This window comes from Chionomys nivalis, chromosome 17 (genome assembly GCF_950005125.1).
Source record: "Chionomys nivalis chromosome 17, mChiNiv1.1, whole genome shotgun sequence".
NCBI lineage: Eukaryota > Metazoa > Chordata > Mammalia > Rodentia > Cricetidae > Chionomys > Chionomys nivalis.
The window spans coordinates 18,653,095-18,797,273 of record NC_080102.1 but is presented as its reverse complement, the minus strand read 5'-3'; the positions used below and the strand labels follow the sequence as shown (position 1 = coordinate 18,797,273).

Genomic DNA, 144,179 nt, shown 5'->3' with positions numbered 1-144,179 from the left:
GGATCTGGAGCACTCCTTTGAGATGTTGGAGGTGTTTCTAGACTTCTGAGAGGGGATATGGACAAATAATAAGATGAGCCTGGGGTTTGGGTATGTATTAGTTAGGGTTCTCTAGACTAACAGAACTTACAGAATGAATCTTTCTATGTACACAGAAAGGGGCTTTATTAGAATGACTTGCTGTCTGTAATCCAGCTAATCCAACAATCGCCTATGAATGGAAGGTCCAAGAACCCAGCTGGGTTCAGTTCACAAGACTGGACGTCTCAACGGGTCTGCAGCATGTGCTGGAATCCTGAAGAAGTTGGCTCTCGTGCCAGAGAAGGAATGAGGAATGGACTAGCTAGAAGGACAAAAACGAAACAAACAAACAAACAAAGAAAAGTAAAGAGAGGCTTCCTCCTTCCATGTTCTTATATATGCGTTCAGCAGACGGTGTGGTCCACATTAGAGGTGTGTCCTACCACCTCAAAGACCCAGATTAAAAGTCTTCCTACTTCAAGGTATTTAATTAAGTAAAAGTCCCTCACAGGTGTGTCCAACCATTTTGAGGTTTTAGTTAATTCCAGATGTAGTCAAGTTGACAACCGAAATAGCCATCCCAGAGTATGAATAACACACTTGACAGTCTTCAGTGCTTAGTCAGGAGTCAGAGGAGAAGGCCTAGAGAAGGTACGCAAAGAGAAAAGAAACCTGGGCGGGGGTGGTCCTGGGCTACCACAATATTCACACATTGAGAAGAGGAGACCAATGTAGTAAGCAGGCCAGAGAAGCCAGGCTCCATGTGGGCATATGCTTTTAAAAGGGTCAATGACATCAAAGTTACTAATGAGTTGGGATGGAAAGCAGAAAGGACCCCAGGATTGGCAATGTGGAGGCAGCTGGTGACCTTGAAGGGAGACCATAAAATGTTCAACTATCGGAACAGTGCCAAAACACAAAAAGTGGGAAACAATTTACATTACAAGCAAAGTTGTAGATTTATAATCACAATCCAGCAATTCTCTATGTAAGATCCATCACAGAGGGATTAGAGCACACTTGCCAAGTGTTCAGAGCAGCACTGAGTGCAACAGTCCCAGGCAGATGGGAACATGTTAGGTCATGGGTCTGCTCCTTCAAAACGCTGGTCACTTTAAGTGGCCAAAGGCCACACACAGAGCTCTCTCTCCATTCCCTGTGCTCCCTCAGACAGAAGGGTAAGAAGTCACGCTGTGCTGTGGCTTCACAAACCCTATACTTGGCTCCTGTGTGCTCCTCGTCACAGAACCAATGAGAGATAAACAGAAGAGAAGTGATAAATGGGTACTGGAGGACTGAAGAGAAACACAACCACAGACACACTCAGAATCATGTTTCACCAGCTCTCTGGAATCCTTTATCTCAGTCAAGTTGACACTTAAACTTACCCATCACTGCCTCCTTTTAAAAAAAAAAACTCACATGAACTTTTTTACATAATTCATTTAACTTTATTTTTATGTGCATTTGTGTGAAGGTATCAGATGCCCTGGAACTGAAGTTATAGACAGTCATGAACTGCCATGTGGGTGCTGGGAATTGAATGCAGATCCTCTGGAAGAGCAGCCGGTGCTCTTAACCACTGTGCCATCTCTCCAGTGCCCATCATTGTCTTCTTAAAAGTGGTGATACTCAGCAGGGCAGTGGTGGTGCACACCTTTAATCTCAGCACTTGGGAGGCAGAGGCAGGGATCTCTGAGATGGAGACCAACCGAGTCTACAGGTTAAGTTCCAGGACAGCCAGGGCTACACAAGGAAACCCCGACTCAAAACACACACAAACAAAAAGAAATGATTCTCATGTTTCAGTGGGTAAAGTGAGGGTCCACTCAGATATCCAGCACCCACACGAAAGCCAGACATAACAGCACATGTCATAACCCCAGCCCTGGGTGGGGGAAGGCAGACAGGAAGATCACCAGGGCTTGTAGGCAGGTGGCCTAGTCAAAACGGTAAGTTCAAGGTTCAGGGTCTCAAAAATGAAGGCAGAGAAGTAATAGAGAGAAGCACTCACTATCTACCTCCAACTTACACACATCAGAAGCACAGAAACACACACACACACCACAAACACACACATACACCACAAACACACACACACCACAAACACACAAGACCTACAAACACACACACAAAACTACAGATACATACACATCACAAACACACACACAAAACCACAAACACACACACACACAAAACTACAAATGCACACACACATCTAAACCATAGATACACACACACCACAAACACACACACAAAACCACAAATACACACACACAACCACAAATATACACACAAAAACACCCACAAACACACACACAAAACCACAAACACACACATTCACATACATACATATACTATAAAAAGTGAATAAAAGGAGTAGGAAAGTTGGAATTTTGTCCATTGACTACGAGGAGGAGTTTCAGGCAGGTGCCAAATCAGACCTTGGATTCGAAGATGGTCAAGGAGGGAAGTGTAGAAGACAGTAGCAAACTTTATATTCAATGCTACAAACACATCTTCAACTCAAATATAATTATCCCTCTAGCTTGAGCTTTAAAATTATACCATTAGACTTTATCCCAAGATGTAGTATTTTATGAACTTTTAAAATTCACTTTTCAACGTCCATAAAGATATGAAAGCCCTTGGGGGAACTGGGTTGTTTGAATGTGTCCTAATAAGCTTCTGTTTTATGACAGGACCACTTGATAATATTCCAAAAATCCTGGGAACCACAGTCTTGTGCAATCTTCACCAAAGAAGGGGACATTGCAGAGGAGCCATAGGCTTTGCCGCATCCTGATGAGGGCCAAAGAGGGACCGCTCTAGCCGCCAACCCCATCCCATCACCAATGAGGGACTGCTCTAGCTGCCAACCTCATCCCATCACCAACATATTTCAGTCAGGATTCTCAGCTCTGTTAAGCCCTGCCTTCTCATCCATAGTAGGCTTAAAAGTAGTATCTACCTCCTCAGTGCCGTAAGGATAAAATGAGAAAATTCACGTACAGTGCTTAACAAGATTCAAGGCACTTAACAGTCAATTAAAAAAATATTATGTCCCTGCCCCCTAACCAACAACGTAAAGGAAAGTATCCCATGCCTGGGACAGGGACTAATTAATTTTCCTAGTCTGTGGTTTCTGGAAGGAGATTTTCCCACTAGACCTTGACGATAATATCCAATTGCTGGTACAACATACTTATCATAGGACTTGGAGAAAGCTAGGTGGAACTGAACTGGAAGCCTCCTCCACAATGACCAGATTTCACAGTGCCAAAAAGTGCTAGGCAGGCTGCAAGAAGAGAGAAAAAATATCAGCTGTCCTACCCAAATACGAACCCAGTAAACTACAAGAGCAACTCATCTAGTCCATCGATGCAATAGTGGCCCCAATGTTTTAGTGAGTAACCAACAACTCTCTCACTGGATTTAAGGTCCACAAAACAGCAGGAACTCATGCATGGTACCAGAAATCTGGCCTGTGGTTACAGAACCCAGAGGAAAAACAACTACCATAATGTTGATAAATGGATCTAGAATCCAGCTTCCTTCTAGATACTTATCCATACACACATATATTGGTCCAGATCTCACCTCATCAAGGACGTTTCCTTTTGTAGTGGGGGAGGTGAACACAGAGAACCACAAAGACTTAAAGTGCAGAAAATAAGTCACAGTGGTATATTCATCCTCAAGTGACACATCTATCTCAAACTCACCCCCAAGACTCAGGGAATATCTCAAAAGATGAGACAGAAATATTTTAAGAGCCAGAGATTGGAGAGAATTACTGCAAAACGATGTCTTCTGGGCATGATGGGTAGCTGCACACTTAAACTTGCAAGACCTGTGATTGCCTCCAGAAGACCTATACAAGATCAGTGTAGTCAATAGTCCAGCATGAATGTGGGGGACTCACTGGACCCACTCTTGGTTGGTAGGCAGCTACAAGCAGTTGATGGCTAAGTGAAAGAAAGTTCTCTTCAGGGGTGGTACCCTTGTTAGGTTGCCCATCTTATATAGTGGTCGACCCTACATCACAGGCATGTTGGCAACACTAATTGGACTCAGCAGGTGTATAGATAGATAGATAGATAGATAGATAGATAGATAGATAGATAGATACATAGATACATAGATACATAGATACATAGATTTTATATATATATATACATAGATGATAGGTAGATAGATAGATAGATAGATAGATAGATAGATAGATAGATGGTAGATACATAAATACATAGATGATAGACAGATGATAGATCTATAAATATAGATGATAGATACATACATACATACATGATAGGTAGGTAGATAAATACATAGATAATACATAGATGATAGATAGATAGTAGATAGATAGATAGATAGATAGATAGATAGATAGATAGATAGATAGATAGATAGATGTAGACATAAAACCCACAATTCCAAGAATATCTTGGGGCTGTTGAGATGGATCTACAGGAAAAGGTGTCAAGGCTGATCACCTGAGTTTGATTCTTTTCTTAACCTATTGAGTCAACTTGGTGCCCTCCATATGCTCCTAAAGGTGAGGTCCTCCACTTGGGCATGGGGAATCTACCAGTGAACATACTTCTAAATAAAAGTTACTCTCTTCTCAAGCAGCTATGAGTCAACAATAGCCCCTCAGTTAGGGGGTGTGATCTCAGAAGCCCCTCCCTTCAATCCCTTGGATTGAAATGGGGATACTATTGATATGCGGTGTCAGTGTGGGGACAGCCATGAGGGTTGAAAAGCCAGTGCCAGTTATTACTATGGAAGACACCTACCCAGAGCCGCCTTTCTTCCTTATCAGAACCCCAATTTCATTCAGGAAAGCATTGCATCTGCCTACCAGATTGAATTAAAACTGGCCTGATTGGGGATAGCAAACTTATTCCCATTTCCCCAGCTTCTCCCTGTGTCTATGCTTTTCTATCTGACCTTGTTCTGGTCAGTGAAACATAAAGTCACACGAGAGGGTCCAGTTGTGATATGGTCACTTTGTGGTGGTTTGAAGAGGTATGGCCCCCATAGACTCAAGGGAGTGGCACTATTAGAAGGTGTGGCCTTGGAGTAGGCGTGGCCTTGTTGGAGTGGGCGTGGCCTTGATGGAGTGGGCTTGGCCTTGTTGGAAGAAGTGTGTCACAGTTGGTGCAGGCTTTGAGGTGTCATACATGCTCAAGCTACACCCAGTATAGAGACAGACTCCTTCTGCTATCTGCCGATCAAGATGTAAAACTCAGCTCCTTCTCCAAGACCGTGTCTGCTTGTACACTGCCATGTCCTGCCATAAAGACAATGGACCTCGGAAAACTGTAAGCCACTCCCAGTTAAATGTTTTCTTTTATAAGAGTTGCCATGGTGATGGTGTCTCTTCACAGCAATGGAAACCCTAACTAAGCACACATTCAATACTTCCACCTCATCTCCCACCACACCCTTGCACACAAATGTTTTTATTCTCCCTTGAATTTAGATACGAGACCTGGAGACATGTTACCCACCTTGTGACCATAAATTTCCAAGTACTAAGATAATGAGAAGCTAAGAGGAAAGATACAGAAATGAAGAATGATGCTGGATACTTGAAAAAAACACTAGAACTTGTGGACTGACCCCAGCATGCCTGCTTCAAGCTCCTCAGGAAAATAATAGATGGTTGAACATTTAAGCCTCTATTGGTAAAATTTTCTGATTCACTGATCCAGTGATGTCATCTAGTGTTTATTATTCACTCCACGTTCCCTCCTGGGTACCAAGGGGAAATTTCAAGAGGCCTTACTGTGAACTAGTCCTATACACAGGAAAATCAAGCCCCTGTTATTTCCTGTAAAGTTCCTTTGTACAAAGGACCCCAGTAGAATCACCAACTGTTCACAAAATGCTTCACAGATAGCCTTCCAGAAAGATCACCACACTTGTGGCTTTCTTGATCAATCCCATACCCTATGTGCCTCATATATTGTATGAACAGCATTCTGAGCAAGGCCTGGGCATTTAGCCCTGCTTTAATAGATAAACTTCTCCTAACAACCTGATCTCACTCTTGTCTTTGAGGACAGAGGAGGAAGGATTTGAATGCATGAGCAAATGCATAGAAAATATCCTGCACCCCAGCTGTAGCCCGTAGGTTTCTCAGTAGAAGGTAGCTCTGACCACAACCATGACTATTATACAGCACAAAGCTATCCTCTGATCTCCATGTATGCTTATGAAGAGACACTTACTGGTTCTGCTAGGATGCTTTGTACAAAATAACAGAGGAGCATGACTTTACTGTGCACAGCACACACAAGCAATATGTGCATGTAAGGCCATGTATGCCACAGCACACATGTGGGGGTCAGAGGAAAGTTCTGTAGAGTTTTTTCCTCTTTCTACCTTTATGTGCATTCTGGGGATCAAAGTCAGGTCATCAGTATGCACAGCAAGAACCTCTGCTCCCTGCTCCACCCCATTAGTCCCCAGTTGAAAGTCTTAACAGAGCAGAGGCTGACCTCTCTAAGCAAGGAAGGAACTCCTCAGCAGATGGCCTTTGCAATGACCTAATCTTCACCTTTTCCCCAAACCTCTAACCTGCTATCCTCCTCGCCAATGTTAGACACTTTCAGCCACAACAAGGACATGGGAAATTTATTACTCTGAGTGTGTGTGCTATAGAGAAGGGAAGGTGAGACTTATCCCTTAGTCTGCAGTTCCTCCAGGCAGAGATGTTAAAGAAATCAGACAATGTCCTCTTTCAGGAGGACTTGTGCAATAAGTCTGGCAATAAATACCAGTAGTTCCTGAGCTGGTACACCAAGTACTGTAGGGGTATGAAGAGAGATAAACCAGCATGAAGACAGCCAAGAGGGAACCCAAAATAGGAGGCTGGGAAGACAGCTTCGCATTCCGCCCGGCTGGCCCTGGTCTGTTGGGATAGTCCTAGTCCTTGTACATGGCAACTCTATTGTCCTAGAGGTAGGAAATGGGGATGTGACCGGTCCTGATGCTACTACAATGAAGGAGAGACAACAACCTACCCTGGGCAGGATGGGCAAAGAGGTAGCACAGGGAGCACCCCAAAGCTCACATCCATTTGAAGACCACAGTGCTCAGAAGAGCCTGCTCCATGCCAGCTGTTCCCAACATGCTCACGTGCCTCTCTCTGAACACACTCCAAGTGGGCCTCAGCTACAGCTCCCACAACCAGAGTGGCCACAGCTGGGAAAAGGTCACGCATCCTTAGCCTCCCATAGCTGGTCTTTCTTCCTCTGTAAACCCCATGCCCCAGGCTCCACACGAGCCCTCTATTCTTACTTTCCCATTTAACAGTGTTCCCAGAAATCCCATCCACATCCAAGGTTTCCATGATGACCCCGTTTGACCAAGCCCCAATCTTGAGTCTCTCTCTGACTGCTCTCCCATGTGCCTGGCCTTGGCTCCCCTGGATGGACATCCCCTGGGGACAAGGGTGGCTACCTCGTGTTCCTCAGCATGTGGAGTCTATTAGGTGGGGAGTAAATCTCATTGTGGTCCATGAAGAGAACTTTGCTTGTGTTGAGGTTGGCTTGGCCTCTGCTTCTGTGAGATCAAGCTCTCCACCCACCCATCCCCAAACTGTGTTTCCCACGTTGTTGGTTTTCTCACTACCCATTTCCTCTTCAGTTCTCGGATGTGGGTGACACCTCTATGTCTATGGCTCTCCATTGCCTCCTGTTTTCAGGCTGTCTCCAAATCCTTCCTCCTCATCCCCCTCACCTGTTCTGTGTCCTTTTCCCCTCCTGGAACACAAAACACGGGGCAGTCACCCTTCCTGCACAATAGTCACCTGCTCACCTATGTTTCTTCAGCCAAGGAGTCATGGAATCACAGGGACCTGTGGTACTGACATTAGGCCATGGGGAAGAGAAGGGAGTCCCACAAATCTAAATACTCCCTTCTTCTTTGAGAGGAAATCCCCAGTGAGTGGAAGGTGGTGAGGTGCAGGGGAAGCCATGAGCATCAGGGATGCCAGCCACCCTATGCAGCGACGAGCATGTGATCTGGCCCTACTCAATCACTACTCCCATCCCAAACTTGGAAGCTGAAGGAGAACACCAAGAAGTAGGTTCATAAGCCGGGCGGTGGTGGCGCACGCCTTTAATCCCAGCACTTGGGAGGCAGAGACAGGTGAATCTCTGTGAGTTCGAGACCAGCCTGGTCTACAAGAGCTAGTTCCAGGACAGGCTCCAAAGCCACAGAGAAACCCTGTCTCGAAAAACCAAAAAAAAAAAAAAAAAAGAAGAAGTAGGTTCATCTAGAACTCGTTCAGGCTTTAGCTATGGCTAGTCGCTAGGTTAAGGGTACTGCCAGTGAGTCCTAACCAGCAGACCACTCCTGTAGATGGCCAGGGCTGTGTTCCCTGCAGCCTGGCCTGCTGGTTACCCCACTTACCATCAATTCTGGAAAATGACCATTATCCTTTCATGAATAAATTGAGCTAGAGTCAACTTTTGGGTTTAAGAATCAAGAATCCCAACTGACAGTACCTGGTCTCAGCTGTGGCATAACTCCAGCATTTAGCAGGGTACCTGGTATCCAGCAGCTATTCAGGGTGTGGATGAAGAAACAAATGAGATCAAGATGCAAGACGGAAGAGAGAAGAGGGGGCGGGGAGGGAGCCTTTTCCCCTTTGGGAGAGAGAAAAGCTGGAGACACAATGCTCTCCCTTCGGCGTGTGAGCCTCGGATCTCTTTGGCCTTTGGATCTTCCTTCTCAACTGCTGAATAGTAAGACTTTTGTGAGAAAATGTACCATCTCCAGCCCTGAGAAACCAAGAGTCCTCAACATTCCATGGGCAGTAAGCTATAACGAGTATTTCTTAATAAACTGACGTGATTCCAGCTCGATTCCCATTGGGAGATCAGGAGGGGAAAAAGAGTAGGATCTGAGTAGTGGTGGGTGGCCAGATATGGATAATCCGGGGAGACACATAAATAGTGCCCGTTCAGTTCCCAGGCTTTACAGAAACCAGTCGAGAACAGAAATGGGTATCATTTTCTGAGTATCACACTGGTATTCCCTTTGACCCAGTCATTCCATTTCCAAGCAGTCAGAAACACAGAAGATTTATGTATAAAAATAACCAGGCTGATGTGACTGATAAGCGGGGGGGGGGGGAATGGAAGCAACATAACTTAAATGTTTAAAAATAAGATACGGCTGGGTAAAATGTCTCAGTAATGCAACAGAATATTAGGCGGCTGTTAAAAATTGTGCTCAGAGACCAGCTCTGAGGACATGTGATGATGTAATGCTATGGAGAAGAGACAAGTCCCACGGCAAACGATGCCCATAGTGCTAAGCTTGGTCTCCAAGAAAATGTGTGCAGCAGGAGAAAGGCAGTAAAGAATCCACCAAACTCTTCAGAGGGGCTATCTTGCCCTAATGAGGTTATAGGGGTTTCCGTTCTGAATTCTTTTCTATAATTTTCTACAATAAGTCAAAATCACCTGTTTTTGTTTTTATTTGGTTTGGCTTTGTTGTTGTTCTGTTCTGCCTTGTTGTTTGTTTTTTTGTTTTTTGAGACAGGGTTCTCTGTATAGCCCTGGCTGTCCTGGAACTTACTACGTAGACCAGGATGGCCTCAAACTCAGAGATCTGCCTGCTTCTGCTTCCTGAGTGTAAATCACCTTCCTGATAAAGGAAAAAGAAACAGAAAAGTAAAATGAAAGAACAAAAATTAAAATCAGGGAAAATGATGTCATTATATTATAATCTCAAAAATAAAAGAAATAATTGTTTAAAAAATCAAAATCAGCCAGGTGGTGATGGCACATGCCTTTAATTCCAGTGTGCAGGAGGCAGAGGCAGGCTGATCTCTGTGAGTTCATGGCTAGCCTGATCTACAGAAGGATTTACAAGACAGGCTCCAAAGCTATACACAGAGAACCCCTGTTTTAAAAGAAAAAGTTAGAATCAGCAAACCAATACCAAAATGCACCAAAGCCCCACATTTTGGCTTTGAACTCTCAGAAGTCTTAGCTGACCTGGGAGCGAGAGTAGCCTCTCTTTCTGCTTCAACAATTTTGTCTTTTACCTGCCCCCTTTCTCCTCAGGTGAGACTAGGACTGAGGGCTCTCCTATCTCCTGGACATAGACCTTCCACACAACCTTTCCCCATCACTCAGGTCCCTCTCTGTGTCACCCCAGCTTTGCACCACTCTGCACTTCTGTGGCACCTGCACCACCCAAAACTACAGTCATGGAAAGGGTCTGAGGAATAAAAAACACAGAGACATGGGTCACTCTGAAGCAAGAATGCCAATCTTATTGTGTTCCAAGGCAGCTTATATAGCGTTCTCCTTGATTAGTGGCCACGCCCTAGCGCTCAGGATTTTCTGCTGCAAGCCCACCAGAAACCACTTCCTTGTTATCAAGAACTCATGAGTGTTTTGTGCTCAGAGCAGCTGCAAGCACAGGAAAACAAGTTGTTTACTCTGACAGGCAAGACATCACAGGAAGTTCAGGGTCTGAGGGTCTGCAGCCCCCAACAGCTCCTCCTTTTCTACATAATTAGACCAGGCCTGTCTTAGGTTACAGAATTGCAAATTCACACTTACCCATCATCAAGAACACTTGCCTCAGCACGCAAGGCCTCTATCTTAGGTTGATTGTGACAGGTTGCTTGTCTTACCTATCTCTGGCCCATACTTGTGCTCAGAGGAAGCCCACTTACTTGGGCAAGCATTAATTGCTTAATAGGGATATTAAATTGCTGCTGCTGCTGCTGCTGCTGTTGTTGTAGAGGCAGAACAATAAAAACCCTCTAGCTATGAGAGTTCCTAGGGCAATAGTCCCAGACCAGCTTTTCAGCAAAGCTAGGCAATAAAGAATATCCTTAGTTAGAGAATCTATGGAAGTGGATCTCTAGCAAGAGGCACAGTAAAATTAAGAAGTTGTGTGTTCCATGGTCCCTTAAGATAAGAGTTCAACTGACTGACAATAGCACTAAGGTTCTTGATTGGCCCAGGCATGGCACAAATGGGATGGAAGGAAGGGGAGCAACTAACCATATGCAAATCCCATAAGAAATCTAGCTGCTCTTGTAAAAGGGCAGTCTGTAGGTTATGTTGGAAGATGCCCTGGCGAATATGCTCATTAAGGGAATGTTGGGTCTCTAAGGCAATAGCAACCTGTCCAGCTAGGGAATCAATGGCTGATAGCAATTCCAGCTGCCGCAGCAGAGGACACAGCAGTGACAATCGTGACCACCATGATGATCCCGAAGTCTCAGTGGGGGCGACTCAGAACCAGCTGATCATTGTGGGTGACGTCTACCGGCATGGCCACCAGGCCTAGCATGTGGACCACAACAATGACTGTGTCATTTGCCTAACAGCTGCCTAAATGACATGAAACTTGAGGGCAGTTAAGGGCAGAATCGTTCAAGGTATGGTTAGTTAAAAGAAAGAAAAATGGCCCTGACATACAAACAGCTGCATGAAAAGTCTTATTTTGGCTCTGGTTTAACTGCAAGGTATTTTCTTTTTTTAAATTTTATTGATTTTTTTTATTGAGCTCTACATTTTTCTCTGCTCCCCTTCCTGCCTCTCCCCTTCCCTTCAACCCTCTCCCCAGATCCCCATGCTCCCAGTTTACTCAGGAGATCTAACTGCAAGGTATTTTCAAAGATACTTGTGGCATTCCATGTTGCTATGTCTCATACAAATCTCTTGACAATCAGACCTCCAAATCAAACAATCCCCTCCACTATGCACTACCCTACAAAACCACATCCAGTCACTAGGAGTCAAATTTTGATCCATGTAGGACTCCACCAAGGCAGCAGTAAAGGGAGCATGTGGCCCCTAAGCGGTTACAGCCTCTTTAAACTGTCTTACATCCTTAAACTGAGACTGTTGGTGTAGCCTCTGCCTATCCCCCAGGGGATCCACAGTTTTGATAACAGGGAATGCCTGGATATTTCTGGACTCAATTTCTGCCAATTGTCTCCACAACTCTTCCACTTCCCTCTCACTAGCAGAGGTGGGGGACAGAAAAAGGTTTTTTTTTTTCTCCTAGGACTAGGACGAGGTAAAAGAATAGACTCAGTCCCGAGAGATGACTCCGAATCACTACTATCTGAGATCCAAGCCTCCTCAGGCTCCCCCAGCTCCCCCCTTTTCTATATAATGAACCTCCCCCAGTTCGCTGGACCTCCCCCACATGATACCAGGGACTCTTTATCCCAGATATCCTCCAGCATGCCAATGACTTCCCCAAGCTGCTCCCTAACCCTACAACCTTCAGTAAGCATAGACTCTTCAACCAGCCTCCATAGGGAAAGGGTGGCAATTGAAACAATCATTTAGGAAATTTGGGCGTAGTTCTCTTCAAACTACTTCCCGCTTTATATTGGGCAAAGTAATTTTGGGGGTGTTCACAGTGACCTTTTGGGGGGTCTTGTTCCGTCAAATGACATTAGTCTGGAAGGAATCCATATGTTCTCATCTTCTGTGGAAACAAAAGCAGAACCTCTTTTCCAAAGCAAAAATCCTTAGAACCAAATTCTGAAATCAAGATACCTTTAAAGTATATATATTAATTTAGCTTAGCAGTCCGCACAATGAACTGTCTCTCTGTACTTAGCTCCTCCACAGTCAAAAAATTCAAAGAAAACACAATAATATACATAATCCAGATTCTCTGGGTATATTCCATCTTTACATGGCTTAATTTTCTTTATTCCTATTACTTTTTCTACAAGTTCACTGTCTTTCTTTAAAGACTTTGTTTTAAGAATCCACCCCCATCCTTACAATTCACCTTCTCTTTGTTACTCACCTGCTGAGGCTTCTCAAGCACCAGTCCCTTTCCTCATTCAACTAGTGTTTCTCAAGGCAAACTTAACTTTAATCCCTGGCTACTGAGGTTACAGAATACCAAGTTTCTGAAGAGGAAATGCTGTAAGATATGACAAAGAGTAATCCTTTATGGAGATGCTGGAATTGGGAAGACAACATTGCTGAGAGAGGCAATGTTAGAATAGGCAGATGGCAGCGTCTTCAAGAAGTTTGTCTAGGGCCGGGCGGTGGTGGCGCACGCCTTTAATCCCAGCACTCGGGAGGCAGAGGCAGGCGAATCTCTGTGAGTTCGAGACCAGCCTGGTCTACAAGAGCTAGTTCCAGGACAGGCTCCAAAAACCACAGGGAAACCCTGTCTCGAAAAACCAAAAAAAAAAAAAAAAGAAGTTTGTCTATGGTTTTTATCCCCACCTGCACCACCTGGAACCACGGTCAGGCAAGGGTCTGAGGAGTAAGACACACAGAGACATGGGTCACTCTTGAAGCAAGAATGCCAATCTTATTGTGTTCCAAGGCAGCTTATATAGCGTTCTCCTTGATTAGTGGCCACGCCCTAGCACTCAGGATTTTCTACTGCAAGCCCACCAGAAACCACTTCCTTGTTATCAGAACCTCATAAGGCTTTCCTGCTCAGAGCAGCCGCAAACATAGGAAAACAAGTTGTTTATTTCGGCAGACAAGGGGTCATAGAAAGTTCAGGGTCTGAGGGTCTGCAACCCCCAACATACTTCCAGCCTGAATTCATCATGTCTGACCCATGAATGATTCTTCTACTGGCCTACTCTCTCAGGCAGGTTTGGCACCTGGACAGATGTCACAAACTCGTTCACAGTATTTAGGTTTTTTTTTTTAAAAGATTGATGCTATGTTTACTTACGGGTGTGTGTGTGTGTGTGCACTGCGTGCATGTGTGTGTGTGTGTCCGTCCATGTATTGGTGACAGTAGAGGTCAGAACAGAGCATCAAATCCCCTGGAGTTAGAGTTCCAAGCAGTTGTAAGCCACCTACATGGGCAATGGAATTGAACTCCAGCTCTCCAGTTTTTTTTTTTAAGAGAGCAGGAAGCACTCTTAACTGCTGAGCCATCTCTCCAGCCCCTCAGTCATGGTATTTGTAAGTGGGATATTTTGGATGTGTTTGGCCCACCCACCACCTGAAGAACTTTCAGTAACTACCCTTCATCTACCAAGACCCCACTCCAGCCTTGTGGACTCTGTCTGGATGCTGAGTACACGTCACAGGTGTGCTTGTCAGCAGATCCTGCAGCACAGCATGTGCTGCTGAGAAGCAGGAATATGCATCCTGCACTGAATTCTTGCATTTTCTAACCAAATATAGAGTTGCTCTTTTCTCCGTAAACAATGCAATCTTTTGACTAATCCCGCTTTCTTCTTGCAACAACATAATAAATGTTAGAACAAATCTCCAGCAATTTAACTGCCCTTGTCATTGAGTAGTTACGCGGCCAAATTCAGCTAATCCTCAGTTCTGCTCCAGCTGGTTCTGAGCTGGGCTGCTGGTGTTAATTGCCTCAATAATGAACTTTACAGCAACGAAGGCTCATTACATGCCAAGCGCTGCATTAAACTCATTATTTCCTTTAATATTCACAAGATCCTATGCACAGTCTGAGACATGGAGAAGCTAAAAACCCTGGTCCAAAAACTACTGTTCTCTCATAGCTCCATCTATGAAACAACCAAGACGTGACTCGGTTTTCTTTCTTTCTTTCTTTCTTTCTTTCTTTCTTTCTTTCTTTCTTTCTTTCTTTCTTTTTTTTTTTTTTACCGTATCTGCTTATTTATTTTGTGTGTCTGTGGACACACACATGCCACAACCCCATATATGGAGGTCAGAAGACAACCTGTAGGAGTTGGATCTCTCCTTCCACCATGGCGATCCTGGTGATCGAACTCAGGTCGTCAGAGTTGGTGGCAGGTGCCATTACTGGCAGAGCCCTCTTGCCAGGCTGAGATATGACTCCTCCTGTCTCCAGTGAACTGCCAGCCTTGAACTTCTGCTCGCTAGCTTGATACTCTACTGTGACCAAAACAAATTGTTCTAAAAAACCCTTCAACGCTCTTATATCTGACGAACAGGCTTCTTTTTCAGCGACTCCATCTGTCTTATTGCCTATTGTGATCCTTGATTATATTTTCATAGTCCTTAGAAATGTCTCAAAGTGCCAGATCTCCTTCCTTGAAGATATAATGGCATGTGTGCAGTGTATGTGCTTGTATGTGTGTGCACGCCTGTAAAGCCAGGGGTCAGCATCTTTCTCTATCACTCCCCATCCTGCTTCTTTAATCTCCACTTACTCGTCTATTCTTTTGTATGATGTGCATGCCTGAGGGTGTGGATGTGCACCACACGTGTGCAGGAGCCCACAGAGGTCCAAAGACAGAAGCCAACCTCCTAGAACTGGAATGTTCCAGGAAGTTTTCAAGCTGTAGATGAGGGTGCTGGAAATGTGGGAGTGTATGATGAGGGTGCTGGAAATGTGGGGGTGTATGATGAGGGTGCTGGAAATGTGGGGGTGTATGATGAGGGTGCTGGAAATGTGGGGGTGTATGATGAGGGTGCTGGAAATGGAACCTGGGTCCTCTGCAAGCGCATCATCTGCTCTCAACTGCTGAGTCATCCCTCCCCACCCAGCCTGGCTTTTGGTTTTTGTTTTTGAGACAAAACCACTCACTGAACCCGAGGCTCACCAGGACATGGCCACTAAGACCCCATTGTTTTTCTGTCTGTCCTACCCAGTACTGGTGTTTAGTCACATGTCACCATGCCCTGCTCTTAAGTATGTGTTTGGGACCCAAACTCAGGTCCTCACACTAGCACAGCCAGCACTTCACTGTGCCATTTGCCTAGCCTCAAGATGCTTTGGTTTATAATGTCTTCCTAGAGTACCAGCATTTCTAGGAAGAAGGCAGACCGTGGATAGTTAGTCACTGTGGCTTTAAGTACAGAATGGTTTATCCTCTTAAAGTGTCAACTGGAAGCCTCTCTGAAAAGGTCAAACGCAAATCTTCCCGCCCACAAGTCCACTGTGCAGGAACAGGCGGTAGGGTGTACTTGTGTACAAGGGCATGTGGGAAAATAGGCTTCCACAGGTATCTGCAACCTCCGAAATCTGCAAAGAGCCCAAACGGCATCAGCGAAGGAATGGTCAGAGCTGGTTCAACACAGCCGCTCTGGGGAAGAAGCCGTGTGCAGCAGTACCATAAGAATGCACATTATGGTCTTATGTATTTAAGTCTATATGTGTGCCAACGCAAATATATATGAGTCTGGACCCTTATCCTTTGTTATCTAAAACTTTACAGCATGTTAACTTTGTACTTACTGAATTTTTTTTTAAAGGAAACCGTTTTTACGTATAGCAATCAAAAGTCAAAGGAATGTTCAAGTCAAAGGAGATAGGCTGATTTCCAGGATCTCTGATGGGTGCATTCAGGATGGACCAGCAGTCAGAGGGAACAGGTAGTCTGAATATTTCATTGCTTTGAATTATGATGAGCAAGGGCCTCTTGTCACTCTGTAAACTCCCTGTCCCTGAGCAGTTCCTCCTGGGACATTCCCCGCCTTCTTTCTGACAGTGCTGACTCATAGGTCCCCTTGGGATGGATACTTCTTTAGCCGCTCCTGTTGCACGGCTGTTTCTTTTCCATGCTCACGAAGGCAGAACCCCAGTGTTCTGCAAAAGAAAGCAAATCTTCTAAATTCTAAACAGTTAGGAGTTCAGACTCCCTGGTAGGCAGATAGGGAGAGGGGCCATGGCTAGGTAATAAAGGTGGCCAATTTCCAGTATAGCCGGCTTCTTCACCCTCCTGACTTGAGACAACAGCAGGCTATGGACTCTACTGATGAACTGGCTCAACAAGCTCAAGACTGGATCAGGACATGTCACTCAACGGTTCTGGGCCAATCAACCATCCAGCTTTCTCTAAACTGACCAACCCTAAATTAGGGGAGGAAAACTCTTCAGAGGCTTTAAACCCCAGGCCTGGAGAAGAGACCAGATTCCTCAGCTCCCCGGGTCCACCCTTTGCAGAGGATCTGCTGCATGTGTGTGTTTCCTTGCCCCCAGAGAATACCTTCCTTCAACAGCTTAGTCCATCCACCCGTGCTTGAGAATTCTCCTGCTACCTTTACTCTTCAGGGTTTTTTTTCTACGTTTTAATTGTTTTCTTTAATAATTTATTTATTTTTATTTTATGTGCATTGGTATTTTGCCTGCATATATATGTCTGTGTGAAGGTTTCAGACTTTGGAGTTATAAACAGTTGTTAGCTGCCATGTGGGTGCTGGGAATTGAACCTGGGTCCTCTGGAAGAGCAGTCAGTGCTCTTAACAGCTGAGCTATCTCTCCAGCCCCTGCTTTTTCATTCTTTAACTGGCACAGAACATGAACCTGATCTAGACCCCTAGACTGTATCGAGTGAACTTTGGAAAGGCAGTCCGATTGATTATATGACTGTGTGTACTCCCAGCCACGTTCCCAGATAGAAAAAAGAGAACGGCTCTCTGCTCTTGTCTTGCTTCACTGAAAGAGTATTTCCAGGAGACTGGCAGAAGTTCAAGGAGGTTGCTTAAAGGATCACCTGACAATAAGGTCCACCTTTTATAAACTCAGCCTTTTGAGTGTGCTTGTGCATGCCCAAGACTAAGCAAGCCTTCTCCAGCCGCTACATGGAACAGCTTATCACTTCCCTAGTGAATTCAAGGCTGTGGCTCCCAGCAGAATTTTAACAAAGTGATCCAAGCTATGGTTATCCAACTTGGGGGTGACAACCTGTACCCCAGGTCAGGTGTAGCCGCTTGTCCTCAATAAGCAATTAAGGGAGCCAAATTAAAAGTAGAAAACAGCCTGGGGGGGGGCACCTCCCCTGCCCTTTAATCCCAGCACTTGGGAGGCAGAGGCAGGCAGATCTCTGTGAGTTCGAGGTCAGTCTGGTCTACAAGAGCTAGTTCCAGGATAGGCTCAAAATCTACAGAGAAACCTTGTCTCGAAAAAACAAAATAAAACAAAATGTGGAAAGTAGAAAAGGGGGACTTATTCAATGTGACCATCTTAGGAAGAGGGGCAAAGAGACCCAGTGAACCCTCAGTTCATCTTCAGGGACCTGAAGTGAGATTCAAGTTAATACAGGGGCCAAGGACGTGCACACCTGAGCAGTCCCGTCAAGGTGTGGTCCTGCCCACCATTGACCCATCCTTGTCTGGGCTTCAGATTCATCCTGAGAAGTGTTCTGACAAGCAGCTGGAGCTGTGTGGACTCTTTCCCTGGAGACAAGTTCCCCCTCTAGCTGGTGCCTTTCCCTTCTCCCAGATTCATGTGGAAATTCCCGTTTCTTTGGGGTTCATTGTTCCAAGAGTCTGATAGTCAGATTGAGAGGCCCAAACATCTCTTTAGAATGCCTTCTCGTCTGCCAGGCCTGTGACATTACCTGCTCTGTTTTCTGGCCAGATAAGTGTTAGGTCTCACAGCCAGTCCAAATATCCAGAAATGAGCTTAACCTGGGAGATTTCTGGCGGTCAGATGAAGGGCAGCATTCCTCGGGAACTTGTGAAACACGCTCCCATCTGCCAAAAGGACTCGTTTCCTTCACCTCTGGCAGAAGGGACATTTGGCTACCTGTGGCACCTGTCAGCTTATCAAAGCCCATGCTGGCCTCTGGGCTCCTTCAGTATCACAAGTACCTGTCATACATTTCAAAGTCCATGCTGGCATCATATTCTTCTCACCTCCTCCCCTATGCTAAACTCCCTCCAGCTCATGGGTTTCTCAGACTTCTTATAGCGCAGCTATTCTCACTGTTCTCTCTCTTAGCCCAACTCTCTTTGCTCTTCCTGTCCTCTCACTGTGTTATCTCTTACTATACCCTCTCCCCTCTCCCACTTCCCTAGCCCTGGCCATGGCCAGTCTGTTGGCCATGGTCAGTCTACTTCTTTCTCTCTCTGCTCTGGAGTCTTCCAGATGCCTCTGGCCATTCTCTGTCTCTCTGTCTCTGTCTCTGTCTCTGTCTCTGTCTCTCTCTCTCTCTCATATCTACAATGAAAATCGGGAAGGTCATGTAGGCAGCGCGCGCACACACACTGCATACAATAGGCTTCTGAGATTATATTTTAGAGAAAAGTCTCTTAGCAGTAAAGAAAGATAAAAGTGCAAGAGCCTCTATTTCAGACTCAGACTTCCTTGGGATTTTTAATCTGCTCTTTTTACAGGATTTCATGCTTCAAATGTGAGACATGGTTTTAAATATAGAAATGTATTTCAATAATGACTCATTTAAATCATTCTGACTGACTTTTGCAAAAGACAGAGAACTTAAGGATAGTTAAGATGAAGGACAAACTGGGCCAGTTGGGACTATCAGAAATGCCGAGCTTTGCCTGGCAATGTGTTCAGGGTATGTTGATGAGGACTGCCAAGCCTGAGGGCCTCAGTTCAATCCCCACAGCCCATGTGGTGGAAGGAGAGAACCAGTGCCTAAAAACTGTCTTCTGACCTCCACACAGGCACAGTGGCATAAGCATGCATTCACACTCACACAAAAGTATTTTTTTTAATCAATGAATTCACAGTGTTGACTCCTGCAGTGCTGGGTTTATTCTAGAAATTTCTGAGACATGAACAACGGTCTGACGGGTTTTAGACATCATATCTCAGACTTGTTTTTTGGAGACTAAGGTTCTTTCTCTGTTCCCAGATGATGTCTTTCAGCTCCTTCCTTATTTATATACCATAAATATACAATCTGAGAAAGGCCAGACACATTGTCAGTTTCTTTGGATTCTTCCCAGAATTGGAGCAGAACTTAATGTTTTATACAATTCTATACCTGATTCTGTTGAAAATTCATTTTTAGAAAGTTTTTCAGTAGAATAAGGCTTTCTATTTTTATAGTTCCCTTTAAAAAGTGACCAAGAGAAATAGACCACAAAATCCCTCCAGCATTTTTCTCCCTGGGGTCAAATCTCCATGCTCCTATTCACCATTGGAGCCATAATGTCTAAGGAAGGTCACCCAATGTGGTAAGAGACTTCAAGGAATTCCTGCAAATTCCTACGACAGTTTTAGAGACAGGAATGTGATGTCAGTTTTGTAGTTCCTCGGCCTATGAAAAACAGCACCATGTGGGGAACTGTTTACACAGAACGGGGGAAGGGACCTCACGTTTCACGCCAAAAACAAAAACCAAGGCCAAGCACCAGTTAGGTGACATGCCACAGCAGAAGGTAACCCGGCCCACTTCAGCTGGCGAGAGTAACCAGGTGGAAGACACCACCACCACGGAAGAGTCTCAGCGTCAAGGGGATCTGTTTGGGATATGTAGTGGGTTTGAACACCAGCTGCTTCATTAGTGCGTGAGTTCTAAGTTACTTAGCCTCTTCTTTGTTTCCCTCATAGCTGACATCATGACTCCTTGATTGCATGTTTGTGAACACCTAGTATACACAAGGCTACCTCCTGTGTGCTGGGGGAGGCAGGGTGACCAGCACAAAGTCTCTGCATTGGGGAAGTTTATATCCGAGAAAAGCAAAAGCAGCAATTGAGAAAGAACAGGATTGTTTTTGTCCTGACTGCTATAAAGACATAACACAGAGTGGTGTGATAGAAAGTAATGAGGGGAACGGTACAGAGAGACAGGAGAAGCGACAGAGCCGATCAATGAATAGAGGGGACATTCCTGCCATGCAATCATGAGCACACAGACTTCCTGGGAAGAATAAGGATTGCCTGGGATAAAGTGTGGAAAATCTGAGTACAGGACTAGACACAACAAATGGAAGTTACTCAACAGATGTGGGCAGCCATTATGATTCAGTGTGGGAAAAGTCCCTGAGTCAGGGCACAGGGAAGCCGGGAGAGGAAACGTGCAAGCGTTTGAGAGTGGACTGCAGAGCCTTGACCACAGAAACTGAGCTGAACAGATGACAGGGGGAGGGGCTGGTTCAGCTGTTGATAAAGGAAGCCTCATACGATGACGACGGTGGGAATGAAAACTAGTCTGACCTCTAAGGAAATGGGTACACAAAAAACCAGACATAGCTCTATCATATAACCCAGACGGACTACCTCTGGCTTCAGTACTACTCAAAATAGCTCAAGTATGGAACCAGTCTAGGTGCCCAAGAACAGAGGGAGAATACAGAAAGGGTGAGCATTTTAGCCACAAAAAAAGATGGAGTTATATCATTTGTAGGAGAACACGTACAACTAGAGACAGGTGTGTTAGATAATGTAGACCATTCTCAGGAAGATAACCATCATGTGATCCCTCTCGATTGTGGTCCTAGATTTTATGTAATCACGTGAAACCATGTGTGTATACGTTAAATGAAAATACAAGTGAAATTGTCCAGGGGAACAAAGGGGACAAGCAAGAAGGGGAGGGGGCGGAGGGGGAGGGCAGGGGAGATGGGGTACGGGAGGAGATGGGGTACAGGAGGAGATGCTATGTAGTTGTTTTTTGTTTTCTTTTTTTACTCTTTGGTGGCCTACCACCCAGCTCCCAAATAAAAACAAGAAGGCTTACTCTTACTTATGAATGCCTGGCCTTAGCTTGACTTGTTTCTGGGTAGCTTTTCTAACTTAATTATCCTGTCTACCTTTTGCCTCTAGGCTTTTACCTTTCTCTATTCTACATTCATCTCTTTCCTTCTTACTCAGTGACTGGTTGTGAGGCTGGGTGGTTGGCCTCTGGCCTTCTCCTCTCCTCTTTTCCATGATCCTCCCTTCCTCGCCTTTCCTTCTCTCTTCTGTTTTTTCTCTCTGCCTGCTAGCCCCGCCTACCCTTTCTACTGCCTAGCTATTGGCCATTCAGCTCTTTATTAGATCAATCAGGTGTTTTAGGCAGACAAAGTAACACGGCTTTAAAGAGACAAACAAACACAACATAAAAGAATGTGACACATCTTTGCATCATTAAACAAATATTCCGCAGCATAAACGAATGTAACACATCTTAAATATTCCACAACGATGCTCAACATACATTATGTACCTGTATGAGTTTGTTTTGAAAATGGTTAAGGAAAGGTACTGGAAATGGGAGCCTGGGGAACCCTCGAGCGTGTGATCCATCTTGAAGAAATGGCTGGAATGCACCCACACCCAGGTTACAGCCAGACCGCTACAACTTGAATATGCCATATTTGCCTGCCAGGGCATTCTTCTTGCTTCACTCAGCCCATGCACCACCTGCCCTCTGTCCAGGTGTCCCGGTCTCCTCAGCAACCCGTGAGCAACCAGAGTACGGAAGAGCTGCCTAACCTCCCTGCGCCACAGATAAGAATACAAGACCAGACAAGCTCTGAGGTTCTACCCGCAGTTCACAAAGCCTCGATGGGAAAACTGTGCCTCCCCTATCCAAAAAGTCGCTTTCTACTTTGGTCCCCTCCCCACACATTCTGCAGGTTAAGAGATGACATGCATAGAGCAGTATGAGAAAGGAGAGATATCTTCACAGTTCATTCACCCTGAAAAGTTATGGGGTCACAGATACCACAGTGGGAATGTCCCCAAAGCCAGACAAAGGCTTCAGTGTTCCGAGGTTCCCTGATTGCTGAAGAATTTGGAGGTGAAAGAATTTGAGAGGATGATGAGAAAGGTAAGAGCCACAGTGTTGTTACTTTGGGGTTGCTGGTGGAGAAGCCTGTGAGTGTCACAGAAAAGGACATCAGAGTTCCAACCCAAGAACTCTGGACAATAATCCAATGCACTGGTGGTCTAGCCTCGACCACAGAACCACAGCAGCATGCAGAGACTAAGCGGTATCATGGCCACTTTACAAGCTGCTTGGCTGTAGACAGTTTGCAGAGTAGATGATGACAGCTCCAAGGGACCAGGGGGTCCCTGCTCTTGTACAAGTCAAAGGCTGTGAGACTTGGAGATGCCTTCCATTTGTGAAGAACACAAAATCCTATCTATGAAGCAATAAAAAGGATCACACACAATGTCCAGTCCCATCACAGCGATTTCAAAGTTTAGGATGACTTGGATTTCTAGGCAACACTGAGTTCCTTACTTCTGAAACCTTTTATAAACACTGTAAGCCCATGCTCCACACGTTTCCCCATCATGACCCTCAGTCATCTCACTAAACCCTCTTCATTTGGGCCCAATTTAAATAGGCTGGCAAGATGGCTTGTGGGTAAAGGCCCCTACTGTTGAGCCTTTGGACCTAAGCTCTCTTAGAACCCACATGGTAGAGGGAGAGAACTGACTCCCACAAATTGTGTGCAGTCACACCCTAGAGTGCAGACACATGCACCCCTACACATGCACAAAATAAGTAAAAAAAAAAATCATATAAAAAAAATAAATATTAAGCCAGGCAGGGATGGTGCTCGCCTTTAATCCCAGCACTTCGGAAGCAGAGGCAGGTGGATCTCTGTGAGTTCAAGGCCAGCCTGGTCTACAGTGAATTCTAGGACAGGCTCCAAAGCTACACAGAGAAACCCTTTCTTGAAAAACAACCATTAATTCATTAGTTAATCAAACATCTACATAAAGATTTCTCAGATACTTAAGAGTTTGTATCCCATCTCTGTGCCCCTAGTCCCTCGTCTTTTATAATTGCTTGTGTTTTGTATCCCATCTATGTCCCTTTAGGAAATGTTAATTCACTACTATAGCCCATGGCCCAATAGCACCAATACATTGCTGATTATCTTAACCATGGCAGGACCAGAGCCCAGCATCTCTGTGCTCACATGGTAGGCAGCTCACTTTCTAGGATATTTCAGCAGACTCTGCCCCTGAAAGCCCCAAGCTTCTTACATTCATTTTCTCTATCTCTCTCCTCTCTCTCTCCCCTACCCTCCCCCACTGTCAACAACTTCATATGACTCAAGAGGTCTGGATAATGCCAGCCCTTTCCAGAACCAGCCAGATCCTCTCTACAGACTGGGCACCAATCCATTTCATTTTCTCCCTCCTGTGGCATGAGAGGTCCAAAGGCAGCCAGGAAAACAGTCCTGGGACTATCTGTCCTTTCTAGGCTCTTGGAACTAAGAGCCTCAAGTTCTGACAGAGGAGACAAGCTAACAGTGCCCTCACTCCTTGGTTGGATAGGCCCCTTGCTCTTCTTCACTCCCCGGACTCATCTGTCTGCTCTTAGTCGCCTGCTTCTTGACCTCCATTCAAAGCCTAATCTATACTTTTGAAAGTGATTTCTTAATAGACGATGGCTAATATCTTTGTAAGTATATGGCAAGTTTACTACAAACTTCCTGCCTGAAGGGGCTCCTGAGATCCATATTGCTGTCTTACACCCTAACCCCTGAAGCAGGATTCTTTGGACGAGCCTGAAACATTAAACCCATTTGAACTAATCACCTAGAGCTGGAGCCAAGGGAGTCTTTCTCGGTCCAAGTCAATCCTTTAGGTGAGGTGTGTAAGTAGGGAGTTGGGTGATGGCTTCTGTCACCCCCTAAGTACACTGGCAAGTGCGGAAGGCTGGCTAACAGAGAGAGGAAAGGAAGCAGAGAGACACAAAGTGGGTGTGTTTCTCCATCCTCTGTCTGTGGCCCAGTCACACCCCTTCACTGTTATCTCTTCAACCTTTACCACTCAGCTACTCAGACTCTCAAGTCAAACAGAAGTTTCTATACATCTGGTCCAATGGTGCTGGGAAAAAAAAAGACATGATAATCTACACCTTCTTCAAGCATACAGAATAATTTACCAAGTAATTACAAAAATAAACCTATAAATACAGACTGGTTTAGCTCTTATAAAAGAAAAAGGTGGACTGATTTTTTGTTTTGTTTTGTTTTGTTTTGTTTTAGTTTTTCGAGACAGGGTTTCCCAGTAGTCCTGGAACTAACTCTTGTAGACCAGGCTGACCTCAAACTCACAGAGATCCACCTGCCCCTGCCTTCCGAGTGCTGGGATTAAAGGCGTGTGCCACCACCGCCTGGCTGGTGGGGTGATTTTTAATAACATTTTTATTTGTTCTTTGAAGTTGTCACATATTTATAAAACGCATTTTGCTCACTGCCTCCCTCAACCCCCACCACTCTCAACTTCACATCCTCACTTTTTGTTGTTATTATTAATAATCTATTAATAACCCCCAAGTCCAATTAGTGCTGCCTTTATGGCCATGAATATGGGACCATTCACTAAAGGAAGAGTGATTTCATTCTTTTTAAATGTATTTATGTCTGTGCATATGTGTGCCACATGTGTTCAGGTGCCCACAGAGGCCAGAAGAAGATGAAAGATCTTCGACAGCTAGCATTATAGGTGGTTGTGAGCCATCTGACATGGGTGCTAGGAACTGAACTTGGGCCCGCTAGAGAAGCAGCAGGTACCCATGGAGCTACCTCTCTATATATTTTTTATTAAACACCAAAAGATTTTTTTTTAAGAAAACGCAACAAACAAATCTTGCTTCGTCTGGAGACTCAAGAAGAGCTTCCTGAGGAACATCTGAGGATTTCATGAGACTAGAAGCTTCCATGGGGTAGCACACTGATTCTTACATCAGACCATGTCTGCCATGTGGTGGTTTGAAAGAAAATGGCTCCCAAAGGGAGTGGCACTATTAGGAGGTATGGCCTTGTTGGAGGAAGTGTGTCACTGTGAGGCAGACTTTGAGGTCTCTTCTGTTCAAGCTTCCCTCTGTGTGACAGCCTGTCAACTTCCTGTTGCCTGAAAAATGTGGCACTCTCTGCTCCAGCACCATATCTGCCTCCATGCTTTCCACCATGATGATAACAGACTGAACCTCTGAACTGTAAGCAAGTCACCCCAATTAAATGTTTTCTTTATTAGAAGTGCCATGGTCGTGTTGTCTCTTCACAGCAATAAACACCCTAACTAAGACAACCAGGCACAAGATTTCAGAAGAAGGGGTAACCCCAAAATACAAGCAGGATGGGGCCCAAGCCATCCCCTAAAGGGAGAATGGGAATTCAAGTCAGCCTTTCGTAGCTCACAGAGGATTGGTGGTCTCTTCTCATTCTCTGTCAGAGTACAGCTTAACTAAGCCAGAGGATGTCAGCCTACAGCCACTGTGGAGAACCATACAGGACCCAAAGAAAAGAAGAAAAGATCATGACCCTGAGCTAGCTCCAGGTTTGATCTAGGATCAAGAGGAAAAGAAAAATCTCAGATTCTGGGGTTATAAGCAGTGTTGAGGCCGAGAAAGAGAAGAGAGTAAAAACCCTAACTCCGGGATGTGGCTTGAGGAACAGAGAGGCGCCCTGGTAAATGCTTCCCAAGACTAGGCTGGGGAGCCTGGCACATAGCTTTTACTGACCCCAGGGCTGTCAATACTTCAGGGACAGCAGAGTTCAGGTTACTAACGGGAATCTCTGAGCGCAAAGCTGGGAAGAGTTACTGTTTAGTGGGCTCTAGGCTGCTTTAAATTGGCTCCAGCACCCAGCAGGCCACAGCAGGGACCCCAAATGAAGTCACCCAGGAATTCTAAGCATCAGTCACACTTAATTTCTGACTTTAGAGTTAGTAGCACTTCCTGTTAATTAACATTCTAGATGCGAGAGGGGGAGGGTATTTAAACTAATTAACTCTCCCCAGTATCTGAAGAGGGGAATCCCAAAGAGGGATTCGCCTCCATCACTGGAGAAGCTGCCGCAGGAGTGGGTTTTGAGCAGTGTTTGAGTGGTGGGGGGCGGTGGATAATGAGACTGTTGGGTGTTGAAAGAGGAATTTGGGGGAGAACAGGCAGCAGTCTCTCCCTTTACCTTCCCCTTCCCCTCCCCCCTCCCGTGTGTGTGTGCGCGGACACGTGTGTGCGAGCATGCGTGAATGTGAGCGCGCCCCACGAATACCGGTTCTGTTGCAGGCATGTGTACTTTGCACATGTGTATAGGCCAATGGTCAACATCAGGTGTTTTCCTCTCTCTCCATCTTATTTTTTTTTTCTTTTTTTTTTTTTTTTTGGATTTTTCGAAACAGGTTTCTCACCGGACCTAGAGCTCACTCATCAATTTGGCCAGACTAGCTAGTCAGCAAGGGCCCTCCTGACCTTGCTTCCCTGGGGCTAGGAATACAGGTGCCCACTGCTGTGCCTGACTGTTGGCAGGTCCTAGGGATCTGAATTCAGGTCCTCGTGGGTGCACAAGCCATATACTGACTGAGCCATCTCCCCAGACCCCGGAGGCCCTTTAAAAACTTTGCAGTTTTTACTGGGATGTACGGAGCACTGTTCTCCAAGTTTCGGTAGGTCTGTGCTTCTCACTCTGCTTTCCTGTGCTTTTGGAGTTTACTTGGATTTAAAGAGGATCCAGCAAAGCTCTGAACACAGAAGTCTGTGTTCTCAACCTCTGGGTCGTGAACCATTGGGAATTGAACAGGGATCACATATTTGATATTCTGCATATCCTATATTTACATGATTCATAAACCTGGCAAAATGGCAGTTATGAAAGAGCAACAAAATAATTTTATGGTTGGGGGTCACCACATGAGGTGAAAAGTTTCTGCACCCCATAAGTCTCTCCACAATAATCTAAATCAGACCAAATCAAACCGAATTAGAAAAGGCCCAGGTTTAATGAATACCAATGTTCCTGGATGGTTTTCCAGCCCCCTAGAGAGAAGCCAGAAGAGGAAGACTAGAAAACCACATGTTTCTTCTCTGGGGGGCAGTTTAAATGTCCTGTGGGAGTGTTGAGCATCTTGAGCATCTCTGAGGAGGGGTGGTTGTTTGGTGAGCTTTCTCTGAGGTAGAGAGTCTAGACTGAGGCAACTGGGGGCGGGGCTTGGGATAGAGCCTCCAATATGAATGTCAGGGGCCGGGGTTAGGCTTCCACCCAAACATGAGGAACTGTATTAAAGTGTTGAAGCATTAGGAGGGGCAAGAACCATTGCTTTAGAGAATTGTAAAGTAAAGAAGAAGTTGCAATGAGCCCATAGGTTCAAATCAGAATCCAGTCAGGCTGGTTGTAGAGGCCAAACTTGATCAATCACATTCTTCTTGACCTCCCTGTGCACTGTATGGAATCCGGAACACAGTGCCTCTTTTTAGATAAGGAGCATAAATTTCCCACTCTATCACCTCTGTGGTTAGGATGTTTGCTCTAAAATCTAGATATTCCCTAGGAGAGCCGGGCATCTCACAGGCCTCTGGCAAACCTAACGCAGACAGGTGTCTATGAGAGGACTGGGTGTTTGCTTTCTGGGACTCTGAATCATTACAGAATGCATTATGCACCAGACGTGTGTTGTTAACAATTCAACAGTTCGTGTGCAGCCTTTGAGGGGCACAGTGATAGGAAGACCAGCTTATCTGTCTCCTACGACACGGGGATGGAATCAGCGGGAAGAGAGAGTGCAAGGGGCCTCTGGGCTCTGGGCCAGGAGGAACAAACAGGCAAATACCGGAGCTGTTCAGACGGAGAGCATGAGATACTCCATGGGCTAAGAAAGGTGGCTCATAGCCAGGCGTGATGGCACATGCCTTTAAACCCAGCACTCAGGAGGCAGAGGCAGGTGGGTCTCTGTGACTTTGAGACCAGCCTGGTCTACAGAGTGAGTTCCAGGACAGCCAGGGGTACTCAAAGAACCAAAACTAGGCTGTCTCAAAAAAAAAAAAAAAAAAAAAAAAAAAAAAAGTGACTGACTCAGCCTACAGAATAAATAGCACTCCAAAGGAAATACCCACACCCATGCAATGACCTGAAACAGAATAGTCTTGGGAGGGAACAAAAGGCAAAAAAATCTGGAGCAAGCCTCCATATTGTCTTAGGGATAAAATCATAGGATTATTATTTAAATAAATCTGATTGATCAATGGGACTATATTTATTTTGACAAAATTAAAAGTACTTTGGCTGGGTGGCAGGGGCACACACCTTTAATCCCAGCACTCGGGAGGCAGAGGCAGGTAAATCACTGTGAGTTTGAGGCCAGCCTGGTCTGCAGAGCAAGTTCCAGAACAAGCTCTAAAGGTACACAGAGAAAGCTTGTTTTGAGAAATCATAAATAAGTAAATAGCACTTTGAAGTTTAAATAAAAGCAGCCTTATACTTCAGAGCTCGGGACGTAGTTTAGTGGGTAGGAATGCTTGCCATGCGAGCATGGAGTCCTGAGTTTCTGATTTTGAATTCCCAGAACCCACAGGAAAGATCCAGGCATGGCCTGCATATCTGTAACCCCAATCCTAGGGAGGTGTAAGACAGGTGGATCCTGGAGCTGGCTGGACAGCCAGTCCAGCCAAACCAGTGAGCTTGAGTTCAGTGAGAGACCCTGCTTCAAGGCGTTACTTCAGAGAGCAATGGACAAAGACATCATAAAAGTGCTCCATCTGCAGGGGCATCGGTGGGTGTCTACACACGCCCACGCATCCAATCCTCACACACATGTAATCATCATCACACACGTGCACACACGATCTAGCTATACTTCCATTCATGCTAGTTAATAGTCATAGACTAATTAACTAATTGGACTGAAACATAAAAGGCAGAGCAGCTTCTCTGTGCAAACCTCTGATTTAACCACATTTCTCTGCAAGGCCCTCCACCCCTTGCTTCCACTTCCCTGCCTCAAGTTTTCCATATCCACCCCCTCCACTCAGGGTCGCTTCTTGGGGTCCCTTCCATTCACCCTGACACAAGTGTTCCATTGCAGGACATCCTTTCAAGATCTTTCCTAATGGAATATTTCCTATCCCAAGTGGCCCCTTCTGTGCTCCTGACACTCCGCTCAGAGATAAAGTACACCGGAACTCGGAGGTTAATAATGGTGAATTGTATTCCACTGGGCATACACAAGCGTCAAAGCAAGTGGGAGAACTTCAGGCCAGTAAGTGAGGCTGGGGGGGGGGGGGGGGCGTGGTCTTTGACCTCTTGCAAACCAAACCCGGTAGAACATCTTCATTCTACCTGCAGGGCTGGCAATGAGGGGAGCGAGTCTTGGGGAGCCACAGGTTGAGTCATTTGAAGCAGAGGGTAGAACATGCCTTGCACACCCTCTGTACCCTGTCCTTGTTCTTCCTCCCTCCCCAGAAAAATGAACGCAGATATGGAATGTGATTCGAGATAACTCAGGCTATCCGGCTTCACTTGGTCTTGGCACATCACCCAGGCTGGGTGAGCCAGCATAAAGTGAGACGAGAGGGGGTTGGGCAGGCAGAGCAAGGCGGTGACAAGAACTTATGGAGGCAAAGACCTGGAAATCTAGACCTAGCAGGTTCAGTGTCTGGGCTCAGAGTCCATCTGAAGGCCAATGACACCCCTGACTATCCTGTGGGAATCCCCAGCTTCTCCTCGTTATCTTGGCCGGAGTCCACCATGATGGCCATCTCTAGGAATTTCATCTGACTCTTCCCGGCCAGGCTGCCTCACAACTGCCCCTGGACAAAGACTACTGCGGCTGATATTCCCATTACACAGATGAGTAAGCTAAGGCCCAGAAGTCTGGGGCTTTGCCCAAGGTTGCACAATGGATGAGAAGAGAACAGGGACTTTACCCTAAGTCAACTCATTCAAGCCCCGCCTCTCCTTCCTCCCCAGCCCATGCTCAAATGTCCATGAGCACCCTAATTCCACTCAGGTGACATCCGCTCACGTTGACAGCAAGCAAGCACCTGGTGTTGGGTAATGTCTAGGGAAGATAGAGGAAAACACCTCAACCTGGAGTTACAGGCCGAAGAGATTCCAGAGCCAAGAGGTATAGCCTCTAGCCTCTGTTCTTCCATCCATAACCGTGACCTTCACCTCACCCTCCTCTGGCCAACAGGCAGGTACCAAGCGTCTGCCTTGCACCAAGCCCAGTCCTGCAGGCTGAGGTCTTGATGATAACACAGTTAGGGTCCTTGCCTTCACGAAGATGATATTTTAAAGGAAGAAGATGGGTGAGAAAGCGTGAAGTAAACAGGCGTGTGTTTGAAACTAAGGCAGGTGCAGATAGAACTGATCTCAGGTGGTACCCGATTCTAGCCATATAAATGTCAGGCTGGCCTCCATGAGTCAGGCCACAACTTTCAAATCAATCCCAGGAGACATTTCTCTCCTCATCAGATCATGTGAAACCACGAGAGACACCGCATGAGAAGTCAGACAAAGCAAGGACCGATGTAAGGGCAGTTACTGCTAATAAGCCAGACCCCCATCGCCAAGGGTAAAAGCAGCTCCGAGCCTGAGAAAGGGCAGGTTCCATTCATGCTGGAATGATGTGGGAAGATGACATTATCGTCATGTCTTCAGGGTCGAACTAGAGACTCTTGTAAATCCAAATTAAATTACACTCATCATCAGCAAGAATTTCAGCTTCCAGGACATCAATAGGTTTGTTCACATGTGGCTTTTATATTTCAAAAGATGATACAGTCTGCAGTCAGTCCAGCCCACCCCGGACGGTGTTCTCTCTTTGAACCTGATGCTTTTGACATCTCCAGGCAGGGCTTGTCTGGCAGTTAACCATGCACTGTCTGTGAACTTGAGTTGTTTTCTTGCATTGTTTCTTATCTCTTCCAGTGTTGACCTTCTCACGCAATGATGATTCATCCAGCAGCTGGTTTGCAAGGATCTCATCTTACCTTTGTACTGTCTTAACCTTGAACAATGGTACAGCATTCAGTTAGTCCGCACGATCCGTTGGGCATCTGTTGTATCCTGGGCACTTCGTAGACAGTGGGGAGGTGGCAGCCTTAGACATTGTATTCTTAAGGGAGGGAGGGATATGACCATCACTGAGATGAACCCATGGTGACAGATTAAGATAACAGTAAAAGAAGGGAAAGAATGCAATTCTGTAAGAATGTATCACTAGAAAACCCAGGTTGGATTGGAAAGCACAAAATACTTCATTAGAATAAAAAAAAAAAGTAAAAGTGGTGTCATAGCCCACTATATATATAACAGGAAGAATGTGAAAAGGCTACTGGCAGGAGCAAGCACAGATCACTAGGTGTGCTTTTGCACCCTCTACATTGGTACAAGACAGTTGCCATAGAGCAGAAAGCAAAGTGGACAGCGGGTCCTTGTAGAACTCTCCTTAAATGCAATGAAAGCCTTTAAGTGTGTACAACACAGGGCTACAGGATTAGCTCTGCACCCTGGATACGTTTCCCAAGTGCAGGGCGGGAGTCCTTCCCTAAGCACGTCATCACACACCATATGATCACCTTGCACGGGTGCGGTACATTTCTGTACATGGAATAACGTGTCGTGTTGCTCTTCATTGCTATGACCAAAATGTTGGACAGAAACAACTAAAGGGGAGAAAGGTTCATTTTGCTCCATTTTGGAGCAGTGAGTCATTGTGGCAGGGATGACATGGTGGGACAGAGCAGTTCAAGTCATGATGATCGGGAAGCGAGATGCCAGTCCCTGAGGCTGGTTGTCTCAGTCCTTGTCCTCTATTGTATGCAGTCAACCTCCAGACCAGGGGATGGTGCCACCCATGTTCAAGCAATACAAATGGTTTCTCCGTCTTCTAGGTGGCTCTAAATCCTGCCAACAGTAGAACCATCACACTCAAGTGCATTATAAAGTGCACAAGTATAGAGAAAATCTTACAGAGTTGAAGTAACAATACAAACGAAAGCTTTCCAAGTCTCACCTTGACAGAATGTTGACAAAGGTCGAAGCTAAGCCACAAGTAAGTGATACCTGTTTATATATCTCCTATTTTGCATGTATTTAAAAAATATCTCCAGCCGGGCGGTGGTGGCGCACGCCTTTAATCCCAGCACTCGGGAGGCAGAGGCAGGCGGATCTCTGTGAGTTCGAGACCAGCCTGGTCTACAAGAGCTAGTTCCAGGACAGGCTCCAAAACCACAGAGAAACCCTGTCTCGAAAAACCAAAAAAAAAAAAAAAAAAAAAAAAAAAATCTCCAAACAGACAGGTCTTCTCTAATGCTTAAACATTTTTATAACCAAACTGTCATGAGCTAAGAACTCGAAGCACAAAGTATTTAGGAACATGCTCAACCCTGGAATGTCTACAGGCAAAGGGAAGAGTGACGTAGGTGCTTTAGACTTTCCCTCTTGCACAAACAGCCAGACCTTATACAAAGGAAGAGGCATAGGCCCATGTTAAACTAAGTCACACGGTGACCTAAGGCAAGAGCGTGATACTAGCCATGTTTAGGGTGATACTCTTTCTGCTTTGGTTTGTACTCATTTTACATCAGAGACACTAAGCGGTTTTTGTTAGCAGCTAAGCAAGGCAGGAGCCTTTCCTTTATTTTCAGCTAAAATTTCATGATGCAAGGACATGCGCAGAAATATTCTAGTCAGGTCTGTTAACCTTTGAAGCATTGCTCCATACCAAAAGAAAAAAAGTGTCTACTATGTTTCCTTCTTCAGTTACCACCTTAAATGAGCAGGCCAGGAATATACTCCTTGGCTGGGCATGGAATGGGCCCACCCCTAAAGTGCTTCCCTATGTAAATATGTATAGCCCTCGATATGTAATCCCCAGGCTTCCTTTGTTGGGAGAGCGCATTGTTTTGGAAATAAGTCCAGGTTTCCCTTACAACTTGCAGGTGTTAAACCTTTCTCCACGCCCTTGTCTTGGCCATGCTTACTTTGGCTTTGCGCTCATCAAGATACAAACCCATTGTGTTAGGTCACAGTTTTCACTTAGCTAAGCTCCCCGTGGGAAGCTTCCAGTTTGGAGCCCTAAAGTCAAGCAGAATCTAGAAGACAATCATGTTTAACCAGCCTGTCTAGCACCCACGTTACAGCCCACAGCCCAGGTGCCTTGGCCCCTGCCCCTGCCCTCCACCAATAACCCACTCATTCACTGGGACAAGAGGTCCTTCACGTAAAGGTGGGCCACCCACCTGGGCTGGAAGGGGCTGGCAAGGGGATTTCTGGCTAGAGACCAAACACACAGTCATCTGGGGTTGACCAGAAGTCTCCAAGAAGATCCAGACCAAGACCCAAGCTCTCTCCCACCTACCAGCGACTGTTAGCTGAGGTTCCCCACCTTCCGTTAGAAAGAATAACATTGTGCTAACCTCACCATAGCATTTTAAGAGTGTAAACTATTGTTGGTAGCTTGGCTTAAAGAGAATTAGTGGATTACTTTCCTCAGAGAAACCTAGGGTCACACAGAACACTGTACTGAGCAAACGTTGAAGATAAGCACGCATGGAAACTCCTATCACAAACATAGCACACAGGGTGCTTTTTCCTTGCTCTATGCCCAACTAGAAAGAATATGCTCATAGAATGTAAAGAGATCCTGAACAATTGTTCAGATTTTTTTTAACCTATAAAGCTAGAATTTAATTTATTGGTCAAAACATGCCTAACATGCACAAGGCCCTGGGCTCAACAACCAACACATACACAAAAAAAAAAAAATTAAAACTCTAATTTACAAACAATTAATTATGTGTGCCTGACATTTCTAAATACACTTTCCAGACAAAATCTCATTTGTTCCTTAATCTAACTCCATGAAGTATGAAGTCAGTAGCTGAGATTGTTTGTACTTCAGGCGAGCCAAAATCAGAGAGGTTAAATATCAGATTAAAAGCCACAGAGTGAGTGATGGAGCCAAGGTTATATGTGAGACTACAGTCTTGTAAATGAACGGAAAGGGAACCAAAAATCAAGAGACTTGGATTCGAAACCTGATTAGCAGTAAATAGTTCCACGCTCTCTGGTGACTAATGTCACTAGAGTTCATATTTTCCTCTTTTATAGGAAAAAGGACCAGATTATTTCAAGGATCCTTTGAGTTCCAACATCTATAGAGACATGGTCTTTCCTCTAACCTGACACCATTGTGAACAGAGAACCATCAACAGCCTTCTACACTGGCTCAAAGAAACAGACACTGTCAGGAGATCAGCAGGTTTGCAACACTGGTCCTTTTTTAATCCTTAAATAAAATTAAGAAAACATCTCGAAGTCCTAGTAACTGTGCTTGCCATCTCAAGGGCTGAGAGGAAAAGGCGGTACCAATATGCCGGATACATGGGACACTCTGAAGGCAGATTTGGTGTTAGGACTCTATGTTGTCATAGCCAAGGTCAAGAAGGCTAAGCACCTCAGCCACCTATCTGCTGGGGACTACTCATGGCTCCTTTCCCCCAGAGGTTTGTGCCTTATGCAGAATCCTTTTCCACAAAGACAAGAGCAATGTGGTGACACATGTCTGTAGTCCTGGCACTTTGGCGGCTGAGGCAAGAGAACTGCCACAAGTTTATGGCCAGCCTGGCTTATGAAGTGAGACCCCCATCAGGAAGAAAAAAAAAAGAAATCAAGGAAAGAAGAAAAAGGAGGAAGGGAGGGAGGGGGAAGGAAGGAAGGAAGGAAGGAAGGAAGGAAGGAAGGAAGGAAGGAAGGAAGGAAGGAAGGAAGGAAGGAAGGAAGGAAGGAAGGAAGGAAGGAAAAATATGTCAGGTAGCCTAGGGTCTCCATTCAGTACCCAGGATAGTCATAGACCCAAACCCCTCTGCAGGTGACTTTGGAAAAGAACAAGCGCCTAACTTTCTGACTGAATTCCAGGCAGAGTTCCTGACATTTCTCTGTGACCTCTTGGTACTGGTTTACACAGGCCCTGAGTGACCACTCATAACTGCACTGCAGAACTCCGGAGTACAATTAACACGGTGACTTATGAATGGCGCTCACCTGCACGGCTGCACCACGCTCGTGTCCACCCAACCACACATGGCAACCCTGGGCCATTACCACAACGGTCTCAACATTTGTTAAGTGTCACCCAGACGACGAAAGCAGCTGAGCCTGGGCGATGCAGGTAACATCACAACATGAGCCTCAGAATGGCACTGCCTGATTTATATGCTGGCTCTGAGCCTTAAATCCATTAACCTCTCTACTAATACAGCTTTCACGACTTCCGGAAGTGACATCAGCCCTCACATCCTCATGCCTTGAATGAGATGAAGTTAAAGATCAAGCATTTGCTGTCCTTAGTTGAGTGCTCAGTAAACAAAACTATGATGTTATCTGAAATCACACTTGACGTTAAGGTCAGGTCTTCCATGCTGTTAAGTACTGATGACAAGTACCTATATCTGGGAACTCAAGAGGTGGAGGCAGGAGAATGGAGGGCTCAAGGCTAGCCTGGGATACTTATCAAGACCTTACCCCAAAAAAGAGGAAATGGAAGCGTTCTTATTACACTTTCTCTGGGTGAGATGTACTGGAAGGCCAGTCAGTGTCAGGGATAGGGAGTTTCCCATGGCCAGAAATAGGTCAAGGCTAACTCTCCCAGGTCATGCAGAGTCCAGAGGGCCACAGGGTCAAGTCAATTCAGAATGGCTATAGATCTGTTGCCTAAAATTGGACACCCATGGCAAGGGCAAGAGACAGGACAGAGGTGAGGGCTGTAACACTAAGACCATGTCATCCAATGGAAAAGCTACTGGGGGGCAGAGGAGGAGACAGAACAACCTTGACCCATCACCAGACACCATAAAGATCCTCTCTCTTTCAGGGTGGAAGGGACCCTGTTGAGACTCTCTGAACTTCCGTGCCAGTATCTTTACTTTCCACAGCCATCAGCACTGCTCCAGCTATGAGTTTTGGACGTACCCAAAATGACAGTGGCTTGAGTAAGATAGATGTTTATTTCTTGCTCAAAACGTGGAGTTAAAAATTCCAAGGCTGGTCTTGGAACTCTGCTGCTCCTTTATCCCGGAGACCCAAGTGACATTCAGGTCTAGCAACAGCATAGAAGAGATTCCAAGAAGCGCCCATGTGCCTGCTCCTCTCGGACCCAGGACCTAGCCACAGCCACACTTGAGTGCAAGGAAGCCTGAGCAGTGACATTTTAATGACAGTGTCCCGTTGCTGTTGAACAAATGCATACCATTCAGTAGCTGAAAACAGTGCATGTCTACTGCGCTATAGGTCCAGAGTCTAGGCTGCATCTCACTAGGCTAAAATCCAGCTCTGGAGAAAACACCTGTCTTGGTTTTTTTTTTTTTCTAGCTGCTAAAGGACAGTGTAGCTGTAATGAACCATCTATAGTCTAGAATCACCTCTTCATTTAAAGCTTCCTGATCAGCATCCTTCATTTACCCTTCAACCTTCATGTCCCCTTCCCCACCCCCCCCGCCATGGAACTTATCATACACATTGGTTCCGGGGGATAACAAGCAAATGTGTGGAGGATGAGGGCACTAGCCTTCCTACTACAGGCAACCATGGTGGAAATTCCGCTACAATAGAAGAAGGGCAGAGGGCACCAGGCCGTCCCAGAGATGGTGCCGATCAGGATTCTCCTGGATGGTATCAGACCAATCCTGTCATTTGTGCTGCTTGGGTTGAAATTTTTATGCCCTCCCGTTACGGTGTGAAGGTGAAATGTCCCCCATGGGCTCGTGTGTTTGAACACTTGGTCCCGATCTGGTGGCGTTGTATTGGAAGATTGTGGGATCTTCTGGAGTCTTACTAGAGGAAGCGACTCACTGAGGACCAGCTTTGAAGTGTTGTTGCCTGGATTCACTTCTTATACATTTTCTGCTTCCTTCTTTGCAAGACACAGTGAGCTGTGTCCCTTCAGACTCTGAGCAGAATAAACCCTTCCTTCCCCAAGTTACTTCTTGTCAGATATTTGGACACTGAAATCCATTTAGGTTTTTGTTTGATTGTTTGTTGTTTGTTTGTTTTTCTAGGATTACCAGTTCGGAGGTCAGAGATAACCGGGAAGCACCAGTGACTATTTTTGTCACATGGAAGTCCCCAGAAATTAAAGCCAGGCTGTGTGAGCAAGGATATGAAACAGAAAGAAGATGACACAGGGGCCAGCTGCCCCTGCAATCCAGACCCACCCATGTCTTCTCAAGCCCTTAAATTCCCTCTGCTCCCTTGTTTCTCCTTAATCTGACTTTGATGAATAGCCCTGTGTCTCTGACTGGTACCTTGAAGATGTACTTGTAGGGGGAAGTCACAGCTTGGCAGAGCCATGGGATAGCTGCGAAATCCCACATCCTAAACATTGTGAGTCTAGAGCGGTGGTGAGGACCGGTGAGCTCTTCAAGGCTTGTGTCCCTGACAGATATGCACATGCTTTGCCCTCTTTGACCAAGATTAGTCATCTACAATGTTTCCAGATCTGTTACCTTTGTGTGGGAAATGCCTCAGTAACCAGAGAATACTCCTGGCAACTGTACTTCTCTTGTCCCTTTGCATCTGCTTGGGACACTAACTAACGTCACCAGGTTCAAAATCTCCTGTAGGGCATTGATAAAGCAAAGGGAAAACAAGGTTTGGAAGAGAATAGCTTGCTGGCCTCGAGCCCAGCTAGAAGAAACAGAAGCTGCTTTCCTTCTCCCTGACCCCATCCTGGCACAGTGGTCCCTTGCCCAACTCCTTCTTGCGGCTCAGCAGAACCCTATCCTGCATGAAATGAGCCACTGAGGAAAAAGTCTAGGAAAAATGATTATTACTTAACTACCTGCCCAGGGTAATATAATACTCAATGTCCCATTTTAGAATTCCTTTGGGCCATGTACATGGCCTAGGAACAACTATGCATCTCTCTCCACAGATTTATTCATGCAATGGGACCTTCTCTTCATGGAGGACTGGAGGGTCTGTAAGACTGACCTGGATCCTGATTTCTTCAGAGAAACCAATGCCTGCTTAGACCTCTAACAAAATGCGGAGCAGTCCCCATAATCTTGGCATGGTGACTGGAAGCAAATACAAAAGCATCAGTCATTCCCATTTCCATAGGACCTCCCAAGTGCTTGCCACCGTTTCTCCTTCAGCTCTCACCAAATCTCTCTCAAAACCAGAGAACTGGTGAATCGTCCAAGGTTTCCTTTGCAACAAGACAGTGCAGGCTCAGATACAACCCTATTGGTTAAGAAATAAAATTTGCCTAGTAGTCCCTGACAGTGGGTGAGTCATTGCAAGCATGTGATGGGTGCCAAGTCAAGAGCTCCACCTTTGTCTGTCTTTTATGTGACTTTATTATGAGAAAAGTCCCTGACCACACAGAGTTTTCAGAGTTTGAGACAGAAGTCTTGTTCTTGCAGGGAAAGAAGGTTGGGGGTTAAATTCTGGCTCTGGGGCAATGAAAGCAACACAAATACAGAAGGACCTCCTACACCAAGTAAGTCCTTGTCTTACAAGCAAAAGGACCCAGAACACACATTAATGAATGAATGAAATGAGGGGGAAGAAGGGTAGGCAGGAAGGGATGGCGAGAGCAGGGGAGGAGAGGGAAGGGGACAGGCAAAATTTGGCACAACTATAATCTAAGCACTAGGAAGGCAAACAAGGCAGATCCTGGGAACTTGCTGACCAGCCAGCAAGAAAGTCTGTCTCAAAAAATGGAATGACATCAAGATTGCCACGTGCATTCCACACATGCAAACCCTTACACACACACACACACACACACACACACACACACACACACATCCTCCCCCCAGCATACACTCTCCCCGTCACACACACAAACCCTCCCATCCATACACATACACACACTACACACACACAAACACACTGACTTTCTGGCTCCCCATATACCTAGCTTTGCAACTCTAAACAAGCCAAACGTTACAGTTTTAAGTATTTGCAAAATCAAGAGATGGGAGCTTTAGAAGAAGGAGCTCCTCTGCCATGGATGGAATAAGTGTTTTTCCTAGAGCACTTAAGGGAGCAAGTAGCTTAGTTTCTACTTCACCTTCCACGATGTGAGGCCACGACCACAAGTCACCATCTTCACAGCAGAAGGTATGCACACCAGCCAGTCACTGACGCTGCTAGCCCTTGATGTTGGGCTTCCCAGACTCTTGGACTGTGAGACAGAAATTACCTTTCTGTATTAATCACCAAGTCTAAAACGTTCTGTTACAAACAGACTAAGAATGTCAAGTAACCAAACAAAGAGAAGGGGATTTATCTTCTCTCATGAACACTAGGTAAGAATGTTGCCAGGAGGACACGTGGTGGCTCATTCCTTTAATCCCAAAACTCAAGGTGACAGAGGCAGGTGGATTTCTGTGAGTTTGAAGCTAGCTTGATCCACATATGAGTTCCAGGCCAACCAAGGCTACACAGTGAGGCCCTGTCTAATATATATATATATGTGTGTGTGTGTGTGTGTGTGTGTGTGTGTGTGTGTGTGTGTGTATGATGTATATATGTATGCATATATATTTAATAATTAAAGGTATTTGTCTATGAGTTTGTAAAATATCTACAACAAGCCTGTAGAAGTACTCATCACATGATAATATTAATACTAAGGTAATGTCATTAGCTGACAAATGAATGGACTCAATAAATAGGAAGATGGCTAAGGCAGAAAACCCAGTGAAAGAAAGCCTGGGAAAACATACTGGATGGTCATCAATGAGGAAGGCCATCAGATGACAAGGTTTGAGTATGGGAGGACCAGAGGCTATGTTTGGAGACCCAAGAGAATGGAAGGCAAAGAATTTCATTACCAATGTAACAAAGGCTCTATGGTCTAGAGCAACAGCCTGGAATTGAACTCCTCCAAGACCCCTTTTTCAGAAAGACCACTGCTTACAAACATCAAGACCCTTGAGTTAAAATCCTAAGAGAAGGGACTGGCACTCTTGCTCAAGTTCACGCGTTCACTTACTCTACAGGCGCCAGATACAGAGCTTCTGTCTCCTGCCACCCTTTTTTCCATTCCTCTCTAGGAGACCAAATAGAACATTATCTAGAGCTGCCTCCCTGCTGCCAAGTCATGAGAAGCAGGCCTGTAAAAGCACTTACTCAGTCTTGTAAACATATCATAACCCATGGCCAAGTTCTCCACACTCTCTGTGTCCTTTTTATGATATATCTAATGGCACTCCACCTGTGACTTTGAACCCTCACTCGCCAGGTTTTGGTTACCAAGAATTTTTTATTACTTCTTACTTTGTGTGGATGGTGTGGTTACTTCTTTTTTAACTTATCGTCAAGAAAAACACATTCCCCCGATGCAACCAGATAAAGTGAGATATTGGGCATGTTTTTCTTTTTCTGAAGAAGCTGCTTTTGCTTTGGGTGGGTATTGTCTGTCCTGGACCTCCCAGAACTCAGGTTGCATTATGGTCAGAGAATAAGGACTAGCTCCTGAGAAACCACACTGATTCCTTCCCTCACAGTAAGGAAGCTAGAGACGAGCGTCACCTGATGTCCTGAAGGCTCCTTATAAATTCTGTCCTTGAATTACATGGACAAATGTGGGAGAAAAGATAGTTCTTGATTTACCAACATTCAATCCAACAGAATTTACAGTCACTCAAAACTTATTACTTGACTTCAAAAGAAAAGACAAAGAACATGGAAGAAAGAAGGTGATATTTGGGGTGGGTCACTTTAGATGCAAGAACTTTCAATGGTTTTTACCAGTCCCTACCAGGAGCTCAAGAAATGACAGAACATTCCAACGGTTGTATGATAGACAGTTGATGTGGGATTCCCCTCTGTATGCTATGAATGTTTAATTGTCATTGGTTAACAAAGAAGCTGCTTTCAGTCAGTGACTTAACAGAATATAGCCAGGCTGGAAAAGAGAGAGAGTAGGCAGAGCTAAGGAGAAGCCATGTAGCCACCACAGAAGGCAGATGCCTCTGCTAAAACTTTGCCAGTAGGCCATGACCTCATGGCGATGCACAGGTTAATGAAGATGGGTTAGTTTCGGATCTAAGAGCTAACTAGCAATACGCCTAAGCTATTGGTCAAACAGTATTGCAAATGATATAGTTTCCAAGTGATTATTTTGTATCTGGACAGCGGGGAACAAACAAGCAACCTCAGACAACAGGCAGTCCCTACCAAGAACTCGTGAGGTGACAAACAGTGCTAAGTAGTTTACGTTCATGATCTGATTGGCTCTTCACATCAACCAACTTTACACAGGGGAGAGAAAAAAAAAAAAACTAAAATTCAGATCCATCAAACAACTCACCTAAGGTCACATAAAATTTGCCCTTGAACTCAGGATTCTGACTTATGAGTCTGCAGGCTTAACTTTTGCTCTCCAGACTTAACTTTCACTCATAAACTTATAATGAGGTTACATCCTGACGAGCAGGTCATAAGGTGGAAAGTATTCTAATGCAAAGTGCATTTCATGCGCCTAACTTGCCTTCCTATGCCCTTAAACAGGGTTAGAAGTCTGCTTTGTGTCAGAGTCCTGAAATCTCAGGTCATGTGCTCAGCACAGGACACGGAAAGTGAATAGCAGCATCTCACTGAAGGCTCCATGGGGCGTGAGAGTCAACATAACAAGTAGCGTGCATGGTGCACACAGAGCTCAGAGTTCCAGCCCAAACTATTGACAAATGTTAGCTTAATCCTCACTCAACCTGATGAAAAGAATAAATATTACTATGCCTATTGAACAGTTGAAGAAACTGGGAAATAGACAAAGGATTTGCTCAATTTCTGTTAAACATGCCTAATATTTTAGTAGCTCTTCCATACATATTTCCCTTTTTGTGTCATAACAGCTGGTGAGGAGTATTTTCTCGTTTTTAAGATCCCTTTAGAAATGGAGAACCAGAGCAGGAGAGATGGCTCAGCAGTTAAGAGCATTGCCTGTTCTTCCAAAGGTCCTGAGTTCAATTCCCGGCAACCACATGGTGGCTCACAACCATCTGTAATGAGGTCTGGTGCCCTCTTCTGGCCTACAAATATACACAGCTATTGTGCTGTAAGACTCCAAGTGCTTGCCAGGCAAGAGTGTGTGTGTGTGTGTGTGTGTGTGTGTGTGTGTGTGTGTTAGCATCCCTGTAATTCCAGTTTCAGGTGACAAAAAAGAGGCAGTTAGAATAAGTAGTAAGACTGGCCATCGTTGAGCTCTGGGTTTGATTGAGAGAGCCTGACTCAATGAATAGGTGGAAGAGTGATGGAGGATGATTCCTGATCTTGGGCCTCTACAAGGACAGGAATACACATGCACATACACCCACACACACGTGCCCACACATCTGCAAAATATGTATAAGCATACATGCATCACATGCACGCGTGCGCACACACACACACACACACATACCACACGACACCACACTCACTCACTCACAGGGACAAAATATTCCAAGCAAGTTCCTTGCCCCTCAGGTCCCAGTTTCTTCCTCCACAAAGTGGAAGAGAATTCTCTCCGAGCACTTCCAACTCAAACACCCAGGATAATAATGAGAGACGGCCTTGTTCTCTGAAATTCCTTTCTAGTAAACACGATGCACCTTGGCTGAAATTCAGGCAGCCTGGCATCTTGTTAATAGTTTAGATAATTATACTGCTCAATTATCCATGTGCTCAGGGGCCCGAGAGAGTGGGTGCATCTTCACACTAGTCTAACTGAAGAATGCCTACCTCAGGATGATACCCCTCATGTGGCACATCTCCTCCACCATGGGCACCTGGCACATGGCAAGAGCAGGATGCTCTCGAAGTCAAGAAGAGGAAGTGATGAGAGTTCACTCCTAGGGAGTCCTGGGCACTGACCACGGCAAATCCTGGGCTCCCCTTTGAGACAGAAGGTGGGCCGTGGAAAGGTGGTATCTCCGTTTCTTCTCCCGCTGCTGTAATATAATACTCTGACAGAAGTACCTTAGGGGGAACAGTTCATGGTAGCTCACAGTTCCAGGTTACAAGGGAGTCTAAGCATCGGGAGCTTGGAGTAGCTGGTCACACACCACCCATCACATCAGAAAGCAGCAATGGAAGCATGCTACCCTGCCTCCTCTTCCACTGACACAGTCCAGGATTCCTGTAAAGCATAATGACACGTTGTATCTTTGACACCTGACTTTTTGAGAGAGGAAAATAGATGGAAAGCAACAATGCTTTCATTTGATCAGAATGTTCAGAGGATTGGACATTTGGTCACACATTATCAAGCAATTGTGTTGTGTTCAATATGGAGAGACACTATGCTCTCTCTATCTCTATAGTTAACTTTTTTTCTACCCAATCTCACTGCTCTAGAGAATTCTCCACATTGAATCTGGGGATCAATGCACTCATTTACCCATTTCAAATACAGAAAACAACAAGAGCATTAACAAACCCACTCTTCCTGCTTCCCTTGCAGCTAAGTCACAGCCAATTATGAAGGCCTACAGTTTTAATCAGAAGCGAAGGATTCAAAACCTCAGAGGCCTCAGCAGGCATCCTGCTGAGGGCAAAAAATAGCAGAAGCAGTAACAACAGTTTGCATCCAAAGACAGTGATAGCCACGGTGTATGCTGTTCAGTGGATGTCAGCAATGTCATCAGTAGGCTGCTTTTCATCATGATTTTGGCCTGGTCTAATCTGCCATCCTCCCTTCCGTCCAACTTTATTTTTCACTGCTGTGAGGAACACCACGTCCCAAACCAACCCAGAAGGGAAAGCTTACACTCTATGCTTCCTCATCTAGGAAATGCAAAGCAGCAGCTCAAGGTCTGAGGACTAAAGCAAAGACCATAGAGGAACACTGCTTACCCTGTTCTTGCTCAGCTAGCTTCCTTATCCAGTCCAGAGCAATCTTCCAGGGGGTGGCACCACCCATAATCAGATGGGCCCTCCTTTATCCATTGGCAGTCTGGAAAATGGCCCCAAAGACATGCTTACAGACCAATGTTATGAAGTCAGTTCCTCCACAGATGATTCTTCTTCCCAGGTGAGTCAAGTTGACGACCAAAGATGGCCATCACACTTCCCTTGTTGGAGTTCATTTTCTAAGCCTCCATCTTCCTGACATCTCAAGACGCCCAGTGTTGATTTCCATTGTTCGTATTTAGGAGTATGGCAGATGGATATGATACATGGCTTGAACAAGTTAATTTACTCCAACTTTTCTGTACTGTGGTGGCAGCACCGTGCCTTTTATTCACTTACTCAGAAAATATATAATTATTGAACATCTACTAATTGCCAGACACTGCTCCATCTCTTCTGCACTCGGAGATTTATAGTGAGATATGTAAGTCCAACAAATAAATCATTGCAGAAATAATTTATGATGGTAGCTTTTCTATGAAAACTTATCAGAGTTATCATAATAGACACAAAAAGGTAAATGTTCACTAACTGATGTATGACATATCCTTATAAGGAAATATTTGGTTATAGAAAGGAATGAAATGACAGCATGTGACAATATGGAACCCTGAAAACATTGCACTAAGAGCGGGGAAAGGTCAGGCACAAACACTACACAACACAGGGTTCCATTTATATGACATGCTCGGAATAGGCAAATCCAGAGAGATAGACTATTTCTCAAGGCCTAGGAAATGACAGAATGGAGAGTGACTGATAAGTTTTGGTGGTGTGAAAATGTCCAAAAGATAATAGTAGCACTGCACAAACTTATGAGTATACTAAAAACAAAGCAAAGCAAAATCCCATACACTTTAAAAGGGAAGAATTTTATCCTATGAGGGCATAGTTGAAAGGAGGACTCATTCTTAATCCACACCACATCACTGCTTCTCCGTACAGAACCTGAGGCTGACAGTTCCCCTCTGGTAACTAGGTCCCCACTCTTCAGTTTAGCAACCTCATCAACAGACCTTCCCACTGTCTTTGTTTCACTAGCTCAATCCCAAAGAAGACTGATCGGCCCTGCTTAGGTCACACGTCTGCTTATGGACCCATTCCCACACTGGAAAAGACTGGCTTGCCCTGGGAGGTGGGAGGTGGGTACTAGGGTGAACAGCCCCACCAGAACCGCATGAGAACAGAGAACACTTCCTTCCAGGAACAACGGGACTTGTTGCCAAAAAGGGAAGATGAGGTGGGGTGCTTAGCAACTGGCCATCCCAGTCTGCCATGGTCTCTTTCAGAGGTCATAGGTCAGACATCAGAAAGACAGCCCTAAAGATTGTTAAGATTCAGAGCTAGAGAAGTGGCCCAGCAGTTAAACACTTGCTTGAGAGGGCTAGGGTTCAGATAAATGTCAGGGAAATGCCAAGTGGGCATAGTGGCCCACCTTCAATTCCAACATTGAAAGGCAGAGACAGGGGTCCCCAGAGCAAGCTGGCGAGTGAGACTAGCTATTTAGGCTGGACTGAGAAACACTACCTCAACAAATAAAATGGAAATTAGTGAAGAAAGTTTCCCAACATCAACCTAAGGCCCATGCATACACATGTGTGCACACAGACACAGGTAAACACATACACACATGGACACTACACACAGATACATATCTTTTAGGAAGATATTTAAGATACAACATAAGGAATAAGTAGAAAAAGAAAGGACTGAGAAAGATTGCCATGGGCAGCGCAGGTCAAGGACAACCCCACAGATGATGTACCCCACCATATAGACCAGCAACGCTGAACCCCTGAGCTACGCTGCTGTTACTCTAGGACCCACAACTCCCAGGGTGGCTCCCTTTCTGTTCTGGCAACCTGGGATTCAGAAAACATCCCGCCCCAGGTTTTGCCCCACAGAGGCTCAACCCTGAGAGTAGTTCCTGTCCTGGGAGCAGCTAATTTCTTGAAGGCTCCCGGCTGTTCAGCATTGCAAGCACAATAAATACAGTTTCATGCCTCATGTTCCAGCCCCGGTCTCATATAAAAAATTCCAAGCAGATATTTTAATGGCCCTTGCTTTCATCTAGGAAAAAGCTAGGCTACAAGCCGATAAGATTGGCTCGAACTCATTGCTTGCATCTCGGAACACTCTGCACAGAAGATTTGCCCTTTTCTTCTTTGTTTTGGGGTGGGCTTTTTTTTTTTAATGGCCAATGGGAAGAAGGGGAGGTTGCAAGGCTAGTCTGACACAGATACATAGCTTTTATGAGACTGGAAGAGAATGTTAAAAATATTCAGCTACTCATCTCAAAGATTAAAAAAAAAAAACCCAAGAACTGTCTAGGAGGGCACACAGATGTTTCTGTCCCCAGAGCAGCTTGTGCCTGAGGACCCATTTGAAACCAGCGAAAGTTCAAAGACAAGGCTGGATCTGGAAACTCCAATAATGTTGTCAGGACATACTCTCACTTTCTAGTCTAGGTGACCAGCTGTCCCGGTCAGCCCCGGAGAGACTCAAGTTTCAAAGGCAGTAGGATCCCGGGTAAAGTGGACTGAGTTGATAACCCTGGTTTACGTCTCCAGGGGTGCTGTTCTCTAGGCTAGCCATGGCAGTCCTGGGCAACTCGGATATCACAAGCTATAGGCTTGTGACCCACCCTCCCTGCAATGCCTGCAAATTGGCATTCCTATTCCTACCAGCAAGATGCCCGCAACTGCTCCTTATTGGCTGAATTGGGGTCACATGTCACGAGGTCAGGCTGAGCTCAGCGCCTTCACTACCACAGTGATTCCAACCCGGGATGCACCTCACAGGCTCCTGTTTTAAGTACCTGGTCCCCAGGTTCTGCCACTGTTTTAAGCTATGGATTCTTGCGGAGGTGAAGTTGGACCAGCAGAATCAGGTCAGTGGGTACACTTCATCCCTCAGAGGATCTGCATCACCCACAGCTGCCACTGAGGACTGTGTACTGTATGTGCTTAATAAACATGACTTCAACTATTAGTCTCTCTTTGACCTCTCTTCTTTTTGATTTACTTAAATACGAAGAGCAAAATAAGATGTGATCTCCTGATACATAGCAACCCCAGAAGCAGGAGGGTTTCCTGCCCTCGGGGCTCTAATACAACTCAACCTTTATCAGTTTACACTCAGGATGGAGGGTCCCACCTACAAGGATGGATACACGCTGGCTGCAACATGTCTCTGATGTTCTGAAGCCAAGCACCATGAAAGAGGTTTGCCTTGACTCCCAATGCATTCTACCCCGGTACTCAGCAAAGAAGTCACATGACAGTATTCAGCTTTGCAATTGGCCCTACCTCGCCTTCTCGCTCAATCCCAGTGTGCACATCAGTACAGCTCCTCCTCAGGCAAACTGATTTCAATGTTTTTTTTTTCCAAGACACCGTAGGATCAGGCTCTTCTTTCCATTTAAACCCTCCAAGATTTCTGGGATGGCTATTCTAGGTTGTCACCTTGACTACATCTGGAATTAACTAAAACCCAAATGGCTGTCATACCTTCTGATGGCATCTTACATAGAGGACATGAAAGGAGGAGGTTTGCTCTCACGAGCAAGTGCATTCCTTCACTGGCATCAGAGCCTACTTCTTTGGGATTCTGGTGTATACTGAAGAACAGCTGAGACATCCAGCCTCATGGACTGAAGAATTACCGGATGATGGGGACTTGTGTTGGTAGACAGCCATTGTTGGATTAGCTGGAACACAGCTTTTACCCCAGTCTAATAAATCCCATAGATAGATAGATAGATAGATAGATAGATAGATAGATGGATGGATGGATGGATGGATGGATGGATGGATGGATGGATGGATGGATGGATAGATAGATAGATAGATAGATAGATAGATAGATAGATAGATAGATAGATAGATAGATAGATAGATAGATAGACTTCTATAAGTTCTATTCATCCAGAGGACCCTGGCTAATAAAATTTCCCAATACCATGGCAACCCTACCTTAGCTGCCTTCTGCTGCTCTTTTCGCATGTTATATTTTACTGCAACAGGTCTACCTCTGCAAGTCACGATCACAGGACCTAGCCTTTCCGAAGCTTCTACCATATGCCTTCTGCTTTGTCAGCATCACTACAACTCTGGGAAGTAGCTCTCTAGATCCAAAATTGTCTAACCACAGGGGCAGTGTCCTAAGTAGGTTTGTTAGAGGGCGGTTTGGTTTCTGCATTGATGTTGTTGTTGTTGTTTAGAATTTTGTTTTGGTTTGAGTTTTTAGCCACTTCCCTTCCTTTCCCCCTCATTCTTACAGTTCTGGTGTGCCCAGCACTAACACGCAGCAAGCAGCACAAGTATTTGTGGGACAAATAAATGAAAGTTAGTGTTACTTTCACACATGAGAGTCTTCAAAGCCAGAGCGCTGGCTGAGCTTGCACACAATCACACTGGAAATTAGTGACAGCTCGAATTCACACATAGGGTTGTTCACACGTTCTGCAGACCCCAGGGATCGCAACACGAGGCCAGTCAACTGAGAATAGTGAAGAAAGCAGCTGCCCTCTCCCACATTGACAGAAACCATTCTGCTCATTTATGGCATAGACTTTTTTTTTTTAAATAACTGACCTGGGAGTAAAGTACATCTGGCTAAGTTTCTGAGCTAAACTGGACCTTTAAAACAGCTCCTTCCTTATTTTATATTACCCTTAGCATGAATTCCTCTTAGAGATCTATACATAAATCAGACATGTATAGAGCAAATTCATTTACATGTCATAAGGACTCATTTTGTTTTGTTTTTTCAAGACAGGGTTTCTCTGTGTAGCTTTGGCTCTCCTGGAACTCAATCTGTACACCTGACTGGCCTTGAACTCACAGAGACCTGCCTGCCTCTGCCTCCTGAGTGCTGGGATTAAAGGTGTGCACCACCACCACCCAGCTATCATAAGGACTCTTACCCTTCCAATAAATACTACCACACATCCTATGGGGAAGGGAGACTGCTCTGTTCAGTTAAAACCAGGTGCCAAATTTAACATAACTTTACAAAGATACAAAAAGCAATAGTGTCTTGGATTTCCCTGGCTATCGATATGCAGAACCATCTTCCTCACCAGCTGGGTGAGGCAGCAATTCCCAATCAGCTCTCCAACACAAGGTACACTGTACTCAAGAAATACTATGAGGAGCTTAGCACTTTATCATACAATAGGATTTGTATTGAATGGCAGACATTGCACTAAGATTGATTAGGTGGGGTAAACTGAGCCATGACATTAGAAAAACTAGGCCTTTTACACGTAGTTTGACTTAATGAAATTTTCAACTTGTGATGGTTTCATCAGAACATAATTTCATAGAAGCATCTGTAAAGTAAGTCAGACAAGACAAGACTCCTCAGAAGCTGGTCATGGGACCAAGATCAACAGCTATAGCTTCTTCCTTCTCCATCCGCTCCACCTACTCCTCATCCTCAGCCCATCAGAAGGCTGGAGTTTTGAGCAGGTGGAATAAGCCCTGTCCTGTGTCCAGTGCTAGTCTTTTTATTTACTGAGTTATCGTGGTTTTCCACAGAGCATCATAACTGTGTATAGTCCTCCGTGTCTGGGATCGGTTTTGTCATTGGTGAGTAGCAGTAACCTAATTGTCCTTGAGGATAAAGTCCAATCACTACAGTCAATACAGTGACCTCTTGGTCCAGTGGAATGGGAAACTTAAAATGACCAGAGAGCAGTTACAGCTTCAGGCTTAATAGACTATGTCTGTGTTTCCTTGTAGAAATTAGGACCCAACGTTGTGATGATGGGAACCTAAGATACTCAAAGTAGGGCATTGGGTAGAATGGTCTGACGGTGAGGAGCTACTACATCAACCTCCAGGTCCACATTCTGTGTATGAGGAAACACCATATTTAACTGTACTCTATAGGACAGCAAGCCAACATTTAGGGTATTTCTCAGCTGCTCTTAGGAAGTTCATGATCGAGAAAGTTCTTAGATGGTGACTTGCAGGGCAAACTCAGTGTTCTTGTTTCTTTAGAGGTGATACTAGGGGGAAAACCAAGACGATCAAAGCCCCCTCCAGACTGCTCAAGCGCAGTTGCATCACCGATCCCAATTCTCATCTACATAGAAGAAATTTCTTCCTAGGGCTCTATCTCTCCGCCTTTTTCTGGTTTTTATTTTTAAGTCAATCCTTGCTCTCTCTTATTTGTTTATTTATTTATTTAATGATTTACTTACTCACTGGGGGAGGGCATGAGCATGCCGCAGTGTGTGTGTGGAGGTCGGAGAACAACTTTCAGGAATTGTTCCTCGGCTCCCACCTTTTCGAGGCAGGCCTCTCTTCCTCGTTTCTGCTGCTGAGCTGTAGACTCCAGGGCCAGCTAGCCCATGAACTCCCGGGTGAATCTCCAGTTCCCATCCGCAGGTGTGACCCACTGCATCCTGCTTTGGGGTCTGGGGATCAAACTCCAGTCTTCAGTCTTGCATGGCTAGTGCACTGTGCCGTTACCCTAGCCCCTGGCTCTCTCATACACCAAGATTTAAATATCAGACTATTGGAATTCATCAAATCAGCAACAGGTTTAGAAAACAGATAGGAACTGAAAGACCCTCCAAGACCAGAAAACAAGGACTATAGAAGATACTGCAGCAAGACCCATTTATGCCCAACACCTCTTCAGGGATTCTATAGGAAGAACCCCAACATGGAACTACCAAACAACACAAGGTGGGGACCACAGGCTCAGAACATGAGTCTATAGGGGGCAGTAATGAGTCGAACCATGACAAGTCCTCCTGGGTATCCAGTAACGCCTGTACCTTCTGCTCTCGCTGACTGGGCCACACTGCTTTAGATACACAGACTCACACAATGCTCTCTCCTTGCAACCTCAGAACTCCTCCTGCGTGTTTGTGTTCCTTAAGGAGCATGAGAACACTGCCAGGAACACAGCATGGCTTGACGGTGAACAAATGGGGCTCAACCATAAATTTTCCTACCTGTAAAATGGTTGAAGCAAGAAGCCAAGATAATCACTCCCCCTGTTTGGGCCATCGGAAGCTGAGAAGGAGGGGGTGGAGGATACAAACTACGCCCCAGCTCAGAGTAAAGATACAGCCAGAAGACAAAAAGCAAGGGCTTTTATAGACTGACATTTTCAGAAAAGCAGATGTTTAAAAGACTAAATTATTTCTTCAATGACTGTGAGCAGTAAAGGTTGGTTAAAAATAATGTGTCCCCGAAGGGACCTGATTTCTCAGGCTGTATTCAGGGCGGAAAGGAAGACGAATGCTCTGTATGCCTTCATAACTTCTCTTCTTTCTTAAGTGAATGTTCCGTCGCTTAAGAGAAACCCTGGGCTTTTTTTTTTTTTTTTTTTTTTGGTTTTTCGAGACAGGGTTTCTCTGTGGTTTTGGAGCCTGTCCTGGAACTAGCTCTTGTAGACCAGGCTGGTCTCGAACTCACAGAGATCCGCCTGCCTCTGCCTCCCAAGTGCTGGGATTAAAGGCGTGTGCCACCACCGCCTGGCCCCTGGGCTTGTTTTGTTCTTACTGAGGAGGCAGTGAAATGGTTTTGTAGTTTGCAACTGCTGAGCTCAACTTGGAGACACAGCTCTCAACACTCCAAGCTCACATATGGGTAGGCTCCTGGTATCCAACAGGAAGCAAGATGTGTACCAAGAGACTGAAAAGCTACAGGTCCGCCAGGCAACACACCCCAGGAAACCGGAGATGATAATGATTTGTTCCTGAGTGAAAAATTCTGTCAAAAATTAATCTTCAGATGGTGTCAAGGAATTGTATCCATGTAGGGCCCCTAAAAGGGGTCCAGGACCTGTCCCTGGCACACGAGCTGGCTTTCTGGAACCTATTTCCTATGGTTGGACGCCTTGCTCAGTCTTGATGCAGGGGGGAGGAGCTTGGTTCTGCCTCAACTTGATAGACCATGCTTTGTTGACTCTCATGGGAGGCCTGTCCCTTTCTGAGGAGTGGAATGGGGGGGGGGTGCAGAGAGGGAATGGGAGGAGAGGCAGGAGAGGAAACTGTGGATGGTATGTAAAATAAATCTAAAACTTTAAAACAGTTAATAAATACATAAATAAATGGGTTTCTAAAAAAGCCTCATGCTTTCAATCCCCACACTTAGGAGGCAGAGGCAGGTTGATCTCTGTAAGATCGAGTCCAGCCTGGTCTACAAAGTGAGTTCCGGGAAAGCCAGAGCCAAACAGTGAAACCCTGTCTCAAGACAACATAAACAAAACAAAAACAAATGACAAAAAAAAATTGTCTCTGTAGCATATGTACAAATATAAAGTCAGCACCACAACAGGTTATATGACTTCTCTGAGAGTCCATAAACATGGAGCTGACTCACATGGGGAACACATTTAACCTGACTCACTAAAGACTCGGTAAGGTCAACCAGTCACAACAGGTGGTGATAACAAGCCAGGCTGGGGATACAGAGCGCTTGCCTGGCATTCCTGAGTCCTGGGTTCCATTATTGAAACCCAACTTCCAGGGCTGCTGTGAAATCACCTTATCCCTTGGTGAGTGAGTCCCTGTTCTGTGGACCTTCTTGGGGCTAAGTTTATCTCTAGATGGTGTTGTGATCTTTAAGCAAACTGCTAGTTACTTTCACACCTACTGTGTAGTTTATCGGTGGTGAGCACGAACCACAATGTACAACAAACCCACGTGGAAGTTTGTGGAAAAGAGAGAGCGAGAGCAAGCAGCTGAGCTGTTTTGTTTTTTTTTTTTTTTTTTTTAAGGGACTGAGCACAGTACAGACTTTTGTAGCCATGCAGCGCATGCGTATAAATTACATAGTGACTTAATGGCCTTAGGGCCCTTGGCTGACTAAGTATTTGCCTGAGTACAAGTCATGCACTGCCATAGGACCCTGGGCTGGTTATCGGAAATGCTAACATTCTTCCCTTTTGTTCATTATAAAAAATGAGTTGGAGATAGCAAGTGGGGTCAGGAAACAGGGCGCCCAATTCTCCACCACCTCCCTTTTGGAGGCAGGCCTCCACGAACCCCTCTTTTCACACCCTATCCATAAACTTCCAACATGGGTTTTTGCTGTACTTCGTGGTTCATTCTCACCGCCTCTAAACTACAACACCTATGACTCAGTATCTCCATCTGTAAGGTGGGGGTAAAAACAGATAGCTGGCAAACCTGAATACACATTTTCGGTGCTAAGTGAGCCATCAGACACTGTTTACGTGAATTTCGGCCCAAGCTGGATTTGTAACTGTGAAATCTCAGAACTGAAATTTCTTGTCCAACAATTCCATATATCATTTGGAGGATTATCAAGTCTAGATTTAATCAGAACCATGTACTAATTTTGTTTTAAGAGTCATGCATCCATAGCAAACAATATCCAAAACAAACTTTATTTGAAAACATAGTTTCAAGTGCTATGTTGGTGCAAACATGTAACCCCAAAACTTGGGAGGTAGAGGCTAGAAGATCAGGAGTTTTCAAAGCCGATCTTAGCTACACTGATATTTTTAAGGCTAGTTTGGACTACATGAAACCCTGTCTCATAAAATGAATAAATAATAAAACAGGTTTTAAAGATTTATTTGATTTTTAGGTAAGCATGTATGTGTGAGGAGGGGTAGGTGCACATGAGTTCAGCTGCCCTCAGAAGCCAGAAGCATTAGATTCCTCTGGAGATGGAGTTATACAGGCAGTTGTGAGATACCAAGATGGGTGCCAGAGACCAAACTTGTGTCCATGGCAAGAGCAGTGTCTTAGTCAGTGTCCTGTGAAGAGACACCATGAGCACCGCAACTCTTATAAAGGAAAACATTTCATTGAGGCCGGCTTACAGGGTCAGAGATTTAGTCCATTATCATCGTGGCAGGAAGCATGAGGCACACAGGCAGACATGGTGCTGGAGAGGTAGCTGAGAGTTCTACACTTGGATGGCCAGGCAGCAGGAAGAGAAAATGAGCCACTGGTCCTGGCTTCAGCTTCTGAAACTTTAAAGCCCACCCCCCAGTGACACACTTCCTCCAACGAGGCCATCTGCCCTAATCCTTTCAAATAATACCACTCCCTATGAGCCTATGAGGCCATTTTCATTCAAACCACCACAAGCAGTATGCACTCTTAACCACTGAGCCATCTCTCCAGCCCCATAAAACTTAGTTTTAAAAGAGAGTAAGTTACTGACAGAAGTTTGTCCTTCCATCAGTGTGAATGTTTCAGTTTTACCTACCTCCTTGATTATGTAAAAGTTAGCCTTGTCTCTAAATCTTTCTGATTACCTCTGCAAGAACAAAAAGAGGGCCAGCAAGATGGCTTAGCAGGTAAAGGTGCTTGCCACCCAACCTGATGACTTGAAATCGATTCCCCAGGACCTAAACACCCATCCTGTACAGGAGAGAGAAACAACTCCTACAAATTGTCCTCTTAACCTCCACACTTGGGCCCTGTTGTGCAAAAATAAGCAAACAAATAAACAAATATAACTAAAAATATTTAAATAGTAAAAAGAGTTTTCAACAAAAAAATGTGTAATTGTTCTGTGAAAGAAAGAGCTATAACAAACACACTCTTGACTCTTTCTCCTAAACAGAGCCAGGCCCACACTTGAGGAATGCCAAGTGATCCTCATTAAAGTAATGAGGATATTTTCAGTGACATATGTCTGACTGACTTGAGTTTAGCTGGCAGAGCTTACAGCAGCCAAAGCCTCCAAAATAACTCATGGCTGGCCAGCCCTGCTAAAACACACTCTGCAGAAATATTTCACACTGCTTTAAGGGCGCCCCACCCTAGACCAAAGGGCTGTAAGGCCAGATACAAATGGTTGTGCCATTAAACATACATTCCTGCGACACCACCGCAGGTCAAGAGTAATACCCTGCACCCATCCAGCTCATCTGCAAAAGTCAGTAATGTGAACAGATCCGGTGGCTTCTTGTCCCTGCCCCACCCACCCGACCAGCAAGTTATTTTTAACTCACAACACTGGCTGATAAGTATGTTTCACATTTAAAAAAAATAACACCCTTTCAGAAACAGAGACTATGAAAAAAAATAACAAAATGCCATTGCACTTCAGTGAGAAGTCACTCCACTAAAGCTTTGCGGGGGCGGGGGGGGGGGGGGGGAAGTAGTCTGGACCTGTTTATCCTTGATCACAGGTCTGTAAGGAGGACTAAGCAGGACTGGGTTGGCAAAGCATTCAGCCATGTCCCCAGCATGGCCAGCACCGACCATCAACAGAATAGCATATGCACAGGGGTGTTTTTAAAAAGCCCTCTTTAACCACTTCTCTCTTTTCTTCACCAATTTGCAAGACATCTCTAGTAGAAAAGGTAGCACTGAGGTCAAGGGCAGGACACTATTACAAAATCCCTAATAAAATGACCACAGGTGAGAACCATGGGAGTAGCAACCTTCCAGGTCAGGCCAACATCTGTTGACTTATTAATTGGATGCCTGCAATGCATCATGCATCCTGGCAGGTAGTGCGGTAATGGCACCAAGTCCTAGCAGGACTGTACCTGGTGAGAGCCTCCAAGCCTGCATCCACCTCTGCATCTTTGGCCTACTGCTGTAGCATCCACAGGTCTTCTTTGGTGATTCTCAAAAGTGCAGCTAGAAGAAGGCTTCCAGTCGCAGTCCTCGTACAGTTAATCCAACATCAAATGTGAAAGTAGCTGAGTTGCGACTAGACACAGCCCAACAAGTTCTCCATCTTAAAGGGCCCCAGCATCACAAGTCTTCCTAGTTGAAACCTGTCTTCAACGAAGAGCCCAGTTAGACTTTTGATGGTACAAGAAATCTAAAGTCAATTATACTTCCAAAGTAGTCTGAGGTCAAGTATGATAGTTGGAGTAGACTTGAGCTGAGGAGGTAGTTCTGTATTTAAAAGCACAGACTGCTCTTCCAGAAGACCTGAGCTAAGTTCCCAGTACCCAACACAACTGCCTGTAACTCTAGCTCCAAGAAATCTGACACTCTTCTTTCCTCCTCCAGAACATACACATACATGACATACAATCACCTGAGCTCTGTGGGAGCTCAAGGATGCTCAGGTGATCTGTCTCTGTGGGTTCTCCTGTCATGACCCCCTGGGTGGTACAATCCCTCCTCTCTTTCTTCTGCAAGACTCTCGGAGCTCAGCGCAGTGCTTGTCTGTGGTTCTCTGTCTCTGCTTCCATCAGTTACTGGATAGAGCATCGGTGGCGGGGAAGAGGCAGAAATCTTTAATAATTAAATTAATTAATTAATAAAAAAAAATAATAAAATAAAAAAAAAAAGATGTGAGAGTTAGCCAGTGAGAGGCTAGAGCTAAGGGGCCAATCAGCTTATCATTTATGAAGACCTATGTGTGATTTTCTTTGGGGCTAAACAGTTGTGGAGCACCGGGAGGGACAGAAAACAACAACAACAAGCAGGCCTCCACTCATGTTACATACACTCACTCATGAGTGCTTATTAGGAGTAAAGTGTGGGATAACCAAACTGCAATCTATAGCGCTAGAGAGTCTAGGTAACAAGGAGGGCCCAAAAAGGGATATGTGGATTTTCCTGGGAAGGGGAAGTGGAAAAGATCTCCTGGGTAAACCAGGGGTGGGGATGGGGGGATGAAGGGATGGGAACTCTAGGGAGCAGGTTGGGTGGGCTGGGTTCAGGAGTAACAAAAGAGACATCTTAATGGGGGCATTTTGGGGTTAGGGAGAAACCTGGCTTCAGGGACACCCCCAGGAACCCACAAGGATGATCTCCAACTAAGACTTTTAGCAAGAGTTGAGAGTGGCTGAACTGGCCATCTACTGTAAGCGGATTGGTGACTTCCCTAATCGCCATTAAAAATGTGTTTTTAAGGAGAAAGGTGAAGAGCTCAAAGCAAACACTGAGGCTTCTGGAGTTGAGTCCTTAGCCAGAAAGGAATGGAGGAAGAGACTAATAGAAAAGAAGGGAAGGAGGAAGGGAGGAAAGGTGGAAATGAGATTGTTTAAACTTTTGTTTGAATTTTAGAGATTAAAAAAAGTCCGTCAGTTTCAGCCACTTGGGTCTTCCTAACAGTGAGCTACAGGGACTCTGGCTGACTGGAGCACAGCAAGCACGGCTCTGGCAGGCCTTGTCTTTCTTCCCCCTTCCCTCTGCCTGGCTAAACTGTTAGATTACATTCCTAAAGCTAGTCACCACGGTCTATTCCCTTATTTGACCACTTCCTCCTCCCCCATGCTGACTACCACGGTTCAGCTATCAAAGTATTGAAGTCCAGCAATCAAAAGCCCCCTTTGGCTCACCTAATTCACATGTGCAGTTAAAATCAAACACCTCATCCTGACACATGGTTTCCCCTTTTACCTTTATAAACTGTCATTTTCTGTTGGGGACTGCGGACCACCAGACCCTGACTTTTCTGTAAACAACTTGTTTTCCTTTGCACTGAGCAGCCTGCAGCTGCTCTGAGCACGAGACCCTGATGGCAGGGGAGTGGGTTCTGATGAGTCTGCAGCTGAAAGATCCCGGGAGCTGGGGCATGGCCAGAGCCCTAGATAAGCTGCCCCTGGGCACAATAAAGGGGGCATTCTTGGCATTCTAGTCTCAAGGATGTCTCCATCTGTCTGTCTGTCTCTGTGTGTATGATTTTAAATTTTCAGCCTACTTCCCATAGCGCATAGTGAGTAGTGTAGATTTACAAGTGGAGGCCCCCAGTGAGATTGCTCTTGGGAATGGTGAGGGTGGGTTGTAGATGGGTATGTGTGTTATGTGTGTTTGTGTAAGTCTTTAAGGAGACAGAGTATAGACAGAGTATAAGCCACGTAAAGATGGAAGGTGCACAGAGAATTTGGATTATTGTAGGTTTTTTTTTTTTTTTGGTTTTTTGACTGGAGAAAGATATTTGAGTCTGAGAACTGCTTTAAAAAGGTATTTTGACTTTAAAATATGGGTCTAAGGATATGTTGCTTTGGAAAAGAGGTTCTGCTTTTGTTTCCACAGAAGATAAGAACCTGTGGATTTCTTCTAGAATGGTGTGGTTTGATAGACCATGACCCTCTGAAATGTCACTGCGAATACCCCCAAAGATACAGCACTCCCAAACAACAGGAAGTAGTCTAGAGAGAGAGCTATGCCCAAATTCCCTAAATGATTGTTTAAGTGGGGCTCAGGAGCCTGTCTGCCATTGTGGGCCCCACCAGCAGTATGCAGACATGCAGGTGGCGAGCTCAGGTCCCTTCCCTTCCACGATTCCCAATTCCCGAGCATGGGCTTGCTTTCTGGTGTCCCCGCAAGTGGAGAGGTGGCAGCCAAGGCAGAGCTTTGTGAGGGAGGCAGCCGACTGCTGTGAGTGTTTGAGGAGGAGGCCCAAAGGTGGCTGCAGTTCCTGGCTCTGTGGTTCGCAGATCTTCCCAAGAGGCAGGCTTTAGAAGGTAAGTTGCCTGGCCTGGTGGAGCATCCTGGCTGAGACTTCAGGATCACCATGGGTGGCTGCTATTGTCACTGCTGCGGCCTCCTTTGTGTCCACTCCAGAATTGCCATCAGCCAGATGACTGCTGTGACTATCTTGTAGCCTACCAGCATTATTCACGTAGAATGAGCATGTTTGCTAAGGCATTTTTCAACTTATTGCTATCATATTTGTGTTACACCCATGACAATCCAAACCCTTGGTCTAATTATATAGTAAAGGGGGATATGTTGAGGACTGTGGACCACAAGACCCTGAATTTCTTGTAAACAACTTGTTTTCCTCTGCTCTGAGCACGAGACCCTGATGGCAGGGGAGTGGGTTCTGATGATTCTGCAGCTGAAAGATCCTGAGAGCTGGGGCATGGCCAGAGTCCTCTATAAGCTGCCCCTGAGCACAATAAAGTGGGCATTCTTGTATCAAAGATGACCCATGTCCTCATGTCTGTGTGTGTGTGTGCGCGCGCATGTGCGCGCGTACGTGCGTGTGTTTTTAAGCCTCCAGCTTAGTTCCCAGCTTGCGTACCGTCCTGTAGTGCAGGCACAATTTTCCTCTGTCCCATCTGTCTCCTCTCTATCCAGAGGCAGTCCTATGTCCCTCCAGGACAATATCCCCGCTCCTCTCCCTTGTCCCCCCCCCCCATCCTCTATCTCCTGTCTTTGTCTCTTATTCCCTGCCCTCTGTTCCTCTCGGACAAATTAATCTCCTTTGTGCTGAGAACTTGGTCTTGGGGGCTCCTTTCCCCAGCTATTGAGATGATGATGTTGTGGGTGGGCGGAGCCATGTCCTCTGATGGAGATGCAGCAACCACAGAAGCGGCGCAGAAACTCAGTCTTCACTTTGTACATCTGAATCAAGGAGGCAGGTTGATTGTCTAACCCTCAGAGGCAGGCTTACCTGGTCTCAGTGGAAGGTCTCTGGAGGGAAGCAGTCTCAACTGCATTCATTCCAGGGGGAGGAAGCTGTGGTTGATAGTTTTATACACACTGCTCAGTCATACTTGGGCCATAGTGTTATGTGACAAAACTTTTGGGGGTGGGAGACACTACACACATGTCTAGAGAGGGACCCACGACAGAACAAAGTATAGACACCACCAAAGGCCAGCTTGGTAAACCAATGAGTGTCGTTGGGATTACTTGCAGGAATATGGGTGAGAGGTTAGTCCCAGGAGCAGAAATGACTCAGAGACAGCTGCATCACCAGGTCCACCCCAGCATGGGTGACAGGGAACAAAGATGGGAACTTCGAGCACACTGCACAGCCCGGTTGGAAAGTGTCCTTTCCAAGTTCCTCCGCTCTAAACCTCTTCCAGGCTGCTCGGCCATCTCTGCTGCTCCCGGGCGTCCTGTCTGATCTCAGAGTCGTTTCTGTAGCTTGGCTTGGTTGAGTCTCCTGCTCATACCTTGACTTCTCTGAGAGTGACTCTCAGCAGTCTTTGTTGCTCACTCTGGCAGGGAGGGGCCTAGTGAACCTGGACAGTTTCAGGGACTTCCGGAAGCTATTTTGAATTATTTACTTACTTGCTTGAAGAGCTTACCTGCAATATAGAATGTTTCAGTCTTGGAGGAAACTGTGACATGACACATAGAAAGAAACTGCCCGTTTCCTGAGCTTAACCTGGATGGAGAAGGTTTTATCACCCCCATTGGTCCAACGCACTGGGGCCCTTGACATAGCAGTAAGCACACTAGTGATATATATTCAGGATTTCAACTGTTATTTACATATCCACCCAAGGTTTTCTCCACTCCCCTGCCAGGGGCCAGGTCCAGAGCGTGGATACATACCACTATTATAGAGAGGGAAGAAATGCCACTTAAAACCCCAACTACTGTGCTCTCTAAACAGTCTGAAAGGCAGGCATCCCCTGCACCATTGTCTTGAGTAAGTGGAGCCTTTTGCTCAAGCGAAGTGTAAGCTGTCTTAGCAAACTTAGAATTCAAATCCTCGGCCTTCCAGACGTCTGTGGCTTCTTCCTGGAAGTAGCCCCCTGCATCTTCAACAGTCACAGCCCTTGTGTTTCCATGCCCGTATCAGCTGTCCTCCAAGAAAGCCCAGACCTCATCTCTTAGCCCCATCACTGTTTCACATTTGTTTGGGATCTTCTGTGAGGCTTTTACAAGCCACTTTTACTATCGCCGCACTAATAAATTATTTATGGTGGGAAACCAAAATCAGAAAATCCTGGCTACTTGAAGACAGACTTTATTAAAAAAAACATCTCCTTCCCGCTTGCAACACGGGGCCCACTTAGGCACACTCAGTTCCTCGGCTTTACCCAGCTTCAGTGCACAGAGGAAGAGACACTGCCCATGGCTACAGAGGCAGGGGTGTGGAAGAAGAGTGTGGGAAGCTCATTCTCTAGCAAGGGTTTTTTTGTTTATTTTTTACTGCTCCTGCCTGGTGCCACCGTAGGCACCAGATGAATGTAACTTTAAGGGTCTAACTAGTGAGGCTGGTGAATGAAATAGGAAGCCACCCCACCCTGGTGCAGTAGTCACTTGTTCACACAAGAATGGGCTGTGGAGAGGCTGCGGAGATGATTTGGTAGGGAGACGTCTCAGTGAGAAGGTCCTGATGAGCAGTCATAAGGACCTGAGTTCAGATCCCCAGCCCCCATCTTTAAAACAAAACAAAACAATGCACTATGCCTTTATCCAATCCTGGGAGACAAAACCAGGAGAATCCAGAGGTTCATTTGCCTACCAGTCTAGCCAATAGATGAGCCCCAGCTTCAGCGAGTAGGTCTCAAAAATAAATAAGGCCCAAAGTTATAGAAGATACCTGATACCAACTTCTGGCCTCCACATGCACACACACACACACACACACACACACGGGGGGGGAGGAGGAGGAGAGAGAATGGTTATGAGCAGCCAATTCTGGGCCTGGTAGCAAGACACGGGCTGAGATGTCTCTAGAATAAAAGGGAGTTTATATTCTGCAGAAAGGGGAAGGTTACCCTGAGTTGAGAAGAAAGTAGACATAAGACCCTGGGTAGTCTTAACCGGACCCATCAGCCTTTCACCTGAAAACCACGATGACACCAGACAGGTCCTACGTGAAACCCAGGAGAGGACTTTATTACTAGAGGCCAAAAGACACCGGGAACTGAACTGCAGAAAGAGCAAGAGAGGAGGGCTCTAAAGATTCCACGGGATAAACGCGCAGCCCTGGGGCACGAGAGCAGGTACAGTGAGCATAGCCAGAGACTTTTTCTGACGCCACGGCACTAGCAGCGTTGTTCTGACCAGGCGCCTCGATCGCCAGCTCGATGTTTGCTCAGAGTTCCCCGGGTGGGACCCAGGATTGTCTCTGCTCTTTACTTCCACGCCTTGGGGTCCAGACGCTGCAGGTCCTCCCCCTCTTTTTCCCATTTTTTTGCCACTGGGGGCGGGGATGGAGGCGGGGAGTCGAGCCTGACAGCACACGCAGCAAGGACAGCTTTCAGGCGGAAGGGGTGGAGGCTTGTCCCTCCTCACTCTTGCCGCACCGGGTCCCCTCCTCCCCTTAGCACACCCTGGCGCCTGGAGTTGGTACTTGCAGTCAGAGGTCCAAAGACTGCGCCCCTACCCTGCCCCTGACATTCTGGCCTCTCCTAGGCTGATCTGCCTACGAACGTTCCCGGACACCTAGAGACTGATGGTTCCCAAACCTCTGATCTGGCTTCCTAGCTGCATCTGGCTTGTCCGAAAGCCGTGGGGAGGACGTAGTGCAGAGTACAGGGCCGGGATCTCGGCGGCAGCAGCTGGGAGGATGGGCAGGGAGGGGGTACAGAGGTGCCAGGGGACCGAGGGACAGCGAGACATCTGGCCTGACCATGCGGCTTCAAATTTCCACGGGCTCAAGGTTGTGCAACCTCGAGCCGAGCAAGAGCCGCGGGCGCCTCGGAAAACAAGGCGAGCCCATAAACAAAGCCACGTGGCCTCGGGGCCCCGGGGGGGCCGGGCTAAGAGCAGGCGGCTCTTCCGGCAACAAAGAGCCGGGGCAGAGGCCCGGGATAAATACTGCGCCCCGGCAGTCGCGCAGCATTCCCGGAGTCCGACGCGATAGGAGACCCTTCCCAGCGCCTGCGCCCTCCGCGAGTCCAGGGACCCCCGCGCCCACCCCAGACCCGCAGTCCTCCACACCAGTTCCCCACACTTGTCCCAGTCGCCGCCTGAGTTCACCCAGCATCTTTCCAGCGCATCCCCGGGGCCAGCCAGGCCGGTCCCCGGCTATCAATCCATCCTGCCCGTCGGTCGCGTCCGCACTCGGTGCCATGCCGTTCCTTGGGCAGGACTGGCGGTCCCCGGGCCAGAGCTGGGTGAAGACAGCCGACGGCTGGAAGCGCTTCCTCGATGAGAAAAGCGGCAACTTCGTGAGCGACCTCAGCAGGTGAGGACATTCTCCAACTTCCAGCCCCACAAAACCGACCTTAGCTGATCTGGGGGTGGGAGCGCAGGAGCAGATGAAGGAAGGCAAGCGGGGTTGGGCCAGGATAAAGAGGGGGCCTCCAGTTGAGGAGACAGGAGTGAGATGCCCGGATTTCTACAAAGGTCGCCAGAACACCAGAGATGGTTAATTTGGTGTTTCTTACTGACCAAGGTCAGTGTCTCCCAGAGAAAAAGATTCCATACAGAACCCGGGATTCCTCAGTCTGGCAACTGGGGATCATGTCCCTAAACACTTCTTGAACCCAAGCGCACAACTCAGGGACTCTGCCTTTAGACCCTGGAACTGAAGTTACTGCTTTTTTAAGTGGGCGCTAGCGAGTTGGCTGTGTGCCTTTCCGTGCCCTGTGACAGGACCGAAGGAGAACAAGCACGGTAGTCACGAGCCGCCGGATGGTGGATCTAGTCGTGGGCCCTGCCCTGAGTGCACAAAGGCTCTTCCCACACACAATCGACTGCTGAGTGGGCCGAGGAGGAAAAAAAAAGAGTAACTAGGAGGGGCAGCCGATGAGCCCTGAGACAGAAGCCTTCCTGAGCAGACTTGCGGAGTGGGTGGTAGTGGTAACGTTTAGGGGCTGAAGGGGGTGGAGGGAGGGATGAAACACGCACGCAAGCACGCACAACGCTCAGCTTCAGGAAGGATCAGGCACTTGCACCTGCTTCCTCTGTGGCCCTTTCCAGTCAGTATCTGCACAGTGAGCACACTCCCATCCCTAGCGTGCCTGCCAGCTGCAGAAAGACCACCCAGACTTGACATCTCACCTGAGCTCTGTCGCCTGGTGGAAAATCTGAGGTCGGAACGAATGCCTACTCATAAATTACGAGGTTGAGAATCAACCCCCAACCGGAGCAGCTGACCGCCTGAGACACCCGAGGAACATGCTAAAAGTGTGTTCAAAGGGGGCTGGTGCAGTTGAGGTCACCCTTGGGTGCCTTCCCCTCCCACTAGCCTTTGATTAACACCCACACACACTCCTGCATCCTTAAACGGCCTTAACAGAGTTCTGTGAGCTTGCCCAGGTCCCACCGAGTGAGGTTTGATAGCTGTTTGAATAGAGGTTTGGCAATTATCAAGAAACTGTTGTTGTATGGGCAGCTTGACCTCCAAGGTCTCCAATTTGATTGTGATTCGTAATGCTTAAATTCCCTTTGTCTCTTAATGAGGTGAAACCGAATCTTTGAACTCAGGGCCTTTCAGGAGAACCCAATATATTAATTAGCCTTTGTGTTCGTCCTTTGAGGCAGCCCCAGGGGAATTTAGAACACTGTAAAGAAATCTTATTCGCAAAAAAAAAATAGGATAAATTACCAACTGTTGTGACCTCACAGCTTTCCAGGGAGTGATTTAACAGTTATACCTAGTACTTCTCCCTCAACTAAGGGAGCAGGGAGTAAACCAGAAGCTTTCTTCTCCTTGAAACCATCCACCTTAGGAGCCAGAATTTAATATCTCAGCCTTTGGTTTCTGTATAAAAAGCTCAGCTTCGCCAAGCAGCAGTGGTGCACGCCTTTAATCCCAGCACTCGGGAGGCAGAGGCAGGCGGATCTCTGTGAGTTCGAGGCCAGCCTGGTCTACAAGAGCTAGTTCCAGGACAGGAACCAAAAAGCTACGGAGAAACCCTGTCTCGAAAACCCCCCCAAAAAAAGCTCAGCTTCGTCCCAGCTGAGATGCTGCAGGGGCCCAGCCAGCTGCATCACAGTGACTTGCCCCAATAAAACAGGAAAGACAGCCCTCAGTGTTCAGCAGGTCCAGATCTAAAGTGGAGAGACCGCAGTCCATCTGGATACACACTCTGTTCTTGCTCTCTCTATGAGATAGACTACAGAAATAGTGACACACCACTCTTCCTATTGCAAAAGACCTGTAGATAAACTTGCCCCTGAAGTTTAAGGAGGCTGGGACTCTTCCTGACCTCCTTTTCTGGCCTATCACACCTGTGAATTGAAGCTGTTGTCCTCTCTGTCATCATTGTCTCAGCAGTGACCAACACAGTGACCACCTGCAGTCCTCTGCTGAGTCACACTTGAGGACCGATTTGGTCATCTGCCCCTCAGAAGAGCAGCTGGCTGTTTACGGGTATTTTTCCCCCAGCAACCGTAAACAATCCCCTCCTTCCTTAGCTCAAGAGTCTGCCAATTTCTTAAAAGCAGTGGCCTTCTGAGGTCTGGCTTTGTGATCTCAAATATCCCACTGTTTCCCGGCTTGGCTTTCCTGTGATGTAAGGTTTGGGCCCTGTGCCTGGCTGCACAGGTGAGCTTGAATGTCCTCTCTTGTTCTCCGAAAACAAAAGGCGGGGCCTTTGTAAAAGAAGGTGAGTAACTGTACACTGAGCTACCAAGGGGCAGGCCGCTTCTCTGATTCCATAGGCCATCCTGAGAGTCACCCAGCAGAAGCGAAGAATAAAGGCATGCTTTGGGGAGTTATTGTTTAGTGTGAACCCTGACTTGCCTTCACAGTACACCTGTTCTAGACTCTGCTGGCCATTGTCCCAGTGGTCCAGGGCCCTGTCCTCCAACAGCCAAATGTTACAGTCTCAAAGCGGTCAGGTGCTTTATGAGATCACCGACTTTAGATAAACTTAAAGCTGGCCTCTTAAATCGTTGGACCGGTAAGCTAAGGGAGGGATGGCAAGTGTGGCAGATGAGAATTTCAAGGAAGGAACATTGTACGAGCTGGAGTGATCCAAGAATGCTTCAAGGAAGTGGTGGCTGAGATGGCCCACACTGCCTCTTCCCCAGCCACCCCTGCCGCACCCCAACCCCAAGATGAGTAATCTCAAGTCTCTTCTCCAAGCCTGGACTTCTGTAGTTAAAAGCCCATTCCAGTGATACAAACTGTGGGTTGCTAAGGCTGGGCCAGGAAGGAGGAAGTTGGTCTTTATGCCTTGAATAAAAATAATAGTAGAGATATTTTTATGAGCACTTGCTCTGAGCGAGGCAGTATTGTAAAAAGCTCCGTGCGCTAGCCTCTGTCTCCAAAGCAATCCAGGAAGTAGTCCTTTGAAGTTTGGCAACCTGGATATGACTTTGTGCAAATAAACATCGAAACCTCACTGGCCATAATGAAGACTATAGAACTACTTTGGGTCAGGACATGGTTTTATTAAATGTTTATCTTAGTTACAGATGAAATAAATAAAGATCGTATTTCCTATCCCCGCCTTTATCTGCTGCCAAAATGGTCATATTTTGGAATCTTTCCACCTTTTCTGCAGTTGCCTTATAATATTTTCTATGTGTTTGTTGGTAATGTGGGTGCTGGGTGGAGGAGGGCTTTTTCCTTATTCTTGGCCTATGCCTATAAACAGCAGGGTTAGAAGTAGTTACAAAGTAACAACTCACTTGTTGCATTTGGTGAGGAAGGCAGGCTCCTTGAGATGGTTTTACTTATTTTAAATATATCTTTATATATGCTGTAATTTACAAACGGTAGTCATTTTGTTGTTAAACATTTGAGTTGTAATTTTCCATTGATTTTGCATTTCCTGGAAATAGACATAACTGAAGTCTCAAAATAGCCACTGAATAGATTATTGCTTAAGAGAAAACATAAGTGAATTCACAGCCTTGTCTCCAAGCCCATCATCCAGCATTCAAACCCTAATACAAAATGAGATGTATAGGGTTTCCCTGTGGTTAAAACTCCTCTATACTCTGCATCGAGAGAGCATCATCAATGGTGTGAAATTCTTCTCGATTTGGCTTTGGAAAATGAGTCAGTCCAGCTTAAAGTGGCTTATTGTAGCATCTGTGAAGAAAACAAATGCTCAATTCCCTCGAACCCTGTCCATTAGAAAAGCCTAAGATGAGGTGCATAGGTGGTTAAACATTGTAGCGCCCGGTTGCTCTCTGTGCTTAAGGAGGAAAGCTGCTGCAGCCCCTTGTATGTGTGACTTACAAGAAGATAGATAGCTTTGTAAACTCCTAGGTATGGAGTTTTTACTGTAGTTTGTAGGGCTGTGGGGCTCTGTGTGTATTTCTTTAAAAATAAGCCTTCTCGTGGTATTTTTGCCCACAGAATGTTCTGGCTTTGTTTTCTGACGCTTTGGGACATCACAGACCACTCAAGTGACTCTCCATCCTTTCCTCTTCCTCGCCTTTGATTGACATTCTTTAGGTCAGCCTCCAAGTCTCAGAGTTCTGGTCTTTGTTCCGTTCCTTTCTTCCTGCTGACTGGAAGCAGAACATCACCTCATCAGTGACTCTGTCCCCTGTACCCCCAAAGCCATGCAGACAAGACAAACACACACTCCGGAGCTGTATAAAGCCTGACCCAAAACATTCACTCTTGGCTCACTCGGACAAGTGGCTCTGAGAGAGGTCATCTCTGCAACACACATTCTGAAGCCTAAAAATATCCTGTTTCCCTGAATGAAAAAGAGAAGGCGAAAGACATCAGGGAACTCAGTAAATGGTTGACTGGTGGCCTGTCAGGTTTCTCCCTGCAGGTCTGAAAGCAGCACAGAGTACCTTAGCTGGTGATGTCAGCATTTTAGCAAGCTACAAAGACAAGTTCTACTTATTGAGACAGTAATTGCAATGAAAGAATACTGGACATTTTGTGGCCTTCTTGTCCCTTCTATCATTTACACAAAGCCAGAAATAGAGAACATATATGCTTCTATTCATCCCCCAAAATAGATTTAAATCAAATCACATTTAAAATTCTGCAATTAAAGGACTCTTCATATCTTAGTGGACATTCACACCAGATTTGTATGGGTTGTTATAAATCCTGCCTGCCTCTTTGGGAGTTGAAAGAAGCAGGGAGCCAGGGAATGGTGGCACACACCTTTAATCTCAGCACTCAGAAGGCAGAGGCAGGTGGATATCTGAGTTCAAGGTTAGCATGGAATGCAGAGTGAGTTCTAAGACAAGGGGGGATACACAGGGAAAACGTGTCTCAAAAAAACAAAAACAAAACACAAAAGAGGCAGGGAACCCATCTTCTTGTTTCATTTTAGTATTTCTTCCCCATCATTCTTGAAGAAAGTATTCAGAGATTTTCCTTAAATTGTGAGACAGTCCCCCTTACTCCCATGATACTTCAGCCTGCTGAAGAAAATAGGCACCTGGCCAAATACGGACCTACCCACCCTTTAGTGACCTATGAATTGGATAAGTGTGTTTGGTGTCTTTTCAGCCCCTCTAAGTTATGAATTATGCATTTTTCCTAGTTTCTGTTAGGATACTTTAACCTTTCAGCCTGAGGCCTAGAAACCCAAACAATGAGCATTGTATGCAAAATACATGCTGGAAGGGGAGTTTGAAGCTCAGATTTTTGTAATAGTGATCATGTTTTAAAGGCAGCACAGGAACACACTAGCTAAAGACGCTTGGTTATACGTTAAATGAATGACTTGCATAATATGTGATTTATAGCCCAATAAAACTGTTTATAAAGAGAAGGGCAGGATGTGATAGCACATACCTAATGTCCCAGCGTTCTGTACACCCAGTACTCAGAAGGCTGAGACAGAGGAACAGTGCGTTCAAAACCAGCCTGTACTACATAGTCATTCAAGGCCAGCCTGAGCTACACAATAAAATCTTGTCTTAAAAAAGAAGAGAAAGGCCCAGTTCTTGGGAGGCAGAGGCAAGAGGATCTCACTCTATGAATATGAGGCCAGCCTGGTCTACAGAGTGAGTTCCAGGACAGCCAGGACTGTTTCACAGAGAAAGCCTGCCTTGAAAAACAAAACAAAATGAAAAAAGGTATTGGGCATGGTGACCCACACTTTTAATCACAGCACTGGGGAGACAGACTGGTGGAACTATAGGAGTTTGAGGTCAGCCTGTTCTACATAGTGAGACCCTGTCTCAGAAGGAGAGAGGGGATTGAGGGTTGGAGATGATGGGAAGGAGGGAGGATGGTGGAAAGGGAAGGAAGGAGTCATGGCAGCTAGGAATAGATGCTCTGCCTCTTGCGGGCCTGCATTGTCCGACACAATGATACTAGCCATCTCCCTCCCCTGTTCAGCACTTTTGTTGAAAGTGATACTGTAACAGACTGCGTCATTCTTAAAGAGTGTAGTGTTCTGTATCAAATTATAATGGAAGGCCCTGTTAGGGAATTCAAAAGAAACACTCGCCCCCATCCCTGCCTTCCGCATGGAGATGCTGATATTTTTACTAAAAGAAGTCTGTGCTTGTGCCTATGTGGCGGTGGTTCTCAACCTGTGGGTCACAACCCCTTTGGGGTCAAAGGGCCCTTTTCCAGGGGTCGCATGTCAGATGTTTACATTACAATTCATAGCAGTAGTGAAATTACTAGCAACGAGATAATTTTATGGGTGGGGGGTCTCCACAGCATGAGAAACTGTATTAAAAGGTCCCGGCATTAGAACCACTGCTGTATGGACTCTTTTTTTTTTTGATGATTTTATGGTTTTGTCTGGGAAGCATGTGTTGGTGTGTTTTATAATCCAGTGAGTTATCTGTGGAAGTATAGCTATTGCATCCCTCTGCTCCTCCCTTACAGTTACTGCAGCAAGGATGTGTACAATAAGGAGAATCTTTTCAACAGCCTGAACTATGATGTTGCAGCCAAGAAGAGAAAGAAGGACATACTGAACAGCAAAACCAAAACTCAGTGTAAGCCATTTGATTTGCATATATGAAGAAAGGTGTCTGGGGACATAGCTCAGTTGGTAGAGTGCCTGCCTCGGATGCAGAGTCCTGGGTTCAGTCCCTTAGGGCTGCAGAATTAGGCGTAGTGACCCTGGGTGAAGGTCAGCCAGCAACAGGATCAGAAGTTTCAGGCCACCATCTTTGCTACATTACAAATCCAAAGCCAGCCCGGGGCCCCTTGAGACCCTGTGCCCAAAGAAAAGAAAAGGCTACTGGAAGATTCTTATGAATGGTTCTCAAAAACCACATTAGCGCCTCTCATACTCGAGAGCTCCCTTGATGCTTTCTCTATCACTAGTTGAGGTTTCTGGGACCTTTGCTTCTACAAACTCATCTGTGCGTCTCACAAGCGAAATTAGCATATTCTTTACTGTTCAAAAGTCTTTGCCGGTTGACCGTATCCCTGCTTGTCACTTGCCTTTGACATTGGTAAGATAGCTGCAGGACAGGGCTACAGCTGAATCCATTCCAGCAGCGCTTTGATTTTCGGCTGGGTTTTGAGGCTTTGAAAATAGAATTATGAGGCTAAGGACATAGCTCAATGCTTGCCTCGCAGCACAAAGGCCTGGATTCGTCCTCAGTACCCAGTGAGCTGCATATCGTGGGTCTCAGGAGGTGGAAGAGTTTGAGGCCAATGTGGGATGCATAGACTCTGTCTCAAAATGAAATAAATAAAAGGGCAAAAGAGGAAAATGGGTGTGTCCCTCTTGCATAAATCTGAAGTCACATGGTCTAGATACTTATGTGCTGGCAGAGGATATAAGGCTCTATTAAAATTGAACATTTTCATCCTCCTAGACTGTCTTTTTTGTCACATTTAAAATCTTAGACCTGCTACAGATTGTTCAGATACCTTTCTGTTTCGTTTTTGGCCTCTGTAGATTTCCATCAAGAAAAATGGATCTATGTTCACAAAGGAAGTACTAAAGAGGTGAGTACCCATCTGCTTACTAAGGCACCATGCTTAGTAATGCTGCACCCTCCAAAGAGAGCAATTGGACAAAACCAGTTCTTTATGTCTAACAGGAGGTGGGAAGGGATCAGCTTTCTGGGGGAGAGGAGGCGTTCTTCATACCTGGTTAGCAATTAGGTTTAAGAGGCCTAACCATTAAATCCAACAGGTGTTTTCAGAGCCTGCTCTTTGCACTGTAGGTAGGTTCAGGTCCCTATACTAGCCGTCTTCTGTGGCATTGGAGAAAACAGGCAGTTTGCTCACTGGAACATGGGACAGTGTGATAGGTGACAGCCTTCCTATTTCTTTCAGGGACCTTGGAAAACACCCCATTTCTCTTATGGCATCAGCCCCAGAGAGGGTGGATCAGGGACAAACCCAAATCACCCAGGAACTTAGGACAGAGTGAGATGATACGCCAGAACTCTGTATTCCCGATTCTCTGTGCATAAACACTAAGCGTTCAGAACTTGATTTCTTCCTTACAAAGCAAAGCACACCAGTGGGTGCAGGGTGATGTCACCACGGGCAGGGAGAACCGATCACTTCTCAGTGTGAGAGATACTGTCATAGTCCCAAATGGCATATCCTCTGTTCCCAGTGATACACAGTGCGTTAGCACTCCCAGACTAGCGTATGTAGAGAGCTAGGGTGATACTAGTCTAGAAAAAAGAGATAGTCCACAGGTGAGTCTCCAGCTGAAGTAGATGTGGGCTGCACCATCCAACTGTGTCTCTCAGAATTTGGATGCAGAAGGGAAGGCAAAACCCAGTCCTCTAAGATGGGCAGCCATATGGTTCAGTAGAGTCCCTCCGGAGGGTGCTGGAGAATGACCTGTGCATGGCAGGAGTAATGTATGCCTCTGTCTCACTCACATGCAGCGCCATGGGTACTGCACTCTGGGGGAGGCTTTCAACAGACTGGACTTCTCGACCGCCATCCTGGATTCCAGAAGATTCAACTATGTAGTAAGGGTAAGTCTCAAAAGCCCCAGATAATCCAGACTCTTGATTTGAATCGTTAACATTCAGATTGGCTGGGCGGTGGTGGTGCATACCTTTAATCCCTCACTCAGGAGGCAGAGGCAGGTAGATCTCTGAGTTCAAGGCCAGCCTGGTCTACAGAGTGAATTCCAAGACAGCCAGTGATACATAGAGAAACCCTGTCTCAAAAAACCAAAACCAAAACCACACAAAAACATTCATGTTGTCCTAGTTTTGAGGGAGAGGGGGTGGAAGGAAGGAGAAAGAGAGAGGGAGAGAAAAGGAGAGAGATTTTCATGACCCTGAGGGTTCAGGGCAAGCAGAAAACAGCTCTTTGCAATATGGCTTCCCCAACCCCCAGTACTTGAGGGTGTAAATGGTAGCCGTGGTGTTGATTCTGAGATGGACCCCCCACCCCTCAGACATGCAGTGCCATAATCCCTCAGTGAATCTGTAAGTCAGTCCATCACCCCAAGTGAAAATTCACTCCTGGTCCTCCCATGCCTCCTCCCTGCCTAAATGGGAATGTGGAGCAGGCAGCAACAGCAGAGAAGGACGGTTTCTCAGGAAATAAGCCCCAAATTAGGTTTGTGTGGAAACCTGATTGTTCTCACACTCTTGCTTCAGCTGACTCGGGGTCACATCAAGGCCTGCTTTACTGAGGCTACACAATGGTTGGGCTCAGAGCCCCTCAGTGTGGCCTTCCCAGACCTCCTAGCCCATACTGAGTCTGACACTGTCCTTGGGGTCTGTTGATTTCTATTTTAAACCCTATTTTGGAAAAAAAGTTTATATTAGCAAAGCATTAATAATGAAGGAAGTAGCACTAGTGAGCCTAACATGACTTTGAAGCTGTTGAGTCTGTTTGGGTGATTGTTTTACACGCACACATGCACGCACATACACACACTTCCTTGTGCATCTTTTGTTGATGGTTTGCCCCGGGAAGAAGCAGCTGTTTAGGTTTGGGGCTGTGTAGTTGGAGGGAATTTCCACCTGTGGGTGTTACTTGGTTAAGCGTTTGTTTTCTTTTTCTGGGTTCTCAGTGCCCATCACACGGTCAGATGACCGCAGAAGCTCAGCCAGGGTGATGACACGCAAGCCCCCTTGAGGCCTGGTCCATTCACCTGTCATCTGGGGAGATGCAAGCAGGCTGTGCAGAATGACTTGGTAAAAGCCCAGGCCTTCAAGCAGGTTGGAAGGCCTGAGCTGAGCCCATGACGCATGAGCAGTTCTGTTCTCTCTCTGGCTGAGCCCTTCTTCAGGCCAAGAGGGATAAAAATAAGAGCCCTTCTTGGGTAAAATGTTCCTGTCATTCTGCATGACTCTGCTGGTTTAGAGAGGTCACCTAGTCCTCACAATGCCTACAGACTAGTCCGGCTGGTTGGAATTAGTCCCAGGGAGATCTGGAAAACTTCTGTGGCTAAGAATATGAATAGTTTCCATCATCTGTGTTAGAGGAGACACTCAGATCTGATTACGTGTTACAAATCGATCATCAAAATGATCTGGTTTTAAACGGCATTCCTTCCCCCTACTTTTATTTTCAAAGGAAATAAAGCAGAGAGCCAAGATTATAACACAGCTGCATACATTTTTTTACCTTTAATCTTTTCAGTGTTCCTATGAAATGTAGGTGCTTGGATTATTTCCGTGTAAACAAACGGTATGCCCAGGTGACCAATTTATCTGAGGTCACAGGACTGTGGAAGGAACCTAATGCAGATTTGAAAACTGGATGTCTTAAGAGCTCAGGCTTGTGTCTGCTTCCCTGGGTTCTTTGTAAGCAAGGACTTAATGTAAATGTCCTGAAAGTCAGGCTCTACTTGGTGTCCTCTTCCATAAAAGGGGTGTCTCTGGTTTAAGAGGGAAAGTGTGGAAACACGGTGATATTTTTGCATAGGAGTGAATTCTGCAGATGAGAGCCAGCTATGCAGACTCAGCCACTAATATTTAATAATAATTAATATTAATTGTTCATATTAATTACTAAAATTGATTAATTATATTAAATTGGTTGATTATGTGACCTTAATTATGATTAATATTATTACATTAATATTGATTAATTAATAGTTGCCTGCTTATCAAGACTACTGTTGAGTCCCCATAAAAGAGAGTTGGAGATTGGTAGCTAGGAATAGAGGCTTACTGCCTGGACACCAAGGCCAGAGAATGCAGCAAATCTCAGCATTGGTTGCACGTAGTCACTTAAGAAGCCAGTAGGTATAGGTCACCTGTCCCAAGAGCTTTTGAGTTATTAATTACAGGTTGTGTTTAGGTATTGGCATTTTAAATATCTTCTAGGAAAAGCCCAGTGAGTTTTAGAGTGTGCAGACTAATTCAGGAATTTATTTAGGGCCCAAATGTTGTATTTTACATAATGAACTTTAAAAAACAACAACAACATACCCTTTTCCTTTATTTATTTATTTATTTATTTATTTATTCATTTAGTGTATGTATATGGAGGTCAGAGGACAGCTTTCAAGCGTTGGTTTTCTCTTTCCACTGTGGGTTCCAGGGAAGAAAATGAAGTCATAGGGCTGAGTTAAGAGCCTTTACCCTTTAAACCATCTTGTCAGTCCAAGAGCCACTTGTAAAATCTGGTGCCTCTGACGGGAGAAAGAAATAATAAAAGCCTCAGAAAACATATTTTTAAAAAATATGTGTACTTTGATTCTGCATAATGAACTTTTAAACAAGATGCACAGCATCCAATTCTGGCTATGACTCCTGGCGTGTGTGTACTGTGGGCCACCTGTAATGCATGATGGGGAGAAGGGAGCCCCTCCCACTTCCCAACTCAAGATCTAAACCCTATTTATTAGCTCTGATACCTTCCATAAATCCATTGCTTTTATCCTCTGAACTGTGGAGCTGTGGGGATTATGCCTGAATCAGGGTATCTCTGTTAGAATGGAGAAATGCAGTGTGAAGAAAAAGATAAAGAATATGGGAATGTTGCCTGTGAGTTTCTGTGATCTCCATATGTGCAGCCATCTTTCCTGAGTGGTTAAGATGGGGAGTCTGGTTTTGCAGATGAAATACAATTACAGATTTGCCTATCTGCAGTGGGACTTCTGAGGTGCTGAGAATGACTGAACATTTTAAAAGCTCCTTCCTCTGCAGTGAGGCTTGATGTTAGTAAACACCAACAGTTACCTAGCAACCCCTTTCCTCAGTGAGTCACTTAAGATGACTGTGTTATTAGGGATGGGAGGCGACTCACCAGGTAAAGGCATTTGCCACAGAAACCTGATAAGTGGAATTCAGTTGCCTGGACTCACATGACAGAAGGAGAGACTGAATCTGTGATCATTCTTTGATCTCTATAAGTACAGTATGGTAAGCATGCACCATGTCAGTTCACACACACACAATCACACACCACTACAAATTTAAAAAGAAAAAGTTTAAAGAGATGAGAGAGACCCTGCCTCAAAGACAGATGGAAGAGAGAAAAGTTGTCCTGTACCTTCCATACATTTGAAGTGACATATGTGTACACACATCACATACACACAAAAGAAAAAATAAAGCCGGGCGGTGGTGGCACACACCTTTAATCCCAGCACTCGGGAGGCAGAGGCAGGCGGACCTCTGTGAGTTCAAGGCCCCCTGGTCTACAAGAGCTGGTTCTTGGACAGGCTCCGAAAGCTACAGAGAAACCCTGTCTTGAAAAACCTAAATAAATAAATGCTTTTAAAGCAAAGCAAGATTGAATATATATATATATATATATATATATATATATATATATATATATGTATGATAAAACAGAACTGTCTCCAAGGCAGTTCATTATCCAAGCAGGGAATAAAATCTGCATTATTGGGATAAAACAGAATTAAGTTAAAACTTTGTCAGCACCAATAAAACATGGTCTAAGGCCACAGATATGGCTCCATGGTAGAGCACTTGCCTAGTGTATGTAATACCCTGGGTTCTAGCCCCAGCACTGAAAAAGGTTTTCTGTATATGCACGTATGTATATTGTGTGTATTCATATTTATATGAAGTAAATACGTAAGAGTGATAAACAGTGAATAAAGAAACCCTGTTTTGAAAAACCAAAAGGAAGGAAGGAAGGAAGGAAGGAAGGAAGGAAGGAAGGAAGGAAGGAAGGAAAAACTGTAATAATAAGACCTTAAAATTATGCACAACCCAAATATCAGTGTCCATGCAGTTTTACTGGGCCCAGCTGTGCACATTTGTTACGTACTGTCTATGGCTCTTCCTGTGCTAAGTAGAAATTGGATTCACAGTTAAGTGACAGTTCTTATAGCCGGCAAGCCTAAAACATTTACTATCTTTTAAATTTTTTTCTGACTTCTACTGTCCCATCTAATTTGTGATTTGGGAAATATGTTGGTGATTTGGGAAATATGTACTGCAGTCCCCAGAGCTATATCGCCATAATCCAGAGTTCCAGCATGTCTGATGAGGTGCTAGTATGTAGAGGAGATGGCCTATGAGAGTAGATAGCATAGAGGAGGTAGCGTAAGTCTCAGGGGTGGGATCGTGTGAGCAGCTTATCCAGTAAAGACTACCAGGAAGGAGAAAGCGGGCTTTGAACAGGTCTTGAGGTGCAGTAAAACTCAATGAGACTAGAGGAGACAGGCAGGGCTCCTGTCTATCCAGAGATCATTGTCTAGACTATTCAGTCTGGATGAAGCACCTGAGTGTGCCTCAGCATACAGGGCCAGGTGAGGCTGTTGCCATGCACAGTTTTCATGTGATCTTGGGCAAACGTCTCTCATTGCCCCTGTAAAATGGCAGTGATGATCATAGACATCCCCACTCTCTCAAAGATGTAGCTAACAGCAAATGAGATAATGTGGGAATTATTCGTGCCAGAGACATAGATGAGCATTGGTGATGATGGTTCGGTTAGCTATGCCTAAACAAGAAAGCAGACTCAAGAAGAGTCTTTAAGTGTGAGGCTTCTTGATGTGATGTCATCTCATAGACCGGAGGGATCCAGGGGGAAGAAAAAAGGCAAGGAAAAGCGTTATTTTAATAAGTCATAATTTGTGATGACTTTAGAAATTAAATCAGTTACCGGTCATCTCTTTGCAGTTCACTGATCCAAACCCTATCTGTCTTCTTTAAAAACTGTCAGGCTGTTCAGTGGGCAGATGTAATGAACTCATCTTAAAGATGAGAAAGCAAAGGTCAGGAAATCGAGTGATTTATTCAAGGTCGCCTAGCCAAGAAGGGGGGATCTAAACCTGGTCCTCTGTCCTATGGTCCTGTACTCGGAGCCTTCCACCATAGGCTCAAATGGAGACATGCAAAATGGGGTCTCCTTTTTTTATTGTGTGAGTGTGTGTGTGTGTGCGTGTGTGTGATATGTGTGGTGTGTGCAGGTGAGTGCAGGCCTACACATGCTGCAATACATGCGTGGAGGTCATAGGACAACTTTTGGGCATCCATCCTCTCCTTCCATGGTGGGTTCCAGAGACTGAACTCAGGTCATGAGGCTTGTGCACAGCGAGCATCTTTACCTGTTGCACCGTCATGCTACCCTCTGCCTTCTTTTATATCACATAACTATTTGCCTACACATGGACACATAGTCACGGGAAAAGACCGTGATGCCAGGATAACTGTGACCGTCGTTCTGAGTTCTTCTATGGGATCAGCCACCTGGCAACTAGAGCTGCAATTATCAACCTAGGATGTCCATGCAGGACTTGAATACCTACTTCCTGATTGGGTTAAAGTGGCCCCTGTGTGCCAGTGAGGCGGGAAGGAGAAAGAAAGCCTCTTGTGTCCCTCTGCAGCAAAGAACATCACAACCTCAAGGCACATTCTTATTTTTTTTACCACACTACGACCCTAAGTCTATTTGAATATTTCTACAAGTTGCTGCATTCCTACAACCCCTAAAAAGCATTTCCAAAAACATGTTTTAGTTTAAGTTGATGGGTGGTTTGGCAAACAAAAGACCAAGTATGACCCAATGAGTCAAATTTAAACCCAGTACTGAAATTAGGGCATGCGGATGCCAAGCCCCAGTGGGTTGTGATATGCGTAATTGCCTGGCTCCTCATGCAGGTTCCTCGCCACAGTAACCTTGGATTAATTTGGTGCCTCACACACTTGGTGGCCTTCCTGAGATGGAGGGTGGCCTCAGCCATCAGGGGCTGGAAACTAGTGGTGTCTGAAATAGAAGGAAGGAGACCAGCAACAGCAGTGGCGTGGCCCTATCTTGAAATGACTCTCAGAAATTATCTGAATTGCCATGTTTCCATATTTTTCTAACTGACTTTTCTTGTCCCGCTTTAGAAATTCCTGAGTCAAAAACATGCTTTTTTGTATGAGCATCTAAATGCATGCTAACATAAATCTTAGAAATATATATTTTTTTTGCTGAAATCCACCTTGGATTCTAGGCTGATTCTGAACTTATTACACAGTGAACAGATGAACTGAGTTTTAAGTACAAATTTAGTGCCCGTCCAAGAAGGATGCTCATGAAGCATCATTGCTCACTGTGATGCTCATGAAGTATCATGCTCACTGATACTACCCTGCGACGTAGAGCTCAAAGACCTCCTGATTCCGTAAAAGGTCTCCAATGTCAAGGAGGAAAGAGTTGACATCAACCTTCTGCTATATCCTGTTCATGGCAAATGGCTTCAAATAAGTACTTTTGGAGCCATAAATTGAACCCATATACCAGTATGCCTTAGCCAGTTGAGAATTGTGGGGGACCTACCCTTTGCTTCTGGGTACATTTGGCCCTGACAAAATCAAAGCATACCTATGTAAGCAATGGGTTGGGTTTGGTTCTGTCTAGGAGCATTGGATATGGCTTCTTGAAAAGCAGAACCTGAGATGCTTCCTTCCTGGTTGGCCAGGATTTGGCCAGATGAAGAAGCAGGTAGAAGGCTTGTGGGAACAAATTGTGTGTGGGGGAACCTAGAGATGGGAAGGGACAGAAGTGAAGGGGGATGATGATGGATCGAGATGGAGGATGATGCCACCTTCAGCCTCATAGAACCATAGGGAGAGGTGGGTCATTCTGGGGCAGACAAGGCCACACTGGAAGAGCTGGGGCTCTCAATTTAAACAATGTCACTGAGGAAGCCGTGGCCGCTCAGACCTATACAGCAGGAGTCAGGGACCCTTTGTAAGTTACCAAGTAACTAGGAAAGATGAAAGATGGAGAGACAAGTTTCTCTTGGCTGAGGATACAATTAATTCATATAAACTTGGCCCGCCTCATTATTTTAACTCTCTTAGTTCAAGGGCTGTTTCACTGGGAAATAATATTTACCCAATCTTGACATGCCCAGAGATGATTAATGGGTGTGAAATTTTTCCTCCCACAACCTGCCAGTGTTCAAGCTCAAAGTCAGGACAGAACTTTCCAGCTTTGTGATGTGTATTATCCATTGAATAAATAGGGATCCGGGAAGGTACACAGCACTCAGTGCAGGCCTCACTGCTGCCTAATGTCACTGAAGGCTGATTACAGTGGGCACCCAGCTTGGGTCCTGAGCACGTGAGATGTAGCCTAGGCTGCTTGAGGCTGGAACTCTTCTCTGCTTTTGATCACGCCAGCAGATTTTCCAAGCAAGTTATGGAAAGCCTCTTCCTAAGAGAGGGAAGAATTTGAACACAAATCTATCCTTTTCTGATACTGTTTGCTTGCTTGTTTGTCGGAGACAAGGTCTCTGTGTTGGCCAGGTTGGCCTTGAACTCAAAGAGATCAACTGTTTCTACCTCTCAGGTGCTGGGATTAAGGCATACACTACCACACACAGCCAAGACACAATATGTTTTTATATAATACTAACAATATCTCTCGTGAGAAAGAATATACATGGTCAGCCTCTCTATTCATTGACCTTGAAACTGACAGGAAGGGGAAGCTGCTATTTTTAGCAATATTCCTGAAGGCTTGATTATCCGCATCCCTGTAGAGGCCAGGCTGCCTGCCCTTGAGGGAGGGTTTGAGATGCTTTTCCTGGTAGGTAACTTCCTCCTAAGCTCCTTGTGCCACTCCAGGGGCCCCACTCTGACACCATATGAACTCCAACCTGAACGTTCAGGCAGCCTAGAATCATGTCATTTGGCTATCATGAAGTGTCTTATCCCAGGCATCAGGGCATTCGGGTCAACTGTTTCCAAATCACTTCCAGAAGTAATATTCTTTGATTCTCAAAGACAAATGTAGAAAAACCCAGTATGTGGGGGGCAGCTGGCATGTGCTAAGCAGGGGCGAGGTAGCAAACCAGGGTCCCTCTAGGGTTTGGAGGCAGACCTTCTCATTGGTCAGGCGCAGAGCATGTGAAGGCCAGTGAAACTGTGCATAAAGGAAGAGTGAGGGGTCAGGAAAGTAAGATGGCAGAGGAGGTTGGTGTTTATAGAAGATGCCAGGCGTGATCACCCAAGCAACATCTGAAATAAGGCCTGAGGGTTGAGATGGAGCCACACATGTTACAATGTGGCAGAGCCGCGGCGAATGCAGTTGGACATATCGCAGGGACAGAATGAATTTGGGGCCACTATGCAAAAGGAGGCTGGGGACGGACAGGGAGTAGGTCCAGGACCTTGTCAGTTGTGAAAAGGAGCTTGGAGGTTTTCCTAAATGCAGAGGGAAGTCATCTGAGGATTTTGAGTCGGGGAATGGCATGATATATACTGGGCTAGCAAGATAGTTCATCTGCTGGGCTGGAGAGATGGCTCAGAGGTTAAGGGAACTGACTGCTGTTCCAGAGGTCCTGAGTTCAATTCCCAGCAACCACATGGTGGCTCACAGCCATCTGTAATGAGATCTGGTGCCTAGAACACTATATACATAATAAATAAATTTAAAAAAAAAAAAAAACTTTAAAAAAAAAAAAAAAAGATAGTTCATCTGCTAAAGGCACTTGCCACCAAGCCTAATGATGACCTGAATTCAGTTCCAGAGCCCACATAAAGGTGAAAGTGGAGAACTGAACCGACTCCCGCAAGTTTTTCTTTAAAATCCACTTGCAGTGTTCTTTGATGTCCATTCACACGCAGCAGTACACACACGCACACACACGCACATAATATATACATTAATGCCAATAAATTTACATAGAAGTGCTATGCTAGGATGAATTGCAGAGGAGACCTGTCTTCGAGTAAAGGATGACGGGAGGAAAATTGCTTTTACCCAGCGGTTCTCCAAACGTCACGTCAGGCTGCGGTTGATACCCGCTCTGAGATTTGCTACCGAGCTTTGCTTGCCACTCGATTTTTCTCCAACTCATCATCTCCAAACCTAGCATGGGTTTGAGGCTGAATGGCAGGATGTGGTTTGGGCATGTGGTGGCCACCCCCTCCCTCCAGTAGCGAAGCTCCGCTCTTTGCCTGCACGGCGAGTCCTCACACAGTGGCACATCCCTACACTGCCCACTCACTCACAGTGAGACCGTGGCATTCAGGAGCAGCCCACAGCTTGATGCCCTGTTCCCTGTCACCTTCTGCCAATCTTTCAATGCAGCCACAAATTGCTGGCACCTGAACTAAAATTTACCCAGCAGAAAACAGTTCCTTCCCAACAAGACATTTTCCTCTACTCTCCCCTTCTCTTGTGGCTAAGAGCAAATGAGCCAATTGGCCCCGTCATCTGGTAAACAAATTTCAGGATACAAACCCACTCTCTGGGGCAAACAGCTTTCTTAACAACAAAAAACGATAGATTCCTCACCCTCATTGTTGGTGCCACATGACACTGTCTGCTGGTTCTCGGCAGTAGAGTTGTATGGATGTAAGAGGTTGACCCTAAGCAGTGGCCTCTTTCTAGCTGTGTTAGAACATTTGGGGGGGGGGCATTATTTCACTTCAGCATGGAAGCTGACCGCCAATCATAGCACACTGTTGATAGGAAATTTCTGGATTCTTTCCCCAGACAATGACAAGTCATGATATTGCTACAATTGTTAGAATAAAATTTGAGGGTGGCCAGTGGCAGCACAGGCTTTTAATCCCAGCACTCGGGAGGCAGAGGCAGGAGGATCTCTGTGAGTTCGAGGCCAGCCTGGTCTACAAAGCGAGTTTTAGGAAAGGCTCCAAGGCTACCAAATAAATAAATATATAGAATAAAATCTTGCTCTACACACCAATACCAAATTATTTGTTATCCTTCACAGTGGGGTCCTGAATGCTACAAAAATACCTATTTTCTGTTAAACATATCTGGACTTAAGTATTAACTCCCCAATTTACTACTGCTACTTGACAGCTCTGAGCCTTAGCGTCTTTCTTTGTCACATGGGGAACTTAACCTCTTTGTCGTGAAAACCGAGACCATGCAGGTGAGCTGTGTGGCACCATCTCTGCACACCATAAATATCCATTGTTGTTAGCAAAGTATGACTTGGTGGTGGAATCGCCTCTGCACGTCATGAACTGTGTCAACAGAGAGCTGTGAAATGCACTAGAGATAAAGACGTCAGAGGAATACTGAAATCGGAAAGCTTTTAGTTGGCAACACGTACAATCGACACAGAGTCCTTAAACAAGCTGTACGTTTACCCTGCTAGTTCACTACTTTTTTTCCTGGCAATAATTTTATCTAGCTGTCTTTTCTGTATCATGATGAAAAGCTGATGATAATAAGCTACTAAGGAGCCATGTGGTGATGGCGCACGCCTTTAATCCCAGCACTCGGGAGGCAGAGGCAGGCGAATCTCTGTGAGTTCGAGGTCAGCCTGGTCTACAGAGCAAGTTCCGGGACAGTCAAGGCTATACAGTGAAACCCTCTCTTTAAAACCCAATAATAATAATAAGCTACTTAAGTATATTCTCGTGGCATATTGTGAGTGCTTAATGAACTATTTGCTCTTCACAACAATTCTAAAGTAGGTTCTGTCATTATACAAAACAGTTTGACTCTGGGACCTTCACTTAGAATCTCTATGATGTGTACCAGAAGTAATGGCAGGACTCCATCTAGCTCTTCACTGGTTTTTCTAAATAAAGTTTTATGGATATATACATGGTACACATTGATTTACATATTGTCTATGGTTACTTGTGTTACAGTTGCAGGGCATTTTTAGTATAAAGACTGACTGACCCACCAGCCTTAAAAGAGTTACTATTTCAGTCACTATTCGGGGGCCAGGCGTGGTGGTGCACGACTTTAGTTCCAGCATTCGAGAGGCAGAAGCAGGTAGATTTCCATGAGTTCAAGGCCTGCCAGGGCTGTGACACAGAGACGCTCTTGTCTAAAAATACCAAAAGCAAAAAAAGTTTGGTCCTTTACAGAAGTTTGCCTACTCCTTAAGACTGGAATTGGGGAGAAGAGCTTTCTTAGTGGTAGTAACACTTTGTTTGGTACTCACAGTAAGTTTTTGTTTTTATCTCATTTGGTTCTCGTAGCAATCCCATAGGTCGTCTTTTGCTGGTGTTTTGTTTCCCCCGTACATACTCTTTTTATTGACATGACTAGACATAAACTCCATGCGTCCGGGGGGTCACGTGTTTGTCATCCTTCCCTGTCGTCTGTCTCAGTGCTAGGACAGAGCGGACACAGAGATTCTTGCTAAATGAATGACAGTTATAAAGGTCACCCGGATCAAGAATCCGGTTCTCCTGTTCCAGGGCTCCACAGCTGCCTAGCAATCACAACAGGGACTTTCCCTGCAGTTAGGGTGAGAGAAGAGTTGACATGTCACCTGCTGTCAGTTGACAGAATTGGCTGCTCTGTCCCTCACCCTCCCCAGTTAAGGAAGAGACTACCAGCCTGCCCAAAGAGCTTTTTGCTTCCCCTCAATGCACAGTCCTAGATGCACAGTCAGGGCCTGCTGCAGAGGAGGGATTTATTTATTTATTTATTTATTTATTTATTTATTTATTTATGTTTCTTTGTGACCAGTGCCTTTTTAGTCAGGTTAATACTGATACTCTGGTGAGCTGGGGGTCACATGGCACCTGTTTTGGATGTGTTTCTGGCTGATTGCAGGCTGCCCCCTGCCTCACCTCCTACCCCCAAGATGAGTCACAGGGCTCAGCCGCCTGCCCCACAGGAACAGGCTCCAGGCTTTTGTTTCCTTTCGTCTTGCTTTATGCTGATCATGTGATGCTCTGGATATTAATAAACCTCAGCCTGGCTTTCTACAGCCTGCTGTTGCCCAGGGAGAAAATGAAAGGTTTGTGTTCCTCTTTTCACCGTCACGTGCTGATTGGTGGCTGAACTAAACCAGAAAGGCACAGAGAGCTATGGTCACTCAGGATGGACAGAGCGTCCACCCGGGTGTGTTTTGATGCCTCGACAGTCTGTGTCACTCTTGTTAGCCCCTGGCTTCTGAATGTAGATCTATAGCACTAAGCACAACACAACAGCATCACCTCCTCCTCCTCCTCCTCCTCCTATCCCTCCTCCTCTCCCTCCTCTTCTTCCCCTTTTTCCCCCTCCTCCTCCTCCTCAAGTCAAGAGGCCATGCCACCCCCTGCACACGTCAAAGATACCAAACCCAGCAGGAAGACATTTGAGGTTTAAAACTCTTTTTTCCAATTTAAAGTAAAATTATGTTGAAGGAACTAGGTCTATCTGTGGTTTGACAGGGGTCCAAAGGAGACAAAATGTTTAAATGAGTGCCCGGGACACGGAGGTGCCCTGAACCACCCAGGACATAGGTCCAAAGTTTGTCCTCCTCTGCAATCCTGCTTTTATTTTATTTTCTTGTGTTCTCATGTTGTTTTGTTTTGGCAGTGAAGAATTTGGGGGTTTACTCTGTTTCTTCCTTTTGCCTTGATTCCAGCATCCCATACTGTGTCATATCCGTTGAGGAAATCGGGCAGGGGCCTGGTCCGATGAAATGCTCTTGGAAAGCTTCCTAGGGCCAAGACTATCCCGGTTGGTAGAATATTTGGTTGGGCATGCACAAAGGCTAGAATTTAATTTCCAGTGGCTCGTAAACCAAGCATGGCAGGATGCACCAGTAATCCCAGCTCTATAAAGAGATAGAGAACGGAGGATCGGGAGTTCAAGCTCACCCTTACCTTGTAGTAAGTCTGAGGCCAGCCTGGACTGTGTGAGGTCCTGTCGCAAAAACAAACAAAAAACACTGAATATTTTATTCCAGCTCAAAGGAGAGCCTGGTTAATTTTGTGATGGGAGAGTCAGGGTTCCATTGAGAATGTTCTCTAGGGGCGGAGTTCAAAAAATGAGGGGAGTCCTAGTTTTCTCTTTCCTCTTTCTTCTTATAATTAGAATATATGTGAATATATTAATTATACACAATAATAAATTTAATTATGATATTGTTGTATATGTAAATGATGTGTTGTGATCATAGCTACCTCTGTTACCTCCCTTGTGTCTCTGTCTTACTGGAGTCTTGGTTTTCTAAGTCCAGTATACTGAGCCTGAGTCTGTGTAATTTTTCTTGGGGACTTAATGAAGAAGTTAGTTGAGTGCTCTTTATATCAACCTTTTGGTGTGGTGTTTCTTTGAGACAGTGTGTGCTCCCGCTTTCCTATGTGGTGAAAATACAGCTGAGTCCTCTTGCAGGCTGAGATCGCTCATAGTGTTTAGAGTCTTCGTCAAAATTTTTGTTCCATTTATTTATTGTGTGTGTGCATGCCTGTGTGTGGGCACATGTGTGGTGGTCAGAGAACAACTAACAGTTCTGTCCTCTGTCATGTGCCTTTGGGGATCAAGTTCATGTCATCAGGCTTGACAGCAAGTATCTTCACCTGCTAAGCCATCTCCCCGGCCCTGGTGGTACTCTTGAGCCTCACTTGATCCATCTGAGAAGTGGGTTGAACTAGATGATCTCCAAGATCCTTGTTATTTTATTTTCAACAATCAAATCTTTGGGGATCAAGTTCAGGTCATCAGGCTTGACAGCAAGTATCTTTACTTTGCTGGTTGGTTGGTTTGATTTTTCAAGACAGGATTTTTCTGGGTACCCCTGGCTGTCCTGGAATTCACTGTAACTCTAATTCCAGGGATTCTGATGTCCTCTTCTGGCCTCCAGGGGCACCAGGCACACATATGATACACTTACACACTTTTAGGCAAAACACTGCTACATGTAAAATAAAATTTTAAATAAGACTCCATCAAAGCTAAGAGATACAAGGGCTCTCCTTTGTGCCTCCGGGAAGAAATAGACAGACACACTGTGCACCCCTCAGTTTTTCTTCCTTGCCATCTTTCTATAGAAATAAATTAAAATTTAAAAAAAGTAAATGCAGCAAAGGAGTCTAGTCAGGCAGGTTTATTGAACATGAAAAAGCAAACAGTGTCTAGAAAAGAATCACCCTTCCTTGGCTCAGGCACATGGCCACCAAATACAGGCTTCGCTGTGCCCTGAGAGCAGTGGGTGCCAGTGGATGAAAGTTCAAGCCAGGGCAAGAACAGTTCCCCCTGGGGGTGACTATGCAGAACTCCTGTGCTCACGGGTCACGGGAGGTTCTGTTCCCTCCAGAATACTGTCAGCTCTCCTTTCCAGTGGACCAAATAAAATGGATTAGCCCTGGCCGAAGCCCAAACCTTTTATATATAAAAGAAAAAAGTCATTAAATATTCAACCTGGTTCCTAGTTTTGACTTACCACCATTTGTCTTTCATTGGGAGCATCTGCGTATTATTGCCTGGTAGCCCTGCCTGCCATTTATCGCTCTCTCTCCCCTGTCAGTCTGTATCTGCATGTCATGTGACTCAAAAGTGAAGATTAGAGGAGAAAAATATCTCTGTATTCTAAGCCTGGCAATGTCTATTTTTACCCACAGCTGTTGGAACTGATAGCGAAGTCACAGCTCACATCCCTGAGTGGTATTGCCCAGAAGAACTTCATGAACATCTTGGAAAAAGTCGTGCTGAAAGGTGAGCTCTGCCGCCCTCTCTCAACCCTCCTGAGAGGCGTGGGAACAGGCAGGTGGGCTTTCTCATCGAGTAGTTTGTCGCTAGGTTTAAAGGAACGTGAGTGTCCCAGGGGCCCTCACTTCCAGCTCAGGAGAGGTACCACCCGTGCCCTTGGCAAAGAACAAGACCACTGTTTTCTTGTTCTCTCTTTAGAATCAGCTGTTTGCCTTACTTTAAGTTTGACTGGCTCCTCCTTGAGGACATGTGCCCCACCCTTCACATTGGAGCTTTGATATTCCTAGGACCTAGGACATGGAGCTGTATGCAAGGCAGGATTGAGGCATAGACTGAACATAGCGATGACCTTAGATCTCTGGCTCCACTGAGTCATTTCACACATGGGGGGGACTTATGTGTATGAGACATGAGCAGCTTGTAATCATCTAGAAATTAGCCAGACAGGGTTCAAACTCAACCTTCTGAACCCCAAAACTGCAGCCTTCCATTGGCCATCCAAAAACATGTCAGCTGCTGAACAAAAAAAGCCGCTTTCTGATCAGGTGGACCCTTGGCACTGGTGGAGCAATTGAAACAGGAGAAGAATTGAAACCCAGGAGAAGAGAACAAAGAGGGACCTAGATAATGGAAACTCTACCCATTACCTGAGTATAGAATAAACACGGGTGAGAAAGAAGATGGCATCCTAAGAGCCGGTGCCCAGTCATAGGAGTAGACAACAAAGAAGAAAAGACCACTTGTGTCATGCATAGTCCCCGTAACATGACTTTGATATTCCTTTTTCTTCTTCCCACTCAAGTCCTTGAGGACCAGCAAAACATAAGACTCATAAGGGAACTTCTCCAGACCCTCTACACGTCCTTATGCACACTGGTCCAGAGAGTTGGCAAGTCTGTGCTGGTGGGCAACATTAACATGTGGGTGTATCGGATGGAGACCATTCTACACTGGCAGCAGCAGCTGAGCAGCATCCAGATCACCAGGGTGAGTGCAAGCCCCCACTCACCCTACTGTGGCTTTCCCTGCTCAGACACTGAGCAGAACTCCAGAGCATGACGTCTTCTCTAGTGATGCAGCAACAGGTTGCTTCTGATTTGATGCCTCATCCTTAGGCTGAGGGTGGTAGGCGGTATCGAGGCATTCCGATAAAGGGGGAGCAGGAAGAGGAACTTGGCAAAACAGGTGGAAGGGATGTTAAAGATGACAGCCAACTGTAACACCATGCAACAACAACAAAAAATAAAAACAAAAATAAATAAATAAATAATAAAAACAAAAAACGGGGAACATAGCTGTCAGGGAAGGGATGGTTGGCTGTCTGCTGAAGTCTTCAGTGGGGCTTCGGGGAGCTCTCTGCTCATTTCCTCAAAAAGAATGAGCTGTTTGTGGACTGGGGATGCTGCCTTCAGTACAATAGAGCCCAGAAGACAGTGGCTTAGAGAGCTGGTACCACCAGCCTTTTAAAATCTCGGTCCTGTTTAATGGTAGTGATGACAAAGGACATTTGAACCAAGCCTGAACACACATGTAAGAAAATACTAACTGGACTCACTCAGAGCCTGTACTTTACCAGCATAGGACTTCATATAGCAGGCATTTCTCTTGGCTTTCAGAATACGAACTCACTGTGGGCTCCCATCCTATTAATGGCGATGGGGGCGGGAGACAAGGCGCGCGCAGAACTGTGTGAACGTTGCTGGCGTAATCTCTCGGGGCTCACTAATGGACAGGCATACTCGGGAAGCTCACACAACACTTGGCTACTTATCTAATCACACACTGGGCTGGTTAAGTGGCTTCCGGGACCCACACAGTTTGGAACTGCAGCATTGTATCAGGTGAAGGTGACACAGAGGAAACCCTGTGACTTCTCAACAATTACCTTGCTGTATGACGTTTCCAAAGAGCACATTCTTTCTTCACGGTGAATGATTTTTCTGCCCCTTGGTTTCTTAAATTCTGAAGCGGAAGGAATAATTAGAAACCTCTCATTACATGACTTCTTTAGAGTTGTTTAGGCTCCAACAACCCCACTTGTACACACCCACATGCTCATGTGCATGCACACGCGTGCCCATGCCTGCAAGCACACGCATGCAAAGAGCTGAGCAGAGCCCAAATGTAGGTCATCTTTCAGAAATGATCCCCATTGTTGGATTGTTATAAGAAAACTTAAACATTTATTATAAACAATATAATTTTAATAATTTATCCCAGTCTCCTCTCTGAAGTAGAGCAATAGTTTAGCCACGTACAGTTAAGAGCAGAATTCCATTCCTTAATCCCAGAAAACTCACATCAACCTGCTACCTGATTTCCAGCATTCTCTGTGCCCTGGACTGAATACTTCCCGTCTTATTCCCCCAGAGACAATTCCCAGCCAATGAAAGAAACTAACAAGGCTCATTGCAAGGCTGTCTCCCCTCAAGCACCCTTGGAGCTCTCATTTATGCCTGCCCAGAGCTATGCTCCCTCTGACCACCTCAGATGAGTTTGTCTCCTACCCAGGTCTCCCATTCTTTGCATTCCCATGACCTTACTTCCTTAAAGCCCTCCTTGGTTGCCCCCAAACACTCCTAAAAGGCAGCCATTGTAATTACTATTACCCTTCCATAGGCTGGTATTGAAGTGGGGACCAGAGGAGTGCAGGGTTCTTTCCAGCACTACACAACAGTTAGGTCAAAGTCAGAAGCTGGGACTGTTGATTCCTAAAATGGCAAAGCGTGCTTAACATCAGTGGTTTCCAAACTCTTCCCCATCTAGTTTTCTTCCAACTATTTATCCACTGATTCAGCTTATTAAAAAAATTTTTTTAATCCAATGAAATCCTCTGCTTAAGAGGTCCAGCCCTGAAGCTCATCCCCCCCCACTAACATCTGCTTGGTGTGCTCCAGTGGAACCCCACACTCCTCTACACACCCTTCAGGGCCTTCTGGCTCACAGTCTGCCGGGTTCATCCCATCTCTTACAGCCACTATCACAGTCTTCTTCAGAACAGTTCTGATCAGCCGGAAGGCTCTTATGCACATACATGCCTGTCTCCATCCACTGCATTACAGTCTCCAAAGGAGAAGACATTCATCTTCTGCTCCATACCTGCCTCAATCAGTGGATTTTAGCTGAAGAGATGAATATTGGTTTGAAGAGACAGCTCCCCACCAACCCATCTGCTGAAGTACATGTTCGGGGTTCCGGGGAACATGAATGGAGAATATTGTCCTAGATTATGGGTGACAGTGGTAAATTATACCAACTGCAAGATTCAGACAGTTACTCAGTCTCACCATGCTTCTTCACTTTCCTCGTTTGGAAACGAGAGGCAGGCATGCCCAGCTCTTTCCTATCCCCATGTGAGATTGAACATAGGTGTGACATTGCATAAACCAGCCTACGGACAGCAGCTGGAGCAGGGCCTGGTGTGTAGGAAGCATTATTATAGATGCATTAGGTGTTGTGATCAAGGGCTTGCCTGCACACACACTGTAAGTCCTTCCCATGTGATAATTAACTTATCTCGTAATTAATTGTAATTAGGGTAAATGGCAGGAATTTACTGGGTCCTGTGCTAAGTACTTCTATGTATTAACTCATCTCTTATACTCAGCCCCACTGAAAGATACTCATTTCCTTGTTTTGTAATTGAGAGAAGGCATCCCCAGCCTCCACAGAGGATGGATTCAGAGACACCCCAAGGTTACCATGGATGCCATGGATGCTCAAGTATTTTGTATACAATGGCATAGTGACTATGGTTAGCCCGCATGCACCCTCCTCTGCCCTGCAAGTCATCTCTAGCCCAATTCTAGTGCCTTATAGGATGCTATGTGCGTAGGGCAGGAGGACAAGAAAGTCCTGTGATTTCAGATGCATTTTTCTCTCAGTAGTTTCCATATGTGGCTCATTGAATTCAAGGATGTAGAAGCCAAGTACATGGAGGGCAGAGCGGAACTGTGTTGGGGCCTCTATCCCAGGATGTCTGACATCAGACTCCAGAGCAGGCTGTGCTGCTCCTTTCCTGGACCCACTAGGGGGCTCTGAGTTGTGTTGTTCTGAGAGCTGTAAAGAAGAGCTTCCCACACAAATCCCCAATTGTTATGGGGCTTGTAATCTCAGCACACTTGGGAAGTGGAGGCAGGAGAATGAGGAATTCAAGGTCATCCTCAACTGTAGAAAAAAATCTGAAACCAGCCTGGGATATAAGATCCTGGGGCAGGGCGGGGGGGGGGGCGGGATGAGGGGGTGGGGGATGAGGGGGTGGGGGATGAGGGGGTGGGGGATGAGGGGGTGGGGGATGAGGGGGTGGGGGATGAGGGGGCGAGGGACAGTGAGAGAACAAGAACAGTCAAATCACTTCAGTCTGGATGATAGTTCTGTGTTTCTCAGAAAGAAAAGAATATTAATCCATGAAAATATTAAAGTGCCTTTCGTAGTAAATGCTTCCCTATCTGCCCACGATCTGCCACTGTTGTCTCGGCACATAACCTTGTGTGCCTTAGAAATCTTCATATCTAATTCTTTCGAGCCATTTTTTATTTGTAAGTGTAACTTATGTAAGAATAAAGGATGAAGGACGAAATTAAGAGAACTGGTTTGTAGGGGGAAAATAAAATATAATTACAGTGCTGTGGGCAAAGTAATGTTTTGGAAAATGGGGGCTGGGGTAGACAAAATGGAGTTCAGCCAAATGCTTGGCTAAGGCTGCAAGAGTGACATATTTTCCCTTTTATATGTTTATATTCGAAAGGGAGAAGGCATGTAAGCAGTTAACCATTTATCAGGAATAAGGGCTTGGCACGAGGTCTGGGCAAGGGTTTTGGAAAAGTTCAGGTCTGAAAATCTGACAGAGCAAACTCTGCCAAGCCAACTTGCCTTTAATAGGAGTTAATGTAATAATTGGCCTGGGAGTTTTAACCAAAAAAGTAGAGGCTTTGAAGTGCTGGAAACAAAAAGAAAATCCCATGGCAGTTTTATTAGCTCATATGATCAACAGCAGATGATAAATGACAAATAGGTCTCGGGCTTTCTGCGGTCACACAAAGGCCTGAATGTTGCAAACCAATTGAGTTCAGCCCAACAGCCTGGGGTAGAAGTGAGCAGTAAAAATTGTCAAATCACAGACACTTCTGAAACAGGAGGCCCGAGTCGCTGCAGGCCTACAGAATCTTCAGATTCCTAGAGGAATCTTCAGTATTCTAAACACAGTCTTTGGGAGCTGGGGAAACTGAGACCCAGACCTCCCGGGATGCTGTTTGCCCCCATCACATTCCTCCCTTGCCACATCCATTCTCCTCAGCAGCTCCCATTAAGTCCTCCTTCTGCGGCCTATCTTCCCACCAGTTTATGTCCTGCCTACCAGGGGACTCAGGTGGTTGACAAGATCAACTGGAACTTGCATCATTCTAATGAGGCTGGTACCAAGTAGTCCCCGGAGACCCCATGTGTTTGGGCTTTGCTGTGCTTCCTACAGGTTCTGCCCCACAAATTTGATGAGAAAAATAATTCTAATTATTATTTTTCCTCTGTGCCTGTCCAGTAAGCACCCCAAGGGCTGTTTGTGTTGGATTAGTATCCAAGGCCTACAAGCTAGGTCCTGCCTTCAAGGATATAGGTCTAGGTGAGGTATCTTGAGATGATCAAATTTTAAAATAAGCAAGGGCTTGAATATAAGTTTGAGGGTATAGTGGAAGTTCCTTCAGAAGCTCAAGGTTGATTGCAGGTGTGTATTATATGTAAATAAACATCCCCTGGAGGGGGCTGGAGAGATGGCTCAGTGGTTAAGAGCATTGCCTGCTCTTCCAAAGGTCCTGAGTTCAATTCCCAGCAACCACGTGGTGGCTCACAATCATCTATAATGAGGTCTGGTGCCCTCTTCTGGCCTGCAGACATACACACAGACAGAATATTGTATGCATAATAAAAAAAATAAACATTTTTTAAAAATCCCCTGGAGGGGCTAGAGAGATCACTCAGCAGTCGAGAGTTCTGTTCCCACCACCCACATGGTGGCTCACAACCTTCTGTAACTCTAGTTCCAGAGGACCCAATACCTTCTGATATCCATGGGCATCAAGTACACATGTGGTGTACATACATACATACATGCAGGCAAAACACTCATATTTGTAGGATAAATTTAAAAATTTTTAAATTAAATGTTCCCTGGTGTCCTCAGTTACGATGGAGCTTAGCTCCAAGGTTTTGGGGCCAGCCATTCCCAGTGTGTGCACAAACATATACACACAAACACAAATGCACAAACATACGTATTTATAAATGCAAACAAACATACACAAACCCACACAGATGCATATAAGTACATCCATATAGTCCTGTAAACACACATACCACACACACACAAACACATGCACAAGGTCTTTGTGTTATTTTTTTTTCCTGTTCAACTATTTGGATTTAATCCATTGCACTAATATTTACTGAGTGCTTATGATGTGCCAAACATTGTGGACACCAGGACACAACAGTGAAACAAAGCCAACCCCCTGTTATCAAGGGCCTTAGGTTCTGAAAGGAATGTTCCGTTCAGCCTTTCTTAAGAAGGGGTTGTTGCAGAAAGGAGGGGGGGTTGCAGACAGTCACTGAGGGAGCTCGTAGGAGTTCTAAGGTACAGTGAAGGAGACCTAAGGGGGGGGGGGAATACATAGGCAGGCAGAAAAGGTGGTCAAAGGAAATGGTTGCATTTTGTTTTTCTTTGTGGGTTATTTGGTTCTTGGTTTTTGGAGACAGGGTCTCTCTATGTAGCCCTGGCTGTCCTAGAACTTGTTATGTTGACCAAGCTGGCCATGAGCACACACATCTCCTCCTCTCTCTACCTCCCAAATGCTGGGATTAAAGGCGAGGACCGCCATACCCAGTGGCAATGGGTTTGAAGTGGGTTTGAGAGACAATAGAAGGAAGGCCAGGTGGGTGAGGGCATTGTGCATAGGTAAGCAAGATATGGTTTGGGTGCCAGAGTGCACTGAAGTGGAATGATCTGAAATCACAGGGGACAGTGAGATGGGAGGCCAGGTGACTCCCTGGGCCGCCCATCAGGGCGGTGGCTCTTTTGGAAGGCAGTGAGTCTTGAAGTTGAATAGTGAAGCTAACAAAGCACAAAATCCAATGTGCTCCCAATGCTCCAGTGGGTGGCCCCACACCGTGCACACATGGGCAGCACTAATTGGACTTAAAGAGCTATCCAGGCAAACAAACAAACATGAGAAACTCGAGAGGTGGCTCAGTGGTTAGAGCCTTTGTTGCTCTTGCAGAGGACCTGGGTTCAGTTCCTAGCACCCACATGACAGCTCGTAACCATCCATAACTGCAGTTCCGATGGCAATACCCTCTTCTGACCTCTGCAGCGCAAGGCATGGTGCATTTACAGACAAACACTCGTACACATACAAGAAAAATCAATCTTTTAAAAGGACTTGAAGTTGAGAGGGATCTGTTGGGTACAGGGGGGTTAGAAGAGGGAAATGGGGTAGATAGTATCATATATAATTGTTTACTTATATGAAATTTTCAAGAATAAAGAAAAATATAACAGGGCAATGGTGGTGATGCACACCTTTGATCCCAGCCCTTGCGGGGCAGAAGCAGGTGGATTTCTTTTTTTTTTTTTTTTTTTTTTTTTTTTTTTTTTTTTTTTTTTTTTTTTGGTTTTTCGAGACAGGGTTTCTCTGTGGCTTTGGAGCCTGTCCTGGAACTAGCTCTTGTAGACCAGGCTGGTCTCGAACTCACAGAGATCCGCCTGCCTCTGCCTCCCAAGTGCTGGGATTAAAGGCGTGCGCCACCACCGCCCGGCCCAGGTGGATTTCTTGAGTCTGAGGCTAGCCTAGTCTACAAAGTGAGTTCCAGGACAGCCAAGGCTATACAGAGAAACCCTATCTCAGAAAAAGAAAAATATAATAAAAAGAGTTCAACATATGCTATTTTGGGAGTCCTTTTAGAGCAGAAGGTTGCAAGGACAGGGAAAGCCTGCAGGCTGCAGTCAGTCAAGACACTCCAGGCTGTCTTCTGGAGGCTCTGCCATCGGTCCTGCTTCTACCTGTTGGACCGGGAGCATCACTGCTTTGGGAATCTAGCTATTGATAAGCCAGCTTGAGATTGCAGGATCTGGGGACCGTGGCATTCTGGGAGCAAGTTATGGCAAGAAAATGGCTCTTCTCTAACACCCTGCTTATCATCTGGCCTTCTCTCTGCAGCCTGCCTTCAAAGGCCTCACCTTCACGGACCTGCCTGTGTGCTTGCAACTGAACATTATGCAGAGGCTGAGTGATGGGCGGGACCTGGTCAGCCTGGGCCAGGCAGCCCCAGACCTTCTTGTGCTCAGTGAGGACCGGCTGCTGTGGAAGAGACTCTGCCAGTACCACTTCTCAGAACGACAGGTCAGTGAAGCCCAGTGGTCCGCTCCTTGTGCTCCCTGATCTGCCCCTACCCTGAAAAGACCCATCCTTCTCCAGCACGAAGCAGGACTGACTGCCTCCTGGGATGCCTGGTTTACTAGAAAGCAACAGTTTAAGACAGTGGTTCTCAACCTTCCTAATGCTTCGAGCCTTCGGTACGGTTCCTCATGTTGTGGTGACCCCCCAACCATAAAATTATTTTCCTTGCTCCTTCCCAGTTGTCATTTTGCTACTGTTATGAATCACAGCATAAATATCTGTGTTTTCTAATGGTCTTAGGTGACCCCTGTGGGGTCGCTGCCTATAGGTAGCGTTCCTAAGTCAATGTGTGTTGTTTGGTTTTTGGTTCCTTGTCATTGTCATCATTGTCTTGATAAGGGAAAAATAAGCCCTTATCCCAAATTACATTTTACGGCTCATGAAAAATTTTTTTAAAAGACCTTGTTATGATGCTTTATATTCAAGCACTTTTATGAAGAATGTTTGTTTCCTTTCATCCTCCCAACCCAGGAAGGCTAAATATTATCATGCCCCCTTCAAAAGGTGAAGAGACCAAGGTCCACAATGACCAACTGGTGCATTCAGATTAGTGAAGTGACCCTTAGGCTGAGACAGCTGACCCTACATTTGAATTGGGCCCGTGGGCACCCTAGGATGCCCTATAAACCTGTTCCTCATCCAGGGTTGTTTTACCAATTTCTTCATCTGTGCATTAATTCAACAGGTTCTTTTCATGAAGCCACTGATACTTAAACATAAAATACAGCCATGATACTACTGACTGCACCTTCCTAGAAATAATTGTCCAGGTCGACAGCAAAGAAAAGATTGAAGTGGCTTATAGGGGCAGCCTAAGCTTTGACCAGTCGAAGGCCCTGCACTCAATCACCAGGAAAGCGTAGTTCCCTGTTTCTTCTGAAAGCTGGTTAAACAGCGCCCAGTAAGCAGGAGAGCTAAGAAAGCTGCTTTCCAACTTGACAGCTTTCTTTCCCGGGCCTTTCTAGGGTCCCTGTAAAAACGTGGGGGAAAGAGTGGGAGCACATCTTTGGAACCAAAAAAACCCCAAACTATCCTCTTGGTGGACTCTCCGGAAATTACTTTTCTCCATTTGATTTTCAGATCCGCAAGCGATTAATCTTGTCGGACAAAGGACAGCTGGATTGGAAGAAGATGTATTTTAAGCTGATCCGATGCTATCCAAGGAAAGAGCAGTATGGGGACACCCTGCAGCTTTGCAGACACTGCCACATCCTCTCCTGGAAGGTATGCACCTGCGCTGGCTAGCGTCCTCTTGGAAAAGGGAACCACAGTTTATTAAATGCCCCCCACAAAGCTGGCCTGTTGGCAAGTCTGTGTGGCCTTTTCTCGATTGGTAATTGAGGTGGAAGGGCCCAGCTGACTGAGCAGGGCCACTGCCGGGCTGCGGTAACGAAGGTGGCCGTGCAGGCTGAAGAGCAAGCCTTTAAACAACACTCTCCATGGCCTGTGCTTCAGTCTCTGCCTCCAGCCCTGGTTTCCCTGAGCCTGGGGCGTAAGTGCCAACAGTGTCAGCAACGTGAGGCCAGCTCTTCCCTGTTCCTTCCTCTCTCAGCCCTCCCCCTAAAAGGAGAGTGAAACGCATTCAGCACTTGGACAGGGAAGAGCAACTGCAAGGCCTTCATTTCCCTTCATTTCTTTCACCCCTTATGTTGATTTGTCTCTGAAACCCACTTACCACATATTCTATCTTTGTGTGCACAGGGAAACACATAGGCGAACACGAATTCTTCAGCTTCTCAGTGCTGTGGAATCCCTTTGGAGGGGAGGGATACTATGTGCAGATGTGTTTGTGTATGCACATGTGTGTGTGCACATATGAGCCCATGTGTATGGAGGCCTGAGGTCACAGTCTCCTTTTTCATCAGTAGCTCACCACCTTAAAAAAATAAAATAAAATAAAATAAAAAATAACTAAACCTGGAACTCACAAGATTGGCTAGACTAGCCAGCCAATGAGCTCCAGAGCCCCATCTGCTTTGCTTCACCCCCAGTGTTAGGGTTACAGGATGCCCGCCTCCATGCCCAGCTTTCATGTGGGTACTAGGAATCCAAACACAGGTTCTCACGGTCACATACCAGCCACTCCACTCGCCCCCTGAATTCGGTGGCATTCTTTTGCTTCTAAGGTTTATTGGCATTTTTAATCATAAACATGCATACATGTTTATGTGTGGTTATGTGCATACGAGAGTGGTGCCTGCAGAGGCTGGAAGATGGTGTCGGGTACCTTGGAGCTGAAGCTACAGGTGGTTGTGAGCCACTTGACCCACATACAAGAACAGAACTTGGGTCCTCAGCAAGAGCAGTACCTGCTCTTAACCGCCGAACCACCTCTCCAGCCCCTGTAGTGGCATTCTTGACATGGCTGCTAAGAGATTGGGCAGGGCCCGAGAGAGCCAGGGAGCTGCCACTGAGAACTCGAATCTAACCATGATGCCGTTTTCAGGGCACTGACCACCCGTGCACAGCCAACAACCCAGAGAGCTGCTCGGTCTCACTCTCCCCGCAGGACTTCATCAACTTGTTCAAGTTCTAAATCCCACCCCTTGACGGCACTTCACAAGCCCCCCCCCACTCCCCGCTGATCAGATGACTGGGAATTCGGAGACTTCCTTTGTAAATAGTGTACATTGTAAGCACTGGCTTGAAACTTGTGAGCGAAGTCACTAAGAAGACGTTGGAGGGAAGGGACGAAGCTGCCGATGGGAATTTACAAATGTGAACTGCACACCAGAACTGGTACAGAAACGCGGAAATACTGTAAATAGACTTTTTCTTTTCCCCTAAGAATTTGCCAGCGAGACTCTAAGGGCGAGAACTCTCTGTCTGCCGTGAAAAAGGAGTCCTCCTGATATTCATGGAAACTTCCTAGTTCCTTAGGAAGGAAAAAAACGCAAAACTCAAATACCAGACAGAACACTCTGTTTACAATGTGATGGTGTTGTTAAGACAAAATGAGGAAGAAGGAGAATGAATGCTATAACTGAGGAAGCCTTGGGCTTTGGGTTTGGATTTGGGATTTGTTGAACAGGCAAAGAAGTCCACCTATCGGACACCTACGCAGGCATAAGGCCTTATCCTACAAAGATGCCACACAATGGTCTACCTCTGAAAGCGTAGCGTGCTCTCTGGCAGCGTGCACTATCTAGCAGGCAATGTCTGTGTTTCATGTAAGTTCCTTCATCTGTAAAGAGATCTAAGATGGGAAGGCTATTAGAAACAACCCTCTTCTTGGTTCTGACTTCCCTTCCCCTCTTCGCTCCCAATCTACACCTTCTTTCCTTCCGTGTTGTAGCTCATGTACGGAACCAGAAGGCCAGCCTAAGAACAGCTCCAGCAGAAGTCATGAAGAACTAGAATTGGGCACCTGTAGATGGTGGCTTGGCGCTTCTGATTTAACTCTACTCTCCTCTAGCTTAACTTCTGGGCTTGTCTGGTCTTCCATGGGTGTCTTCATGGATTAGTGAATGTCTGGGAACTTAGTGGAGTCTAAGAACTGAGGCTTGAGAGAGACATTTTTCACACCAGCCAATTAAGCATTCTGATAGCTGCTGCTTCCCCTTGGCGGGGTGTTGAGCTGAGGCTCTTTCTGTTCTTTAGGTTTAGCATCAAACTTGAGTCATCCTGAATGGGGACTTTTCACATGCGTGATTTAAAAGGAAGCCTGGAGTTCCAGCTAGATAGGGAGCTGAGTTCATCTTAAGCTTGTTCAGGACTGAGTTAAAACAAAGAGAGGCAAAAGACAAAGGATCCCAGGGGGTCTTGCAAAGCAGAGATATGAACACTGTGGAAGAAAGCAAATCTCAGGACTTCAGGAGTTAATTCCTGGGGTGGGGGAAATGTTATTTTTTACTTTTTATAGATTGATGCTTTTCTACAATGTACATATATTTGCAGTTGTATTTGCTTTTTTTTAAAAAAAAAAATCTCCAAATAAAACTACCACTATGCACGTCCTTGGTAAATAATCAGAAGTAGGAATGTGTCCACATAGATGTTAAGTGAGGGATTGTGGAACCTGAAGCATTGATGCTTGGGGTGGTCCTTGAAGGAAAGGAAAGGTGACCGAGCATACATAGAAACAAGGGACAGTCCACACCTCTGCCTTCAGTAATAGAGTACGCTCAGGTCAGTGCCGCATGGGCAGATGGAGTCTGCAGGGTTCCCTGGTTTGCAGTATCTGTACGTGCACCAAAAGTTCTCCATATTTCCTTCCTCTTTGAGGGGGAAATTAGGTTGAGTTCAGAGGCCCGTAATGAGGAAAGGGAACTGTAAAAGAACAAGATTTGATGTATAAAGCTGACCTTTAGAGACTACAAACCTGTAACAGCTAAGGGTTTTTCTATTTGGTTTTATGGGGTTTTTAGTTTTTTGCTTTTTTTTAAACTCTTCTCCCCAGAATTATTTTTACATTAAGATTTACATTAAGGGCTTAGACTAGGAAAGAAAAGAAAGGAAAGGGAAGGAAGGAAGCAAGAAAGGAAGAAAGACACTTTTTCCATAGTTGTCAGGCTCTCTACAATACCTCACCTTCTGTAAGTGAAGGTGGAGCTGGGTCTGCCATTGCTATGGAAAGCTCTGGAAACAGTGACTCTAAGTGACACTGTTAGGGTTAGGGGATCATGGCCTTTCACATGTTCTTATCGGCTTGTTACCACCGCTTTGTCAAGTTATTTAGAGATGGAAAGTTGTTGGGACCTTGGGGTTTATTTACAGCTCCAGCAACTTTGCCTGCTTTGAACTGCCAGCAGAAAACTGGCGAGCCAGTCTCATGGAGTGCCAACAATGCACAAGGCATACATCCTACATGCCCCAGGCAACCATCTGACTGTGTAAAATGACCCTGACCCCAAGCAGTGAGGGCCCAGCTTTTTGAAAAGTTGGCTAGGTGCCTGCAGATCCTCCATGAACCTTGGTGTCATTGGATATGGTATGCGACACAGCTCAAGAGTTGATTTAGGAGGAAAAAGGAACATGTATGGGTCACTTTCATTGGTTAGTAGAAAACAGGAAGGATTGGCAGGTGGAGAGGGAGGGGGAGGAGGAGTAATGGAACATCGTTGATGTCGTGTGGCAGGGAGGAGCAATAGAGAGAGAAGAGCAGGCGAGATCTCCATATTAGGGCATGGCCAGAGCCTCACATACAAATGACGGGTCTTAAAAAGTTTTGCTCCTAGAACAGGAATAGGTCTATAGAATTCCTCTTGGCAAACCCACCCAGGACTCCCAGACCTAAGACACAAAAACTAAGAATCCCTGGTCCAAGCTGCTACAAAAGTGAGAGGGGCGTGGATATAGAAATTGCTAGAAGAATTTTTCCAACACAAAGAAGAAATCTGTTTTCTCTTTCCTACTGTACCCTCCTGTCCCTTCTTTGCATGTTGTAAAACAACTTGAGTTATGCCCACTCTGAGTCGTTCAGGCAGCAAGAGAAGGAATAGGTTCTGTCCAAGTCATCTGAGCAAACCCAGGGAGATGGTGAATCAAAACTTACTTAAGAACAATCAGCCGAGAGTCTCTGAAGAGAGAGAACCATTCCATATAGAGTTTAGGACTGCTCCTTTTAAAGCAAGAGCCAGTAAAAAAAAAAAAAAAAAAAAGTCAGCCCAGTGATACTGCCAACTAGCTCGGGTCATTACTCAGCGCGGTTGAGTGGACAGGTGTGTCAGTCGAATGGGGGAGAAGGGGTGGCAGAAAGGATCTGAAGCCACAAGGTGGGATCCCGAGCCCATCAGCTGGGAGAACTTTCTGACTAGTAATGACCAGTTTCAGGTGGAAGTGGTCTGGACAAGATACTTGTGCTGCAAAAGCTCTCAGCTGACGATCCCATCTCCTTGTGACCGTGAAGCCAGCTGGTGGGTGGCTCATCCCTGTGGCCTCACAATGTGAGGAGGCTGCTCTTGACACAGATGCCTTATTTTTATTGTTTACCATGGAAGAGAAAAGTTTGGGAATTTAGTTTGTCTAAGCAGTTGGTATGATTCACAGAGAGAGAAGTTGCCGCAGGAGACGTTTAACGGTATATGGTTCTCGGCGTTAGAAACAATGTTTATTATAAAACACGCACCTGGGTTTATATTTTTCTGCCTGGCTGTGGGGCAATAACATCTTGCTGTGCAAATACTCTAAATTTTATGTGTGAATTTTTGACTGTAATTTTATGTGTGCATTTTTTAACTAAACTCTATCATTTTCTATGTTGACATCTGTTGTTGTTGTTTTTTAATCTCTTTCCAACTATCTGAGCCTGTGAACCATCTCTTCTGACTGGATGCTGGCTTGAAACCCGTTAGTGCTTAAACAGACTCAGAAACACCCCGAACCTCTGGGCAAACGCAGGGATGTTACTCTTTGATGTATAATGGGCCATCTATGGCTCAACAAACAAGGTAGTAATTCTTCTAAAGTCTATGTTTTCTGTCAATGTTTTCTTCTCTGCTTTGCTGAAACAGAAAACAACAAAACCACCTTTGGTTTTCTAAATGAAGGAGATTCCCATCCCAGACTTTAGACCAAGGAGGGTTGTTAGAGAGGATGCAGTCTGATGTTTCTGCCTTTCAAGATGAGGAAGCCTTTCCAGAACTGGGGCTGGGGGTGGGACGGAGCCTTCCTCTGCACTCCTTGGGAAGTCAACAGAGTTGAACAGAGACCTGGAGCTTCCTGATGCCAGAGCTGTGAGTCCTAAGCACCTTGTGGGTATCCATAGATTCACGACACTCGGTGTGATTCTTCCAAAAACCCTCACTGTGGGAGGCTTGGGAGGCCATCCCACGATGGGCATCTGCCACCAAGTCTTCCAAACCTTCTAAGGCTGGTTCTTACCAGATAAGCTAAGACGTCCCTTTTCATTTTCACACCCTCTCATTCTGCTGCTACCACGGCATTCCACTGAGCACAGCCTGCTTAGTAGGAAACAACTAGCATGCCAGGTGTGTAGTGCACACCTGTAATCTGCAGAGGCGGGAGAACTGGACTTCTAGCCTGGGCTACATAGCAAGGCCTTGTTTCAAAAACAGCCGGAAGCAAATGGCATGCTTTGATAAATTTGTCCTTTCCCTTGGGTTTTTACATCACGCCCTTATAGGAATAGATACAGGGTCCTGGGGAGATGGCTGGTTGATAAAGTGCCTGCTACGGAAGCATGGGGACCTGAGTTCCCCATCAAATGAATTCCTTGTCAAAACCAAGCATGAACTTTAGTGCATGGGGAGTTGATGGGCCAGCCAGTTTAAAGAATCAAGTGATACCCAGGCTCAGTGAGAGACCCTGCCTCAAAAAGAAAAGTGGACAGAGATCCAGGAAGATGCCCAATATCTGCCCTGACCTCTAAATGCATATGCATGTGCACACACATACAGGCATACTAGCATGCATGCATGCATGCATGTATACATGTGCACACGCACACACACGTGCATGCATGCATGTGCAAATACACACAAAAGAATAGCTAAGTGTTGACCTTGCTCCTGCTGGTACCCCTGAAATGGAAAGGTACATTTAAGCCATCTGTCCTTCTTCCTGTTCCTCTTACCAGTGATCCCCACTATAAGATCCAGTGAGGTTCTATCTGGTGGGAGTTCACTCTGTTCAACCTTGTTTGCATTTAGCAGAATTTATCCCATAAGGCAAGGGATGGTGATAGCCATGATTTTTGTCTGGTACGTCTTTTTCAAAATGTCCTTGACTTCAGCAAGCAAAGCTTCTTGAGAAAGCTCTCTAAACTTAGTCCCTCTCTAATTGGCTGGAAATGGATGGTTACATCCGAACTCCAAATTTTTGGATGCTCTGGATGCTTCAACATTACTGAATATGACTCTGTCTGTGAGTATAATAGACATGTTTGTTAACTGTGCGCAAGGCTGTTTAACAGATGGCTCCAATCCCTGCTCCATATTTGGGAGCCTTTGGTGTCATCTTTATACTACCAAATGCCAGTCACCCTGGCTAACGAGAGTGTATATTATAGTCCGTGTCTAAGCTTAGAAGCTTTAGGTGTACTTTTTAAAGAAGAATATTAGAGTGGGTGGAATGTTTTAACTAAATGTATAAGGTTAGACTGATTACATGCAAAACTGATTGTTTAATATTAAATAATCTGAGTCCTGTATAACTTATTTGCACACCTTTCTTGCATGATGAACGGACGTTTTTATAGTTGTTTGTACCAGACAGTGGCATATTTTTGTAAACATTTTTTGACACTGAATTGCAATAAATGTTTTTCCAACAATACACCCTGGTATATTTTTGGTGTGTGTCAGTTCAGTTTGGCTTATTATTTTATGCACCTGGGTTTATATTTTTATGTGTATCTTTTGTCTTTGAAACTGATATTCCTACTCCCAGAAGTTTGTTACCACAGTGATAAAGTTTCCAGGGAATGCATAGAAAAATAAGCTTGTGGTTGAATACCAACCAAAGTCCAAACTACACTGTTGTGTATAAATGGGATATTTCCATGTATTAATTGTATTGTAGAATGACTGGGAGAAAATGAATTCTGAAGTCATTATCACTTATTCACCAACAAACACAGAACAGTTACTGTTTGGTAGATCTGTGCAAAACACTGAGAACAGTCATGATGGATTTCAGGTTCTAACCAGAAGGATAGCACCCCCAAGAAAGTACAGCAAGTAAATAGAAGTCGTTTGCAATGTGTGATCTAAAGGGAATCATAAAGCGCTGTTCAAAGAAAGTTCAGCAGAGGCCTCTCTGAGGGTGCGATGTTGAGCTGTTACCCTGCCTCAGAAAGAGGGTTAAAATGTTTCAGAAAGCAAGAGGTTAGAACCACAGACCCAGCTCTGACCTGCAAGGTGGCTTGTCACACCTTTCTATAATTCTCTCTGTTGCAGTCTCTAAGATGTCAATAGTAAGATATCAATACAAGAAACACAGTTCTGGGGGTTGGAGAGATGGCTCAGTGGTTAAGAGCACTGATTGCTCTTCCAAAGGTCCTGAGTTCAATTCCCAGCAACCACATGGTGGCTCACAACCATCTGTAATGACATTTAGTGCCCTCTTCTGGCCTGCAAGCATACATGTAGGCAAAGAACTGTATACATAATAAATAAAATCTTAAAACAAATAAAAAGATTAAACAACAACAACATAGTTCTGACCTCAAAGGAGGTGTGTTTATTGTGAACCAAATATGGTGACCATAGCCCAGGAACACAGATTTAGTTTACTCCAAATTCCACGTTCCAGCGTGGCTCTGGTTTCATGAAGTTTCTATGCTCATAGAAGTCATGTGTCAACCCATTTTTCAAATACATTGAAATCAGGAAGGTGGGTTACAGCAAAGTGGAGAGATCCCTATTACAGGCTTCAGATGCTGTCTGCTGGCATTCCTAGTTTCCGGATTGGTAGAGTCCTTTCCTACATTCCAAAGGGCTTAGCTAACGCTCACAAGGGTGTTAGGTCACATACAGCGGTGGGTAGAATACAATCGTTAAAGAAGCTAAAGATGGCTTTAAAAATGCCTGGGAACTTGCAACCTTCTAACCTCCCCACATGGGGGAAGTTCTGATTGATCTGCCTTGTAGTCTTGCTGCGAGATGCTTTCCTCATTGTTGTGAGCAAATATCTGAGCAGAGCAACTTAAGGTGAGAGGGGCTTATGTCAGTTTACACTTCAGGAAGGGATTCAGTCCATCATGCCAGGATGGGCACGCATGTATAAGCATGCACAGCTGGAAAACAGCAGTGATGACACGGGGCCAGGCTTTAAGGCCATCCCTAGTGACCCACTTCCTCTAGCCAGGGTCTATCACCTGTACAAAACACCACCAGCCCCTGCAGAACCAAGAGTTCAAACACACGAGCCCACAGGGGACAATTCACAGTCAAGACACAATAAAATTTACCAAAGTAGTATATGTAAAGTTCCTGGAGCCTGATAGTAATAGGAATTCGAGAGATATTACCAGATATTATTATTCACTGAACAACAAGAGTTTAGGAACTCAGTTAGGGACTCTCGTTCAGTTTCCTGTGGCTTGCTTGGGATCCCTACCAGTGGATCTTGTATTTGATACTTTTAACTCTGAAATGTGTCCCAGTCCTGCCACAATTGTCCTTCAAAAAATTGACATATAATCCCAGCACTCGGGAGGCAGAGGCAGGCGGATCTCTGTGAGTTCGAGACCAGCCTGGTCTACAAGAGCTAGTTCCAGGATAGGCTCCAAAACCACAGAGAAACCCTGTCTCAAAAAACCAAAAAAAAAAAAAAAAAAAAAATTGACATAAAAAGTGCAATTAGAGAATCACATTAGGCGGTGGTGGCGCACGCCTTTTATCCCGACACTCGGGCGGCAGAGGCAGGCGGATCTCTGTGAGTTCAAGGCCAGTCTGGTCTACAAGAGCTAGTTCCAGGCCAGGCTCTAAAACTAAAGCAAAACCCTGTCTCGAAAAACTATAAATAAATAAATAAATAAATAAATAAATAAATAAATAAATAAAGCAGCCAGTAAGATGGCTCAGTACTTGCCACCAAGCCTGACAACCTGAGTTTGATCCTAGGATTCACGTGGTATAAGGGGAAAACCAATTCCTGCAATTATCCACGCACATGTGCACATAACATGCACTAAAGAAATACTCTTTAAAGATCACTTACTTACGTATTTTTTTGTACGTGTACAGAGAGAGATAGCCCGTCGCTAGTCTCTTCCAGCACCTGACTCAGCCTCCTAGAAAGAGCAGGAGGATGAGGAAAGTCTGAAGGAGGCTTCTCAGGGCACAGAGGCCAGGAGAAAAAGGCAGAGGGGGAGCGGAATCTAGTGGCTATAAGAGGCTCTCAGCCAACCACCACATCCTGAGAAATCTTACTTGGCAGATGCCATCGAGTGTGACAGTGGAGTCATTCTCTGCCCACATGAAAGTGTGTGCGGCTCACCCTTCCTGCACTTCCCAAACTTGCCTTCGACTGTTTTCCTTATATTTTACTAGCCAGCCTTTTCTGTGCTTCAGAACCATTCTGCACAGCCCCTGCTTCCTTCTAAGAGGCAACAGAGCATCAAAAGCAGAGACAGTAGAGCTAGCCTATGCCTCTAGTTGCAGTGGACAGTGTGCGAGACCTGGATGTACCTCAGTTCTCATCTGCATAGTGGGTGGGACAACAGCGTCTGTGACCTGAGTTGGTGTGGTAAGATGCAAGTGTGTGGTTATCCAACTTGGAGTATGTTTCATAGAAGCACCTGTTTTTATTCATGAGGTCTCTGCTCAGTCTTATGGGCCTAGGAGATGACAGACAGCACATGACCCCCATGGCGCTAGTCTCTGTGTATTGTTTAAACCAGTGACATCAGCCATTTCATCAGAAAACATCTTTGTTTTTTAAGATTACACCAAATTTATGTCTCAAGAGCTAAAAAGTTGCCAGATCTTACCTGAAAGTCATTGAGGGAAAGAATGAGACTTGGGTTGAGATCCCTATGATTGAGATGGGACGCAACACTTTAGGGGAAAAAAAAAGAGCAAGAAAGCTATGGTGCACAGCACTGAGGGGGTAGGAGAAAAGAAAGCTATGGTGCACAGCACTGATGGGGAAGGAGAGAAGAAAGCTATGGTGCACAGCACTGAGGGGTAGGAGAGAAGAAAGCTATGGTGCACAGCACCGAGGGGGAAGGAGAGAAGAAAGCTATGGTGCACAGCACTGATGGGGAAGGAGAGAAGAAAGCTATGGTGCACAGCACTGAGGGGTAGGAGAGAAGAAAGCTATGGTGCACAGCACTGATGGGGAAGGAGAGAAGAAAGCTATGGTGCACAGCACTGATGGGGAAGGAGAGAAGAAAGCTATGGTGCACAGCACCGAGGGGGAAGGAGAGAAGCACTAAGGCAGGAGAGCTGCGAGTTTGAAGCCACCCTGGCAAGATCCTGTCTCAGAGAAAACAAACTGGTTACTGTGATCCTCGACCCAGGTACTCAGGCAGCTGGAGCAGGAGAGTGACAGCAGATCAAACCTGATGTGAAAATCTGAACAAAGGGGGGCTGGAGAGGTGGCTCAGAGGTTAAGAGCATTGCCTGCTCTTCCAAAGGTCCTGAGTTCAATTCCCAGCAACCACATGGTGGCTCACAACCATCTCTAATGGGGTCTGGTGCCCTCTTCTGGCCTGCAGACATAAGACAGACAGAATATTGTATACATAATGAATAAATAAATATTTAAAAATATATATTTAAAAAAAAAAAGAAAATCTGAACAAAGAAACAAAAAGACAGCAAGTCATAGTTGAGAGCCCTACGTACTCACGGGGTGAAGCTAGCTATATATAAAGCAATATATACAGTAGTCTACGGTCTAATAGTGAGGGAAAAAGTATCACATTTTCATTCATATTCAGAAGCTAGATTGAACAGTGTGTGTGTCTGTGTGTGTGTGCACGCACACACGCATACACATGTATGGGTTTTTTGTTGGGTTTTTTTTTGTTGTTTTGTTTTGTTTTTTTGGTTTTTCGAGACAGGGTTTCTCTGTGGTTTTGGAGCCTGTCCTGGAACTAGCTCTTGTAGACCAGGCTGGTCTCGAACTCACAGAGATCCACCTGCCTCTGCCTCCCAAGTGCTGGTATTAAAGGCATGCGCCACCACCGCCCGGCTCACACATGTATGTTGAAAACAGAAGGGGAACGATGGAGGAAAGGAGGTGAAAGAGTGAAGGAAGAACAAGGACAGATAATAGAGGGTAAATAAGTCCATATATGTATATATATTGTATATATAAAATGTCATAATGAGACCTACTACTTGCATACAAACCAAAAAATTTAAAAAACCAATATTCTGCAATTGGGTATGTACATGGTATAGGATAGAAACAATGACATCTAATGCGCTTATTGAATCAGCTTTTCTGCACCTGTCCTCATACACAACACGGGGTAAAAGTAGCATGTACTCACAGGATAGTTGGGGAAATGGGAAAAGCACCTAGCCAGGCACAGTACACACACCTTTAATCCAGGCACTGAAAAGCAGAGGCCTGCACGTTTCTGTGAATTCAAGGACAGTCTGGTCTATATAGTGAGCTCTAGGGCAGTCAGAGCTATATAGAGATACTCTGTCTCAAACAACAACAACACCCACACACACAACAGAGCAGGAGGGGAGGGAGGCAAGCAGGTAGACACCTAACATAGTGAAAAGTCGATTAATACTGCAGTCATTCACTTTAGTGTTGGGTAGTGAGGCACTAGTCTCAGCATGATGCTTGATCCTCTAGAGTCTGCTAACTAGGGTCTGTCTCTGGGCCACATTTTTGAGAGGAGGAAGTTGAGGCACAGGGAGCATGCACAGCTCACTCAGAAGCACACAGTAGAAGTGAGATTCATTGAGACTGAGGCCATGTGAGCCCAGGATCCATACCCCTGAGGGCTGGAGGGGGAAGCACGGACAGTCTTGTGGGTCCTCCTGGGAATGCAAAGGCACAACCGCTTTTTCCAAAACAGAGACTGATAAAACATTATCCTAAAATAACTCACAACTCAGCAATCTGGCTCTGGACTTTAAAAACATTCACAGGAATTTTTCAATCCAAATTCAAATTAGAAAAGGGCATAATTCATTCAAGGGTCCTGAGCATGTCATGTGACAAGGGGCCAATCCTGTCACATTGATTCTCCAACCTTACACCCCGCTCTTCTCAGATCAAGGCCTGCCCTTCATGCAGGCTGCTGTTCAGAACTGAATGCCACACCCTTCAGAGGTGAATTTCTGGTCTTAAAAGTGAGACCTGGATCACCGAGCTTACCCATGGTGTTTATATAACCACCACCACTCCCCACCCCCCACACACACCCTGGCCCCAAAAGAATGCTAGTCTGTAGCTGCTCTTTTGTAGGCTCGTGGCTGGAGAAGAAAATGTGGACAACAGCCCCATCTGCCTGCAAAATGGAAGCTCTCTCTGAAAGGCAGCCAACATCCCTAGCCATGTCACACAAAAACATCTATTTGTATTAAATTATCAGAATCAGGCTGCCCTGAAATGTCATGTAGCTGCTGAAGGAGGCAGATGCCATGTGACTGCTGGAGGCAGACACCATGTAGCTGCCCAAGAAGTAACAAACCACAAGCCTTGTGACAAAAAATAAAATAACAGAAATAGATTAATTTAATGTATAAGAGCTAGCTAGAAATATGCCTGAGACATTGGCCAAGCAGTGTTGTAATTAATATAGTTTCTATGTGATTATTTGGGTCTGGGAGGCCAGGAAACTAAAGCACAGTCTCCATTTACAAAATGGCACTGACATGGACCAACTATATCTACATAAAACCTGAGAGAGCTTTGGAAGAAATTCTAAACACAAAAGAACAGAGTTAAGCACAACTTCACGATAGCAGCATTTTCTCAGGTGAGCTCTGTTTGCTAGAGGCATGCAGAGGCACAATTCCTTTAATTCATACAAACTCTGGCTCTTTTGGAAGGTCCTGCACTTAAATGGAGTTTGTGAGCAGAGTGCTACTAGTTGCTTAATAGAGACATACACACGCTACACCCGTGGAGCTGGGGCAGTGAACATGGCTTGCAGAGACGGTAGACATACCTCCACCATGTTGAATGGGACAGAACCAACAGGCAGGGCCACAGAGTTGGTCCTAGCCATGGCCCCTGGTCAGAAAATGATTACAGATATGCTATAAAGACAGATATATTCAGAAAAAAAAAATAAGCCTCTGAATGGGACACAGTATGTTTAAAAGATGGTCGTAGACTTGGGAGAGAGAAGAAAAAGAGTATAGACAGTTATAAAAAGAAATAGTTTTAAAAAATAAAACCATATTTAAAGTGACAGTAAAAGTAATATAAAAGATTACAAACAGTCATAGATTAAAGGAGTAAAGAAAAATAAGCCATGTAAAGATGGGTTATACACAGAGTCTGGATTATATATATTATTGTGTTTTCTTTGAATTTTTTGACTGTAAATAAGCTAAGTACAAAGAAACATTTCATTGTAAGGGCTGTTTAGCTAAAACAACAAATATATATTGAGTCTAAGGATATGCTGCTTTGGAAAAGAGGTTTTGCTTTTGTTTCCACAGAATATGAAAATTTGTGGATTGCTTCCAGGCTAATGTGGTTTGATGGAACAACTGCCCCCCAAAGGTCTCTGTGACCCCTAAAAATACTTGGCCCAACAAACAGCAGAAAGTAGTTTGGAGAAAACCATGCCCAAATTTCCAAAATGAATGTTTATAAATGTTTGTTTTCATTTAAAGGGGGATATGATATAGAGATGGATACTTTGCATTGGTGTGGATCTTGATCTATTGATAAAGATTTAAGGTTGATTTGCTACACTGTGGATATGCATTTCTGCTCTTGTTTAAGGTTTTGTGCTTGTGCAGCTCATTTAAAAATGTTATAGTTAAGAAATACAGATTAATAGATACTCACCTGTAATATACAGAAATATATTAGATAGATAATCTTCAACACTTCAAAGACCTACGGGATACGGCATTTAAAATGTTTTAAGACCTTTCTTGACAATGAGACATGTCTGCATCTGACAGCACCAACTACTTCAGAGAGGCTGATGGGCATTGAAGAAACTTGTTATGGAATTTGCCTTCAATGTGACAAGGCTAGCCATTTGGACAAGAAACTGCTCTTGCCTGGACTGCTTGATGGTATGCTGTATGAACTGGACATGTAGGACCCACAGAAAAGTGACTACAGAATTTTCCAAAAGATGGGATGATCCTTCAGAGTTCCTGCTTCACTGAGGAAACTACTAGACATTCTGCATGACACAGAAGAAAGCAACTGATGAACTTTGCCATTACAAGGCAGAATAGATCTTCAAATATCCTGCTTCGTGGAAAAGTCTACTGGATACTATGTGCCTGCAGGCTGAAGATGGAACTTTTGGTGACTGTCCAGGCAGCAAAATGTCTCTGTCAGTTCTAGAACTTTGGAAGTTGCTTACAATACACTTCCTGTTTACTTAGGTAAGGTCTTTGAAAAGTTGAAGACAGATAGTTATAGTTTTCCTTAGTTATAATAAAAGATAAATTAAATATGAAACTTTAGACTCACAAAGATAAAATAGATGATAGTATATTTTCTTTAATTTTGCCAGATACAAATAAACTAAATATTGTAAGTATAATTCTTTCTTGATATCTGTTTTGTTACATGTAATTTTACTATGTTAAAGTTAAAACCCTACTTTGTATTTAGACAGAAAAGGGGAGATTATGTGAGATGTCCTTCTGTATATGTGTTTCTTTTATTAGTTAATGAATAAAGTGGCTTTGGTCTATGCTAGGGCAGAATATAGCCAGGCTGTAAGAGATATATAGAGAAAGCAGGCAGAGTCAGGGAAACACCATGTAGCTGCCAAAGGAGGTAGACACCATGTAGCTTCCCAAGAAGCAAGAGGTAACAAATTGTAAGCCTCGTGACAAAATATAAAATAATAAAAATTGGTTAATTTAAGATATAAGAGTTAGCTAGAAATTTGCTTGAGACATTGGTCAGTGTTGTAATTTAAAAAAAAGACTCAGGCTGCCCTGACCAGAACATGGCTTTGGTCTCATAAATTGCACTATCTCATCTAATTAACAGTTTGGTTGGTTGGTTGGTTGGTTGGTTGGTTGGTTGGTTGGTTGGTTTGGGTTCTTCTTTTTTTTTTTTTTTTTTTTTGACAGGGTTTCTCTATAGCTTTGGAGTCTATCCTGGAACTAGCTCTGTAGACCAGGTTGGCCTCGAACTCACAGAGATTCTCCTGTTTCTGTCTCTCCAGTGCTGGAATTGAAGGCATGCACCACCATCACCGGGCTCCATGTTGGGTGCCATTTGTAAACAGAGCCCATAGCCAGGCAGTAGTGGTGCACGCCTTTAATCCCAGCACTTGGGAGGCATAGATAGGCGATCTCTGTGATTTTGAGGCCAGCCTGGTCTACAATATTGAAATTAATCACAGCAACATAAAGCCAACTACGATGATATAATAACGCAATGTTTTGACTAGTTTAATGTTTGGCACACAGAAAGTATCCCAGTAGTGTTAGCTACCTTGTCTGGTGAACTGAAGGCAGCATACTGTGTTCAGATGGAGACTGAGTCATCAGGCTGAGCTTGCCCTTGGAGCACAGTATCAGAGTCTGCTATAAACTCATCCAGAAGAAGTCAGCAAACATTTCTTTCCAGTGGCAGTGCTGAGTTTATGGTTCAAGCACCATAAAATCGTGGTCTTATTTCCTTTTCCAAAATAGCTAGCTGCGCTCCCTGAGAGCAGCCCTAAATGACTGTAGTTCCTTAAATGCCCCAAAATTCTCTGGAGAGAAAGAATGCTTTTTTTTAAAAAAAAGTAGGCCCAGCTTTGAGAGGAAAAATATGAAGTTAAATTCTCTGAAGCTATGACAATGTAACTCATTTCCTGTTTTGCTCAACTGTCTAGACACAGATCTCATAAGCATTAGCTGTGAGTCCCATCATCAGGTTAAAAAGAGCAGGTTAAATATGAATGTGGCCACAGGAAAATTGCAGGTTTCTACCTTTGTTAAATAACTCCACTGAAGCAGGAATTTTTTTTTTTTTTTACCTCCATTGCCACTTTTTCCATTAAGCCCTTTGAAGCTGTATTTCAATGCAGGAATAAAGAATATATTTGCCCCTTGATAATGTTAATGTAGTTTTCCCCACAGTTTTTATTTGTTTTTTTTGAGGGGACAAGGGTTGTTTTGGATACAGGGTCTCACTATGTAGCTCTAGCTGTCCTGTGACTCACTAGGTAGGCAAACTGGCCTTGAACCTAAAAGAGAGCCACCCACCACTCTGCCTCCTGATTGGTGAAATTGAAGGCATTAATTACCACATCTGGCCTTTCCCTAGATCTTCAAAGTCACTTCGATATAGCTTACAGTAGTTTTTCTTAAAAAGGACTCCTGAGTTCAATTCCCAGCAACCACGCATGGTGGCTCACTATTACTTCTAGTGGGATCTGATGCCTTCTTCTAAAGGCATACATGCACATAGAGCACTCATGCAAGTCTTTAATATATATACATATATATGTATGTATAAAACTCTAATCTCAGGGTTGTGGTTTAGGCCCCATGTTGGGTACCATTTGTAAACAGAGTCCATAGCTGGGCAGTGGTGGTATACACCTTTAATCCCAGCACTTGGTAGGAAGAGATAGATGGATCTCTGTGAGTTCAAGGCCAGCCTGGTCTACAAGTGCTAGTTCCAGGACAGGCTCCAAAACCACAGAGAAACCCTGTCTCGAAAAAAAAAAGAAGGAAAAGAAAGAAAGAACAGAGTCTGTGTTTTTGTTTCCCCGTTACCCAGACCCAAATAATCACACAGAAACTGTATTAATTATATCACTATTTGGCCAATAGCTCAGGCATATTCCTAGCTAGCTCTTAAAACTTAAACTAACATATTTCTAATAATCTATATATCGCCATGAGGCTGTGGCTCACCGGTAATGTTCTGGAATCTTTCTCCTTTGGCAGCTACATGGTTTCTCCTTGAGTCCACTGACTATATATCTCTGTTTGGATTTCCCACTTTGCTTTACTCTGCTAAGCCATTGGTCAGAACAGCTTTATTCATCAACCAATAAAAGTAACACATATAAAGAAGGACATCATATATATATATATACAGTTTATTATGCAGATTTTAACCCCAAATAAGTTCGTGTACTAGCAAATGCTTATAGACTGGATATGTTGATTTTTAAAAAACATAATATTTACCAATTCAGAGTCTGATAATTTGTATACAATGAGCTTTGATCATATTCACCCTCAACTCCTCCCAGGCCCACCCATAACCCATCCCACCACATGTTTACTTTTTGTTCTTCTTCTGTCTTCTGCTTCATAAAATATCTAGTAATTATTGCTTTAAATACACAATTTTTCTGGAAAACACATTTTTATTGTTTTGTTAGAGACAGAAAATCACTATGCAGCCACGACTGGCCTAGAACTCTGTGTAGACCAGGCTGGCCTCAAATTCAGATCCCCTCCTCCTGTCTCCCAAATGCTCGGATTAAAGGTGTGCATATACAAACAGGTATAGACACACAAATAAAGATCAATCTTTAAACAGGAAGAAGAGGCAGGGTTGTGATGAGCACCTTTAATCCCAGCACTCAGGAGGCAGAGGCAGGTGGATCTCTGTGAGTTCAAGGCCAGCCTGGTCTACAAAGCAAGTTTCAGGACAGCTAAGGCTACACAAAGAAACCCTGATGAAGAAAAGAAAAAGGAAGATGAGCTTGGAGATACTGGGAGACATTTGACCACACTCTATGCTGCTGCATGAGTACTGAACTTTATAGACATGATAATACCGTCATTAGGAAGGATGTCTGCAATGTCCTTGTACGTGAACTTTCATGATGTCTGTAAGCCACTTTCAGTTTGCTCAGGGGGAAACAAAGGGTTTCCGACTAAGAGCAAGAGAGCTCTTCCCTGCCCAGAGCAAGAAGTTTCACCCTCTCCAGGGTTCTCATTCCTAGGCCCGATGCTCCCCCTTGTGTACCAAGAGAGCAAAACGCATTCACCAAAATGGACTTCAAAATCAGACTTTTTCATAGTGAGAAAGCAAGGCCCAGAGACTTTCAGAGAAGATGACCAAAGTGGCACACCTATGCCAGGCACGAGACTGAAGGGGATCAAGAGTCACAAACCATTCTGGGCCACAGAGTAAGGCCCTGCTTTCAAACAGTCATACTTTTTATAACATACCCACTCCCAATCCCTAACAGTATCGCTCCCACCTAACTTCCATGGCATGAAAACCTAAGTCTCAGGTTGGGGGTGAAGGGAAGACATGGCTGCAGAAAAGGCCAGGGTTGCAGGACCTATCTTAGCCTTGCCTGTGACGGGCATGATCTCTGGAGACCGACAGCCTTGGGATACAATCCGACATGGCTTATAAGCTTGGAAACCTCTTTTCTGGGGTAAGGAGGTTGGTTTTTTGTGAGAAGGTTTCTCTGTGTAACAGTCCTGACTGTGCCAGAACTCGCTCTGTAGACCAGGCTGGCCTCGAACTCACAGAGATTTGTCTCCCGAGTGTTGGAATTAAAGGCATGCACCACCACTGCCTGGCTTCAGTTACCCTTAATGCACAGCTTCTGCACCTCTGAGGTGGGAATGATGACTGGGCCCAGTGATTTGTTCTGATGTAATTGGATCGTGGTCTTAGGGTGCTGCAATTCTCAAGCCAGAGCCCGGTTCAAATCATACTCTATACTAACTGCTCTGAATGAACAGGGACAACAATTCCTACTTCACAAAGTTAATATAGAGATTAACTGTTCATATACAAGCCTTTGGTAGTACCTGGGGCCAAGTGAGTACTTGCCAAGCATCAGCTATCATTACGGGTTCCAAGGTGCTCTTTTCAAGTCATACTAGAGAAATCACAACATCTGCCATGAAATGGTAAGAACTATAAATACTAGTGCTTATCTTCTGTTCTCACCATAGAGCCTGTTTCTAAGCAACAGAAATACTAGAAGAATAAAAAAACACTGTTCTAATCTCTGGTCTGGGTCCAGGTTACTGACATAGAGCTCCTAAAAGGCCCTGTAGACAGAGGTACTAGAACAATCTTTCAATCTGTCTCTCACCCTGATATCACTCTCGTGCATTTCCCGGGATCTCCTGGAGTATCTTTCATTCTAAGGCAAACTCTGCTTTGCTCCTTGAGGATGGGTCTCACTCTGTAGCCCGGTCTGACACTGAGTTCTTGCTGCCTCAACCTCCTGAGTGCTGGGAGTAGAAGCAGGAGCCACCACCATGCTCTGATTCTACAGCAGAGGCTCTTGTAAACTGGATGGGACCTCATCGCCACAAGTCCAGGCCACTGGTGTTTTCAGCCCCTCCCCACATCCTCCAGAGAAAGACGACTTAAAATTAAGAAAATCTGTATCTCATAACAAAGCCTTCATTAAAAAAAATCCCAGCCAGGTGGTGGTGACGCACACCTTTAATCCCAGCCCTTGGGCGGCAGAGGCAGGTGGATCTACGTGAGTTCAAAGCCAGCCTGGTCTACAAAGCAAGTTCCAGAACAGCCAGAGGCATGACAGAGAAGCCCTGTCTCGAAAATCCAAAAATAAAAACCCCTGCCCTGTTGGGTTCACTGAGCCCTTGGACTAATGGATGTATGTGTGTGTGCTGGGAGGTTGGCACAGTCAAAGAACTACTGAGCATGACGGAAAATCATGGCAATCTCCTAACACCTTGGACATTTTATGTTCATGAAATGGTGATTCTTTTGTAAACCCAAGCAGATTCAGACCCCTAAGGTGAGCATCACGTGACTGAATGCCCAGAGGTAAAACCTCCCATACTAAGGACCATTCCCAATCCCGCCCTGTAAGGCTTCCCCTGGGCCATCCATTTTCATCCTGCCTTACCTACCTTCCCACCCGCCACTCAGCTCCAGCCATGTTCAATGCATCCCTAAATTCCAAGAACCACCCTAGCAAACTTATCAGACTCAAGAGGAAGTCATAGGAACCTCAACTTATAGCGGGCAGGTCAGAAGGGCGAAGGGTATATAACAACCTTCTACTTGTGATTGGCATGTGAAGTAGTGTGTAGGTTACAGGTGAGACCTTAACCCATGGGATCTGACTCAAACAACAGCTGACAAACTGAATTCTCAGACACCCACTTAAGTCACTGGCTGACATGTAAGAAGTCCCTGCACACCCAGTATCAGAGCTGTAGTATTTACATTTAACTCAAAAAAAAAAAAAAGATCACCATGCCTTTGGCTAGAGATCTGCAACATCCATCCTTGGAAAAGGAAAAAAAAAACTCAATAAATGGCTAATTCAGAGTCCAATTTCTTATTCTATGGATGTAAAATGTCCCTATTGTGACAGGGTTACCAGTTTTCAGTCACATGCAGGGGGCTTTCCGTGTAGGTTACTCAACAGCATTGTGCCAGCCCGCAGGAGGAAAGGTCAGATTCACGGGTTGTTTGTCCACAAGAAACGAAATGAATCCTGACAAGCTACACGAGTTCCTGGATCTGTATGTTTCTCACAGACAGCCTAAAGTCCAGTTACTTTGCCAAGACAATGTGATGTTTAGTTTTGTAAGGTATGTGACAGTGATCTCCTATTATCAGTGCTCAATAAAGTTTTATTTATGGAAAAGAACAGTAATAACCCTGAAGTATGGTGTAGCATTAACATAGGGAAGAGTCTGATTGTCCTATCTGGCTTATCTGCTATCCAGGTTCCCTCTCTGTGTATAAGCTCAGGGCCTTCTGAGCCTTTCTGTGCTGATAGGAACACACACTTTAGTAGTACACGGTCAGTGCCTTAGCTGTCCAAAGGTCCTACCGTGCGGCCAAGTCAGAACGGTCAGAACCAGTGACCAAGCTAGCAAAGGACTGACGGGGAAGCTCGTGGGTAGGGTGTGAGCATACAGAGTCCTAGCGGATCCCTAGCATTGCATAATAGCAGGCATAGCAGTGCAAGACTAAATTCTCAGGGATGTGGTGAGCTGAGGCCAGCCAACCTGGCCCACGGGAGAGCCTAAGAAACCACAACCAAAAAAAAAAAAAAAAAAAAAGTCATGCAAATAGCAGGAAAACAGAACAAGTGTGATATGGCTTCTCCTACTTTTAGTTAGTGAAATTTTAACTACTGCACAAAGTAGCTGAAGCTACACTTGTTAAAATGCTTATGTTCGGGTCGGGCACACGGCTTCAGTCCACGAAGCAAGTTCCTTGACATTCAGGGGTACACAGTGAGACCCACTCTCAAAAAAGGGAGGACAAAATTTGTATTCATTTTTCAAAAAGTTTAGCTGGGCGGTGGTGGCGCACACCTTTAATCCCAGCACTCGGGAGGCAGAGGCAGGCGGATCTCTGGGAGTTCGAGGCCAGCCTGGTCTACAAGAGCTAGTTCCGGGACCGGCACCAAAGCTACAGAAAAACCCTGTCTCAAAACCCCCCCCCCCCAAAAAAAGTTTAAGTATGCATACATAAGAGAAGGGGAGGTTTCTTTAACTTTGCTTTGGAGGGGGGTGTTGCAGGTGTGTGTATGTATGTACGGGTGTGCACCTGCCTATGGCAGCACATGTAGAAACCATAGCTCAACACTTCGATAGCGTACCAGTTTATCTTTTGAGACAGAGTTTCTGACTGAACCTGGAGCCAGCAGTCTCAGCCAGGCCAGGCAGCCCCAGGATCCACCTGTCTCTGCACCCCGATGCTAGGGTTGAAGACATGGCCCATCACACCTATCTTTCACATGGATGCTGGAGACTTGAATTCAAGCCCCCACTAAAGACATCTTTTGGGGGTTTTAAAGAGTCTTATAGACCGTTGTCAAGCTTGCTGTGTAGACAGGAAGGACACTGAACTCTTGATGCCCCTGCCTCTGTCTTCTAATTGCTGAGTTGTAAGGCATGTGCCATCAAGCAGCTGAAGCCAGGGTGAAGTTGATTACAGAAGGTGAAGTAGAACTGAGGGACTGGAGACAGCTCAGCAGTCAAGAGCACTCACTGGCCTAGCAGGGGTTCGATTCCCAGCCCCACCTGATGGCTGGAACTCCAGTTCCAGGGGACCCGAGGCCCTCTTCTCGTCTCTGCAGGCACAGCATGCATATGGTACACAGGCACGCTTGTAGGTAAAACACCCATACACATATATATATATATATGGATTTTTGTGAGTCCCCACTTGTGTAGCTTTGGGTATGTTACTTTAACGTTACTGTGCCTTGGTTTTCCAATCTCTAACAGGGAGAAAATGATAGTGTCTTATTTTGTAGTCTGAGGATTAAATGAATTCATGTACACCACAGTTTACAGGTAACCAACACCTATGAGGCTACTGGCAATTCAAAGTGTTTTATCTGGGCTGGAGAGATGGCTCCCTGGACCCATACAAGCATGAGGATTTACTGACTAGTTTTAGGACAACTTGACAGAAGCTAGAGTTATCTGTGGAAGGATCCGCAATTGAAAAAATGCCTCCATAAGATCAGGCTGTAGGCAAGCCTAGAGGGCATTTTCCTAATTAGTGATTAATGGGGGAGGGTCCAGCCCATTGTGGGTTGGCAGTCCTGGGTTCTCTAAGAAAGCAGTTCGAGGGCTGGAGGGCTGGCTCAGCGGTTAAAAGCACTAGCTACTCTTCCTGAAGACCTGAGTTCAATTCGCAGCAAATCTTAAAAAAAAATTTATTTGAAAAAAAAAAAAAAAGGCTGACTGAGCAAGCCAGTAATCAGGACCCATCCATGGCCTCTGCAACAGCTCCTGCATCCAGCTCCTGCCCTGACTGCCTTCAATGACAAACAGTAATATGGAAGACGCAGAAGTGAAATAGAACCTTTTCTCCCCAAATTGCTTTTGGTCATGGGGCTTCATCACAGCCAACAGAAACCATAGAACCAAGAGTCTGGACCCCAGAACCCACCTAAAAGCTTAGCAGGTGTAGCAGCTACCTGTAATGCCAGCAGCAGGGAGGCAAAAGTGAGTGCCCCCTCAACCATACTGGATTCAACAAGAGATCCTGCTTCAATAAGTGGAGAAAGGGAAGACATTTGGCACCTGAGTTCCCTCTCCTCTCCCCTCCTATACAGTACCATTTGAGCCTCAAAACAACTCTATTGGGTAAGGCAGTATCAAGCAGTAATGGAGAGCTACGTCTGAAGTAGGACCTTTTCTTCCTTGTAATCTGTGTATAGGGACAAGATCTCAGCATCTGGCCGCAGAGAGCTTGAATGTAGCTCTGTATTCTGTGGGTCTGGATGGGGTGACTCATCTATCTCTCTATATATCACACGTCTGCAGGAGAGATGTGGGCCAGCACAGCACGACTGTGTTAACATCCTGCCCTTTGTCTTGCTTCCAACGTTCTTCCCAGAAATTGCTCTAAACCTCAGGTCCCCATGGAAACCTCAGGAATGACTATCTATTGACTTGAAGTAAAATGTTGCCAGTTCTCCTCCCTTGATTAAAAACAGGTATTATTAAAGGGCATGCTCCATGAGACACCTGCTACAGATGATGGGCAAGGCACAGTCTCCAGTTCACACTCCAACACTGGGCTATACGCTTAGCTTAAAGGGAAGGGAGAAAACATTGTGTCCGTGAGTCTCAGTATGAGACACAAGACGAGGCTTTACACCCATGTTTCCGACCAGGAGCTGGAATTAGATGTTTACCAAGAATGAAAGACTAAAAGTAGTTAAGCCAATTCCTTGGTGTTCTTTGCTACCTGCAAAAGTTATCTGTAACATGCTTTTCACACCAAAAGGTAGAATAAAGCTTGGAGTTAAAGCATGAAGAACCAGTCTGGAAAAGGATGGTGTAAGTCTGGCAAAAAGAAACAGAATTGAGTTGCCAGCGTTTGATCACTTATTTCACAGGTGCTGGTGCTGAATTGGGGCACCCCATAAAAAAATTAATTGAACTTAAAAATATTTTATAATTACTTATGACATGTTATCAACCTGATAACCATATCTCCAGATCTTTTGTTTATTTATTTGTTTGTTTTCTGAGACAGGGTTTCTTTTCTCTTTAGCTTCTGAGCCTGTCCTGCAGCTCACTCTGTAGACCAGGCTGGTCTTGAACTCAAAGAAATCCATCTGCTGGAATTAAAGGTGTGAGCCACTACTGCCCAGCTAAAAATTTTTAAGAGTCAGGTAAGGTAGAAGTCCACTTTTAATACCAACCAGGGAGGCAGAGGCAGGAAGATCCTTGAGGTTTGCCGTCCAGTCAAGCTAGCAGAATTAACCAGTCAATCCCAGAGAGAGACAATGTCTCAAAAACTAAGGTGGACAGTTACTGAAGAATGATATCAAAGGTTGACTTCTGGTCTCCACATATACCCATATGTACCCATTCCCACACACAAAGGAAAAAAAGATATTCCCTGTTCTTAAATAAAAGTTCAATGGCTTCCTAAACACAGGAACCCAATAGGGAAGTGACATTTCCTAACCTAACAAGACCCCTGAGTAAATCACTGTCACAGAACAAGGCAGAGGACTCCTGTCAAATGAAAATTTTATTAAACAGAAAATTGATCTACAAACAAAAATTTATATATACTTACTGTAAGAAATTTCTCATTAAGCTGGGTGGGTGGAGCATGCTTGAGATCACAGCACAGAGCATGCTGGAGCAGAAGAATGTCATGAGTTCAAGACCAGCCCAGACTTCACAGGGAATACCACCAGGCCAGCATATGTTCCACAATAGATTGTCTCAGAAAAGAATGGTTTTTAATTTTACAGCAGAACTACGAATGAGAGACATTATAACTATTCCTTTCATCTTTCATACAAAATTTATTTAAAATTATAAGACGAAAGTCAAATTCCTAAGGTAACTTCAAAAGGCAGGTGTGCTAAATGTATTTAAAGCAATGGTTTTCATCTATGATGAAGACATTCTCAGATGTTTCTGATCAAGAGTGACATAAAGAGGACAGGGAACGACGGCTGTCAGTAAAGTGGTTAAGTCCATAAGTATGTGGACCTGAGTTCAACCCCACCTCACACATAAAGCCAAGCTGGGCGGCATATGCCTATAACCCCATGCTGAGGGGACAGAAACAAGAGGAGTCCCAGGACTTACTGGACAGTCAGTTTAGCCCAATTAGTGAGACCCTCCCCCTAAAATAAGGAGGACAGTCACTGAAGATGCTCGACCCATGCGCGCGCGCGCACGCACACACACACACAAGAGTGACAGGAGTACCTCGGTGGTACAGTACTTGCCACACATACAAGGCACTGAACTCAATCACCAACACTCCTCAACTTCACCTCAGAAAAAAGAAAGCCACAAAATCTTCAAAAACAAAACTAATTTTAAGTCAGTTTTATTTAAACTATGCATATAAATGGGCCAAATAACTCTCAAAATATCTGCAACTTTTTTAAACATCATAGTCCAAAAAGACTAATACTTATAGCTGATTCAGCTCACAATATCGTCCTTTCCAAGCAGCAGAGCTGTCTCTGGAACATTTTACAGGTACCTCTAATGGGCAACAGAGGTTCTCAGAGCCACAGGCCACAACCCTATGCTCAAGGAGTTTAGAGTCTAGCAGGACAGGAAGCAGAGAGAGCAAACAGGAGCTGGCTCCAAGTCCACACTTTTAGTTTAACAAAAGCAATTGCTGGCCTAGGTTACCGCACATCTAAACAAATAAGTCATGGGAATATCTTAGCAACTATATGCTGTGTGTGGCGTATCAATAGGAAAGCTTTTATTTTACTTGTTTATTTGTGTCTGAGGCTGGGGACTGACTAACTTAGGGTTGGAGACAGAACTCCGGGATAGCTTCCCAAGCCAAAAAATAAAGGGGGGGGAGCATTCATTTATATTTGCGTTCATTAATGTTTCCACTCAAATTTAATAAGAAAAAATATACCTCCAAACTACATGTACCATGAAAAGACGGCTTACTCATAGCCCAGAATCCCTCCAGTCCCACACTCAGCATCAGACTCAGCAGTTTTTACTGCTGAAGCGATGTACAAACTCAGGCAGCGTGTAGACAGCTCCCCATCCTACTTCTGGGTCCATGCTGATGAAGTCATTCAGGTTCATTTTGGAGTCTAGAAAAGAACAGGAAAGAAATGTCTGCTGAAACAAAGCCCAGGTGAGCAGCAACAGAAGAGATGAGGAATCCATTTAAATGAGCAAGGGTTCAAGATCACTTCTGCAATGTTCATGCCTCAAACAGCTCTCTCTTCAAGACAAGCACCACATAGCCTCGGGGATGCCCCACTGAGCAGATGGGACAGCAGTCTTTAAAAATACAAAGGTTGTACAAGAAAAGGGAAAGAATGAGAATTGTCACAGACGAGGGGGATAAAAAAGGAAATGTCAACTAAATGTATTACCCCTGAGTTAGATTCTGTACCAGAAATAAATGAATGAGAAGCCCTGAAAAAATTAGCAGTATTATCATTGGGTTTTTTGTTTGTTTGTTTGTTTGTTTGTTTGTTTTGGTTTTTCAAGACAGGGTTTCTCTGTAGTTTTGGAACCTGTCCTGGAACTAGCTCTTGTAAACCAGGCTGGCCTTGCACTCACAGCAATCCACCTGCCTCTGCCTCCCGAGTGCTGGGATTAAAGGCGTGCGCCACCACCACCCGGCTCTTGTTATTTTTCATGCAGGAACATTTTTCATCATTCTCTTCTTTCTCTTTTGGTGACTATGCTATGGCTACATGTTATGGTTAACATCAAGGAAGTGAGGAAATGGCTCAGCAACTAAGAGCAGTGGTGGTTGTTCACAGCCATCTGTAACTCCAGATCCAGGAGATCCGATGCCCTCTTCTCACTGGGCAGTAGACACACGTGGTATACTGACACACATGCAAGCAAAACTCCCATACACATTAAAAATTTGAAAATAAATACATCATTTAAAAAAATTTAGCCAAGTGGTGGTAGCACACATCTTTAATCCCAGCACTTGGGAGGCAGAGGCAGGCGGATCTCTGAGGTTGAGGCTAGTCTGGTCTATAAGAGCTAGTTCCAGGACAGCCAGGGACACACACTCAGAAACCTTATTTTAGCAGTGTTTTTTTTTCTTCTTTCATTAGAAGCCTCTCACTGAGAGACTCAAAACTCAGACCCCTTTTTAAGTGTTCATCCACCCCCTTCAAATATGCTAACTACTTTTGCTTTCTTCCTCAAAGAGCTAGTGATGCCCCTGCTGTTTCTGCAGAATCCTGCACAGCCTGTGGGTGCTTTTCTGTAGACTGTGTTAGCCACACGAAGGGATGATCTCACCCATAACTGGAATGTTGAGAATGACATACAGTCATAGATAATGTTTCAAAAGCACATGACCGCTGAGCAACAGTCAAAGGGCATCCTCAACTGGACTGCTGCTCAGAAGCTCAGAAAGAAAGAGCTGCAATAAAGCTCTCTTGAGGCAGGTTTAAGTACAAGATTACTAAAATGGCACTTCCCACGCCAGAAGGATGCACTGGGGATGGCTTTTACAGTCCATGAAACCCTGCCATGGCAATGTGCTACTGATAGCGCTGTTATGTGACACACAGACGTGATGCCAGAATCCCAGCAGATGTAGCCAAGAACCGAGCAGTTTGCTACATCATGGCTCTGTGCCCCAGCACTTATTCTCCCCCAGAGTGCTTTTGCCTTCCAGTCCTGTTCTCTGTGCCTCGATTCCTGAATCCACTAATCCTCACCACTCAGGGAGCTTATTCAAAAACTAAGGGAAACGCTGATCTGAGTAGCGACCAGGCAGAAGCCCCTGAAAGGACACCCTTGGCTCACCGCAGGTTTCAATGCAGGGGTATGCTGGAGGAGGCTCTCTCCAGTTCCCACTGGAATCTTTCATGTGAGACCGGTCAGAAGCAAAGTTCTTCAAGTAGGAATCAGCACGAACCACTCTAAATTTCCTGCAGATAAATCGATATACACTTATATCAGGGAGGTATTGTGGCCGGCATTCTAACTCATTCCCACAATGGACTCTTTCTAAGGCGTGCACAAAACTGCTCAAGAGTTTCTGCACTGTTCCTAATGCATACACATGTACATGGCTGATTACCTATTTAACCAAATGGAGGGAATGACTGAAACCCAAAGCTATGAAAGTATAAGAGTAAATCTATCCAGTTGTTTTGTTTACTCAGTTGCACGGGGGACCAAAGGGATAGGATTTTTTTTTTTTTTTTGGTCGTTGCCTTTTAATTTTCTTGAGTTTGACAACATCAGCCACGCTCTAGCCCCACTCCAGCAATCAAGATAAAACTCTGGCAGGGCGGAGGTGGCACACACCTTTAATCCCAAAACTCAGAAGGCAGAGGCAGGCAGATCTTTGAGTTCGAGGCCAGCCTGGTCTATGGTCATCACACTCACTTTTTAAACATATTTATTCGAGTATGTGTGCATGTGTGTGTGAGTGCACACGCGTGTGTGGTCAGAAATAACCTATAGACATCAATTCTCTCTTTCCACCATGTGGATCCAAGGGATAGAAGTCCAGTCCTCAGGCCTGGCTGGTCCTCATCGCACTAATGTTTGTAACACCATCTTTTATATAAAGCCTTTAGAGCCTTAAGATACTCTTAAACTATTGTAGAGCAAGCACACCAATAATGCAGAAACAGGAGGACAGAGACAGAGAGGCAAGAGGAGAGGGGAGAAGACAGTGGGAGAGAGGAAAAGATTGAGAAAAGGGGAGGGGGGAGGAAGGGAGGGAGGGGGGAGGCAGGGAGGGAGGGGGGGAGGCAGGGAGGCAGGGAGGGAGGGAGGGAGGGAGGGAGGGAGGGAGGGAGGGAGGGAGGGAGGGAGGGAGGGAGAAGGAAGGGACAGAGATGACTTCTGCATGATCACCAAGTCTTACTTCAGAAAGTCAGTAACTTTGTACTGAATTTCCTCACCTCCTAAACTGTGGATGAATGTCATCATCAGACTTAAGGGCATCTTCTACGTAAATGTCGAAGGGGCAGGGAAATGGCAAAATAGTGTCAAGATCATAAATGAAGCTCTGTCCTTCACTGGACACGTGAAGCAGGATGACATGGTAATCCTAGGAACAATAATCACTGAGGTTAACCCAGTTGGTGCAGGACAGTCAGATCCAGCACTGCAGGACCAGGGCACAAGCATTAGCAGGAAAGCAGCTATCGGACTAATATCACCCTCCTTGTAATCGCCAAACAAAATAATAAAAGACAAAACTACCCAAACAGAAAAATGTCCAGTGATTGGAAAATGGCTAACAGTGAAAGCGTTTGACCCACTGTTATGTGATAGCCCATGTTCTGTGATTGAACAGAAAAACTGATTCTGCAACATAGATGTATTTTGTATTTTAAAGTTTGGTTATGTAAAGACACGCATATGCACTTGAAAGTATATATGCATTCATTTCATACATATAAATTCAGAAGTCTACATAGATCTTCCTCACTTTGGATCGTTAATGCCCCACAAAAAAAAATGTGTTAAAGCCAACAGCATGGTCTCCTAAGGGTAGTGAAAGTGACTGTCCCCCAAACTGCCAACAGTGGAGTCTTCCTGAGGACAGTAAAAGTGACTGTCCCCCCAAACTGCCAACAGCGGGGTCTCCTAAGGGCAGTGAAAGTGACTGTCCCCCCAAACTGCCAACAGAGGAGGTCTTCCTAAGGGTAGCCTTAAGAGGACACTAATTTCCAGTTTTTTTTATTACTTTTCTAATTAAAAGTAAAAAAATTAAGGGAGCTGGAGAGATGGTTCAGTGGTTAAGAGCACTGGTTGCTCTTCCAGAGGACCCAGGTTCAATTCCCAGCACCCACGTGGCAGCTCACAACTGCCTGTAACTCCAGTTTCAGGCTATCAGACACCTTCACACTTATATATGCAAGTAAACCATGAAAACACATAAATAAAAATAAATTTAATAAAAAACTAAAAAAAAACCACCAAGCTCTCATCTGCAGCCATTAAAGGAGAAGAATAAAGACAGCTCCCACAGCCCTGCTCGGTTACAGAATGGGTGCTACTTTTGCCTCCTGCTCTCCCTCCCAGACACAAGGCACCAGCACCAGCTGATGGCTAGGACCACCGTAGGATTCTCAAGGGGCAGGTATGCAGGCTGGTGCTTCAAACCCAGGAAAAATGCTCTCATGGAGAAAATACACCCAAACCATTTTCAGTCTAAAATTACGCTACCGGCACCTGACGTTCTTACAGCACTCCATAGTTTACACAGCATGCTAGCACTGCTTTGACCTGAGGCGGGAAAGTTAGTTGACACTAGACACATGTATGCTGAATGCTCCCTTCAGCTCCCACTGCAATTAAGCAAAGCAGATTTGGAATCCACCAGGTGCACTGTCTCCCTCCAGATGAGCTAGGAGCTGCTGCTCTCTAACAGCCTACTTCCTCCCCAGTCTGATGACCCTTACTTCCCCTCCACAACAACCCTGTTTTTCAGTCACATTTACCTAGGAATTAGTTAAGAATCTTGAGCCGTGGAGGACTCAGTAGGAAATTTAGTCACGAAAGTCTGACAACTCAAGTTCCATTCCTGGAACCCATGTAAAAAGTCTATGGATGTGGTGCTGAACACCTGTAATCCAGCACTCCTACAGCAAGGCAGGAGGTGGAAAGCAGCCTGGAAGCTCACAGGCCGGCCAGCTAGAGTCTGCAGTACAGCAGCAGAAACAAAGACTCGCCTCAGCAAAGCAGGTGAGGGCCAACATGTCAAAGTGGTGTTCTCACCTCTGCACAAACATGCAATAAACAAATAATAAGTTGAATACTAAAAAAGAGGATACTAAATCTTGATCCCTTCTCCAGATAAACTAACACGGCACTTATACTTTTAACTGGTCTCCAGATAAATCAAACATGCATCTAGGTTATATGTAAAAAGCTCCTAGTAGTCGGGCGGTGGTGGCACACACCTTTAATCCCAGCACTCGGGAGGCAGAGGCAGGCAGATCTCTGTGAGTTCGATGCCAGCCTGGTCTACAAGAGCTAGTTCCAGGACAGACTCCAAAGCTACAGAGAAACCCTGTCTCTAAAAACCAAAAAAGAAAAAGGAAAAAAAGGAAAAGAAAAACGAGATTTAATATTAGTTACGAATGCTCGCTCTTAGCTTAGGCTCGTTTCTTGCTAGTTCTTATAACTTATTTAACCTGTTTCTCTTCATTTATATTTTGCTTTGGGGCTTTTACCTTTCTTTCCTTCTTTACCTTCCTCCTATATGTCCTCCTTCCACTGCTTCCTCCATGTCTGTCTGGCCGGCCCAGGCATCTCCCTTTCTTTCTCCCTTGTTCTCTTCTCTGTCTCCTCTCTCTGGAACCTAGATTCCTACTTATTCTCCCTGCCCACCAGCCCCACCAATCCCTCTGCTGCCTAGCTACTGGCCGTTCAACTTTTTATTAGGCCAGTCAGGTGCCTTAGGCAGGCAAGATAAAACAGCAACACATCATTACATAGTTAAGCAAATGTAACACATTTTTGCCTAGCTAAAGTAAAATTCCACAACCCAAGACTCCCCAGAAAAAAGACTGCCTCGGACTCCCTGTATAACTCTGTACTAGTCAACACCCCCAGCTCCATAACCACACCTGACAGAAACAAGGAAGTGAGGAAATGTTTATTTTGGTTCACAGTTTCAGAGACTATAATGGGTCTTCTTCTGTCCCACCAGCCAGCTCTCAAGTAATGACATGGAGACTTATTGCTTATGAAAACTCAGCCTATAGCTTAGGCTTGTTCCTAACTAACTCTTTTAACTTAACCCACTTAAATTAACCTACGTTCTATCACATGATGTTACCTCTCTTCCGTCTTGAACCTCCTGTTTCCTGTGTGTCTCCTGGCTTCTCTCATTATGCCCGGATTCCTCCACATCTTCCTTTCTCTCCCCGAAAACCCCACCTATGCCTCCTGCCTAGTTACTGGCTGTACAGCTTTTTTTTTTTTTTTTTTTTTTTTTGGTTTTTTCGAGGCAGGGTTTCTCTGTAGCTTTGGTGCCTGTCCCGGAACTAGCTCTTGTAGACCAGGCTGGCCTCGAACTCAGAGATCCGCCTGCCTCTGCCTCCCAAGTGCTGGGATTAAAGGCGGATTAAAGGCGTGCGCCACCACCGCCTGGCTTGTACAGCTTTTTATTACACCAATCATAGCAATACATCTTCACACAGTGTACAAATATCCCACAAGAAACTACAGTCTACCAACTCTACAGGGAAGGCATAATGATGGGAGCGATTGTCCATGACAGCAGAATATTAAACAACTGTTCCTCAGGTGATGACAGGCTGGGAGGCAGAGAATAAGAGAACAGGTACCATGAGCAGGTACAATCTTCAAGGCCATTCCCAGTGACACACTTCTACTAACTATGCCTCAGGTCTCAGACATTCCATAATCTCACAGAACAGCATCACCAGCTGGGAACCAGGAATTCAAGCACACAAGCCTATAGGGGACATTTCATACACAAACAGATCCCAAAACAAAAGGTGGAAAAATATATGCCCACAGTGCTTCTACCACAGACAGAATAATATCCATTCTCAAAAGATCCTTTTATTAATAACTGTCATAGCCTATCTCTGGTGTGCCTTCAATTCTGCTTTACCACAGCATACTGGTCACTCAGAAGCCACAAGGAACAATGCATCAGAGGCTCGTAGGCGGCCATCTTACCCAGATTACAGGTCCATTCCCAGGTCTTGCCTGCTGTTTCCAAATAGGTACCTACAAAATATAGGACACGCAAGGGTTTCATTCAAAGTCTTCTTAGCTGGGCGGCAATGGCAGGTGTCTTTAATTCCAGCACTTGGGAGGCAGAGACAGGTAGATCTCTGTGAGTTTGAGGTCAGTCTGATCTGCAGAGCGAGTTCCAGGACAGGTTCCAAAGCTACAGAGAAACCCTGTCTTGAAAAACATAAACAAAAAAAAAAATCTTTCTAGATTCTCTACACCAATACATTGGTGAATAATAAACTATTTCTAAATGAGCTGTGGAGATGGTACAGCGTTTACAGCACTTGCTGCTCTTGCAGGAGACCTAGGATTTGCTCCTAGCAGCCAACAAACATCTGTAACTCCAGGGCCAAGGGATCCAACCCGTTCTGGCCTCTGCAGGCACGGTGCACACAAGGTACAAAGACATGTATGAAGGCAAAACACCTGTACACATGAAAGGAAGGAAGGAAGGAAGGAAGGAAGGAAGGAAGGAAGGAAGGAAGGAAGGAAGGAAGGAAGGAAGGAAGGAAGGAAGGAAGGAAGGAGAGAGGAAGGAAGGAAGGAAGGAAGGAAGGAAGGAAGGAAGGAAGGAAGGAAGGAAGGAAGGAAGGAAGGAAGGAAGGAGAGAGGAAGGAAGGAAGGAAGGAAGGAAGGAAGGAAGGAAGGAAGGAAGGAAGGAAGGAAGGAGAGAAGAAGGAAGGAAGGAAGGAGAGAGAGAGAGAGAGAGAGAGAGAAAGAAAGAAAGAAAGAAATCAGCCAAGCATAGTTAGTTGCACATACCTTAATCCCAACACTCAAAAGCAGAGGTAGGTGGCTCTCTGTGAATTTGAAGCCAGTCAGGGCTACATAGTGAGACCCTATCTCTCAGGATAAATAAATAAGTTAACTAAATTCAATTCTAAAATAAAAATGTTTATGTTTCTAAGCCATCAACATCAAGGTGAAAGAATAACATCTCAGTCCTAAGTGCTAGTGAGAGCTCACAAGAGCTTCAGATAGTGCACAGTGTTCTCCAGACAGCAGAGAGGCCTGGATCAGGAAGCAGAAGGCCAGCAGGGTTAAGTCCCGCCTTCTCTCTCAGTTACTCATGAGACCTCTCTGCATCTTTCCTTCCTCACCGATCAAGTGGAGAAAGTTAGCAGGTCATGGAGGTACATGCCTGAAAGACCAGCCTTAAGCTACATGAGTGTGAGGCTAGTGGGCTGAGGTACATGAGACCTGTCTCCAAAACACAAGTAAAGTCAATAAAATAAAGTTGTCTACACCTTGCCTATTTCACAGAACTTCTATTAGCCCCAAACGAGACAACAAAAGTACTCTATAAAACACCAAGGGTTTCTTCTAATGCTCCATGGAAGTTCACTCCAGCTCTCGTCAAACTTCAGAGACAAATCTTTCCTTCAAATCTATTAGATGGCTCTAATTATACAAAAAGCTCTGAGCCGGAGTGGAGCACGCCTACAATACCAGGATTCGGAGGTCACCACAAGTTTGTGGTCAGTCTAGTCTACACTAGAGTTCCAGGTCATCCAAGGGCTACGGTATGAGACACTGTCTCAAAGAGAAAGGAAGGAAATGCAGTCTGTATAAACATGCCATCACATACTTCATCACCTTCAAGAAAAAGACTAAATTCCTCTAAATCAAATCTAATGAAGAAAGAAAAAGAGCTTTGAAAGGCTGCTAGTACAAAGCACAATAGAACAAAGAACAGTAGAGCTTCCTTTCATACTGCACTTAGCTTCTGAGGTCTAAATCTCATTTCCACTGTCATCACTTACCAACTTACCATCTTCCTCTCATTTGATATGAAGACAGCGGAACACTCTTCCAAGGGGTACTGGTCGTGGGTTTTGATGTATTCACAGAGTTTCCAAATGTTTTCCTCACTGAAAAAGAAAACAAAACAAACAATTGTTTAAACTATATAATTTCAAGTGAACACGCCATGTCTTTTAAATGTAAACAAAAGAATGATGAGGATATAATTGGGAAGGATCTTAACCACCTCATCCGACTGCTGGCTAACAGTGATTCTCCTCTAAAGCACAGTCAACAAGCTGCTAGCCGACCTGTACTGCGCACAGGTCCAGACAGACGGACCACACCACGCCCACCACTGAAGAAGCTACTAGTCAACCTATACCGTGTACACATGTCCAGACAGACGGACCATACTCACCAGTGAAGAAGATGTTAGTCAAACTGTACTGTGTGCATATTCACCACTGAAGACTGACTGTGGCCAGCAAAACACTATGCCAGGATTCCAGAAGCTGAAAAACCACTGGAATCTAACTCAACCACTAAGAAGAAAAGCAGCTTTGTATAGTGATATTTTATTTATGTTTTAATAAATAAAGCTTGCCTGAAGATCAGAAGGTAAAACTAAGCCACTAAAGGCCAGGCAGTGGTATCACACACCTTTGATCCCAAAATTTGGGAGACAGAGGCAGATGGATCTCTGTGAGTTCAAGGTCACCCTGGCTACACAAAATCAATGCAGAAACAGATCCAGGTGGCGGTGGCTCTACCTTTAATATCAGTACTAGAGAGTCACGCCTTTAATTCCAGCACTAGTGGGGAATATAAAACAGGAGACAGAGGCTTGGGGCTCAGTCTGCAGTCACCCAGCTTGGTAGAGGTAAGACTTCTCTAGTGGTTTGGCTGTTTTGCTTTTCTGAACTTCAGCTTAAATCCTGCCTGTCTCTGGGCTTTTATTCTTTGTGCTATAGCTTTGTACTCTCTAGCTTCTCCACGTGTTTCTTCTGTAAAATGGACATTCTCACACCACACCATAGCCCTCCACAAATCCCAATTAACATTATTTCCCCATTTGTCTGAGAAATGGGACAGGATTTTTTTGTTTATTTGTTTTGTTTTTTGAGACAGGGTTTCTCTGTGTAACCAATGTAGTTATGCTGGAACTCTCTCTGTAAAATAGGCTGGCCTTGAACTCAGAGATTCTCTTGCCTCTGCGTCTCAAGTGCTGGGATTAAAGGCATGTGCCACCACCACCAGGCCCATGACAGAATTTTTTAAAATTAAATTTGAGATAGAATTTAGTCCCTTAATTGTAGTTCACAAAGTATATGATGGCATGTTTATACATGCCATCATATACTTTTTTTTTTTTTTGAGACAGCGTCTCATGGTGTAGACCTTGGCTGACCTGGAACTCACTGTGTAGACCAGACTGGCTAGAAACTTACAGTGACCTTTTGAGTTCTTGGGACTATAGGCACGCTCCATGTTTGGTTTAGAACCTCTTTAATTGTATAATTAGAGACAGACACACACACATACGTACACACATACATACGTACGCAAATGTTTCTAAGCAGTCAACATCAAGATGAAGGAACGAAATCCAAACGCTAAGTGCAAGCATCCGCCACAGTTCACAATAACTTAAGATAGTGCACAGTGTTCTCCAGACAGCAGAGAGGCCTGGATCAGGAAGCAGAAGGCCAGCAGGGTCAAGTCCCGCCTTCTCTCTCAGTTATTCATGAGACTCATTGATTACGTGGAAAGTTAGCAGGTCATGGCGGTACAGGCCTGCAATTCCAGTCTGGGGCAGGAGCTCCAAAACTCCCTTCAGCCAGAAAGGTGGTGCACAGCTTTAGTCCAGTACTTGGGAGGCAGATCTCTGTAAGTTCAAAGTCAGGCTGAGTCACATAGTAAGACCGTTTCAAAAATAAATAGGGCTGGAGAAGTGGCTCAATGGTTAAGAGCGCCTACAGCTCTTCCAGAGGGCCCTCGTTTGATTCTCAGCACCCACACTGCAGCTCACAACTTCCTGTAACTCCAGCTCCAGGGGGATCTGACACTCATATGCACATTTTAATAAACACATAAATATAAAAGACTAAAGATAAACCTAAAACATTTCAACTTAAAAAGAAAGAAAGAGTTCTTTTAGGAACTGGAATTCATCTTCCTACACTGTCCCAGACAAAGTTCTTCCTGTCTGACACAGCAGTCAGAACCTGTGAGCACCGGCCAGACTATCAACCTGAGCAGCACCTGAGCCTCCTTCTGGAGCCCAGGCAAAAACAGACTCCTGTGCTGTCTCCACAGCTCAGCCCTGGGTTTCTGTCTCTGTGCGATGAATTACATCACCTCTGCTCAAAATGAGACTCCGATGCTCTGCTCAGAGCTCATTCCGTCTGTCAGGACGTTTCTAGTCAGCCACATCTCTCTACTTGAAAACGAAGAAAGACAGAGAGAGCATGCAAGAAATTTATGAAATTAAACTAAAAGCATTACAGAAATACTTTTTTTTTACATTTAGTGTGTGTGTGTGTGTGAGAGAGAGAGAGAGAGAGAGAGAGAGAGAGAGAGAGAGAGAGAAAGGAGAGAGACTGAGACTTACGCATGGCACAGTGCACGTGTGGAAATCAGAAGACAACTTTTCAGGAATCAGTTCTCTCTTCCACCTTGTGGATCCCAGGGATTGAACTCATGTCCCCAAGCTTGTTGGCAGGTACCTTTAGCTCCCCACAAACACCACTGTAAGAAAGGTTCGGGGATTGCAAGATAGCTCAAGAGGTAAAGGCCAAGCCTGGAGATCCATGAAGTAAAAGAGAACTCAGGTTCAGGCTCTATTCCTGAGACCACCCATGGACTCCTCACACATGAACTGACTATGCTCTAGACAGTGGCCTCCCCAGCTAAATCCTGGAGCATTTTCTCTAATACTGCGTCCTGTCCCACTGGTTTTGCCTGGAAGCCACATGAATGAATTGGGGAAATGCATGTAGGGGATCTGCTCACGGAGAGGACACAGTGCTGTGCCCCTCATCACAATGGCCCCAGATTCTTCTTGGGTGTGTTGTAAACAGAGAAGCCATTCTCCAGGCCCCCTGCTCTGAGCACACCCCATTAAATTTCTATCCAGGTTCTGAGAAGACACGTGTTGGTCTGGTCGACAGGAATTTTGAACTTAGCCCCAGGCATCTTCAAGAGCACAGGAGACACAAAGCACAGCTAAGCGCTTAGATGATGAATTAAAGCCTATGATGGGAAGAGCCTCAAGATGCACAGCAGAGGTACAGGTCAGGTCCTGTCTCCATCTTACAGGCGGGCCTAGAGTTATCCAGAGCTCATGAGTCCACAAGCATCATTAGTAGGCACCATACATGATATGGCTTGAATACACACTGCCCATTATTTTTCAAATTTCTGTGAATGTTATATAGGATAAAAATAATAATAAAATTAAGAGTTCCTTTTTTGAGATAGGGTCTCACTATGCAGCTCTGACTGGCTTGGAAATATGTAGTTCAGGCTAGTTTCAAACTCATGAATATCCTCCTGCCTCTGCCTCCTCCTGGGTGTTAGGATTAAAAGCCACTAAACCCAGCCATCGATTATTTTTCAGTAATACAACTCAACACTAAGTTAAGGAATATCATGAAATTTCTGTTGTTTGATATCTGAAACAGGGTCTGCCCTGGAACTTGCTATGAAACCTAGGCCAGACTCAAACTTGAGGTTATCCTCCTGACCTCTGCCTATGGGTGTTAGTATTACAGACATGAGCCACCACACCCAACTCATGAACATTTTTTAAAAAATAAAGATTTATTTTATGCGTAGGGGTGTCATGCCTGCATGTATGTCCGTGCACCACATGTGTGTAGTGCCTGAGGAGGTCAGAAGAGGGCATCAGAGCTCCTGCAACTGGTACTATGGGCAGTGTGAGCCACCATGCGGCTGCAGGGAATCAAACTGTAGTTCTTCTGGACGAGCAGTGTTCTTAACTGCTTAGCCTTCTCTCTCGCCCCGCCCTTGCACAGAACTTTTGATGTTCGAGTTGGGTAGGAGTGAGGTACTTATATTTGGAAATCCTGGGAGCCGCAGCAGGAATAGAACGTGCTCTGTATGTTACAGATTCTGGCATCTACTTAACTGTTAAATGGGAAAATAAGACAGGAGGGTGTGATAATAGCATCTCCAGGGTATCAGCTGATCTTATCCACAGCAAAAAGGCTAACAAAGCAACAGAAGGGCCCAGACTGTCGCAGCCATTACCCATGAGCTGAATTCAGAGAAGCAGACCCAGGAGAGCAGCCCGAGCCCCCAGCAACACAAGTGGATGTGAAATGCTGGGGGTGTAAAGCATCTCAACGGCGTGCAAGACAAGCTCAGGACCATAGGTGGTTCAGTACTTAGCACTGGGGTGGGGTGGGAGAGCCTGCAAAACCACACAGTCCCCCACAAATCCTAGTTTACCATCAGCATCACTGAGTGGATCTGTAAGATAAGTAACGCCTACCAGAACACAGCAGAGGCAGCACTTATTTCAAGTCAAAAGAACCCGGAGAAACAATGCCGTCGGGTGTGCCTATTGACATGCCAATCAGAGTAGGACAAGCGATGTCTAGAGATATGTTCATTCGTCACATCTTGGGGGGACGGGTACAGGGAGCTGGCAATAGCATCTATCTGATACAGGCCAGGAAGTGCGATCACACACCCTTAAAACTAATGGAACAAAGGTTTGATACTCAAAATGCCAACGGAGCCAAGACTGATAACCCTGCAATAGGGCAGAGAAGATAGGTTCAAAATGAGGTTGGAAAAACACAGGCCTTGGACAAATAAACCAGATAGCCAGTAATATGCAGATGGACTTTGTTATCGCTAAGAATATTCCACAAAATAGGATTAGCAAGTGTGACAAGGTAGCACAAGCCTTTAATCCCAGCACTCAGGAGGTGGGGGTGGGCACATCTCTGACTTGGAGGCCAGCCTGGTTTACATAACAAGTTTTAGGACAGATAGTGAGATCCTGTCTTTGAAAAAAAAAAAAAAAAAAAAAGGCGGGGGAGGTTAAAGGCACTGGCTGCTCTTCCCAAGGACTCAGCACTAAACCCTATCTCTGGGGATCTTCACACATGCAGTACAAGGATGGATATGCAAGCAAAACACCCATACACGTTAAAAAATAATAAAAGAAAGTAAAGATCAACAAAGCAGCCTTACACTCCTTCACTGTGCCACCTGTAAGTCCAAGCTCTCTGGGGTAGTACCCTAAGATGGGCAGATTTTACAAGCTCTCAGATGATTCTCAACACATTCCAACTTAGAATACTTTTGAGCAGTAGGAAACCACCAAAGGATAAAGATGCATGGATGGAAGAGAGTTAGTTACTTTTTCCGTTGCTATGGCAACATTTTTGTTTGCTTGTTTGTTGAGACAGGGTTTCTCTGTGTAGCCCTGGTTATCCTGGAACTAGTTCTGTAGAACAGGCTGGCCTGGAACTCAGAGATTTATCTGCCTCTGAGGGCTGAGATTAAAGGTGTGTGCCACCACTGCTCAGCTAGCATCATCTTAGGAAAGAATAGGTCTCGGTCTGACAGTGGGGAAAGCGTGAAGCAGCTGGTCACATTGCATCCCAAGTCTGGGAAGCATAAACAGTGGTGCCCAGCTCTGCTTCTCCTTTTTATTCAGACTGGGACATCATCAGCCCAGCCTGATGGAATGTTGCTGCCCACATTTTGGGTGGATCTTCCATCTCAACGCAGCCAAGAAACTCCCTCACAGATATGCCCGCAGGTTTGTCTCATGGGGGATTCAAGACCCTGTCAAACCGACAGTACTAACCATCACAGGGAAGTAGATAAACAGACCTACTAGAAAGCAACTGGAATGGTCCCCTTGATGGCAGAGGAAGGCTCTGCTGAAGCTGAAGGAGTCAAAAGGAGATCAGTTACTTCATCACTCTTCCACCAGACACTGCATTCTTTATGAATCCTGGAAATACTCGCCACAGGCATCCTTCCCTGGGCTTCTGTGCTCACTGTGCTCCCTGCCTGACTCGATCTTCTTCTAATGCTGTTTACAAAGCTCCCATCCTCTTGTCTCGGATCTCTGTTCGGTATCACCTTACCAACAATGTCTTCCTTAAATATCCTAATACGAAGCAGTATTGATCACCATCTTTTCTCTCATCCTGCTGTTCTTATAGCCCTTATCATCAGCACCCGGGAGGCAGAGGCAGAAGGATCTCTGAGTTTGAGCCCACCCTGGTCTACAAGAGCTAGTTCCAGGACGACCAAGCCCGTGACACGGAGAAACCCTGTCTCGAAAACAAACAAAAAGAATGCTGAGATCTTGCCAGGAAACTTACCCACTTATTCACTGCTATATCCTCGGTGCAGAGAATCACCCAACGTATGTCTCACATCCCTAAGAAATATTTACTGAATAAATGAAACAAACAGAGCCGATGCTCTGGATAAAAGCCAGCGGGACTTGGGAACCAGGTGGGGCAGATATACAACGCAACAGCTCTCAGGACTCGAGCCATCACACAGACTCCAGATTTCATTCCACCCTCAGCTGTGTGGCATGGGACCAAGTCATTCTACGGCTCAGCCTGTGTACTGGCATAACCCCTCTCCAAGGCAACTGTCTTTCAGCAGGTCTCAACCTGCAGGTCACAACCCCAAGGGTCGCCGCATCAGATATCTTACATTATCAGATATTTGCACCATGATTCATAACTAGCAAAATTATAGTTAGGAAGTGGCAATGAAATAATTTTAAGTTTGGGGGTCACCACAACATGAGGAACTGTACGAAAGGGTCGCAGCATGAGGAATGTTGAGAACCCCTGCAAGCACTTGGGCTACTTGTAGTCACAGCTGAATAAGTTCTTAGTATCATTGGTTGAGTGACCAAGTGAAGGGGGGAAGAAGGAGATTTAGATGACCCTGAGGTTGCTCTAGGGTTGGGGAATAAGTTCCTACACAAGGAAAGGAAGATGAGGTGAACAGTGTTTGAGCTGCAGAGGCGGCCTAGGATACTGAGGCCTTGAGTAAAACAGCCTTACCATGCCTTCCGTGCCTCGGAGTTCTTCTCTAAAGCTGCGATCACAACAGTAACCTGCCTCTTGGGGAGACTGTGGACTTCAACTGAGTTCATTTACACGAAGCACCCAAGACAATGTTTGGCATACGGCAAGGACAGTGCAAATGCAACCGTTATCATCTCGCAAGTACAGTGATCAGGACAGTGGTACTGTTGCCTGGCTGGATTTCCCGCTACCTCAAACTGTGTCTTCATTTGTCTTTTAAATTAAAAACGACCTATACCTCATTCTGAAACCACACGGACTTCTGCAGTTACCCAGGGTCAACAGCCTAACTCCCCTTTTTTTTTTGTCCCAGGCACTAAGACGCACAGACAGCCGTCACCCCTTCAACTCCACCCACTGCCCATGCTCAGCTAAGGAGACCCGGGGTGCGTTCCCAAACGCCAAACCCCGGCAGCGTAGGCCCGCCCGGCGCTCGAGAGAGGGCCTGGAGGAGGAAGCTTTTGGTGGGGGCACCGCGCCCGCGCTCTCTCACCAATAGCAGCTGCTGTAGACACACGCGTCCCGCGTTGGACAGGCCGACTGGTACTGCGGGGCCGTGGCGGTGGGGCCGTCCCCCTCCATGGCCCGAAGCTGTGGCTTACACAAAAAGCACACAACCCGCTGGCAGCAGTTGCTGCCAGGTCGCCGGGCGGAAAGGACAGAGCCAGGACCGCCAAGAGCGCCTTCCGGATGAAGAAGCCTAGAGCCGGGTGGGCGGGACCTTGTGGGCGGGACCCAGTGCAGCGTGAGGGCGGAGCCCGGAATGTAGAAAACTGCGTGGTTCCGGTGGGCGGGACTTCGGGAGTGGGTGGAGCCTTGGCTGGGGGTGGGATGGAGTTGGAGGAGCGGGTGCGTGGGGGGGCACGAATCCTAGGGTTCCAAGGTCTGTGTAGTTCTCGCCAGCCCTTACATGATGGGTGGAGCCTGTGGCACAGTGGGCTCCACTGTGAGGGTTTCCCCTGCCCAGGCCAAGGTGGGGTTCGTGCGCTGTGTTGCGTGGACCTAGTCGCCATCAGGTGGGGACTGCTTGGTGTTGAAGTGTTGAATGAGCTTACTGACACCCCTTCAACCCCAGCTGAGGTTGCCAGGCTGTGTTGGGTTCCTGCGTGTCGGTGGAAAGAAGAAACACACTCTAGGATGAACTAGGGAGTCAGCCTCTGGCGAACTGACGGCCTGTAGCTTTTAGCAAGTCAGTTTCCGCGTACCAAAACCTCTTATCTGAAGCTCCCAAAGTCCTCCGTAACCAAGTTTTGCATAGCCTCTGAACCTTTAGAAAGCTCTCAGGTAAGATTTACGGACTTCACACCGGAAGGTGAAGGACCCAGAGACAGCAGTAGCAAAAGGCAGGTCAAGGCCACGTGCTAACACCCCGGAATCAAACCAACTGCAGAAATCTGCAGGAACTCTCGCTACGCTACACAGCTGTGTGGAACCAGAAAAGATCTAAAGAGCTGGCTGGGCGTGAAAGCTGAAGCTTTAGAACGCAAAATCAGAACCTAGAAAGAAGAAAAACCTAATCCAAGGATTGCACCGAAATCTCACCATATTGTTACTTAATTTCTTTTTAATTTTAGGTGTTTATAATGTGTCTATATATAGAAAAACAGACTGATCTAGTAAGTAAAAAAGTTGTAAACAGGTGTGGTGCTGGGGCCCTATAATCCCTGCAAGCAAGAGACCGAGGCAGGAGGATTGCTTTGAGTGCAAGACTAGCTTGGACTACATAGTAGCAGACTAGAGAGCTACATAAGAATTTTTCTTTAAAAAAAATCCTAGCTCTTGGGAGTCAGAGGTGACTGGATCTCAGTGAGTTCGAGGCCAGTCTGGTCTACAAAGTGAGATCCAGAACATCTAGGACTGTTTACACAGAGAAACCCTGTCTTGAAAAGCCAAAAAGAAAGAGTCTGGTTAGCATTCTGTATTAACCGTATTTATTTGCAGAAGGAAAGACACCAATTATCAAAACAGTATTTATTCATAGTGAATGAAGGACATGAAGTCTCTTTAGACTTGCTAGTTTCCTATGTTTGCATTGAACATATGTAACTGCTCAGGGAACTTCCCTACAAAAAGGAAAAAGAAAGAAAAGAAAGAAAGAAACTGTAATTCTTAAGCTTGATTTATAGGCCACCCACAGACTCTCAACCTCACAAGTCCCAAAACCCATAAAGTGCTATGCTGGTGGTATATTGGTGAATGTAATTGCCTTCAAAAACCCATAAATCCTACAAAAACAACAAAAAACCCACAAATGTGTTTGTGTCTGTTACCAATTTACTGCTTCAGCTTGAATATTTGGCTTCAAAAGAGTCTCTGGGGGGTGGGGAGGGAAGGTCATTAAACTTAACAGTTCTTGTTTAGTGAAAAGTGAACCTGAAGTTAATCTTTCTCAGAAAGAGGCTCCCTGCAGTTTCTAGGAAGGCACTGTAGCTAGTGGTATGTGACCTTGAAGGTTTAGTCTTTCTTCAACCCTCTGGACACAGAAACCAGAGTTTAGGGAAACCAGAGCTTGGGGAGGCCTGCACACAGTTGTGGGTGGCCAGCAAGTTCACACAGGCACCTTCTAGTCTCTTTCCTCCCTCGCTAGTACTCTTGCCCCAGGTGCTGTGGGAATCACCTCTGCTTTTCAAACTTAGGTGCCTTCACAGGTTGCTGACTGACCCATACACTGTCCAACAGCCCCCTACACACACACACAAACACCATGTTCTGGGGGTTGCCTTTCTGGCCAGCACCTGCACATCATCCCACACCAGCAAAATGATCTGCCTTCTCATAGGCATGACAAGCCTTCCTCAAAGAGATAGAGAGGAACCAGTATCAAATTTGTTATTTCTTGGGTCCTCTGCTCTAGCCTTTGATGTATACATATGTCTCTGTAGTCCATCTTTCTTTCTTCCTTCCTTTCTTCCTTTCTTTCTTTCTTGTTTGTTTTGTTTTGTTTCGTTTTTCAAGGCAGGGTTTCTCTGTAGCTTTGGGAACCTGTCCTGGAACTAGCTCTTGTAGTCCAGGCTGGCCTCAAACTCACAGAGATCTACCTGCCTCTGCCTCCCAAGTGCTGGGATTAAAGGCGTGCGCCACCACCGCCCGGCTATTCTGTAGTTTCAGTTGCTGCCTAATCTGTGTTGTCTCCTGGCTATTTTGGAGTTTGTATGCAAAGGTGGTGGTGAGACAGGGTCTCATATGGCCCTCACTGGCTATCACCTGAGTGGTAGAATTACAGACCCACACCACCATACCTAGATTTTGAATTTATCTCGCAGGTTCTATGAGTGTGTGTGCCCTCGAGCAGAGTTACTTCATCATCCTACTCCCTGAGCCTCAGTTTCCACATCTGTAAAATAAAGTTTACAATGCTGTTTCCTAAATAGGCATGCCACAAGGATTGAGTTTGTATATATTGTTGGTTAAACTGAGTTCTCAAGGCTTTGGTGCACCTTGAAACAATCCCAACACTCTGGCGTTCGTGCCAGATACAAAGGCTTTACCAATTTTCCCACATCAAGTTGTTGTTGGCACATAACCATAGCCGTCACAGTTCTCTGAAGTACAGTCCCCCACAGAGACTTCAAGAGTTAACCATATCCCTTCCTGTTGATTCTCTTTCAAATGGTTCTTGGGTCCTTAAGAGAGACTTCTGAATTGTCAAAGATACATATTGACGATTGTAAGATCTTTTTAGTAAATGCTCAAGTGGGGGGGGGATGGGCAGGACCTATCATTAAGTGTTGGCAGGAACAAATAGTAGAATTTCCAAGTGGTCATTTCAATGGGGGTGGAAGTAGGGAGGGAATGTCACCTACCGCCACAGCTCTTAGAAACTATGCTAATGTTTTGTTAAGTCCCTCACAGCTAAGGGTTTCTATGTTGGAATCATGTGACTACGTGCCCTATGCAAAAACTGGCATCCTTTTGAAATTGTCCCCATTCTCACACCTCTCCAGGCAAAGGCTAAGCATTACGACTGGCATAAATCTTTTTTCACCTAGAATGCAGGTGGCTGGAGATGTACCTCCGTTGGTAGGATGTTTGCCTACCATGAAAGGAACCCTGGATTTAATCCCCAGCACCACGTAAAATGGCGTGATGGTACAGACATGTAGTGCCAGTGCTCGGGCTGGGTGGAAAGTAGCAGTGTTACAGATGGATGTCAGGGTCCAACAAATGCCCACAGGATTTCCTGTTTCTTTTGTCTCGAACAAAGAATTGGGCCAGGGGCACGCAGGAAATGTTTATTAAGAAAGAGAGTACCATCGGGCAGTGGTGGCGTACGCATTTAATCCCAGTACTCAAGAGACAAAGGCAGGCAGATCTCTGTGAGTTCAAGGCCAGCCTGGTCTATAAGAGCTAGTTCCAGGACTGGCTCCAAAGGAACACAGAGAAACCCTGTCTTGAAAAACCAAAAATAAAAAAAGAGAGTACCACTGTGCAGAGGTGGTGCACGCCTTTAATCCCAGCACTCGGGAGGCAGAGGCAGGCAGATCTCTGTGAGTTTGAGGCCAGCCTGGTCTACAAGAACTAGTTCCCGCCGGGCGGTGGTGGCGCACGCCTTTAATCCCAGCACTCGAGAGGCAGAGGCAGGCGGATCTCTGTGAGTTCGAGACCAGCCTGGTCTACAGAGCTAGTTCCAGGACAGGCTCCAAAACACCACAGAGAAACCCTGTCTCGAAAAACCAAAAAAAAAAAAAAAAAAGAGCTAGTTCCCAGACAAATTCCAAAGTTACAGAGAAACTCTGTCTCAAAAAACAAAGAGAGAGAGAGAGAGAGAGAGAGAACACCACTGGATGGAGGTGGTGCACACCTTTAATCCCAGCACCCGGGAGGCAGAGGCAGGCTGATCTCTGAGTTTGAGGTCAGCTTGATCTACAGAGCTAAAACCAGGGCTACACAAAGAAACCCTGTATTGGGCTGGAGAGATGGCTCAGCAGTTAAGAGCATTTCCTGCTCTTTCAAAGGTCCTGAGTTCAATTCCCAGCAACCACATGGTGGCTCACAACCATCTGTAATGAGGTCTGGTGCCCTCTTCTGGCCTACAGTCATACACACAGAATATTGTATACATAATAAATAAATAAATAAATATTAAAAAAAGAAACCCTGTCTTGAAAAACAGAAAACAAAAAAAAAGAAAGGAAAGAGAGAACGCAGCAGAGCTGGAAAGGTTAGAAGCTCAATGATGTCTGTTCTTATCAAATTGGGATATTTATACATCACTTGTTTTGCAAAACTTTTAATTTTAATTTTTTATGCCAAATGGCCTCTGTATTAATTAAAAATGACCAAGATTTGCTTGCTACCTGGACAGCCATCCTGGACTACTCCAACATGACCTTATTTGTGGCAGAGGTCCTCTGCCTTGCACCAGCACTCTGAGCAACAGCCTCAAAGACTGAGCAGCAGTCTTTCAGAAGAATTTTGGGGAACAGAACTACTTTTGCAAGGCAGAGTACCGCAGGCAACCAAACAGTACCCACAGTTTGGACAGGGCCCTGGTGGAGGGTGATGCATACGGCAGTGTTGTCACCTAATCTATTAAGTACCTGACTTTAAAAAAATAAAACAACTTATTTTTAGTTACTTGCTTTAGGCTTAACCTTGACAATATATACAGAAGGCTAACGTTGTCTCTGTAAATAAGTTACATTTGTACTTAGCATGATTACATAGTTCTGAGCACATTAAAGAATTCCATCATTTATAAGGTGACTGACCATTAACTTGCATGTCTTAATTGTCTTTAACAGTTTACAGCAAGTTAGCAGCTTTTAAAAAATTAGGATTTTTACAGTTTCTATCCCTGGTATGTATTGTATGACTCTGTCTATCCCAATATTGTCAGTTCTTTTAGCTTTCTTTAAGGACCACTAGGTTTTTTTTCTTTCCGGTAATTTATTTTCATTCTTTCATCAACAAAAAGCTCTTCAGTCTCAAAGTCAAAGTGCTTTAGGGACTTTTTAAAATTTTACTTATTTATTTATTTTGCGTTTGAAGGCTAGATGGCGGGAAGCAGCCGGCAGGTAGCCAAAGGGTCCCTCCAAAACCACGCGCCAAAATTCCAAACAGGACGCTGCACAGCTCTCTCTAGTCTCCCTCCACTGAAGGCGGTGAGCCGGAACTATAGAAG

The 144,179-nt window shown here is 45.3% G+C and overlaps 2 protein-coding genes and 1 non-coding gene across 5 annotated transcripts; 1 reads left to right on the top strand and 2 right to left on the bottom strand.

The window, feature by feature from the left end:
* Nucleotides 1-62,448: 62,448 nt before the first annotated feature.
* On the top strand, nt 62,449-103,235 carry Fbxo32 (F-box protein 32). The gene is made up of 9 exons (XM_057791643.1): nt 62,449-63,109; nt 69,647-69,759; nt 70,677-70,726; nt 71,629-71,721; nt 86,464-86,557; nt 87,354-87,538; nt 94,759-94,941; nt 96,079-96,222; nt 97,445-103,235. The coding sequence occupies exons 1-9, from the start codon at nt 62,553-62,555 to the stop codon at nt 97,532-97,534; spliced, it is 1,509 nt and encodes a 502-aa protein (XP_057647626.1). The 5' UTR covers nt 62,449-62,552; the 3' UTR covers nt 97,535-103,235.
* Nucleotides 103,236-121,799: 18,564 nt separating this feature from the next.
* On the bottom strand, nt 121,800-138,780 carry Ntaq1 (N-terminal glutamine amidase 1). 3 transcript variants are annotated; one of them, XM_057791915.1, is made up of 7 exons: nt 138,549-138,639; nt 133,564-133,700; nt 130,978-131,077; nt 129,147-129,197; nt 125,384-125,532; nt 124,272-124,396; nt 121,800-122,575 (listed from the first exon to the last, which is right to left on the bottom strand). In XM_057791915.1, the coding sequence occupies exons 3-7, from the start codon at nt 130,978-130,980 to the stop codon at nt 122,466-122,468; spliced, it is 438 nt and encodes a 145-aa protein (XP_057647898.1). In that variant the 5' UTR covers nt 130,981-131,077; nt 133,564-133,700; nt 138,549-138,639; the 3' UTR covers nt 121,800-122,465. The 3 variants fall into 3 exon arrangements, with proteins under 3 accessions (XP_057647898.1, XP_057647897.1, XP_057647899.1); XM_057791914.1 differs by lacking the exon at nt 133,564-133,700 and having other exon boundaries at nt 138,549-138,780; XM_057791916.1 differs by lacking the exons at nt 121,800-122,575; nt 124,272-124,396; nt 133,564-133,700 and having other exon boundaries at nt 125,393-125,532; nt 130,970-131,077; nt 138,549-138,780.
* LOC130889273 (small nucleolar RNA SNORA11) lies at nt 133,944-134,071 on the bottom strand. The gene has a single exon (XR_009058539.1). It is a non-coding gene; the product is annotated as a small nucleolar RNA SNORA11 (small nucleolar RNA).
* Nucleotides 138,781-144,179: the final 5,399 nt, after the last annotated feature.

Excerpts from the sequence above, each read along its gene's own strand:
- Ntaq1 (XM_057791914.1), bottom strand. The coding sequence starts at position 138,637 with ATGGAGGGGGACGGCCCCACCGCCACGGCCCCGCAGTACCAGTCGGCC. Across the intron at positions 131,078-138,548 it reads GTCTACAGCAGCTGCTATTG|TGAGGAAAACATTTGGAAAC; the intron begins GTGAGAGAGCGC and ends TTTCTTTTTCAG. Across the intron at positions 122,576-124,271 it reads CCCCTGCATTGAAACCTGCG|ACTCCAAAATGAACCTGAAT; the intron begins GTGAGCCAAGGG and ends GTTCTTTTCTAG.
- Fbxo32 (XM_057791643.1), top strand. The coding sequence starts at position 62,553 with ATGCGGCTTCAAATTTCCACGGGCTCAAGGTTGTGCAACCTCGAGCCG. Across the intron at positions 63,110-69,646 it reads TTCGTGAGCGACCTCAGCAG|TTACTGCAGCAAGGATGTGT; the intron begins GTGAGGACATTC and ends CCTCCCTTACAG. Across the intron at positions 86,558-87,353 it reads GGAAAAAGTCGTGCTGAAAG|TCCTTGAGGACCAGCAAAAC; the intron begins GTGAGCTCTGCC and ends TTCCCACTCAAG.